General features: G+C 45.1%; 11 protein-coding genes across 18 annotated transcripts; 9 read left to right on the forward strand and 2 right to left on the reverse strand.

The window, feature by feature from the left end:
• Nucleotides 1-4,315: 4,315 nt before the first annotated feature.
• On the reverse strand, nt 4,316-16,726 carry si:rp71-17i16.5 (phosphatidylinositol 4,5-bisphosphate 3-kinase catalytic subunit gamma isoform). 2 transcript variants are annotated; one of them, XM_034538156.1, is made up of 13 exons: nt 16,682-16,726; nt 16,300-16,523; nt 14,254-15,470; nt 13,057-13,702; nt 11,896-11,961; nt 11,025-11,250; nt 10,197-10,291; nt 9,782-9,925; nt 9,572-9,662; nt 8,783-8,913; nt 8,371-8,482; nt 7,987-8,144; nt 4,316-5,760 (listed from the first exon to the last, which is right to left on the reverse strand). In XM_034538156.1, the coding sequence occupies exons 2-13, from the start codon at nt 16,516-16,518 to the stop codon at nt 5,503-5,505; spliced, it is 3,363 nt and encodes a 1,120-aa protein (XP_034394047.1). In that variant the 5' UTR covers nt 16,519-16,523; nt 16,682-16,726; the 3' UTR covers nt 4,316-5,502. The 2 variants fall into 2 exon arrangements, with proteins under 2 accessions (XP_034394047.1, XP_034394048.1); XM_034538157.1 differs by lacking the exons at nt 4,316-5,760; nt 7,987-8,144; nt 8,371-8,482 and adding an exon at nt 8,493-8,592.
• A 10,984-nt stretch (nt 16,727-27,710) lies between these two features.
• Nucleotides 27,711-31,335, forward strand: si:rp71-17i16.4 (troponin C, skeletal muscle). The gene is made up of 6 exons (XM_034537441.1): nt 27,711-27,758; nt 28,121-28,175; nt 28,424-28,567; nt 28,903-29,017; nt 29,985-30,121; nt 31,276-31,335. Exons 1-6 carry the CDS (start codon nt 27,711-27,713, stop codon nt 31,305-31,307), a joined length of 531 nt encoding a protein of 176 aa, XP_034393332.1. The 3' UTR covers nt 31,308-31,335.
• A 940-nt stretch (nt 31,336-32,275) lies between these two features.
• On the forward strand, nt 32,276-35,343 carry tnnc2 (troponin C type 2 (fast)). The gene is made up of 6 exons (XM_034536783.1): nt 32,276-32,414; nt 33,169-33,220; nt 33,507-33,650; nt 34,085-34,199; nt 34,340-34,476; nt 34,919-35,343. The coding sequence occupies exons 1-6, from the start codon at nt 32,412-32,414 to the stop codon at nt 34,948-34,950; spliced, it is 483 nt and encodes a 160-aa protein (XP_034392674.1). The 5' UTR covers nt 32,276-32,411; the 3' UTR covers nt 34,951-35,343.
• A 618-nt stretch (nt 35,344-35,961) lies between these two features.
• taf13 (TATA-box binding protein associated factor 13) lies at nt 35,962-37,228 on the reverse strand. Of its 2 annotated transcripts, none has more exons than XM_034536785.1 (3): nt 37,111-37,228; nt 36,603-36,679; nt 35,962-36,483 (listed from the first exon to the last, which is right to left on the reverse strand). In XM_034536785.1, the coding sequence occupies exon 3, from the start codon at nt 36,480-36,482 to the stop codon at nt 36,105-36,107; it is 378 nt and encodes a 125-aa protein (XP_034392676.1). In that variant the 5' UTR covers nt 36,483; nt 36,603-36,679; nt 37,111-37,228; the 3' UTR covers nt 35,962-36,104. The 2 variants fall into 2 exon arrangements, with proteins under 2 accessions (XP_034392676.1, XP_034392675.1); XM_034536784.1 differs by having other exon boundaries at nt 35,962-36,486; nt 37,111-37,225.
• On the forward strand, nt 36,690-44,769 carry slc35c2 (solute carrier family 35 member C2). 2 transcript variants are annotated; one of them, XM_034536780.1, is made up of 10 exons: nt 36,690-36,797; nt 37,816-38,029; nt 38,262-38,412; nt 38,814-38,877; nt 39,023-39,095; nt 40,036-40,204; nt 40,548-40,631; nt 41,994-42,169; nt 42,533-42,662; nt 42,881-44,748. In XM_034536780.1, the coding sequence occupies exons 2-10, from the start codon at nt 37,919-37,921 to the stop codon at nt 43,021-43,023; spliced, it is 1,101 nt and encodes a 366-aa protein (XP_034392671.1). In that variant the 5' UTR covers nt 36,690-36,797; nt 37,816-37,918; the 3' UTR covers nt 43,024-44,748. The 2 variants fall into 2 exon arrangements, with proteins under 2 accessions (XP_034392671.1, XP_034392670.1); XM_034536779.1 differs by lacking the exon at nt 36,690-36,797 and adding an exon at nt 36,990-37,494 and having other exon boundaries at nt 42,881-44,769.
• Nucleotides 44,770-48,701: 3,932 nt separating this feature from the next.
• LOC117733267 (collagen alpha-1(XX) chain-like) lies at nt 48,702-60,638 on the forward strand. Its single transcript, XM_034536778.1, has 10 exons — nt 48,702-48,806; nt 50,920-51,024; nt 53,396-53,539; nt 55,981-56,175; nt 57,124-57,321; nt 58,331-58,498; nt 59,123-59,242; nt 59,343-59,507; nt 59,722-59,880; nt 60,572-60,638. The coding sequence occupies exons 1-10, from the start codon at nt 48,749-48,751 to the stop codon at nt 60,592-60,594; spliced, it is 1,335 nt and encodes a 444-aa protein (XP_034392669.1). The 5' UTR covers nt 48,702-48,748; the 3' UTR covers nt 60,595-60,638.
• On the forward strand, nt 60,627-74,508 carry LOC117733653 (collagen alpha-1(XIV) chain). Its single transcript, XM_034537442.1, has 27 exons — nt 60,627-60,797; nt 61,070-61,199; nt 62,280-62,425; nt 62,976-63,105; nt 63,311-63,450; nt 64,109-64,235; nt 64,430-64,569; nt 64,654-64,786; nt 65,704-65,849; nt 65,963-66,092; nt 66,291-66,407; nt 66,720-66,866; nt 67,015-67,071; nt 67,567-67,605; nt 67,717-67,855; nt 69,368-69,510; nt 70,367-70,476; nt 70,971-71,129; nt 71,225-71,302; nt 72,146-72,232; nt 72,326-72,379; nt 72,947-73,042; nt 73,143-73,196; nt 73,309-73,362; nt 73,448-73,501; nt 73,975-74,046; nt 74,311-74,508. The coding sequence occupies exons 1-27, from the start codon at nt 60,627-60,629 to the stop codon at nt 74,443-74,445; spliced, it is 2,988 nt and encodes a 995-aa protein (XP_034393333.1). The 3' UTR covers nt 74,446-74,508.
• Nucleotides 74,509-74,696: 188 nt separating this feature from the next.
• LOC117733269 (collagen alpha-1(IX) chain-like) lies at nt 74,697-77,138 on the forward strand. The gene is made up of 5 exons (XM_034536782.1): nt 74,697-74,777; nt 74,867-75,055; nt 75,215-75,292; nt 75,382-75,543; nt 76,333-77,138. Exons 1-5 carry the CDS (start codon nt 74,726-74,728, stop codon nt 76,359-76,361), a joined length of 510 nt encoding a protein of 169 aa, XP_034392673.1. The 5' UTR covers nt 74,697-74,725; the 3' UTR covers nt 76,362-77,138.
• Nucleotides 77,139-77,976: 838 nt separating this feature from the next.
• dpm1 (dolichyl-phosphate mannosyltransferase subunit 1, catalytic) lies at nt 77,977-82,022 on the forward strand. Its single transcript, XM_034537029.1, has 9 exons — nt 77,977-78,164; nt 78,465-78,564; nt 78,802-78,835; nt 78,930-79,006; nt 80,101-80,126; nt 80,284-80,379; nt 80,478-80,546; nt 80,651-80,765; nt 81,522-82,022. Exons 1-9 carry the CDS (start codon nt 78,034-78,036, stop codon nt 81,624-81,626), a joined length of 753 nt encoding a protein of 250 aa, XP_034392920.1. The 5' UTR covers nt 77,977-78,033; the 3' UTR covers nt 81,627-82,022.
• Nucleotides 82,023-82,749: 727 nt separating this feature from the next.
• adnpb (activity-dependent neuroprotector homeobox b) lies at nt 82,750-93,515 on the forward strand. 5 transcript variants are annotated; one of them, XM_034537231.1, is made up of 5 exons: nt 82,751-82,853; nt 83,257-83,463; nt 87,851-87,967; nt 89,175-89,267; nt 89,431-93,515. In XM_034537231.1, the coding sequence occupies exons 3-5, from the start codon at nt 87,860-87,862 to the stop codon at nt 92,422-92,424; spliced, it is 3,195 nt and encodes a 1,064-aa protein (XP_034393122.1). In that variant the 5' UTR covers nt 82,751-82,853; nt 83,257-83,463; nt 87,851-87,859; the 3' UTR covers nt 92,425-93,515. The 5 variants fall into 5 exon arrangements, with proteins under 5 accessions (XP_034393123.1, XP_034393122.1, XP_034393121.1 ...); XM_034537230.1 differs by having other exon boundaries at nt 82,769-82,853; nt 83,223-83,463; XM_034537229.1 differs by having other exon boundaries at nt 82,777-82,853; nt 83,195-83,463.
• A 9,894-nt stretch (nt 93,516-103,409) lies between these two features.
• pard6b (par-6 partitioning defective 6 homolog beta (C. elegans)) lies at nt 103,410-118,484 on the forward strand. The gene is made up of 3 exons (XM_034537206.1): nt 103,410-103,766; nt 105,252-105,474; nt 116,861-118,484. The coding sequence occupies exons 1-3, from the start codon at nt 103,704-103,706 to the stop codon at nt 117,790-117,792; spliced, it is 1,218 nt and encodes a 405-aa protein (XP_034393097.1). The 5' UTR covers nt 103,410-103,703; the 3' UTR covers nt 117,793-118,484.
• Nucleotides 118,485-121,215: the final 2,731 nt, after the last annotated feature.

Below are 121,215 nucleotides of genomic sequence, written 5' to 3' on the forward strand. Positions count from 1 at the left end.
GCCATGGGAACATGCCCCTTTCAAACACACAGATCGAAATAAATACCCCGACGAGTGAAAAGAAATGAATGGCAAGATGACATTCTTGAATTCAGGGGGGTAATAATAAAAAAACGTAAAGCTGTCCACATTTCGAGAAATGCTCCTCGCCTAATAAAGCCCTGCAGGAAAACATGCTTTTCAAGGTCACGCCTATAGATATGTATTGCTGCTGAGAGTGGGAGGACGGGAACGAGTGTTGCAGAAACAACAACTATGTCTCAATGATGCTGCCTGTTCTTCACAAGCAGCATAAAAAAAATATATAATATCATTCAAACCCTTTTCGATGGTGACCCTGAGCTCTGCACTCCATTAATCTGTGCTGCTAGTTAATCTGGGAGGAATGTGTGCAACAGTGTCAGAAATCTGCCTCCCAGCCATGAGCGACCGAGCTGTTGGTGTCAGTGACAGAGCAGCTCCACACAAACACATTCATCAGGTGTCCCACCTTCAACTCTTAACCTCGCTTGTAAGACAGACACAACTTGTTGGTAGATCTGTATTTTATTTTCTAGACTCTTTTCTTTGATTTGGTCAAAAATATTTTTGATTTAAAAAAAAAAGAAGATAATCGAGAGTCGGAGTAGAAATATTTCTCATTTCAAAAGTTCCTATTTCACTGCAAGTTGCATATTGGATCACGATTGGCTCCCAAAGTAGTTATGATGGAACAAAATGAATACACATCTTAAACTCTTAGAATGAACGTTAGGACAATGAAATAAAATAAAATATACATAACTTTATAATATATATATATATATATATATATATATATATATATAAACACACTATTTATTTATATATTATACACTCATATTTATGTATTTATTTGTTGTATTTGCTCACCACCAACACTAGTTAATCTAACCAATGGTCCACTAACGCCACATAAACATGTTAGCAAGCTAACAGCCTCCAACATAAATTAGCATAGCATAAAAAGAAACACCACAAAGTCCCCAAAAGTCACATTTCTAATTCCCGATAACAATATCTCAGTCGTACCACAGGGATAAAGGCATATGGTTGCATATTGCACGCGTTTCAGACAAACATTCTCCGCCCCTGTGGGAATATGATGGTAATATAAAGTATAAATAACTATATATGAAGTTGCCGTTATTGGTCGTCGCTGGTCCTGAGAGACATGCTAGGAAAGACGGGAGGACAAGGTGGAGCACTCACCTGCTCGGTAGTGTTCAGCGACTCCTCTCCGTCTCTGTCCCACACACAGACACACTTTCTCTCTCTCTCTCTCTCTCTCTCTCTCTTCCTCCTCTCTCTCTCTCTCTCTCTCTCTCTCGCACACGCACACACGCACGCACTCCCCGACACGCGCCTGTCCCGCAGCGGCTGTCCCGCCTGAATGAGCTCGGTCTCCGTCTCCGTCACAGGGTCGGCGCGAGGAGGTGGAGCCCGAACACCGGACTGTTCTACCGGGATCGGGAGCAGGTAGAGTCCGGTCCACGCTGCGGGACCCCACCCAGTCCCGTCAGGCCGAGCCCACTAACCGAGTTAAAGATTACCCACTGATTCACGAACGCTCTTTAAGTGTGTGAACTTAAACTTCACCGGCACTTGAATGTAAAGCAAGCAAAAGTCATGAACTTTCTTTTGACAGGATGGACCATTTGTCGGATAGAGAAACGTCACTTTTCTTCTGGCAGCAGGACGGAGGGTTGAAAAGTGAAAAGCGTCCAGGTGAAAGAAAAGCTACACATGTTTCATAATTCTGTCATATAGATGCTGCACAGTCGTTTTACAGCATTCCTATGTAACCTATAATACATTTCTTTAGAAGTTGTGCCATGGGCCTCGTGTTCTTCCACACTGGCATCCCCATACATTTTGGATTCTACCTTTGTTTATGGTCATTTATTTAAAAACGGTTGACATAGCATGTGAGCGTGCGAGGTCTCACAGGTCCCCTCAGGTAAACGCCGTTATCTCTGTCAGCACTGTTTGCTTCAAGCTGCCGGCTCAACCCCTAAATGTTAAGAGACATGTGGAGGCAAAAGTATCTTTATGTGAAATTTGACCTTTTAGACACATTTTAAAATCTTGTCCACAATGAGCCCATGTGATTGATTGGTATTTTAGTTTTTTTTTGTTTCTATTGACTTATCACTTCCTTCCCATATTGAAGTGGCATCACTGAATACATAACATGTGGTGCCGCTCCCTGTTTTCGCTTCACGGGGGGAAGATAGTGACAGAACTCATCGCTGACAGGATTTATCCCGCATGGGAATTATCGAGAGATGATGACGATCTCCATCGTCAAGCTCATTATGTGGTGCCAGCCAAGTGAACCAACACATATCACATATCCCCAACCAGCAGCAGCCCTAACACAAAGACAGTGTGTGTGTGTGTGTGTGTGTGCGTGTGTGTGTGTGTGTGTGTGTGTGTGTGTGTGTGTGTGTGTGTGTGTGTGTGTGTGTGTGTGTGTGTGGGATACACTGGGGGGGATCAATGTGTTCACTCTGGGACCTGGTTGAGCTAAACTGAAAACAGGCAAAGAGAGAGAGAGAGAGAGAGAGAGAGAGAGAGAGAGAGAGAGAGAGAGAGAGAGAGAGAGAGAGAGAGAGAGAGAGAGAGAGGAGGAGCTGTGAAGCACGCTGTCCAGAGCCGGCGCATGTTGTGCAAGGTGAATCCCAGGAATGGATGGAATCCATAATTATCAACAATTCCACGCCGCAGTTGTCTCCTGTAATACAAACACGAAAGTAAACAGTAAACAGGTTAGCAGGTCCGTCTTTCAATAAGGGGGTTGGCGGTTCAATCCCCGCCCTAGTCGATGTGTCCTTGAGCAAGACACCATGAATTGTTCCCTCTAGCTGTTCTACAGTGTATGGATGTAACATGATTGTAAGTCGCTCTGGATAAAAGTGTCAGCTAAATGTCATGACATGACATGACATGTCTCGGTGAATAGAGGCCGGTTGTACGGGGCTGTATAGGCAAGCACCAAGGACGGTGATCAAGAAAAACACCCCAAAAAAACAATAAGCAGTGGTTCAGCCAAAGAGAGAGAGAGAGAGCATTGGATAGATTGTGCTGAAAGACTATGACAGAACAGCAGAGATTACGTTTGAGGATGTTCTGGTTGGAAGGGGAGGCTGTAATGTGTTCACTCTTTGGACGGTGAAACACCTGGAGGAGGTGTTCCACCTAATTGCTGCGTACGCTCAGAAAGCGAAAACAGTTGAAAAACCAGGGTCACCCTCTTCTTTTCCTCCTACACGTGCTTTGTGTGTCATTTGCGTGAGTGTGCGCGCATGCAAGTTGTGCCATGGGCCTCGTGTTCTTTCACACCGGCATCGCCCGATGCATGTTGGATTGAACCTTGCTTGTGGTCATAATTATACCTTGCTTATGCTCATAAACTTATGCTCATAAGCAAGGTATAATCCAAAATGGGTGTGGACGCGTTCTCGTTTAAAGGTCCGATCAGTTGTAGATGTGAAAGTTAGCCGACACAGAGGAGAGGGAAGCGTCACTACTTGGATTACAGTGTTGAGGTTTAAAATGTTCCTGTTCACTGGCCTCGTTTAATTCAGTTCATCTGTGTCTGACAGGCGGCCAGCTGGCTGAAACCTGTAGCCTGGAGCTCATGTTTATGCATCACATTCACCAGAGGTGAGTAATTCATATCATCTTTTAATCCTGCACACTGTAAACACTGTGAATACCAACGGGGGATCAACAAGAAAGTAGCTCAGGTTATCAAAAGTGCCCCTTCAAGGTGAAGTGTGTAGGATGTAGTGCCATCTAGCGGTACTTCCAGCTAAATACCCCTTCCCTCACTCCTCCCTTTCCAAGACGGCCGTAAGGTGAGGCCATGCACACCATAATGACCCCTCTTTAGGAGCAACGGTAGACAAACACAACACACACAAGTGATAATTATCAGACTGCGTTGACTTACCAGCAAGCTGCCAATAATGAATGCGGTGAACTTTCATGTCCCTCGTGCATCATAATGACTCGTGCCATGTCTTTAGGTCTTAACTAATTAAAGTCAAAGGCTAACTTTAGTCAAGGTAAAGACAGGCAGGGGGGAAAGGGATCAGCAAGCAAAGCAACCATGTTGTCCCTGGGCCATGTTGGTGACGCGGTCCAACTACCCCGAAGCCCCCTGAAGCCCGACCCCTGCTCTCTTCTCATTTCCAATGCTAAGCATGCATGTACAGTATGTGTTTACCTTGCGTCACTTAAAGTTGTGGGACCACAGGTACGAGATGATGAAGGCGATGCACGTGTCAAGAGGGTTTTATTCAATGCAGTACAACAGGACATGAACACAAATTGAGTCAGACTCCTTCTAATCACCTTTCACATGCTTTGCAAAAAAAATTAATTAATTTGACAATTGTTTTTTTTTCTTCTGTTTTTGTCAGACATATAAGTGTTTATGCTGGAACAGTCCAAGACATCTTTCTTGTTTAATTTGACCAAATGTGTGAGTTGTTAAAAGTGAGTGAACAAGTAAGAATTTAAGCAGGAGACGTTACGTTTTCCTGACTTTCAGTCCCTATTGAATCTTACAGTGCTATACGCATGAACAATATAGTTGCCTGGGAACCAGATGAATCTCTACTAAAATCATTTCTCATTCATGTGTACATAGAGCTCACCTGAGCAACTCTGTCTAGACTAACACCTAATATAAACCTGTGATATTGGGCTATACAAAATAAACTGAATTGAATTGAATTGAATTAAAATCAGTTTAAAAAAATGTCTGTTCATTTATTTGAATGTCTTCCAGCATATTATGCTCCCTAAGAGAGATTTATTGCTTAGAAATGAGTGAAAGCCAGCCTTTCAAAGAGGTCACTATGCTCTTTAGTTTAGAAAAAAGGGGTTAAGCAATAAAAAGCAGATCTTTTTTAAATTCCACACGTTCTTCTTCCTTGTCAAAACCTGGTGCCTACATTACCCACAGTGCAACGGGACCTCCAGCAGAGATGAGGAGCGGACTATAAGGTCTCGTAACAACTGACGCTGACTGGCTTTATACAACTTTTTTCACTTATGCAGCCAACACCTTTTAACCTTTGATATGTAAAATCAATGGAGTTCCCCATTAATGTTACAGTACACTATATTTGCTCTATATATTTCAATAAAATAACAATGCAGCTCATTTTGGTTGGATGGAAGGCAAACTTCCCCGTACCTTTTAGAGTAGACAAACATACAGAATAGGCGTGGTTGAGGTGAGCCAGAGAGATTTTTACCTGACTTGCTGTTGACTAACCCTGTTTAGAAAGGTGGAAGAGCATCTTTTGTGCTAAAAGTCTATAAAAAACACTGCGTACATGAGTATAGAAATGATAAATCAAAAATAAACAAACTAAAACAACCACAAAAACACAAAACAATATTACATGTAGGCATGAATATATCCCCACCATGAGACAGCATAACAATTGTAATCACAACAACAATCTACTTGATGCCAGCCACCATGTGGACCCACCAGTTGGCCTGCACAGTCCAGCCCTGCTCCTCACACCTCAAGATTTGCTGGAGGAAATGCTCCTTGGCCTCTGCCTCACTCTGTTCCTCCTGTAGCGCCTCCCGCAGGTAGTGTATGTCCTCTGCAGCACTCAGCTCCGGGATGCCCGTCAGCAGCATGAGGGAGAAAAGGGTGACCAGCAGACGAGAATGCGAGCGCAGAGAGAGGTACGCCTGGGTGCAAGTGTCCTAATATGGGTAGGTGAGGAACCAGGAATGGAGGACAAGGAGAAAGCATGAGGAAATCAGGACAAAAGATAATAGCATATAGGAAACAACATCTGACAAATATCTATACATATGCAATGGAGTGGATTCACTTATGACACACATACTCATCCATCCCATAGAAGTTAGGATTTACATGATGATGTGATCCAAAAAATAACAAGGTTTGGTCACAATGACATGCTCATTTGTATCTAGTTCAATCAGTGCCCAGATGCAGTGCCCTTTCAGTAAAGAGCATGTGATCCAGTGTCATGTGGGGTGTCTTTCCAGTAAATAAAATGTGATCCAGTGCCATGTGGGGTGTCTTTCTAGTGAGAACATGTGATCCAGTGCCATGTGGGGTGTCTTTCTAGTGAGAACATGTGATCCAGTGCCATGTGGGGTGTCTTTCTATTGAGAACATGTGATCCAGTGCCATGTGGGGTGTCTTTCTATTGAGAACATGTGATCCAGTGCCATGTGGGGTGTCTTTCTAGTGAGAACATGTGATCCAGTGCCATGTGGGGTGTCTTTCTAGTGAGAACATGTGATCCAGTGCCATGTGGGGTGTCTTTCTATTGAGAACATGTGATCCAGTGCCATGTGGGGTGTCTTTCTATTGAGAACATGTGATCCAGTGCCATGTGGGGTGTCTTTCTAGTGAGAACATGTGATCCAGTGCCATGTGGGGTGTCTTTCTAGTGAGAACATGTGATCCAGTGCCATGTGGGGTGTCTTTCCAGTAAATAAAATGCGATCCAGTACCATGAGGGGTGTCTTTCTAGTGATAACATGTGATCCAGTGCCATGTGGGGTGTCTTTCTAGTGAGAACATGTGATCCAGTGCCATGTGGGGTGTCTTTCTAGTGAGAACATGTGATCCAGTGCCATGTGGGGTGTCTTTCTAGTGAGAACATGTGATCCAGTGCCATGTGGGGTGTCTTTCCAGTAAATAAAATGTGATCCAGTGCCATGTGGGGTGTCTTTCTAGTGAGAACATGTGATCCAGTGCCATGTGGGGTGTCTTTCTAGTGAGAACATGTGATCCAGTGCCATGTGGGGTGTCTTTCCAGTAAATAAAATGCGATCCAGTACCATGTGGGGTGTCTTTCTAGTGAGAACATGTGATCCAGCGCCATGTGGGCTGTCTTTCCAGTGAGAAAATGTGATGCAGCGCCCTCTAGTGTTTCCCTCCAGTAAATAAAACAAAAGGCCCCATTGCAAGCAGCTGGTGGCATGGCAGCCACTGCATACTTCACTGTGTATTCAATGACATTTCAACACAGTTAAAAAGTAACTTAACACCAGGCTGAAAATCAGTGTTTTGCTGCCCTCTCTGATTGAAAGATGTAAGCCTGTTTCATCTGCGACTACAGCCAGCATCCTTGGTTAGGTGAGGTGATGGAAACAAGCTGCTACCCCCTGCCTAATACAGGGTAAATGTGGACCATAGCAGGTAAACATGTCAGGTCATCTTCCACCATGGCAGATGTAGTCAGGGTTTAAAGTCACATTATATATTCCATATTTGTACTGCCTGGTAAATCACAAAAAAAGTGTTCTCGTGTTTCAGAAGTGAAAGACCAAAAGAGTAAGTTGTCAAAACGTTCAGTGACGGGTGAGCGGCAGGTCACTGAACATTCAGACCTCGAGTAGAAATATGTTCTGTGGCACCTGACAGTGATGTCACCTGTCCACCACTGCAGCAAGCACTGCACAAGTTACACTACTGAAGGTCAGCAAAAACATGATTTTAAGGAGTTTTTACTTACTTTAATGGAGACACATTTTGTACTTATTGCCAAAGTTTGCCTGTAAATTGCTGAAAGGATTACGCTGGTAATATTCTGTATGTGTCAATAAATCACATAGGACCAAACCAACAAAGATCTTCCGAACAAGTACGTGCATATTCCTATTCCTGAGCCTTTACAACGATGCAGCTTCTTCTCTATAAAGTTGTGAACCTAAGAACTAATGGGCTTGATGCTGCGAGCCACAGAGACGCATTGACAGACTCACTGACGTATTTTGCATGTCTGTTTTCTTTTCACAGGATTTGCTGACAATAGGAAAAATAACAACTGAAGCCTCATCATGAAATGAAAGCATCAGTATAATTACACACACACACACACACACACACACACACACACACACACACACACACACACACGACCACACACAACCCGGGAGCTTTCTCACCCTGAATCGCTGAAAATAGAGGCTGTTGCGCCCTTTGCTCCGGCCCATGACGTGCAGGAAGTCCGGTGTGAGGACGAATGGTACGCGCTCCCTGCTCACGCCAAGGAAGTACTTCCTGTTACCCAGGATGTGACCGAAGTCGATGTGAAACAGGTTCCCTGAGAGGCCCGGGACATAACAAAAAGCATTGAAATCAGTCTGTCAATCAACTCACGCAGGTTTCACAACTCATCTTCTCCATCGTTCAGTCACTCTCTCAGAGACATCTGGATCGTTTACACGTTTACAGGGTTTACTCGGCGGAGTTCGGTTAACAGCTCGCAGGAAGCGTCAGCTAAATGATATGTAACGTAATGAATGTGAACCCAAACATGCGGCGCATACCTTGGTCTGTGATCATGATGTTGTCATTGTGTCGATCTCCTATACCCAGCACATACGTGGCCACACAGTACCCAGCACAGGACTGCACGAACCTCTCCACGGTCTTGTAGTGCTGTCGTCACATGAGATCACAGCAGTGCATGAGCGTGCCGATACCGACGCTATATATTAAATACACTTGAAATAAAAGGACTGGAAGGCTACACTCTTAATTCAGGCAAGCTGTAAAAAAAAAAAAAGGTTTCATTGGAAGGTCAAAGTGAAAGCATGGACAACAAGTGACAACAAGTGACAAGAGGTGACAAGCGCTTGAAGGTGGGCAGCTGCACAGGCCGATGTCGTTTAGCCAGATTCCTCTTAAATAGTGAGGCTCTTCCACCCTGCCTTTTTGAATTCCATCCGGATCACTTACGATTTCCTGGAGTGGACATTTGGACTTGAGCCACTCGAACAGAGCATCGTTTTTGAAGGCGGCTGACGTTCCCCCCTGGCTCCAGTGGACGGTGGCGATGGTCACTGCGTTCCTCACGATCTCGATCATACCTGTCGAGGAGAAACTCGATTGAACTTTTTTCTTGTCGTTGTTTTGATCACGTCACTTTCCATAGGACGTCCCGGTTGTAGCCGGGGTGCTGGAAATGATATGTATTGTACATTGGGTTTTTGATAAGACGCCTGAAATAAGGTTTTTGTTCTACAACATAAAATACGTCAGGGGTTTTGAAGCTTTTCTTTAAAAAAAAAAAAAGGCAGTGTGTAAATGAGACTAAACGTGACCACTAGTCCGCCTTTAGTTGAGCACCGGTGACATGAAGTCATTCGATCGGGATGTGGTCCGATGTGCCGATGGCCTTCACGCTTCAAAAATCATAGAATATGTGAAGATTATCTTTGCTGAACAAAACGTGTCATTGACATTTGATTGCCACAAAGCTTATATTCGGCAATAATCCAAGTTAAATCAGCGGCATGCTTCCACGTGTTCCATGGCACACAGAACCGCATGCTGTATTTACGGCTCAGTCATTTCTCAGAGGCTGCCTGAAGAAAACAATGTAATATAGTCATAAAATCGGGAACGTGGAGACAATGCTCCAGGTTATTCTAAGTGGGGTTTAACTCGGTCTAATTACAGAGGAAACGTTCAGACAGCATAGTTCAACAGTGAACTGAAGAAATCACTAATAAATGGGAAAGTGACCTATGTTGTGTCCTGTGGAGATGCAGCCATACGGGACGAGGTTAAGGTCCAGAGATTTCTCCTGCCAGATGGATTCCATCACCACCAGCGTCTGAACAGGAAGAGTCAGGTTGAACCAAAAGGTGAGGATACATTCACTGACATCAAACACCAACAGTCTCTATTTTCCAGTGAGATGTATAATTAAGGACAAAATTAATTTTCTTAGACCTGGATGATCAGCATGTCCTGTCTGAGGTCGTCTCCCTCTTTGAAGATGATTCCCACGGGTGTAGCAGAGGTGGGCGACGGCATGGGAGAGAACTCCAGCCACAGCGGCTTCTTCCTGGAGGCCATCACTTTGCATTTGTCCAGCTGGACGAGAGGGGTACAAAGAGAAGGAATTTGTTTACAGGAATTGTCATGTTGTGGACTAAAGCCTTCAAACTGTTCAAAAGTGATTACTTTTAAGAGCTATGTTTAAAAGTGTCAGCCCTCTAACATCCATCTGAGCACATGGACCTGCACACAAACACTGCCTGACTGGGAATATTTTAGTCATAATTATTTATATTCAACACACTGTCATTCAACACCAACACACTCGCCAATTTGCACACACACGAGCAGCATTAGCGAGCCTTACCAGGATCCAGCCAGCCTTGATCCGGGGGTCAAAGGGCAGCAGGAATTCATTCGGTAGATTACTGTTTCTAAGAAGCTCTTGAAGCTTGAGGGGAGCTGAAGAAACACAGAGACACACTTACACAAATTGGTTGCAGCAGGTACGGCAGTGTGTGTGTGTGTGTGTGTGTGTGTGTGTGTGTGTGTGTGTGTGTGTGTGTGTGTACTGATAGTTCCGTTAGCTGAGAAAACATAAACCACAATCCTATGTAATAAAACAAGACTCAACAGGTGGGTTAATCAAAGGGCAACATCAAAGAGGCTTAAATACTTGGTCCTGCACAATAGCATAATAATACAAATAATAATAATAATCGGTGTTAGTAAGAAACATGGTCTTACTTTCATGGGTTGTATCTACCTAAAGAGTGAATTGGGCCCAGTTTTAACATTTGAAACACAACTATCTCATTTCTTTTTCAGGAAAAGGATTTGGTGGCGAACACTGGTCTGGTGGTTGATAGTATTCGTGGGACCCATTCACCTCCCCTCCTGCCAACCAATAACTTTGCAGCTATATTTAACACTATTTCCACAGGATCCTAATTGACTTTCCCGTGCCATTGTTTTTTCGTCCTGGGCTACAAAAACAAATCGGGCAATTTCAGTCCACGTACACGAAAGCAATAGATTGAGTTTTGTGAATATTTCATGACCTACCATGATACTGGGCTGTAACAATAGAACATAATCCAAGAAGGAGCCCTTTGCCCTTTGGATCTGACTTTAATGCAGCATTTCGTAAACATACATCTATGGTGTGGAATGTCTATTGTTCGATGTGTCTCACCTGTCGGAGGAAGGTCGGTCTTGTCGGGGTAGAGTTTTTTAATCATTACAGCAACCCCGTGCAGGGCCTCCACGGCCTGGACCTGCCGGGTGAAGTTGTCGAGCATGGCCTGACCGCAGCCCAGCAGGTAGGCCTCCAGAATCACAGCCATGCGCTGGCGGAAGTACAGACACCCTGCCACCTCACTGCGGACATACCAGAAGAAGAAGTGGCCGATTCGCTTGCTCTGCGGTGGGGGAGGAGACAGTGGAGGTGAGGGGAGTGAAGGATACAGACACCGATGGAGCTGCAGTGCGACAGGGAAGGGGAAAGACTCGCTGGCCATCAACTCGCCACCTCTCCCTGCTCTGCACACGCCTGTTGAACAATCTACTCATCAACTCCTCAGCACTGGCTTTCCTCCCAGTCCTCGTCACATTATTGTCTCAGCTCGGCAATTGATGCTTCGGGCCTCAGACGTTTTTTTTGGTTTTCCTCGTGTTGCCATGGACGCAACATTAACTGCTCTTGTGTCCCCTATGTCTCAGGACCATCTGCTCGTCTGCCTGCTCCTTCTCCACCTTTTGATTCCATAAGCCTCTCGCACACCTCCAGTTAAATGTAAGTCAACTGTGTAAGTTAGCTGATTTTACAACAATGGATTTTTATAATGAGCTATTTTTTGGGGAGAACATTTTCTTCTCCTTATTTATTTTTTATTTTTTTTAAATGACTGATAAATAAATGTTTTCCCCAATGTGTACATGGTGCTCAATCTGTAATCTACCCAGCTGTTTCTGAAACTGAAAAAAGGATGCACCGCTAACATTCTTCTCTATTAATCCAAATATAATATGTGTTGTTCCAAATATTAGGATGCTGCACGACTCACCCGCAGAGCCCTTTGGATGAGGTAGCGAGCTAGGAAACTGTCATGGTAAGGTTCCACTTTGAGGGTCTGGATAGAGAGAAAGTAATGTCAGGCATCTACAGTCAAATGGAAAAAAACATAATCGGATATGGATTTTTTTTTTTTTTAATGATGATACACAAGAAATGTATTAACTTCCTTCTTTTATTTGTATTCCAGTCTTAAATGAGAGTATCAAACAGGTGACACATCAACACCTGCACAGTAGAATGCAAAACAACAACGTCCTTCGCCCCATTCTCTGAATGTGGATCAGTGTGCACAAGTATTCATAAAGTGTAGAGTACGCATATGGCATCTTAATATTTTGCTTTTCCCAGAGACACAGTACTCCTATCATGGAATGAGCCTCAGTCCTTTGGCACGTTATACGTATTGTATTGTATTGTATTTTATATATTGTTGTTATATTTGTGTTTATTGCTTTATGGACTCATGAGTCTGGAATAAAAGAAAAAAAATAATATATATATATATATATATATATATGTAGCCGTGAAGTGCATATTTGAGGCGCCATATACAGGCTTCTCCTTCAAATACAGGTCAACTGGAAACACTAAAAGGTCAGCAGGTGTAAGAGCTAACTTTGCAATAATTAGCAAGCTAAACTCTGTTGTCTATTTAGCCGTCGATGGTCGCTATAGCTGGAAATGAGAAGTCTGCTTTTGCCTACCTCTGTCCGAAATTAATTTAAGTTTAAATTGTAAACTGCATGTGTGCAGAAACTCAACTGTAACGAAGGGAGACCGCGGCTTAGAAAACAATCAATTATCCAAATCCAGTTGAAACGCAGTGGATCTGGAGCCTTTTGGGGCCCCTGAGGGTCTGGAGCCATTTGTTTAGTTCAGGAATAAGAGGTTTGGATATGGATCTATTGATTTGCATTAAATTGCTTCTGATAGATCAGATCAGATCAGATCAGAAACCGTTTATTGCCAGGAATGTTTACAGAAACAAGGAATTTTTTTGGGGCGGAAAAAAAAATAGAAATAAAAAATAAATAATAGAAAAGAATGTTCAAATCCTTTGTTATTGTCATAGTTCCTCCACACACACACACTTGACTCTGTTCTTCAGATCAACAACACACACTCTTGTAGTATCTCTACAAACACATACCTGCACCAGCTGCAGCAAATACATCAATATATCGTCATTGGACAGGCTCTCCAATCTCTGGACTGCTAGTCTCCTGACCGTGGCGTCAGCAAAGTCCATGCTCAGCAGCTCGAGGGCCACCGTCACATCCAGCTCTGCAGGATCCCAGTTTCCCAGTAGCCAGTGGACATCCTCGACCACTCTACGGTTCATCCAATCAACGTTGCGCAGGTATTGGGGAAGATTTGAGGCGTAGCGGACGCTCTCCTCCCGGAACCTTTTGAGGCAAGGCGTGCTGGCGTTGGGTACTAGAGATGGGGATCTGAGGGTGACAAGGTCTGCCAATGAGTGCCGTCGATGTTTCCCATGCAGAGAGGAAGAATCCTTGCTGGGTAAGTTGGCAGAGGGTGAGGTCGAGGGGGATGCATTAGATTTGGTCGAAGTGAGGCTGGAGGAAGGACTGTCGGAGCTTTCGGAGGTGCTGGAGCTATTTGGCAGGACCACAGGGAAGCTGTAGCGGTCGAGAAGGAAGCTGATAGCCATGGAGTCTGCTATGTCTGGGTTAGTGGCAGAGGACAGCTTGTCTGCCTGGTAGGCGATGGCCTCTTTCTCCACGTCAGGGTAGGGCCACATGTGCATGGTGTAGGGGCCCTGGCTGAGCACGGACCTGCAGGGGCAAACAAGTGGACGATTTGAAAAGATCTGATGTTAATTTGAAAACAGACAAACCCGTCTATAAAGTTACAATCAGAAATGCATTCAGCCACCCAGAATAGGATTTAGTTTGCTGCAGCAGAATGTGAGACGAGCGGTGGACAGACACAGAGGAGCACACTCAATCACAGACTCACGGACCCGCACGCGAGCGCTTGCATGACTCCGCTGACGGACAGGATTATTTCTGCGTTCATTGCCATCAGAGGCCATTATAGGGACGTTCCTAAAATATTGATTTTAATAAATATTAATGTAAATAAAAACTATTCCGAACGCCCGCCGTTTCTAATAAATGTCTGCCTGTATGTCTTGTTAAACATATACAATCATATATTACATTTTAGAAGCGTCATTTCCATCAAATCTGTTGTAAAGGAAATACAGTAGGAGATTTGACTACGTCGCTTTTTAATCTTCAATGCAGATACCTTTTTATGTTAGCGTGTTATCCCTTTCTGACATTTCAACACTGGAAGTTGTAATTGATATTAAAAACCTGACCTGTGGTCGATGAGGAGAAGATTGACAAAGTAGAGCACCTTCCTCTTCCCTTTCTGCAGGTCCGGTGCTTTATTGACTGAAGCCGATGACGACTTTGAGTCTTTGGTTACTGAAGGTTTTGGGTCTTTGGTTCCTGGGGTGGTGTCACCACCACTAGCATTAATAGTGAAAGCCAGCTTGGCTCCACGGGGCAGATCTCTGAGGAGAACATCAAATTCCAGCCACTCATTCCACAGCACTTCATCTGCAAAGGCCTTGGGATGGGAGGACACCGAAGAGAGAACCTTGTTGCCGTAGAGTATGGAGGCTTTTACATAAACACACTGAGGGCATTTGTTTGGAAGGTTCGGGATGTCGAAGCCAAACAATTTCACTCGGAGCCTCCTGTTGCAGTCCCACAAGGATATCATGAAGATGTCGTCCAAATCTTTCCCTTCGAGGCGGAGATCGTCGTGGGAGCTGAACTGGCCACTGGAACCGTCAACGAGAGGCCAGTCCACGAACTTGACAGTCTCGTCTGCGAGCTGCGACACGGGGACCACAGACAGGTGGAGCTCTTGGTTGGTTTTCAAGCACTGTCGAACCCAGAGGAAATTGCTCAGTGGGTGGTCACCAGATAAAAACTCCTCCCTCCCGCAGACTTTCAACACCAAACGGTCCGAAGAGTCGTAATCGAGCGCCTCGTCTGCCGCCACCCTTCTAAAGAATGTGAGAAGAACACTTGGTGTTGCACTAAAGTCCACCTGTATGCTGAAGCTGATCTTGCTCATGTAATGGAATGTGACGGGGAGCTTTCGGTTCAGCTGGTTCTGAAGGTCATTTGGAACGGGGGCACACGTTATCCAAGGCTCTGTGGCGTACAGCTCGTCGTCCCGATCCCTTAGCTCTTGTCTTCTCGGAGAGGCCAGTTTCCTGCGGGTGAACGTGAGCTCGCCGAGTCTGTCCGACGCTTCTCTCTCCAGGTCGTGTCCGATCAGGTACTCCAGGCGCCGCTGTTGTTTCTTCTTGTCCTCCGAATCGACTGCCATCGGCGGTTTCACCACGATGTGCGCCGACAGGCGGCCGGTGTCGTCACATGACCACGGGATGTCCAGCGTCCGGATGACCTGACAGTCATCGTAGGCCTCGTACCAGTCATCCCCCCTGGCATATAGCAGAGTGTATTTCTCCGGGTCCAATACTGCAAGTGGGTCTAGGTGGTAATTTTGTTCTTGTGCCTGAAGGCATAGAGAGAAAGACTTTGGGGACATTGTTGATGGTTGCAGTTTGATTTATATATTTTTAACCAAAGGTGTGGAGCCACACCAGCAGCTCTGTGAGGTTATGTCACGAGCTGCAGACAGCATACAGTGGTGGTGTAAGCTGAACGCTATTGTCAGCAGGCTAACATGCTTATGATAACAATGCTGACGTGTCGATGTGTATCACTGTTAAGTGTTCATAATGTTCTCCACTTAGTTTAGCATGTTACAGGAAAGTCTTTAGTTTTGCAGTCTTTGACCTGATAACGGACAAAATAAAAATCACCAGTTATATCAACACATCTCTAACCCTCAAATGTGGACCTCATGGTGACACTAGAGGAAAAGTCAGTACTCTTTACTTAGAGATACATGGATCTGGTGGCCCAGCAATGCTCGGACATACAGAACATGATGCATTTGCTGTCGCTTAAACTGGCCAACAGTTAGTTAACCAACTCAACACACACATTAATGCAGCCAGCCCATCTGGAGTCAAACTGACTGCAGAACCAGTACATTTACTTTTGATACTATAAGTACGTACTTACATACTTAAGTAATGTTTTGTATGCAGTACTTTTACCTGCAGTGGGGTATTTCCACAGTGCGGTATTAGTACTTAAAGTAAATAAAGGATCTAAATACTTCCTCCACTGCTTGTTGAGAAATGTTAAGACCATTCCTGACCCGGTCTGCTCTACATTCCTAACCCTCTGTCACCACCACTAGCACAACCTTAACTAAAGGTCAATATGTGTGCATACGTTGAAAAAGTGCATAAAACACACAAAGAGTGCCTTACCTGCAGGCAGATGCGTAGCCGCAGCTGGTAGACGCTGCACTGGGCAGGGAGGATGACGGACACCATATCGACATTGTACTCCTCATCGCCAGACGCTTTCCCATGCTTGAACTCACAGATGAATTGCAGGTTGTTCTCAGAGCTGCCCTGAGATGGCAACCCAGATAGAGAGTCCGCCGCGTGTGGAGCAAGCGGATTCAGGAGCAGCGAGAGATCCATCGATACTGAGGAGAGAAAATCACAAAAAATGAAGTACCTTTTCTTTTTAGGAACTCTGAATTTGACTGATTATGGGATCCATCACTGCAGTGTGGTTCACGGGTTGTTAATAAGGCATTGCAGATGCAGCGCGCTAACAAAGAAAGCTCCAAAGATTTCTTACAACACAGGTGCTGCTTTCCTCAGGTGGAGTCTGTGTGAGTGTTACCTGTTTGACAGTGTGAGACTGTGTGTTCCCTTTTTCTTTCTGCCGATTGGTCGGGACTTCCTCATTCTTTTATAGCACAGTTCTCAAACAACAAACAACAGACCAACAAAGCACCTACTGACATTGTATATGATTTCCTTGTTCCCTTTTTGCACTTGAATAACCACTTGTCATTACCCTTTCTGACATTTTAGAAGTTAACAGGCCTGGGAACTTTCTTTTTTGACAGTGTTCCTTCCACTTTTTACAGAAATGAAACAATACACAAAGAAAAGTGTTTCTCTTTGTTTGCAAGTCAACATGTGTCATGTACTCAGAGATACAAGAGATTGAAGTCAATAGGTCAAAAGGGAGCAGTGCTGATGTCTTGCAGGAATGCACCAAACCTGTTTGGATGGTTTGACTTGCTGTTCTGAGAAGGAACTGCAAGTGGAGAATGGATGCAGCTTCAATTCAAACTGAAAGTGGGAATTAGTGCTATTACTGAGTCTTTTGACACGTTTCAAGTGGTGCTTATGACATCCAGTCACTTTACTGTCACCTCCACAGCTGTTAGGGCTCTGAACCAAACAGCAAGCACTTAGACTACACTATTAACAATAATTAGTGCCAGCACTTTCCTTATGACAGGGATTGAACAATAATTAGCAGATAACAAAGAGGCATGTTAAGCAATAATCTATAACAAAGGGCCGAAACACCAGATTAAAAGAGACAAAAAACAAAAATTCCAACATACACTTAAAGTTAATGAAATCTAAATAGGGTAAATTGGTGGACTGATGTTTGCATTTGAAATAAAAAATATAATGCCAATGGTTCTAAGGCACAAGTGTCTTATCCACTGCAGTAGACACATCGTTTATCAAGGTCGGCCCTCGTTCCAGCATCACCCCATTACCCTCTTTAGATGCTTTTATGGCACAGGCATCTCTGTCTCCTGAAAATGACTATTTTACACTATTAATATATTTAGCTCTTCAGTTGTTTGGTCGTAATGGAGGATGGCATACAGAGCATGGGAGTCCCATCAGTGGTTGGGCTGAGAAAGGAAAAACATTGTCTCGTGGGTCAAAAAAAGATGAATAAGATTGACCTCGAGACCAGGGGAACAAGAAGTGCAATAACGCTGACTCGTTTCTGGGTTCAGGGACTCAGTCCTGCAGCATTCTATGCTACAAGTGCTTAAGCCATGAAGTTGAATCATGCTTTAGTTCCACGAGTGGATTGGAGATAAAACAAGTAAACACGGGCGAGAATCATTCGGGATCATTTGCAACAGGCCATACATTATATTTTTTGTACTAGTGTGATCAAAGGGAAGTGTAGCGTGGCTGGAGGCTTTGTGTCATATAAATTCTCATCTAAAAGTATAACCTAGAAGAGGAAGTACTGCAGTTCTCCTTTGAATTCTTCAGCTGTGTTATCACACACAAGACACTCGTGTGTTTCCGTACCCCCGAGTTCTCGTGGCGTTGTATATCGAGAACGCCGAGCATGAACTGGTTGTGTTTGAACCATTGAGGTGCTGCACCGTGGGATGTACAGTAAATATATTAAACATTTATTTTGACTACATTTTTTGATTCAATCAATGGACATTGAAATGTGTACATGACATTCCTCAACACAGCATGAAAGCAGGGCTTACAGTTTGCCCCGCTAGCGCTGCACTTTATTTCTCGACTACTCTAAGAAATAGAGAACTATTACAGTAATTTGGAATGTTCATTTTGTGTTAGAATCAACAAATATTGTCGAGTACATTGACAGTTACACTGTGAAAATCTCACTTCAACACGCTTCACTAATCTGCGTCACTAACCTATATTAAACTAAATGATCTAACTTGAAACTGTGTCGCTCAGTACAAACAATCAGGGTATAAGTCAAGTGCATAAATTCAGTACATAAATAACTTTAGTGGAAGCTCTTCTGTTAACACAGAAATAAAAGACGACAAACAATACCACACAGTTAACTCTGAACTTAACATGAAACATTTGGTCCATTAATAAAAAGAAATGATGCAGTATATCACAATATAATCACTACGTTTTATCTCAAATGCACATGTGGCGGCTACAGACACTCATCCCATACAGCACTACATAACGAGAATAAACATTATTTTCGGTACAATGGACACACAATAAATGTTCTTGAACATGAATAATAACAGCATGTATCCCTGTAGGATGGTCCTAAGATGACACACATTATTAGCTTTGCAGTCTTCTCATGAACGCTCAGCACATGTAAATAAAATCTGTAAACATGGGACCAATTGAATCACCATCGGCACATTCAGCGACATACAATACTATTATTATAATACATTTCCTGACTTCTATACACTCATATGAACATCTTTCGATCGTCTTGTATAGAAATAACATTTAAAACATATTTACCCACACAGAAAACAATCAACACACGTCTCGCTGGGCTTTCTCTGAAGTACAGTGCCCTGTTTTGGTTTTAGTGGTGACAACATCTTTCCCACTAGGTTCCACTCACTTGGATCATTAATGATGATGTGACCCAAATAGCTCATGGTTTAGCACATTTAGCTCTTGGCCAGCCGTAAAAAGCAAAGCTATTACGATAACACCCTTTTTAGAGTGGAACTAAATGTCATAATACAGGCCATAACGTGAACAGTTACTTTAAACCATCAGCGTACATCAGATGGTAATAAGACTTACCCTCTTTTAACTTTTGAGAAATATGATATATATATATATATATATATATATATATATATATATATATATATATATCTGCTGGAACCCCATTTTTTTTCTTCATTTAAGAATACAAATTACTCTCTCTGTCATCAATTCCCCCCAAATGTGTATTGATATCTGACGGGGCATTTATTTGAGTTCTTGTGAGAGTTTCTTCCCAACATGCTCTGCTGCGCTCACGAGCCCCGCCCCGCCCCTCCACTTAGCGCCACGCCTTCGTTTTCTTCTCTGCCGCATCAGACAAACAGGTATTTTTATTGTCATATTATATATATCCTTAATATGTGTCTTGCTTCGACATGCAACTATGGGGAGAGCGGGGATCGAACCCGGTACCTTCCGGTTACCGGACGACCACTTATCTACAGCGCAGCTGAAAACATTAAGTCTGGTCTGACGTTTCCTACAAAAATAAACAAACACAAAACTCACGAAATCCGTGATTTCAAAGCCTTGTCCAGCTGTTTACTGACGTGTGTCATGTTTAATGAAGAGAGAGACGGCACCAAGGAGGACGCTCCTGTGAAGATCCTTTAATTTATCCAGAGCAGAGTTTTGATAAGTTTTAAGTTAGAATATTTTTTGATTGCATTTGGTTATACAATATGGCCTTGTTTGAGTTAGTTTGTTAACAAAAATAAATATATAAGTTCAAAATATCCAACTGTGTTTTTTAAATGTATTATTATTTTTAATTTCATAAATAATGTTGGCGATGGGTGCCCTGGTTTGAGCACCTATCCCCCAAAATGTCTGTGCACGTGCCTGGGTGCAGGTACACTCAGTCTCACGCCTTCTAGCATGCATGGTTTGTAAATACCAAAAGTTTTAAAAAAAAGTAAAAGTAAAAATCTTATTAAAACTGGAGGGACCCCTCGCTCTTGTAGTTTGACAAACAAATTACAATGATTCATGTCAAAAGCTTTAGATGCCTCCAGGAAACACTAAACTAAAATGTTAGTGTTATGTCTCCTTTACTTATTCACAATTCCCTTTTCACATATGCAGAAGTCCGTGCCAAGTTCATTTGTATCTTGTATCTTATTTGTATTTATTCCTCTTTACATTTCCACATTTTCTTTTACAGGTGCATTCTTTATAGTGGCACTTCTATGCATGCAGAACCTGTGGAGAGCAACGACACGTCTGTTTGGCCCGTGAGCACGAGGGGCTGCGTGGTGGATTACAACAGTCTGATGGTGGTGGCGCACAACGTGACCAACGGATCTGCCGCTCTCAGAGGCCGAGTCCGGTCCAGCCTGCTTGCATCAATGTAAACATCGCCGTGGTGCCCTCTACCTCCCAAAGCGCATCCGAGGCGACCTTGAGCAGCAGCGGTATGATCTGATTGGCATGTGTATCGTCCTCTTCCTAAGCGGAGTCTGTGTGCGCCATACGGGTCATCCTCCACCAGATCTGACTTCCCCTGACAGCTCCCCTTCACACACAGTATTCTAAACGTGGAAACAATTCTCCGTAACCACCTATATATTGTGTGCGTAATCTAAGTTGCCATCCAAGAGTTTAATGGAGAGCACCGCAGATGTGGAACCACAACGTGCTTCTACGCACCTGTAGAATATATGATTTCTGAAGAATAGCATTCTCCATGTGGTGAATTACTTCATGAGATACAGCGAGGAGAAACAAAGAGCCTATACATTTATCAACATTTTCATCTTTAAAAAAAAAAAAAAGATAGAAATGCAAGTGATTCTTTTTCTTATATTCACTCAAGAAAAATAAATCAAATAGTTGGATCTGGAAGTCTAGTCACCTTTGTTTCATCATCAGTAATCAGAAATGTAGTGGAATAAAAAGAATGTCCAGTTATATCTTTCAAACAATATAGGCCGTGTAAAATTAAAACATGTTTCACCTTTTTCACATTTGAGTTGGCCACTTCTTAAAACTAATTTTTACACACTGACTTTTATGTGATGCCATACAGAGACCAACGTGGCCAAACTGCAGAGGGAGATCAGCCTAGACGTCCAAGCGTTGTGCATCTCAGATTGTACTGGCTACAACTACCAGGCATTTTGCATTCATATTTGTAAACATGTGTTTTGCAATTTGAATAATGAATACTGCTGGACGTATAACACTTTTAAAAGAGGCCCAGAGCCACCCTCTTCAACAGTTAACATGGTTTAAAATGACATGGTTGTTGGCATATAGAGGAGCTGGAAAGAACAGAAGAAGGGCAGCGAGAGGCACGAGAGGAGCGAAGGAGGGATCAGGATGGAGGGAGAGATGGCCGGAGGGGGAGGAGTCATGGCATACCCCTAGCCTTTTATAGGGTGTGTTTGTCTACATGCTTCAGCTGCTCCCCCAGGGAATGTCCAGGAATAGAAGGAGGTACAGGGGAGAAGAAGGTGGAAAGAGGAGGAGGAGAAGAAGGGAAGAGAAAAAAAGAAAAATAATGAAAGGAGGATCAGGGATTTCCTCCTGGTCCTTCATTCCCGCCTCACGCTTCAGAACGTTTTTCTCTCATCTAACTGGTGAAACGGACGGAGCATCAGCTGGTGCTGTCAGTCAATAGTGACATAAGGTGGTCGGCATGGAAGCCGAACTCACACTGTGGGCCGAAGGGGGAAGGCAGGGTTGATGACAGAGAGAGGGGTGAGAGGAGGTTAAGATGGAAAGAGGAGATGGTGAGGATTAAAACGTAAAGAATAGTGGATTGGAAAAAAAAGAAAGGAGTGTTAGAGGGGCAGGAATAAAAAGGTGTAGAGTGTGATGGATATAATGGGAAACGGGAGAAAAGAGAAGGGAAGGGGGAAGGAAGTGAAGAGGAGAGCATGTGTGTTATTATAATCTAAACGCTGACAGCAGGTCACCCCACTGCTGCTTTAATTTGTATTATCTTCATGACTGATTCAGGTGTGGGGTTTTTATGTAATAGGAGAAGGTCAAACTGAACCAGATTAGTGATACCTACTATAGTAGGTATCACTAATCTATTTGAAGGCAGACTTATCAAAAAAGAAACCCAAATTTATATTTCAATATCAAATCTGAGTACGGTGTTAGATATTTCGGTGCTATTTGGTGTACGGACTGATTTCAAGGCCATATCCTTTCCTGTACATTTGATTAATTCAAAGATTATTATTACAGGGCTCAACAATATGGTTGCCTTTGGCAAATCGGCAACCAATTCTTGGCCTTCGGTTGCCATCATCAATGGCAACCACAATTCAACATATAGAAAAAAGGGACAGCTCCCCAATAGAGTAGTAATGCAGTTTTAAGAAATCTGAGACTTTTGAGTAGTTGACTGCTTTGTTCTCAGGGTTACGACTTAAAGCAAGTTAGATTTAAGACTTAAAAACTTTTTTAAACCCAAAAAACATGAAGCGACATCAATTACTTTTGGGTATTGGACAATGTTAACCAATTGTTTATGGTCATAGAAAACATGAGCTTTTTTGTGTCATGGCGGAGACGAGGGTAGAACAGAAATACCAGATGTTTTGGTATTCTTTTGTTAAAATACACTGTGACTCGCATGCATTGACAGTGGATCCTTTGAGACTAGCAGCAAGAAAAAAAGTGTTGTTGGTTCCGCTCGCCTGATCTACGTGACGTTAATGCTAGAGGCATTTTTTATCATTTAATTATTTTCAGAATTTTTCAGAATGCAGTCTTACTTGACTTCCACCCTTCATCCTCTTATTACAAATATCTTCAGCAGCTTGTCAGATTGCACATATGGACTTCAGGGGATAGCGGTATTACAATACGTTCTGCATTTATCTGAACAGAAGAAGAATAACAGACAAAAGAAAAACTGTACAACAGCAATTAAGAAAGGCTTGAAGAATGTTAACCACCAGTAAAGCTATTAACGTTAGTGAGCAGAAGTAGATAGGTATTGATTGGTACAGCAGATGATCTCTTATCTTATTTAAAGACTTTGTTTTCCAATATAAATTGTGATATGATTGTGCTTGTTGCATATCATTTATAATTTTGTAGGTCAGGAGCTCTGAAGAGCCAACTGGAGATGAACAAGCTAGCTAGCTACCTAGCCAGCGGTCAAGTCCGGCTGCTTTCCCCATGAAAAAGTACTCTGCTAGCGGCATGGGGTCGGACAATAAGGTCTCTTTGTTTAATGTTAACTTTCTCAAATAACACTCGAGGTCACAGATACTGAGTGACTGTACATATTCAGAGAAACGCGTATTTCCTTTGGCCATTTTACAAAACAAACAAACCAAACATGCTAGCCAGCGTTAGCTGACATGTTCTGCTTCCACCGAAAACAAATATATAGTAGTTCACACTGTTGATTTTGCTATTTTATTTTGTGACGGTTCTGTTAATTTAGCAAGCGCAGCGGTAACAACCATTTTTTCTCAATATTTTGTGTTCACCTTCTGTCCACGTTGCTGGATTCTGTTTAAACAGAGTTTTAAACCAGGCTTTGGTGACTTAAACCTATGTTGACGTGTCAATTAGCATGCTGTTTGAGCTGAATGTGCAGCCGAAATTGCCCGTGGCTAAACTATGACAGTGTGAATATGTGTTATTCTGTACAGAATGTGTCTTGATTCTGATTTGTATTTTATTTTCCATTTATTTTGTGCTGAATTGGTAATGCAAATGGTTTGTGTTACTGGAAATATTAACGAGAAGGTCGAACTCACTCACTCACTGACATAGGCCTGATATATTGTACCCAAGTAGGTTTGAATATGAATTAATTCTACAAAATTAAATCATGTCGGAAAATGATATATAAACAGCATATTTGTAAATTGAACAACCAACATCTCCACTGATATTGAACATTGTGATTTGGTGGTTCTTTTGCCTTATTTTGTTCCCAAATGACCATAAACAGATTAATGCAACTTTAATTTAATTATCTCAAGACAACTAATAAGAAATGTGTATTATTCATATTTATCATTACATAATTACATACAGAACCAAAGTGCTGACATCCATTTCGGGCTAACTCAATGTAATATATTTGATTCATCCACATCCATGACGTCCACCAACCTTCTCTTTATTTAAAGTATTTTTTAATTTCTTAGCTGCAATTAAAAACCTCTAAATAAAAGTCTCCACCTCCCAGACCGGGGGTCCCAAGTGTACCGCACCTTTATGTGCATGCAGGCTTTTTCATCATTATGGGTGACTATTATTTCAGAGCTTAGCAGACCTACCGAGCGCATCTTTCAGCACTATGGACAGAGCCTCAAATAAATGAGGTTTGGTCTCCTAAAATCCACCAAAATATAGTTTATTTGAAAATAACACTAGTGAACACAAAACACAAGGATGTCATTGCATATTTATTGGTTGTCATATACCTTTTGAAACTAAACACAAGGTTACCAGTGTGCACAAGTGCAGGCTTTGAAACATTCTCTGTTAGCTATTGCATATCGCTAACTGGCCGTCTTAATAGGATCTTTTATATCGGCCTTTCCACTCTTGCAGTGTGAGCAGAACGCAGCATTTTGGTTGCCGGGTACTTTACAAAGCAAGGGGTAGGCCTCCTGGAGCTTCTGCCAAAAGACAGACTCTTCAGCATGACGGCTATACCACAGCTGCTCTTGTTTCCAAGCCAATGAGACCGGGCATAAATAGATTTCCAGTGAAAGAATTGAGAAACTGCAGAGCCTTACTGCTTAAAATTCCAGTGTGGACGAAGAACAGCAGAGACTCCGGGATCGACACGTCTGTCAGCTGACCTGGTGGTCTGAAGTGGAAAAGGAATCCTTGCAAATGTGCATTTGATATCAGAGGGCATCTAACCTACAAATAAAACTCCTCATTCTTTGTTCTATTTATAGTGTTTGTTTTGTGACCCACGCAAGGGAGGTCTGTCAGTTCCCCACTTTGGTTCTAACTAAAGAATCTCACCCAATGGATTGCCATGAACTTTGGCTCAGACATTCACGTTCCCCTCAAGAAGAATAGTAAGAACCTAAGTGATCCATCAGCTCCCCATCTAGTGCCGTCATCGAGTCAACATTGCAGTTTTTGTACCTGCAAGACTTGTGACATTTTACGCCAGATGCCATTCGTGACGTGCCGCCAAACCAAAATTCCACTTTGACTCATTTCAATTGAAATGCTCAACTGAAATAACAGAACAAATGTACTTCATTTAACACAATTCAACCAAACTGAGTGGTTGTGTTGCCTAAGCATAACCAAGTAGTCTTTTTGCGGTTCTGTTGTGGTTACAACGTTAACCCCTGTGTAACACTGCACCAAAATGGTCTATAAAATACTTTAAAATATAATCTATAACAATAAATTACATATTTGCCTGCCAGTCAAAACAACAATCACTACTGACATTGAGCTAAAAGTTAGTTGCAAGCATCTGGCTAGCTAGCCAATGCTAACTGCACAATGGGCAGACACACACACAGACACACAGACGCACACAGACGCACACACAACGCATGTCGAATGTTGTTAATCGGAACTGACAAACATGTGCTTATCATGGAAAACCAAAATATTCAGTCTTGATGTGATGTGTTATCTATTCATTATTATTTTGTGGACTTTGCCGTAGTATCGTCAATGGTTTTTCAAAAACCCCACCCACCCACCGACCCCGGCCATAATGCTGTTTTGGGGGCTGTCGCATGAAAACCTTTGGGAACACCTGGTCCAGATGTACACGAGAGTCTTTTGTTTGTTTACTTGTTGACGGGGAGACAAACCAATAGGTAAAAGAGGGGTACGGGGTGTGAGATTACAAGTACATGTGCGCGCCTCTTAAATTATAGATGTCATAAGTGCAAGGGCAAGTCCGCAGCAGTGAGGACGGGCAGATAGATGTGTTAACGGACACTGCGAAAGGGACAGAGAATCTGTGCATGCTGGGAGGTGTTGATCTGTGCGTGTCCGTCTCCAGTGAGATGCTCAGTTGATCCTCTGCCAAAATAGCCTCCAGCTGCCTGATGCCTGCACTGTGTTATCTTTTCTTTTTTTCCCTCTGAATAAATGTCACTAAGCTTGTCCGTTATCTAAATATGGGGGATTGGGGAGAGTGCCACACAAGGGGATGTCCGTCGGGAGATGGAGAAGAGGGCACAAACTAAAGTCGGATTTGATTGGCTGTCTCCTGTCTGCGGAGTGTAGCGGGACCAGGGGGTACTTATGGAGGGGAGTAAAGCCGCCTGAACTGTGTTGCAGGGAGACTTTACCCGACGTCTGACGTTTTCTTTTACTGGTGTCTGTTGTTCAGCACAGCCGGCCGCCATGGTAAGAAAACTGAGGAGCAGGGAAACGAGATGCAAAGTTAGTTTTGATGAATCTCTGAGGATTTGCTTTTGTTGTCAACTGGTGAGGATAAAAGCCAGATGGCAGAAGATGGATATTATTATCTGAAGCGAAAGAGAGAAAAAAAAGCTACACGGTCATCCAGCAAGTCCTCATCTGCAGCACAGCTGGGTGATCAGATGGATTTCTGTGTTTTATCTCTTGGGATTGCCTCTTTTATGAGGCTTGCTACAGACGGACATATTCTGCTGACTCGTAGCGTGCTGTTGAGGACTTCTGTTTATGTCCAACTTTTGCCTCCTCTTTGTCATTTGTTTACGGACAGATGTGATTTTGTTTGATCTTTAGATCTGAGTTACTAAAGATAGGAAGCACGCAGCTGAGTAAAGTGAGAAGACCTGCGGCCTTCTCCGAGTGTCCTAATTTAGGACATTCACCTTGAGAAAATCCCTCTCTAATCCTCTCCCAAATAGCTTTATAGTGAACTAATGAGTGGGTTTGTGTGACCTTTGATATTTTGCGGTTATTGATGAGGTTCTGTCAAGCGGAGTGGGGAAATAATTTACTGTCCTCCTGGACGACCACGGGCAACATTTAACGACAGTTTAATATGATTATTGTAATTCAATTGGCATTAACTAAAGCCGCCTCTTGGGTGAAAGTCTTATGATTTTAGCCCCTCCCCCATTCACCCTGACCTCCTCCCAATGAGGACGTTGTTTACTCTACGTCACCTGTCCTGGTTCCTCAGCATCCTCACATCGGTTCAGGAAAAACTCCCCCCAAAAAAACTTCAACGGGGCGAAAAAGGAAGAAACCTTCGGGAGAGCAACAGAAGAGGATCCCTCTATCAGGATGGACAGCAGTACAATAGATGTCATGTGTACAGACGTCTAAAAGCAAGACGCTAGCACCGTCCTGAAAGAGTCCTATTGGATGTACGACCTACAGTGCATTGTGAAGTTGTGATGTCATCAGGTGGCATGTTCGGATATGAGAACAAACTGGAAAATATGGTAATAGTTGGAGAACAACTCCCAGTGGGAATGTTGTTGGATCCGACGGCGACAGCAGAGAATAAAACCAGTTTGAGTGTCAAACCTCAACAGTCTGCAAAGTCTCCCACGTCCTTCCGATCAAACAAAAGCCCTAGATGTGGGGAGGGGGTGGCGTTCCCCTTTGAGAACCGTGATTCAACAAGTGCAGACAGTTGGCAGAGGATCAAACATGTCTTACCTGACACAAGGCTATTTCCAGTCATTGGCTGTCACTTTGTCAATGATAGCACCTGAATAATACTGATGAGGAATAATACCTTCTCCCTCTCTAACCACCTCTCCTTTCAATCTTCCACCTCTTTCCATTCGCCTCCCTTAAGCCCACTGACGCCCAAAGCGATGCCCGCTCCTTCCTGACTGAGGAGATGATTGCAGGTGAGTCCTTCAGTAATTATTCATTACTTCAATAAGTTAGCAGATCACACGCTACTGAAGCCGGTTCCAAGAGGAGTGGCAGATCAATGAATGAGCAGCTATGAACATTGTTTTATGAAAGTCTTTCCTCATACTTCCATCGTTTGATTGTTCTATTTGGCCCGACCTTGAAAACACGAGATCCAGACATTTTTGTTTTGCCAGTTTAGAATTTTCCCAATTTTGATGTATTTCCTTCTCTCATCCAGAGTTCAAGGCTGCATTCGACATGTTCGACACTGACGGTGGCGGTGACATCAGCACCAAGGAGTTGGGGCAGGTGATGAGGATGCTGGGTCAGAACCCGTCGAGGGAGGAGCTGGATGCCATCATTGAGGAGGTGGATGAGGACGGTGAGCTCATTGTAGAAAAGGCATTTGGTTGTCCCTGGTTCTTTTTTTCAGTCCAGAAGAGGCATAATTACGTATTTCCACTCGCGTTAGCATCAATTCTATACAACAAGGCCGCCATGAGAACAAGCTGAGTTGTATATGACCCTTGAATCTTCAAGAGATATTCCAAAATGAGGTATTGTACTTAATGTCGGATGACCTGTGAGAGAGAACATATCCTATAGAGGATGCAATAACCAAATGACCGCGAGAGAGGAGATGGGACTCGTGTCTCACCCCCCCCCCCCCCCCCCCCACCACCACCCCCCCCCCCCCCCACCCCCTTCTCTCCTCAGGCAGCGGTACCATCGACTTCGAGGAGTTCTTGGTCATGATGGTGCAACAGCTCAAGGAGGACCAGGCTGGAAAGAGTGAAGAAGAGCTTTCAGAATGCTTCCGTATTTTTGACAAGTAAGACTCGCAATACCGACCCAAACTACCACGTGTTACCGCAGTCAGAGTTTACACTTATTTACTCTTGTGCTGTAAATAGACTTTTTAAGAAATAGGCAACATTCTTATGGCCCTTAGAACCTTTTTTGAACACAAACTTTATCCGTAGATACTATTGACAAAGCATCGGATAACTTCACATCTGAATGAGCTACGTTTTGAAAATATTTTGACCATTACCTTTTAGTACTGTATACATTCTCACCATTGTTGGATAATTGTTACAATTATCCTTAAATCTGCGATAACTGTATTTTCTTTCCTTCATTTTGAACCATGACAAATCATCGCCCTATAAGTTATTCTGGCAAACTTGTCGCCAAACCGCTTTTTATTCACAAATCCGGCAGTTACGGAGCAACAATATCGGTCGAAAAAGTCCAATGTACAATGTTTGGTCTCAGTCCCTGAGCCGGTAGAGTATGGTGGGTTTATTTAAGAGCTTTTTCACAGAGAACAGCTGACCTGCTGTAGCCAAAGACAACACTATGAGAACTGAGAGTGAACCACAACAGTAGAACTGAGGGCCGGACAGCCGGACGAGGGGAACTGAAGTTCTATGTTTTTGGTTACGTCATTATTTACTATAAGGCCTCTTATCAGAGGAATGTTTAGAGTCTGATAGGACAACCTTCAAATCTCACCTTTCCCACCCTAAACCAATTCTCTGATTGTGTTCACTTCCCCTTTTATTAATCTAAAAAAAAAATACCAGCTTCCTCACAAAATATGGACCACAGTTTAAACCGTAACACGTGGACAGGTGTGTGTGTGTGTGTGTGTGTGTGTGTGTGTGTGTGTGTGTGTGTGTGTGTGTGTGTGTGTGTGTATATGTGTGTGTGTGTTGACGTGGTGATCCAGGAGAGCTGGGAGGCGAGAGATTGGTTTCCGTAAGTCTTCATTTGATATTGCTTCTCATCCTCAGGAACGGAGATGGTTTCGTCGACCGGGAGGAGTTTGGAGAGATCCTCCATCTCACCGGAGAGCCGGTGGTAGAGGAGGACATCGACGAGATGTTCGGCGAAGGAGACACAAACAAAGACGGAAAGATTGATTTTGATGGTAAGATCGGGCCAGAAGAGTTTCTTCTCTCCGCTGGACGACGCAGTGTCTTCCATAATGTGGGCAGATATGATCAGAGGGAGAGACCGGACTTCCACATCCGCTAACAACGTTTTGAGAATCAGAATCAGAATCAGAATCAGAAGTGTTTATTTGACTCGGTGAAAGGTGCATAACCATAAACAGGCATAGAATAACAATCTAAAAGTATAATAAAATAATAAAATCAATAAACTAAAGAGCAATAATAGATAAATATGGTAAACAAGAAACAGATAACAGTACTTTAAAACAAGTATATATGTTAAAATAAAAGTGGCAAGTGTATTTTAATAAGAGAAGAAAAGAAGTGCAAGGATGTTTGAAATTGTAAATCTTTTCTTATTATTAAAAATGTCAGTTATGTTTTACTGTTATACTGTTACAGTGCCCTGTGATACTTATTCACACTCGTTTTCAGAGTAACACGAGAAGGTGCAGCTGTCAAATGTTTCCATCTGTTTACAATCTTTATGTTGTTCTAAGATAACAGATTTAAGAGTGGTTTCAAGCTCTCTTTCTGTTTAAAGATCATAACCTTGAAAAAGGTCACAAAAATAAGTAACATACAACATCAACTTAGAAGTAAAATAAAAAAAAGACAGAAGATAAATGATGGATATACAAATGTATGTCTGCGTTGATGTCAATCTCATCTTCACATTTCACCTCCACTCTTGGTAATACACATATTTCCCAGAATGCAAGGCGTATTCCTTCATATTATAAAATTCCCTGGTAATAACAGAGTTTTTGGTTGCCTCATTTACTATAAAGGCCTCTTATCAGAGGAATGTTTAGAGTCTGATAGCACAACCATCAAATCTCACCTTTGCCACCTATTTAGAGTGTGTGTGTGTGTGTGTGAGTGTGTGAGTGTGTGTGTGTGTGTGTGTGTGTGTGTGTGAGTATGTGTATGTGTGTGTGTGTGTGTGTGTGTGTGTGTGATATGAGAAGTGACAGGAACATAGAATTTTAGAGGTTTTGTTTCACACACACACGCACGCACACACACACTTTGCAGCCCACAATTCATCTGTTCAGTGGTTGAGTTCATGTGATGGATCTGTGTGTTGGTGGTTGGTTGACCGTTGACCTTCTTCTTGTCTCCCCAGAGTTTCTGAAGATGATGGAGAACGTCCAGTAGCGAGGACCAGCTCTACATTCCTTGGTCACCCGTCCTCAGAGAGAAGATCAAGCTCATCCTGTCTGATGAGGGATCTGCTGAGAGCAAACTTGAAATACTATAAATCCTTGTGCAATTCTGATAATATGATGTTGTTTCTGAGACGTCCTACCCCCCGCCCCCTCCCACATATGCCCCCTTCTCATATGAAACCCAGGGGCTGGGTGAGGAATCCTATAAATATCCGTTCAACCCTTTTAAGACGAAGACTCGCCTCCGTTGAGCCAGCTGTCCACTTTGGCAGCTGCTGCTTCTCCAGAAATGCTACACCACTTAGCTTAACCCCCTCCTCCTCCTCCTTCTCCTCCTCCTCCTCCTCGTCTTCTAAACTAAATACCTGCACCACCCTGTTCTGTGTGCTTTCCAAATAAATCCACTTCCTCCTTGTACATCTCTGCAAATTATTTTGCCGTGCATGTCTTCATGCTTTTGTTAATCAGGCTCCACAGCATTTCTCACCCGGTTTTGGGTTTCACGCCCAGATTGACTCATCATCATCACAAAACCAATAGCCCATTTTAAAATCTTAGACTCCTCCACCACTGTCTTGTATTTACAAGGCCTAAGATCTTTAGTTGCATTGTTATTTATTTTTTAAATGTTATTTTAGGAGCAACAGAGGCCATATAGGGAGCAACCTAATGAATGAATTGGCTTTTTGTAAATGTATTCTGCTTTTCAAGTGTGGACCCTTTCACAGAATGAAATATCCTCTTTGCTTTCTCCCTAAAAGCTGCATCTCCATTATTGAAACACACACACACACACACACACAAACCCTCAGAATTGACATCATTTACTTTCTCAACCCAACTCAAAGAAACAAGGTGCTTCTCCCCTCCAAGGTGTGATTGGCTTGCCGTGGCCCCAGAACCCTAAAAGTTCAGGATACTAAATCTGGAGGCCTGTGAGAGGAAGGGGGCGGGACCTGACCGTCCCGTTTAAAGTGTGTCTGAATCTTCACTTGGCGTCTAGTCTCTCTGTTGGGGTGCACACGGATTGACCACTTCTTTTGGGCATTTTTTTCCTTGGATATCTGGGGAGGGAAAAAGCTAATCCACAAACATGGTAAGAGCAAGAAATCGTGCAAAAAAAAAAGTTCGTTGTCACGCAAATAATGACGAGCATGAGGATTTATGGATTGGGTAATAACGACATAAAAGTCTAACTCTTTTTTTTTATCGGCTGAGTTGTTGAGAAGCATGTTTTCTTTGATGAGGTCTCGATGTGAATCTGTCAACTTCCCTTCAAATTGCTTTTCTTTTTTTTTCCTTCACGGAATACTACATTTTTAGAGTTTATATATTTACACTTAGTTTTAGTTTATTGAAATAGAATTCATAATAAAGGCACCAAAAAAAAAAAAAAGAAGAAGATTAGAGTCAGCCGTCTATTTCAATTATTCCTGCTGGCGATAGGAAGTCGAGACGGGGAGCTGGGTGTCAGCTGGGAAGGTGCGGATTGTGCTGAGGCGACAGATTCCCGAGGATTAGGTGTCTGCGGGCCATATACAGCGATCTTAATGTGTTGAGCCTGAAAATAGCCGGACTCATTTTCACTGAGCTCGAGACGCGCACCACGACGCGTGAAAGCATGTCGTCATCACCAACACAGTAAATGATCATTCTGTATCATATTACTGTCATCTGTAACTTCATGTACCTTGAAGCTTTGGTGATGTTGTAAACGCTGACAATGCTGTTAGTAATATTCCTTAAAAAAAAATATTTTTTAAAAATGTAAATATGTATGTTGGCTCAGTAATGTGTGGTTTAATCATCATTAGGCCTGTGGAGTAAGTGAGTGGTATGTTTTCTTCCAGACTGACGCGCAACAAGAGGCCCGCTCCTACCTGAGCGAGGAAATGCTGGCTGGTGAGTACAGGCAACAGTAACGCGTTACTTTGGCATTCTCGATGCCGGGCCTTGGAACCAGTAATGTAATGGAGTACCAATCAAATGGCATGGTGACGGTTGTTTTCAGTGGCCTCGCCTCTAATTCCACCAGCTCGTGTAGAAAGGGCATATTGTTCTAGATCATCAGCCCCTGTGTTGTTTATTCAAAGCAAAGCGGTCATCACGTCATCACCGTGGTGACACAATGCGTTGTTTCAAATATTTTGAGTGAGGAGCCCCGGTCTTACATCTCTTCCTCCTCCAGAGTTCAAGGCCGCCTTCGACATGTTCGACACCGACGGTGGCGGCGACATCAGCACCAAGGAGTTGGGCCAGGTGATGAGGATGCTGGGCCAGAACCCCACGAGAGAGGAGTTGGATGAGATCATCGAGGAGGTCGATGAGGATGGTGAGCGACGGATGACGCGGCGTGACGGCGACACAGCGGCCCACGTTGTGCGCAATCAGAGCTTTTTTAAATTTGTATTCCACATCTGTGATTCGGCGTTGCTTCAGCGCGCATGCGTAAAGAGAGAACATTGACCCCCCCACCAGCAGACAATTCGTCTTGATTTTGTTTACAATTATACAAATAATTATATTATAACGATCGGGAATAACTTATCTCCATGTGTTTCCTTTCATTGTTCGTGCGTAAAACTGTGCGCAAAAGACGATGGCGCACATGCGCAACGAGAGAATATTGACCCCATCAGCAGACCCTTTGTCCGGTTTTGCGTTTCAATTATCATTATAATCATCAATGATCGGGAATAACGTATCCCCATGTGTTCCCTATTATCCGTATAGTTAATCGGTTACATGGCACCTTTGTACTCTCAGGTAGCGGCACCATCGACTTCGAGGAGTTCTTGGTCATGATGGTGAGGCTGCTCAAGGAGGACCAGGCCGGCAAGAGCGAGGAAGAGTTGGCGGAGTGCTTCCGTATCTTCGACAAGTACGTCACGCCGTCCACATAGAGCGTGGTTTCACGCAGTAATGCTGTACTCATCTTCTTTCTGATATCGCTATTTGTGTTTATAGTGTTGTTATTTGCTCACGTTTCCGACATGTGTACATCCGTACGTTTGTGTACAGGAACGGCGACGGCTACATCGACAGAGAGGAGTTTGCCCAAATCATCCGCAGCACCGGAGAGCCCGTCTCAGAGGACGAGATCGATGAGCTGATGAAGGACGGAGACAAGAACTCAGACGGCATGCTGGACTTTGACGGTGCGTGCATGGTGGTGATGATGATGATGGTGGACGTGTTATGGTGTCATGTTTCCAGTTAGGTGTTGTGCCTTGAAGGACTTAGAAAGTGTCTGTGGCACTCTAAAGAATGTCGAGCAATTTAAGATTTCATTTGAAAGGTTCATCTATCGTTCTTAGTCTGATTAATAGAAAATGTTATTACTTTTTGTTGTTTGGCTGTTGAGGTTTTGTTTCCTTCTGATTTATTGAATGATAAAACAAGATATATAAAACCCCCACTGTAAAAGCATTCAACTCTACTATGTCAACAGAATTGAACAATCATTTTGAAACCTGGCGTTACACGATGTTCAGATTTCTGTTGTAGAAGTTACTGAAAATATTTGGAACGATAATTTTCAGTTTGTAACTGGAACCTCCCGTCTCAATGACACCGTCCCATCTCTCTTCCCTTCCCCAGAATTCCTCAAGATGATGGAGAATGTGCAGTAAAACCAGAAAGACTTGTGGACATTCCTCCTCTTCCTCCTCCCTGTGAACCCCCATTCTGAATCCCCCTCCCAAACCCACTCCCTCCTGTCCACTGCCTCTCCTCTCCACCCTTATAGACATCCTGAACAGACAGCTAGGGCACCCGGCAGGGGTCACTGGGAGGGCGTGGGTGCTTCAGTCACTCGCTCTCTTGTGAATGCAGACAGCCCGTGGATACTGAGCTGACACCGTACCCCGACATCAGCGAGCCCCCCATGCCCCGGTAAAGATCTGATCTAGAAGTAGATCTCGATGGAACGGCAGCCTGTTACCTGCTGCTTAGACCAATTCAGTCAACCACTTCACTGTACAAAGACGTAACTCGCTTGAACAGAATAAATGAATTAACTCATGCTCACTTGTAGTTGGTCTGTCATATTTATGGTCCGTGTAAAAAAACGTTTTGAGGAATATCAATAAAATCTGTTTGTTTCTTATTTGTGTCCATCTTGTTTGAAGAAAATTGCTTTTTTCCCCGCAAGCGACACAGCGGTCTGGAAGTTTCCAGACTGTCATCATGCAGTTTAATATTCAAGCATGCATAATTCTCAGCATGAACAATTCTCAAATGTCATGTTATTTTCAGTAGCGACTGATCGACAGATTATTATGTTTGTATCTATAAAATGTCAGAAAACAGTAAAGATTTTCCATCACCCTTGATCCATAGTAAAAGAGGACATGTTTAACCGTTGTTTTGCCCAACTAGCACTCGGTATTAAATTTGCAATCGAGAAAGAAGCCAACAATTTGCATTAAAAGCTTGAAACAGAAGGTAGCTGTGTTTTGCTCTTATAGCAAAAACAGCTACGTTCTGTTTCAAGATCTTATATACATCTACCATGTTGAGGTAAGACACGACTGTGGCTGCACACTGTCTGGGGCTCATGCAATGTTCTGATCCTGCTACTCTGAGACTGTAACCATCACGGTCCAGATCTGGTACTAGAAAAGAATATGACAGACTGGGCGTGTTAAACCAATATGAGACTTTTATTGACAGTCCCAGACACCATCACTAACGGCAAATCAACCCCCTCAATAACAGATGTTTGCAATTTAACTATTTAGTTTAACAATTAAAAAAAAAAAGAAGAAAAAAAAGAGGGGTGGTGTTATGAGCCATAATTCGCTTCGTCGAAAGCTTTGCGGGCTCTCTTCAGCTCTTCGTTCATGGTCAGCAGGTCTTTGACTCTGGCGAACTTCCTGGGGTCCTTGCGGATGAGGAAAACGATGTCCTCCACCTGCACACGGCCCTGGCGCCCGATGGACATGGCTTTGTGGGTCATCTCCGTGATGAACTCGATCACCAGGTCCTCCAGGATGTCGACGGACTCCGTGTACGGGTTCTGGTCGTCCCCGAAACCGTACATCATGCACCGGAGCTCCTTGGAGAAGAGCCTCTTCCTCTTCCCGTGGCCGCCGACGTCCACTCCGCCGGACCCGTCGTCCAACTCCTCGTCGTATCCGGCCTCGTCCTCCTCCTCCGCCATTCTGCTGAAAAGAAGAAAAAGAACCACGCGGACGGGTTGGTTTCACTTATACACCTGGCCGCGGAGCAGCAGGTCACATGCGGCTAGACGGACTACTTTATCAAGAGACAAACGTGTTACCTGGCCGCTCAGCGCAGGGACACAACAAGCTGAGGTCTTTGTTGACTTCCGCCTCGGTTTCCTCGACTGCGGAAGTACTTTGGAGATAGCTGTAGGAAATACCGCCCCTTGTGGTAACTTCCCTTCAACTCTTATCCCCGAGTAATTTCTGCACAACGTTACACAAAGTACGTTACTCAGCCAACACGACTGACGGTAGGTGCATCTCATCGCGAAGCTTTCGCTTTTTGTAGTTGCTGATTGCACGCGCGAGAATGTGTGGAGACACAGAAAGGCCAAACTCAGTTAAAAAAGATGAGTTTAACGTGCGCGCGCCTCTATCGCTCACCGTCTAGCTAACGTTAACATGCATTGCACATTCACTAAACAGTCCGCGCGCATGCGCGTGTGTGTGTGTGTGTCCACTTGATGAAACCACATCTTCATCGATGTGTGGCGCTTCGTGCGTCTTGTTTTCGTGCAAAGCTCCACGGCGCGTGGGTAACGGAAAACAGAAAAGCCCACACACATTGCTCCAATGCTGCTTCTGCGCGCGCTAAGGTGGCAGCCGAATTCAAGAATGCTTCACGCGGACTCCAGCGAGGTCTAAAGTTACAACGCACGCGCCTTGTAGACGGAGAACAAACGTTTGGTCTCCGGAGTTCAGCGTGTGGGTGGAGACTGGACGAAGACCACACGTGACGTCACGGGTACAATAAAAACGCACTGTCACCAGTTGCAGAGCGCGAGCGGACTTTAGCGTCAAGAGATCTTCGTGCTCGTGTCTTCATTTTAGAGTGAAGCGGCGTGGAAAGTAACAAGTCACACCGTTTTACACAACAAGCGAGCTAATGGTGGTAAACGTGACTGACTGAGTAAACAACGGGACCTGTCAAACTTATACAACCATATGGTGAGTGACGCCGACGGTGAGCTCATCGCCTAACGTTAGGTTAGGTCACTGCTGTCTCATTAATAATGCCCGTCCCTGGTTGATACTAGTTGGTCGGTTAGTTGGCTAACGGGGTTAGTACTAGCTAGGTCAGGTCTTGCTGACGTGGGCTAACGGTAGCAGATGGTGCTCGTCTAACCGGAGCTAATGTTACAATTAAGATCACATTGCAGCTGGCTTGTTTATAACTATTCTTTTCTAATTACTATACACAAATTAAACCAACCCCTAACCGTGTCCCCCTCTCTTCTGCTCCGCACACCGTCCCTCCTCCTCCTGAAGGAATCCCCTATGGGTGTCGGGACGGGGTGCAGATCCAGTTCGGAGAGGACCTCTCTATGGTAGCTGCCTTCTCTGGACCGCCGCTCCTGGCTTACAGCCCTTTATGGCGTGCCCTGTCCAGTCCTTCTGCCGGGGGCTTCGCACTGTTGGATTAGTCCTCCTTTACTATGTCTTCTCTATAGGCATCACCTTCTATAACAAATGGCTGATGACGGTAAGCGAAGGGGTTCTTAAAGCACTTCTTAAAGCAAGACGGTTCCTCTGCTCAGGGCATGCATGGTTTTCCTTGGGATGATTAATGCAAACATGTTATAGTGGTTGTGTCGTGGGGGAGGTACCCAGTGTCTTAGGGTTCAGGACCTTGAGAGAGAAACCATAAGACACTGGACCATCTAGCTCCGCTCGGCCATCCTAGGTGACCCTGTCCGTCCGTTTCTCTCGTTTAGGGCTTCCACTATCCCCTCTTCATGACGTTAGTTCACCTCACCATGAACTTCTGCCTGTCGGCCCTGACACGGCGGGCCATGCAGTGCTGGACGGGGAAACCCCGCATCATTCTGAGCTGGAAGGACTACCTCCGTAAAGTGGCTCCCACAGGTGAGATGGTACCGGAGAGCTTTACCCGACTGAAGGGAACGTAAAGTCTTTAGAGAACAAAGAATGAGAAGGAGAACCGATCGGTCAGCTCTTATCACCTTCAGTCACTGACGAGGCTTCCCGTGAAGAGTACTTTGAACATTATAGCACACCCGAGGAGATAGTTGAAGAGTCTAGACACTTTGGACTGGACTACCATTTTCTCTTTTGTGTTTTTGTGTTTAATCAGCAAACAACCCATGTAGCTTTCCACATTAAAGCCTAAAATGAGTGTTTCAGTTAAATGTGACATTTTTAATTATTACAAAGCATATCTCAACTTTATTCTCAACATAGTGATACAAGGACATAATTTATTACATGGTCTTTTGTCTGCTACAAGTCCTAAATTCTGTCCCCAGCATTGGCAACAGCACTGGATATTGGGCTTTCCAACTGGAGCTTCCTCTTCATCACCATTAGCTTGTAAGTTGTTTTTTACATTTTTTTATTTCAAATAGAGGATACCACTTCAATATGAACTCACAAACTTAAGGTTATCAGTATTGTATTTACCCAGTTATTGGATTGTCCCATTCTTATGTGTGGCTCTTATTTTCTGTCATTCCAGGTACACCATGACCAAGTCTTCAGCAGTGCTCTTTATCCTATTTTTCTCCGTGGTTTTTAAACTAGAGGAGCCGGTGAGTGACCCAAAACTTCTACTACAATGTGTGGAAAAGTAAACCTATCGTTGTGGTGACGTGAAATAATTTCGTACTGACGTGAGAAACAAAAAGGGCCACAGGAAAGAGTTTTAAATACATCCTTTTGCTTTCTCTGATTTATAATTATTACAGTGCCACAGATACATATATTTTCTGCACAATTTCCTGCTGTGTGGACCTGCTAATGATTCTACGAGGGACCCTGTGATTCTCTTTGGTCTGTATAAAGACTGATGTAGCTTCTGGCTGTCTTTTTTTAAAGTTGATCAAGATTAAGTATAGATATCTATGTCATTCTTATTCTAACATATAGTTGCATAACTAAAATAAGTGCCAGTTGTTTGTTCAGTGAGAAGAGAAATGTTTTATTTTAGACTTTTTATGAGAATGCGCCAGAATGCATAAGACACAAATAATGGTTCCTTCTGCTGTCTGTAATTTGGGCAAAATTTAAAGTTAACTAAAAATGATCATGAGCAGGACTTGAAAGCCTGTTTGGGATGTCTCGCTAATTCGTTAATAGATATTATATCAATGCTGGATTATACTGTAATATCAAGCAGCAAAGCCACGGACAGCTGATTCAAGATAAACAGATCCCATTATTTGTGGAAAATTCAGTTACGGTCATAAACAGAAGAGAGCTGAGGAATGCCAACGTGGCAGCCAAAGGAAATCTAATACATATAATGACATGTGTACATGATAGTCACAAATATGGTCACACTTAATATCTAGTAAAGCCAGGTGCTACAGGACATGTATATCTTTAACGTTGCTATTTCTATCCATCAGTATCCTTTTTCCCTTTTTTTCCTTCTAATTTCTTCTGGTAATTTCTATTCTGTTTTTTTAAATCTGTATTTCACCATCTCTCTCTCTCTTTCTCTCTCTCTCTCTTGTCCCTTTCCACCAGAACCCATACCTGATCCTGGTGGTCCTGCTGATCTCCAGTGGTCTGTTTATGTTTACATTCGAGGCGACCCAGTTCAACCTCGAGGGCTTCATCATGGTGCTGCTGGCGTCCTTCATAGGCGGGATCCGCTGGACCCTCACTCAGGTCCTCATGCAGAAAGCAGAGCTGGGTCAGTGTTCAGTGGCAATTCAGAATATAATTGAAAAATGGTGACGTACGGTACGACGTCACGTTAGCTGCTCAATACTTGACGTGTTTCCATCCCTTTTGTGATGCGCTTGGCGGCCCTCTCACCTTAAATGAGTCGATTGCTTCCTGGGAAATCCTTGAAAGATGCTCCACAGAATACAAATGCAAAGTGATGAATACTTAGTTTAGTCTCGCCCTGATGGAAACACACAGCGAAGAGAAGGCGTCGATGTTTAGCCGTGACTGTTTTAAAGGTCTAAAAGTTTATAACCACACATTCCTCCTCTTCCATCTTCTCTTTCCCGTGCTGTGCTCCCCACCAGGCCTTCAGAACCCAATAGACACTTTGTACCACCTACAACCTCTCATGCTCATCGGCCTCTTTCCCCTCTTCCTGTACAATGAAGGTGAGTTTAGTCTTAATCTGTGGTTGTGTGACATCTGTCACTCTGTTGTCTCTTACCTCTTGTCACTGCGGTAAACTGAAACTCATCAAGATCCCTCCCCTATCTCCCTGTACAGACTAATGGTCATTTTATCTGTAGGATGTGTCCCACTACACCTACATTATATGCAAATATTCAAGTGCCTTCCTGTGTGAAGTATTGCCAGCAATTGCCATCAGCTCCCAAGTGTTTATCAGAGCTTACTAGGACATGCTGGACCAGTCAGGCTTTTGCCTCTGTGGCTCGTGCTTTTACATTTCTCAGTCGAGAATACTATTTTGAATGGCCTCTGTTGGAGAATGTCTTTTTATAATTAGGAAAACATTTCTCAACATCGCCGATCATTTTATTGGGTGATTTGATATTTAATATTTGTCAGTTAAAAAAAAAAAATCATAACAATTGCACGTCTTCTCGGAGCTCTTTGTTACACCGACGGACATAAATACCACATCATTAATACATCGGAAGCATTGCTGTATAAACGTATTACCGCCCAATTAACCGTCAGTCTGTATAACCTCCATGTTTACTTACTTCGTTTGGAGGAAGTCAGAGTGAACACGTCCCATTTTGTCTGCTCTGGACCAAACAAAGCACCCTTCAAGTACTCCACTCCTATCTGCATGTTTATGCTCGCTCGTAAGAGCCGAACGGAGACGCGGCTAACGTTATTAACACCGGTGCTTTTCCTGATGTGACATGTCCAAATGCCCCCTGTGAACAAGGACAATGCGTCACGTGTCGGTTTAGTCTAATGTATGTTGGCATTTTTGTCCAGAGGTGGGACACAACTACCTACGACTCTGCTCTAAATGTCTAGATATTCGTAAATTTCTTACTCTTGCTAGCTAATGTAACAAGTAGCTGCAGATCAGTTCTCAGCTCCACGTCTTTGCGCTCCACTAATCGTAACGTGCATAGTGTGATTTCGCGGCAGTTACTGCAGTGACCCTGACTGTGTTAACGCAAGTATGTTCATAGTGTTAAGATGACTGAACCATAAAGATATGCAGGGTCATCTTAGTCACACGGCCACCAACTTAATATAACTAGGACTCTCATCAGCTTGACATTACATGCTGCAGATCTAACATTGACAAGATGCTTCTCTCAGCCGCTTGTCTTGTTCCAATGTATCGGTCTATAAACGGCCCCGAGTTGCAATGTAGACCATGATCGTCTCAAGCAGGGCTGCGTCTGTCTTACTGTACATAAATAAGCCCTTTAATTAAGTTGATCCTGGAATATAAATGGACATACTGTACGTGACATGTAACCTACACAGGGAAACATCATTGTAGATTTCTGTCTTGTTTCCAGGGCTGAGCCTCAGTACCACAGAAAAGTTATTCCGGGGGACGGAGCTCTCTCCCGTCCTGTATTCAGTCTTTACAATGAGCATCGGGGGCATGCTGGCCTTCGGTTTGGGCTTCTCGGAGTTCCTGCTCGTCTCCCGGACCTCAAGCCTCACACTATCCATATCGGGGATCTTTAAGGTACTTTGAAATTGTGCGTGGTAAAAAACTTTCTTTTTGATTCAGTCTGTCAAACGAAGCCAACAACGCTAGAGAACATGCCACGCCTTAGTTTGATATGTGGTATGTTTTTTATGCTTATGGGAGGCTATACACACATTCAAGCCCCGAGTTTCAGGGTCAGCTTCAATCTGATTGGACAAGCTGTGACATTTTTGCAGCTCTGCTTCTGCTCAGGACCATTCCTCATCTTCCCAACCACCTTTTGTTTTTGGCTGCATGAAGAGCTCTTTGTCTTCATAAGGCCTCATGTGGCTTTGACTTGTTCAGACTTATCTCATAAACCCTTTCTTTCATGCCATGTATTGTCTTGTTTTCTTATAGGAGGTGTGCACTCTGTTTCTGGCAGCACATCTGATGGGAGACACAATGAGCATGTTTAATGGGCTGGGATTCGCCATCTGTCTGTGTGGCATTTCACTGCACGTAGGACTCAAGACATATTATTCCAAAAGTAGGTGTTCTTTTTTTATTGTATTTGGTCATAATACTGTTCAATTCTGAGTGTAATCTACGTCATGAAATAAAAGAATGTCAACGCCCTCTGATCAGACCAAAACCTGGTGAATCAGTGTTAATGACAGATTATCGGGCAATGGCAAAGTGTGTGACAACAACGCATTTAGCTGGTTAGTTACATTTTTCTCATTCTCATTTCTCGTTTTCCGCCAGATAAGGGACCGTCTTTAAGGAAGCTCAACAGCAAGAGCGCAGAGCTCGAGTTTCCATTACTGCGGCAGAACGGAGACGACAGACGCGATTCGGCTGCTGAAGACGAAGACGAAGACGAGGAACAGGAAATCACTCTGCACTGACGACACGGGCCACCGAAGTAGGGGCCGTCTTCATGCTGCTCACTCCTTTACAACTGTTCCATCAGATGGTTTTGAACTGTGGCGTCAAAGCTTTGGAGCGTCCAAAACAACAACAACAGTTGGGACACACTGCCACCAGAAGAGGGAACACTCTCTCAGCTGTTCTTCTTTTCTTCCACCGGTCATGTCTGTGGGCCCGGCCTGGGCCTCATAATGTAGCTGTACATCATCTCTGGAGCGCGTTGTGCTCTCCCTTGAGGGAGCTTCGAAAATGTAGCTAATATATCCGAGTGTCAGCAAAGTATGATGTATGAGAGGGAGAGAGTGTTAAAGGAACACTTTGACACCTTGAATTGGGTTATTTTTCTTTGCTAGGTGCTTGTCACATAGTGGGACTATCTCACTTTGTTATATGTCCCAATACACGCAGGTGGGGTTGTAGCATTCTGTTAAGCGGCACAGGCCCCCTACAGAATAAGCCGTTAGGAAACTGACGGACAAATGTAGAAATTGTTTATGGAGGTGTCCGGTTTAGGATACATTTCCGAGAATTTAAAAGGTCCTGGTATCCCTTTGGATTACATAATTTATTTCCCATAAAAATGTAGCCTGCCACCCTGTAAAAATTGGATTAATAGATAGATGTGTAATATAGTTCCTCAGATTCCAATTCTTTTGTGAATGGCTTTGCTGCTACAATTTATCCCAGAAACATCAATGAGGTTTGTAGGGCCTCAAGTAGCAAATATTGTCATTATCAAAAATGTCTGCAGGTAATTTTCTTGATTAATACATTTTTTTAAAGTTAAGACACAGAACAAGTGCCTATCACAATGTTCTTACCCCTGAGTTCAGGTCCTCAGGTTGCATGCGTCTAAAAACCCAAAGATAATCAGGTACTGTCACATTAGAAAGAGAAAGCAGCAAACACTCACATTTTTTAGAAGCAAATACATTTGAGGACGGTTTTGTCCTTTTTGATTGAAAACTAAAAAGACAAATTTATTATCAAATGATTTACTGATTAATTTTAACGTCCAACTAATTAATTTCTTAATAAATTAATGGAAATGCCTTTTGAATGTGATTTTATGGTGTATGTATTGGTTATTGGGACACATAATATAATTTTGAATCCAGGTTACTTCAAAAGCTAGCTGGCGGTTGTTAGCACTCACAGCTGTCAAGCTAGCAGCTTGTGGAAGACTCTGGTGACTTGCAATGAGTTCACATTGCTGAAAGGTAGCAAATGAAATGATTGGATGGGGTTATTACAGTCCTACGACAGCCAAAGATAAGATACAGGATTCATTGTATTTTTTTTGTCAGAGCATTTGATTCATTGATTGTTGTCAGGATGTAAAGAGAATTTCAACAATTGTAACAAAAATGTTTTTGAAGAAAATTACCCACCCTAGCTTAAATTCAAGTCATGAGCTGCATGGAGGAGACTGTTCACAGGATCTAATTTCAATGGGCTCCAGTCGTTCTATTTATTATTTGAAAAGATGTGATTATCATTACTATGAATACCTTGATGTGCCTTGTTTACCTCGCAGCGGTCAGGAAGGCTACGCTAAAGAGCTATTTTCAAAATCCATCATAATTGAATCTGTGATTATGTAGCTGGAGTACTTGAGGTTGAAGCCATTTGTCAAACTTGTTGACAGTTTTTTTTTCTGTACAAATGCAGCTTTGTTGCAATGCATTGAGAAATAAAGTGAAATTTCTGAATAAATGTGGGATAATAATACATGTCTTCAACTCAGAGGTGGTATTATGCTGTGGTTAGAGAGCCATGCTTCTGATCACTTCTGAATGGCCAACCCTGCACGTGGGTGACCTCTTCTTGTACTTTAGTCTGGGGGTTTGGTCGCGTTCCAACACTGCTGTTAGGACATTGTTTGAGTCCTTAAGTGCCTGAATTAGTGTCAGAGATACTAGAGTCCCCTGCAAGCTATTGCGCTCTTTAAACCACTGATGGGAGAGTGCAACGTGGTCGCGTGACCATCCCACGCCACACGTACCGTATCAGAAGTTGTTTGCGAAGAGATCACATCCGGTAAACGGTACGGGACTGGTGCATCAGAATCGGTACGCTTCGCCACCTCCGGCCTCGCCTGCTCCGCTGTGAGGGCTCTTATAGCCCTCTCCGGAGGGCCACGCCCGTGCCGGAGCAGCGGGAGGGCCTGGCTTCTCGGATTTCAACCCGGAGGAGTCGAGCTCAGATACGAGCTGATGTGGTGAGGGAGCTCTCCTCACAGTCGAGCGGAGCTGCTTGACATCCCACCTCTGGTGTGCCGTGTGGAGTCTCTCTCTGAAGGAATAACGTGGACTCACCTTACCGCCAGGTAAGACCTCACCTGGCTGCCCGCAGAAGGCGAGACAAGAAGCTGTGGTAAAATATATCTATATATATATATATATAGATATATATATATATATATAACAGATATATACATATATATATAACAGATATATACATGTATATATTTGGGTCTGAGTCCCGCGGTTCTCAGACTAAACTAGCGCGATATCGTGAAAGTTTAGTTGCCGTCTATTGTTTGAAACAGTTGTAAAGAATAGCCTACCGGAGGAAGGGGACTCCGTTCACATGCTACGCCGTCGCTAAATATATACACGTATTTAAACAAATAAAAAAATAAAATAAAGTGTATCCAAAGTTAAAATGTCTTCGCATTTTGCGCATTGCACACAAGCGACACGCCAATGTAACGTTCCGCGGTGGTTAAATAACAACGACGCACCATTGCTTCATCACGTAGCAGGAGGTAACATGCGTCCTCTGTGTGTGTGTGTGTGTGTGTGTGTACTCTGGTCATATTTAGGTCAGCTCGAGCCTCTTTATGTCACGCTGTTATCAGCTGTAATTAATACCCACTAGGTCCCCGTCCACCAGCCGTATTGAGCTCAAAGGAAACTAGACACTAGAACATCTTTCTCAAGTCCAATGAATGTTGTGTGTGTGTGTGTGTGTGTGTGGCTATTCGTTCACTGGCAGGCCACCTGGGTACTGGCGAGGTTCAATGGAGTTCATCTTGCAGTGGTGTCATTGGTTCCTGGTGAGGTCACTCAAAGGGCACTCAGGTAGCCTGAAGGCATAGAGGAAGGATGGCTTGGTTTGGATGGGTTAACGGAACAACATCAGAGTTTAATAATGAATACAACGCCTTTTGCAATGGATATGGTAATTCTTACTAAGACACATCTACTAATGTTAGAAATAAAGGTGCAATATAATGCCCCCCACCCCCCCCTCCTCCAATTCACAGAGGAAAAAAAGACATTGCATATCAATGCCCATCTTTTCCTCTCAGTCTGACAGACAGGCAGGGAGATAGATATGCACGACATGCGGCTCATGCACAGTACAAAGACTTGGCAACATTCAGGCAGGCAGGTACATGTGAAACATGACAACAACTGTGGTTACGTCACATACTACACATGACGGCTGGATATCAGGCAGTCTGGAAGCCTTCAGGCAGGCTGGAAGTTCCTCTCTAACTCACCTCAGTCAGGGCCTGTCTAGTCACAAGGTCTAACATGAGTGTCTTCTATAAAAGCAAATAAATAAAGCAAAAATGTGGAATGACATAGATTTAAGATAACAAAACACAACATCCAGCATTTGATTGATAGGTTAATGTGTTATAAACATTACTCCATATTGTGACATGAACGAGTTTTGTTGAGCTTTCAGAAAATGTGTCACTGCATGTGTGTGTTCCTCCTCAGCCGTCGTTGTTTCTCCCTTTCACACTTTTCTGAACCTCTTACTGAACCAAACCCTGGATCATTTTTTATTGTTATAATCACTTGTCTGGACATCACAAGTCTGAACTGTAGCTGAGCTAGCAGACAGCTAATTGAGGCTTAGTATAGTGTAAGATTCGTGTTCAAAGCTCCGGGTCCCGTGGCCGCAGGAAATTCAGGATTCGAGTTAAAGTTTAACAATATTTAATGGCAAAGATAATACTCATGTAGCGTTCACGATCGTGGGGCCAGAAAGGAGGAACTCTCCACAGACGGAGTGCAGCTCCCAGGGAGCCACAGACCGGGGCTGTCTCGAGTCTCCAGACCAGTAGAACCATGTCTCCAGACCAGTAGAACCATGTCCCCAGAACAAATGCTCGGTCGTTAGTATGGTCATGCAAATGAATTCACACTTAAAGGTTAGTTCCATTGGTCAGTTCAAAGGATGCCGCAGTTCTACTCGCTACGCCAATTAGTAAACAGGCGAGGTCAAAGCTCACTCTTCCGGTCAAGGACAGGAAGTTCCCCTTCACAATAAAACCCTATTATCCTGCCTTCCGAATAAAAGCAACACATTAGGTTTCAATCGGCATCCATTTTAACTATTGTCTAAACAATAAAACATTCATTCATTCTCATGCATCATAGTTAATCATTACATTTGTCATTAAAACAGAATAATAAAACAGTGATCCTCTCTTATGTTTCACAATACATTCCTCCAGAATATTCCTCATAATATCCCAAATTAATTATCATATCTTTCTTTATGTATTAATTTAAAACATAAACTTCTCTTATCTACATGTGCAAATATATATAAAATCCACTACAACCTAACAATAGCTTGCATTTTGTTGACCGTCGTTCTTATTCACAAAGAACAAATACCAGAGATGGTTGCCCTAAAGGCCATCAGCCTACACAACTTGGAGAAAGTTAAAAAATGTGACAGTCCATTAAGCTTTATCTTATTGGAGTCAAGCCTTTTGAAATAGGAAATGGTCGTGGCCGTGGTCATTCCCTAATCATCAGGTCTGTATACAGATGTATAGTAGCAGAGCGGAAACAATGGTTCTAAACAACAGTTCATATAATCTGAACTCAAATAATCAGTTTTGATGATAGAATAAGCATCAAACGAAAAATGTGGCATCTGCAGTCAGTGGATACATTACTGGAGGCGTTTATGGCACATTTAGTGTGGATGTTTGAGTGGTCAGGGTGAGGTGTGTTAGTTTTATGGCCTCTCAAAGGGCTGCGTGTTCAGCCTTGTGTGTGTCATTAGCTATGTGAAGTTTAAGGTCTTTAATGGGGACCAGCCCTGGAAGCACCTCTGGTCTGAGTCAGCCATAAAAGAGTTCCCATGGGAAAACATTGGTTCAAGGTAAAAATAATAAAATAAACAAAGTAACTGGCATGAAACCATTTTAAAAACCAGTAAACCATTTCAGAAATGCACAATGTCAGAATCTTTTTATTATTTTCATGATTAATTAATCTGCCAATTGTTTTCTCGATCAAAAAGATATTTAATAATCCTGCAAGTTGACAAGGTCAAAGTCCCTCATGTGTCCAACCAGCCATCCAAAACACAAAGATATTCAGTTGGCTGTCGTTGAAAAGAAGAAGCAGGAGCAGCACATTCAACATTTGAGAAGCTGGAATAAATTAATCTTTTGTAATATTTTGCTCTAAAAATTAATTAAATGATTACTCAATTATAGTATATTGTTGCCATTGTTGTTAATTTTCCATCTGTTGAAAGGATTTTCTTTTTACGTAGTATTTGAGCTACTATTGACGACTATATAATAAACGAAAACATGTATCGAAATGAATAAGTATGTGAAATATTCGTTGTTTTCCATGTTTCTAGGCTCCACTCATGTCTCCTCACCTCCTTGCTTCATCATCATCATCATCATCATCATCATCTATCTGGCTAATGCTGTGTTTCCTGCTCAGTGTCTTCCTGCTGCTGTCCTCAGGGGTCCATGGCCAAGGTAGACTGCCTTTCATGACCAGTTGTGTAACCGTTTGATGCCCCCATTACAGGACTGTGTGTGTCCTACACAGCTAGACAGGGTGGTGGCGTCTAAACATCTGTTATTGTAGTTTATGCTAGATATCATTTAGCGGCTAGCTAAAGCATTTGGCAGATCGTTATCATTAATAAAGCTGTCAAGCTCACATAAAGCGCCTACTTAAGGCTTTGTTGGTCATCTACGGTGTAGACTTACTATGTACCACTCTTATTATTACAGAAAGAAGAAATAAAGTAACCTTAAACTTTTTTTTTGTAAGTAAAGGAGACGGACTGCTAGAGATGCTAGCTCGTTAACGTGAGCTCATGTTAGCTGTGGCACAATCAATATCAATTATTTTACCATAACCAGTAACTTTAGCAAACACGTCAAACAACCTCGCAAACTAACTGTGAGACGTTATGAACATGTATGGTAATGTAGCATTACACTTAGCTTTACTTCAGTACCGTACTTTATTCTATTTGGAAGGAGGCAAAATGCTGGCAATGCTAGCTAAATGACTATATCCATTATCGTTAGCATAGCTACTCAATACTTTTATGATTTTACGGATTGTAATACAAGTATCTACATTTGCTATGGTGTGTTTTCCCCTCAATAGTTTTAACATGTTTACTATTTAGTTTATTGTGTTGTATACAGTTCATCATCCTAGTGCTACTTGTAGTTTTTGCCATAAAGCAGATTTCAGCACGGCAACTAATGCGCTTCAGCAGCTGCGAGGACAAGACGTCATGTCTGTGACTGGCACTTCCTTTTGAGCGCCATTAGTCACGGACCTTCAGAAAGACGTTTCTTTGGCCTCTACTTCGGGGCCAACCATTCCCTCTTTGTCACAGTATAGTGCGGACACTGTTTTGGTCTGCCGAGATTGACGAGGTTTGGTGAGTCAGACTCTACTGTAAAGAGTTCATTTAGATATTAACAAAGTACTGAAACAATCCCTGATACACAAGCTTTGCTATTTGGCAACTGAAACGTATTTCATTATCGTATTATAATGTAATCAATCACACATATTTAGTTAATATTCTGAATAGCTAATGTTCTCATTTCCATCCCTTTGACTGGATTTTTGGAATTAGCAGTTTCTATATTAACTTACTGGTTTCTTTATACTACGTCGTAAAAGAAACACTTCAAAGGGCGCATTATTTTAGTGCTGAACTAAAGATGGCGATGGCAACAACCAGCTGGGAGGACAAAAGCGCCCCTCTATTCGTCTGCATATCTGCCCGCCTGTGTGGCATGGTTGTTATTGTTGTTAGCGGGGCTGTAAGACCTTGACCTCAGTCTCTCTAAATCCCCGTCAGATCCTGATCTGATCTGTTGCCAAGCCTCCAAGAGGATGAGGACCCTCCAGAGGCCCCTGGCCCCAATACACAGTCACACAGTCACACACACACACACACACACACACACACACACACACACAGCTATATACAAACACACATACATGCAAGTCAGAAAAGAATCTGAGGGTCATGCGTCCACAGAAGAGACGGAGACACAGTTCTGTGATTCATGCTGTTCTTCATTGCATCCGTTTCCCCCCGACCCCCCATCTTCCTCTCCATCTATTACCCTGCCACATACTACATACTAAACCCTGACACACTGTAACTATGTGCTGTTCCTCTGACATGACCTTTGACCCTTCAGTCTCCAACCAGCGTCCTGTTCCTGTTTCTTTACCAGACGGGAGGACAGGGCATGCTTTGATGAATGAAGGGGCAGCTGGAGAGAGGGATGGATGGATGGAGACATGAAAGACACTGCTTGTTGGGAAGCCCCTGATGGAAATTATGTAAATCAAAGTCGAAACAAGAGACGGATTTGATTTTGGGAGAAGGAAGTGAGAGGGGCTCAGCCGTCTTGGAGAGGAGTGAAGAAAGCTTCACAGCTTGTTTCTTTGATCTCTGAGAGGCCGACAACTGTCATGCTGTCCTCTTTCTCTTGACCCACATCCCCGACTAGACAACACACAGACACACACACAGAAACACGCACATTATGAAACCTGAATTTCTCTTTTTGTTCCCTTCCTTTTGTCCCGGTGAACTTCAAGGTCGTCTTAAGCTGACGGTCCTGTCTGAGGACAGACTGCAGATGAAATGGAAGGAGGCCAACGGACCCGTTCAGGGCTACAAGGTCCGAGTGAGACCCATCTCAGGTGAGACGTTCCTCTCCGTGTTGAAGTTAATCATATTTGACCCAGGCCACTTAATTCCAATTAAGGGAAATGTTCATGCATGCAGTCATGTTTTAGACTACAGCGCGCCTCCATCTTTGGGACAACCCTTTCCTGTTTCAGCACGACAGCGACACTGTGTACCAAGCGACTGGCCCTCACAGAGCCCTGACCTCATCTCCATCCAACACCTTTTGGATGAACTACAAAGTCAAATGTTAGCCGGGCCGTATCACCCAAACCAGTGCACAACTCCAATAAAGCTTGATTTATTTCCCGGCAGATGGCTCACAAGCTTGGGGCATGCGGAGGGACATTAATGCTCAATGCGCTGTTCGTTGCATCATTCTCCAAAACAAAATGAACAACATGGTGACGTCCGTAATCCCATTCTGAGCATAAACGTTTTATGATTGCCTCTCGTTTTGAAACGGCATTTAACCGTGGTGAGGAAGAGCCTTTCCTCTCCCTGTAATCCCGGCTGCCGTGAGTGTGTCAGCCCTCTGGCTTCACAAGTGACGGTTTGGGTAAGAACGCAGCTCCGTCTCTCCGCACCTCCTCCTCCACATCCGAGATTCTTCCTGCCCTTCAATTTCGTCCTTAACATTGTTTTCCTCCTGTTGTCACCCTATCTGCCATTCCACACTGGGCAGCTAGGCCCAGGCACGCCTAAAGGAGAGAGAGAAAGAGGGGGGTTTGGAAGAAGAATTTAGTCCGACACAAGATGGTGTAGATGAGATTAAAGAGGGAAGGCAGTACAATCCTGGAAAATGCATTCAGTGGCAGGTTTATTGTCTCTCACAGTGTAAAATGTGACCTCCAGCATTTCTGCAGCATTATGCTTTTTTTAAAAGAAAATATTCTATTGCAAGTAAATGACTTTTACTTTTACAATAGTGTGCAGACACCGTTTGAATACAAGTAGTTTTTAATTATATGTAATTAGACGTTTAGAAATTCAGGGAACATAATTACAAACATGAAAATGGAAAAATAACCTAATAAAAAAAAAGTTTCACTTTACATATATAACATTACTGACTAAAAATACAAAACTTTTCTTGTAAGATTAAAGAGTGTTTCCATTTTTAATATTCTGCACATATTATAGGATGGATACTGTGGGCCTACATTTGTTGGTGTGATTATAATTGATTACAAGTGCACGCGTGTGAATATTGGTTTGCAAATGTGCTTTTATGGCCATTATGCAAACGCACCCATTTGTCTGCCGCAGGAGATTACTGACGTCAACGGGCTGAATAAAATAAAAACTAACTCCTCCGTCATTGTGCATGGGACGTTGTGGCCACGTCGGCTTTATTATAATTAACATGGGCACCAGCCAGCCTCTCTCCACTGCTTTAATTGTCTCAGGTGAAGTCTTTAAATGTGCTGACGGTACACAGCGGTCGGGTTAGTCACACAGTCAGATGAATCAGCATTTGGGAGGGAGGTGTCTGATCTTGTAAGATGTTGCAGCGGTGATAGCCTTCAGCTCAACAATGGAGAGATGAACGAAGCTTTCAAGAGAGGAGAAAACTACCTCCTTGAAATCGCTGGCAAACCAGTAGAAAGAATTTTATTTTCCTATGTCGCAGGGACGCACCGATGCATCGGATATTGGTGATAACGGGGCCGATCTGTTCAAGCCAATTCTATGTTTATAAACTGTACACATTTAATTATGGAATTGTAATGCATTCAAAAAGGCTTACACTTTAATTGTAATTCCTATTTTTTTTTTTTATCCCTATTAGCTTACATCCCGGGTCACTTGGTGCACCTATTTAATGTGCAAAGAAAAAAGGAAACCAACCAAATCTATGTATTCCTGTCGTCCTATATTCCTGTAAAACAAGATATGAAGCTAGCACCAACCAATTATAACCAATTATATCATGACCATACACCAACCAACCAAGCAAAAAGGGAGGCGTGAGGGGAGCCGCCTTCCTCTGCAGCTCCAGATAGCGCCACATTCGAAGCCCGCCCACTTTTTAGTGGTCCAATCGAATGCAACGGAAATCTTGTAACTGTACAACGCTCAATTATTCTATTTCACCGAGGAGTAAAGACGCTCTTAGCGTCAGTTTCACAGAGTTTTTTTTGGTGTCTCTTTTAAATTCATGATATTCTGTGTTCTGCATGTGATGGTTTCATTCGCGTGCGGTGCTGTCTTGTCTGTTCTGCATTTTGAGTTCTGTAGCAAAAAAGTTAAATGAGCTCAACTCCAAATTGAAATACTGGCAAATTACTCTGAACACTTTTTGCGACATAAAAAAAGACCATAGGTTTCCCTTTAGACTTAACCCCATGTCCTTTCTCCACCCAAAATGCTCGTCTTTTCCAGAGGTGCCACAGCCCGAGCTGATGCTGACCACCACGCGGGGCCGGGCGACGGTCGCAGGACTGGACTCCGGTCAGGAATACGCCCTCCAAGTCCTCGTGCTCAACGGGACGACAGAGAAACTTCTCGCAAAGCGGCGATTCACCAGTAAGAAACACAGCAAGAAGGAGGAAGGAGAGAGGTTGGATGAGAGGAGAGAAGGTCGAGGCCGGAGGGAGGTGACCTTCAAGAGCTTATTGAGGTCAAGGCCATGTTATCATCAAGATGAAGCATCGTAGGTGAACGGGAACAGAATCCAATCTTACTGTAGGCATATCGTCAATGTACTTTCACGTTAAAGTTCAACAGCCTATTACGAATTCGTGGCTTATTTTTCCAATACAACACAATAGTGATAGAAAAAGAGAGATTACGCGGTACAAGAGGCTGGTTTGTGCAGTAAGCAAGCGGAGACCATAGACGGACAGATTATTATTGGAAACATAAATGAGCATGAAGAAGTGAGCGGGCTTAAACATGACCACATATCTATACGGGCACATCTCACATGATATAGTGTACAATTTGAATTTGAATCCGCAAGCCATGCATTTATTTTCCGATGAACGCACAAAAAACAAGCTGCAGTTCTTTGTGGGATTGAACAAGGGTCATGATGTGATTCACAACGTGGACCAGAGGTGAAAAGGGAAAAGCTGTTGACTCAGTTGGTAACTGAGAGATAACTTTGGCAGGACAGCAAAGTCCCTATTGTAGCAAGTGGTGCATTTTTGACATTCTTCCTTGTTCTTGGAGTGTGCAGTGGTTCCCCCAAGTCCCCCACCCCATCGAACATAGTGTACACACACACACACACACACACACTCCCACACACAGCGAGCGGGTATAAATACTACTCTGGCTGGATTACAGGCTGAAAGTGGGCTTTGTTTGAAGTCGCCGTGTATACTTACTTGAGTTCAGCGTGTTCGTGGGTTGTAAATCTGCCCAGCAACACTTGTTCCCCCGGGTCACGCAGAGACATGATCACTCAGTCAGTCATGGCCTTCTACCCACACCGTTTGACTGTTTGTAGGACGAGCCGCTCAGAGAGGAGAGGTTACCGGTCGTTTCTGAGAAGGCGGGAGGATCAGAACTATTGTCCCTCAGGTTGTCTGTCTTCTTACGGGCAGTGAGTGTCTGTGCCCCCCCCCCCCCCCCTCCCTGATTTGTGAGCCCCTCTCACATTTGGCATTCGATTGTCAGACTCGGGTTGTACGCTCCCGCGTGGAGGTAAGCCGGTGGTTGCTCGCTTAGCGGCTGCAGAGTGATAGTAGGTTACTGTGTCGAGTCGAGCGTGTCCAGGCAGGACTGAAAAGCCTGTTAATTTGGAAGTTTGCAACACCGGCTGTCTCTCTGGAATGATGGCAGTCTGGGAATTCCTTCCTCATGCGTCGCATTTCCCATTTGCTTCAACGCCCTGCGGGCCCAGTACTTATTTCCTCCCTCTGAGATGTCACCCTTAATTTGCTGTGCTTAACCTTGTCCAGGCAACAAGATCTGGCGAAGCAGTTGAGCCAAAGGGCCAGAATAACATACTAAACCATGCTCAGTGTTACCTCACTGATCTCAAACGTAGCCGGGGGGCCACAGGAGTGACACTCATCGTCGATTAATCAATTAGTGGATTTAATCGACATATCTGCAAAGCTGAGTTCCTCCACCGAAGCACCACTTTAAATCTTGTGTTAGTTTACTGTACTCATAAGTTCTTTTTTTAAGTAATTTAAGAAGGCATAACACAAATTCACAAAAGAAATCTTAGTTGACAAAAAAACAAAACAACCAACTACTCAATTAATCAACGTAAAAGTGGGCAGCACCAGATTAGTCGATGATGTATTAGTTGATTAACAGAACAATTAACATCATGCTGTATTGAAGAAGACTTGAAACTAGAGATTGAGACCATAAACTCATGTTTACAATGTTTAATCAGAGTATAAATCAAGAGAGAATTAGAGTCATTTTCTGTAGACAACCAGACTTCTTTTTGCAGCTGGAGGAGTCGCCCCCTGCTGGCGGCAGAACCGGGGGGGGGGGGGTCGCCGTCTTGTTGCAGCCCGACTGGCAGCTATCTGATCAGTGTTCCTTTCCACCGTGATGATGTTACTTTGTGATTAATGCATACACACTGAATATTAGCAGTGGAAGAAGTGCACATATCATTTAATTAAGTAAAGGTGCATAACTATTAGCATCAAAATATATACATTAAAACTATTGGGTAGATTGTCATGAAATATGTCTCAGATGTTCAATTAGTCCACGTTAAGGTATTTCCTTACTTTTTCATCTATGGCACAATCATCAGGTTAACATTTGTATTTGTCAAACACTTTATGAATAAAAATCAGCCTGTTAGCATGTCGCTAGCATGGCTGTTTTCTTTACCCTGGTATTTGAACCTACAAACCTATAGACTTAAGGTCGTAACAGATGCAGAGGGATCATGTTCTCTCTGTATAGTGTATAGCTCTCAGGTTATTGACTTTAACATGAATTGATATTGATAACTCACGTGTGATTCCTCCCCCCCTTCCTTCCAGTGGAGGGTCTGCGGGAGGAGGAAACGATCCGCAGCGGTAGTAAGAGGAAGAAGACGCTGCCGGGCGGGTCAGGGTCAGGAGACCCGGATGATGTGACGGAGGCTGTGTCGGGCCTGCCGACGGTTCTGTATCCGGACCCCACCACTACCACCACTACCACCGCCTCCACCACCACTGCTGCTGCCGCTACTACAGGTAATATAACATGCGGGTCCACCAAGTGCCTCTGGAGATGATGCTGGGAGGCACTTGGGAGCCTTGCCTGCAAAGCCATTCTGATTGAAGAAGCGCCTCGTTGTTGATATTGTACTTTATTTGTATCGTTAACATGAGGCAGAAAGCACCTGTGTGCGGGTCACTCATTATGGGGTGGGCCTTGAACATTAGTCGTAAAATATGTAAAATCATAATGATAATGAGGATGAAGATAACATTTGTTTTTACATTTAACAAAAAAATGATGATGGAACTTTTGCGAATGACAAGGCAGTACGAAATGTAAACCATACTTGGCTGTACGATTTGAATCAACTTATTTTTTTCTTTTTACAAAATAAAACAAAACACCGACAATGAGGAAGATCTGAGGGAGATAATGAGAATCAATATGAAACCACATTTTAATCCTAGTCCTCTCAACCAAAAATAACTGAAACTATTTGAAATCAAACACTATTACTCAGCTCGTTTACAAGATATTAAGTCAATATTCAGTGTTTATTACTACCGAAGCTCCGGAGCCCAACGAGATGTTTCTCTCCGGGTTTTCCTGTTTGACAAATAGGACAGGCTCTTCTGCTGTTCTGCTCTGATCTTCCACATCCTCTGTCATTATAACGTAAATGTTGACAAACGTGTACAGTAAGTACAGTATACTGTATTTACACATGCAGACGCCAAAGGGCTTTGAGACAAATACACACACAATAATGACAGTCCATCAACAGTGGGTGTAACACAGGAAACAAAAGCAGGAAGAAGGTGGAAGGTGGGCCTGGGGCATTGGGAGCCGTGGTTCACGTTTCATCTATCGGGCAAAGGAAAAGATGTCATTGCGTACGATGTATTACATTTAGCTTCTGCTCCTCGACACAGTCTCTGCTTATCTAACCCCCCCCCTCCCCCCTGTGCTTGTTCCCCCAGAGCCCCCAGCAATAGAAACCCCCTCTCAGCCCCCTGACGAGGCCCAAGAGAAAACCACCAAAGAGAAGAGGAAGAGGAAGAAGGACAAAGAGCGTGATCGTTCTAAAGTGGAGAATAAGGAGGAGCAGGGCACGACGCAGGGCAAAGCAGCCGAGGACAAACCCCGGAAGACACCCTTCCCTACCCAACCGGTGACAGGTGACCTCTGCTCCCCAATGCCAGGACACCTGACACAAAACTGACATTTGTTGTTTTAATCAACCGAAACACGGTGTGTTTGGCTCTTCTTATGAGTTCAGGAGCGAGGGGCTTGGAATGGGATGGGTGTTTTCACAAGGCAGCGACATGTAAAGGAAAGGATAATGACAGGCTGTTCCCATTCGGCTGCAGGGCACATGTGTCCTCTGTGTCTCTCTCTCTCTCTGTCTCTGTTTCTCCCTCTCACATTCGCATGCATGCAAACTCACCCATTTTCCACGGATGTGCCGTGTCGACACACGTGCACGTGGTGTTTACGCCTACATTTTAACACCTACACCTACCTTTTGCCTGCCCATAAGCATAAAGCCATCTGTTTTCCTGATTTAGAACTATGCATTTACCCTCGTACTAACAGACGGATGACAAATAAAAGGAAGAAACGCACCCTACATACCCAACTGCTTGGGTATGTAAAGTATAAGCCGTGGGCACGTCTGCGTGGTGAATTAACGTAGTAACGCTGCAGGGAAAAATTGTGCTCCTCGTCTGCCATGTTCATGAAAATAATAAGAGACGACTTCCGCCGCGTCCACTTACACCTGGCCTTGCTTCTTCTTCTTCTTCTTCTTCTTCTTCTTCTTCTTCTTCTTCTTCTTCTTCTTCTTCTTCTTCTTCTTCTTCTTCTTGTTCTTTTTCTGTTGAGTGCTATGGCGGTTGGCATCCACAAGTGTTGCTTTACAGCCATCTGCTAGACTGTCCCTGGTCCCATCTATTCATTGCCATGGCGTGAGCACAAGGTCCCAATAAGGAAATGTTCCTGAATGGAGTGCATCGTGCCTGAAAGGGTATCCCAGTAATTTACTGGGAATTATGTGTGAGTGAGGCTGTGAGTGATGCGCCTGTCCTCCACGAGCCTCAACAACAGCTGTCGTGGCTCTTCGGCTAAAGTCTCTGGAACCTCTGATCAGCTCAAGACTATTTGCTTTGTGCGTCCTTTTTTGTCAAGGTGTGTCTCCAAGGAAACCATTCGAGTGTGACAGCGGTGCAGCGGCGGACATCATGTTGTTGGTGGACGGCTCCTGGAGCATCGGGCGCACCAACTTCAGACGGGTCCGAGACTTCTTGGAGGGCCTGATGACGCCCTTCCACATCGGGCCAGACCACATTCAGATCGGTGAGCATCAGAGTGTGTGTAGTCACGGAGGTCTGTGTTTCAGACGTGCAGACCGTCTACGGGTTAGGAGACAGTCAGTGACGACGGGGATGATGTGTAGGTATTTTCTTTTTTATTGCAACAGCGATTATTATGACTTTTTTATATTGCTTAGCTACAGGTGAGTTTATTGACAAATTATTTTATTTCTGCTGATCGGTCCTCCTGTGGGGACGTATTGGTGACCACAGTCACATGGCTGCTCACATGCACTCAGACACACACCTTCATTTACAGCTTTAACGGCAATACATTTCAACATTTACGCCACATAAAAATAACAAAAACAACATTCACTTGTTTCACTACACTTCTGTTTGTGGTTATATACATTGTAATAGAGCAGAAAGAAACAATCTGCATTGTTTGCTTGTAAATAAATGCTCATTTTACTGCAATAAGAAGCTGATTTAATAGAATCATGTCACAGCCTGCCAACGCATTTACAGATACTGTCTGCAGACACACTCCACACTCCAACTCTTCATTAGCAACAAAATAATTAAGACAAAAACCTTTTCTAATGGCTTGTGCCATAAAAAACACTCAATAGAAACCCTGTTAAATGCTGTGTGTGTGTCCCAGGTCTGACCCAGTACAGCGGGGACCCTCGCACGGAGTGGCAGCTCAACAACTTCACTACCAAAGACCAGCTGTTGGAGGCAGTGAGGAATTTCAGATACAAGGGAGGAAACACATTTACAGGTAAACACACATCACCTGGGATACTTTTTGGATGCTGTGAACTCGACGCATGGTGATAGGTACACAGTAGAGCTCATGTCACCATGCATCCGTCTCCCAGGCCAGGCGCTGCTCCACGTCATGGAGGAGAACATGCAAACCAAGGCGGGCGCGAGGTCGGACACACCCTTTTTCCTCGTCTTGTTGACCGATGGGAAATCTCAGGACGACGCCATCGCCGCGGCAAACCGGCTGAAGAGCGCCGGCGTGGAGATCATCGCTGTAGGTGAGACTGAGAAGATGAGAGGGAGCGGCTTTGAGACGAAACACCTCGAGCAGTTTGTCATTTATTTCCTGCATTTCTGTGCACCGTGCCGGACTGCAGTGCAATCGCAGTCTCTGTTTAGCAACACAGTTTCTGTTATCTCCGTGTTGTTTTAATCGCTCTACGTGTTCCCTGCAATGTGCGTGGAACTATTTTACAACTCTGTGTTATTCAGGTGTAAAGAATGCCGATGAGGCCGAGTTGAGACAAGTGGCGTCGGAGCCGGTGGATCTGAACGTCTACAACGTCAACGACTTCCCCCTGCTCAGCAAGCTGGTGGCACGACTGGTTCACATCCTGTGTGGGAAGATAAAGGAGCGTGGCATCTCAAAACGTAACCTCTCCATCTGGCTAGACACCTGCCTCTCTGTCTTCTCTTCAGACGCACACACTTAGGCTCTGTCTGGAACCGCTCACTCCTCACTACAGAGGGAATTCGACATGTAGTGCTGTCCGAATGTATGGTGAGATTTAATATACCCACAAGGTAGTCTACAACCGAGAGTCACTAACTGAGCAAAATATACCATCATGGATTGTGCTGAAAGAAAAATGGCAGATGCACAAGTGTGGAGAGAGAGAGAAGCACTATTGACACAATTCCATAAGTTGTGGTTGAAAAAATGATATATTTAATGTGAGCAGAACACAAACAGCCACAGAGTACTTTGTATTTATTAGTTGGGAAAATACTTACCTTTCACAATAAAAGCCCCTAAACATGCAGTATACCCTGCATTACTGCTTACCAGCAGGAACTCAATCTAACTTGGGGCATTTCGCTATAAGGCAACTGAATACAATAGCTTAAAATATGTGTTCATCACATGAAAGCACGGCAGTTGTTATTATGGATTTGTCCTCGAGCCGACGACAGAGCAGTTTAACGGCGCTAAGAAAAATAGTAGTGTCAGGAAGTGTTTTTTTTTCTTCTTCATTTTGCTGATGAGCTCTATATCGTCCTCTACATAGAACTCGTAGTGTGTAGGGAATGACTAAAATGATTTCATTTTTTTTCACGGCAGGTATTAGGTTTTTCAAATCCTAAATATCTTGTTCCTCGTTGCTGCGTCTCCAGGAATGGAGCCTGGGCCCACAGCTGACCCTGCCCTCTCCTACCCCAGTCCCACCGACCTCCGCTTCTCTGAACTGGGCTCCAGAGAAGTCCAGCTTCACTGGATCAATCCCGCGAAGCCGATCCGACAACACAGAGTTGTCTACCACAGCGCCGAGGGTCAGAGCCCACAGGAGGTCAGAACTCGTGAATTATTACCGGGTTTTGAGGCACAAGCGCATTTATGTGAGACCGTGCAGACATTTTATACTTACATATTTTAATAGCGACACAAGACTGTTAGAGAGAAGGGAAAAAAAGGAGCAAAACGAAAAGCGCCTTTAATGAAAGGAGGTGTGGTCCTGTCTGGGAAGGAAATCACATAAAAAGCAATAAATGTGTTTACATGTGTTGAATGTCAAAATGCAAGTGTTTTGTTGTGTGAATGCAAGGGATGCTTTGTCACTAGGTGGTATTGGCCGGCTCAGAGTCCACTGTGCTGCTGGAAGGCCTCTCCTCTCAGACGCTGTACCACGTGTCCATCTTCCCCGTGTACGAAGACAACGTCGGCCTGGCGCTCAGAGGAACTGTCACGACATGTAAGACTGACGTCGCTGCTGAATATCACATTTCAAGGGATTCATTGGTCTGTTCATCGCTCACACATGTCACATGTGGGTCGGTGTCAAAGGTCAAGGTCACTGTGACCTCATGTCCATCCGTCCTGTTCGTCCCTCGCGGATGTCTCAGGAACTCCTGGAGGGTATTTCTTTTAATTTGGCACAAATTTGACACGTCCAATAGGATAAAATGATGAAGTGATGACATTTTGGACGGACGTGGATGTCAAATGCAAGTTGAGTAGTGTCAGTTTTGCATTTTCTTTTGGCATAGTTGTTACTATATTTATTAAAAACATCTGCTTAGGGGAATGTGTTTTAGACTATAGGTAATCAGGGGAGGTGAGCAAAGGGAAAGTGGGCTCATGAATCGAGAGCTCGGCCTGCTGTATTCAGTCCTCATGAGCCCTGTTTTAATCAAGCCATGACTCACTGTGGTACAACAAAATATATATATTAAAGGGGAAACATGACGCTCATCTCTGAATATACCTGTATTCAGACAGAGGCTGAATACACCTTTATTCCATAAGAGAAAATTCTCAGATGGGGAGGCCGTATTTAATGAGCCCGCATGTGACATAGGAAGCGGAGCCAAATATGAATCCAGACCACCGACACAAATCTAACTTGCCTGGTCTTTTATTTGTAATTTTTTTTTTACTATTTGTGGTTGGTAGGCAAACCAAATGCTGAAAAAGTGACTTTTTTAATGAGATTTCCACTTTCACCTTTTTGTCCTTCTAAACTTCTCCAACAACATTTTCCTCAAGAGAAACGATTGAATTCAGTTTTTAAAACATTTTCAAAACTGCACCTGAGAACGATGCAAATAGGACACAATAAGTCCCGGAAGGTTGAATATTTGCAGAAAAATGGCCCGGAAATGGAGTGCAATGACCGCAGACTACCAGCATTTTGAATACACAAGGTGTCTAAAGAGTCATCAGCAAATCAGACATGTACTGTCACAAGTCTTTAAAAGCTTGTTTTTAGAACCATGCTTGTGTTCCACAAACCACCTCTCACATCTCTCTCCTCTCCTCATCCCTCACTCAGTGCCCCTGACCATGCCTGCCGACCTGGAGGTGACTCCTTATTCTTACAGCACCCTGAGGGTGAGCTGGGGCTCAGCACCCGGTGCCACACAGTACATGATCCTGTACTCGGCACTCAACCACGGGGAGCCTGATGACGCCAAGGAGGTGAGATGTGTGTGTGTGTGTGTGTGTGTGTGTGTGTGTGTGTGTGTGTGTGGGTGGGTGGGTGTGCGAGGGGAGAGGAATTAAAGGGACATAGGTCATTTGTGCATTACACAAATAACCAACAATAACCAGGACAATCAGCAGACAGAAAAGGGCATCGGGAACAAGCAGGTGGGGGAAAATAAAAAGAATGATCCATAACGATGTGTTTTCCGGACAACGTGTCAACTGTAACGGTAACTTCCACTCTGCACCATATCAGAGAGAGCCGAGTGTAACCTGTCTTTTTCAAATTTAGTTTCCATCACTCCTGTTTTAAAAAATATGATCTTATCTACGCTACGTAGTGATATATGTATTTCGCTTCAATTCCCCTGTCCTCACATCACGTCTGAGAGGCAAACAAAGAGCATCATCTGAAACGTGCTGTTTATTCTTCCCTCCTTGATGCTGTTTTTATTAAGCGCTGCTCCGCCGTTCCTCGACGTGATGCACATGTACCGTCAGAACTGGTACCAGACGTTTGCGTTTTGTTCCCACGTTGCTGCAGGAGAAGTTCAGTGGCGACCAGACAGCGGTGGAGCTGGCAGGGTTACTGCCGGCAACAGACTACTCCGTGACTCTTTATGCTCTGTATGATGAGGATCCCAGCGACCCCGTCACTGCTGTTGCCACCACATGTGAGGCATTCCCCAAAACGCTCTCAGCCCTTGTGTAGAACTTTTTCTCCTCTGTTCCCTTCGCTCTTCATCTCTTTTCCTACAGATCTTCCATTATCTCTATTATACAACGCCTCTCTCGCGCAGTAAAACAATGAATCGCTTCATTACGTTGACTGATCATTTGTCTTTCACTGCCTTTATCTCCTTCTTCTTCGCCTCCCAGTACATCTCCCAGCGCCAGCGAGCGTTCATTTCCCGATGGTCACCCACAGCATGCTGAGGGTGAGCTGGGTGCCCGGAGCCGTGGACGTGCCCGGTCACAGAATCATCTACAGCACCAACCACGGCAGTGACGTCAAGCAGGTAAACAAGCCGGTGTCAAATGGCGAGCCTTCGGTCTCCAAAACCGTCTAAGGAACACATCTGTGTTTTATAAGATAGACATATTCGCTAAATTATTGTCAGCAACTCTTATGTGGCGCTGAATAACAGAGATGATTCCGTACTACTAGAGATGAATTTGCATGCAGATGTGCTTCTAAACATTCATGGCTGAACGTGTCACATTCCTCAAGGAGTAGGAGCTCTCCAATCCCTGTGATCATCCAATTGAGATAAGTCAAAGCTGCTGACCTGAAGAGCCACCAACAGTTAACCAATACTTGTGCCAAGTCAATCTTTCAAAAAAGCTTTGTTTGCACTCTTAATATGATTTCCGACATTTAAAAAATGCAATCTGGGCTGTCGTCTGACGATGTATTTTTTTATCAGCTAAGGATTAAACTGTTAACTGAGTGTAAGATGACCACTTTCAAACAATCTGGCCGTCTCTCCGTTCCATCGGTTGCTAATCTGTAAACGATGAGCAGCGAACAAAAGAGGAAACCTCGACCTAAATATCCACCGACTACACTGGAACCCCAGTCGCCTCCAGCGGTTAATCCGGCGTCCGACCGACAGCCGATGGGTTCGGAGACCCCTGACCACACGGTCAGTCGTTTCATATGAAATCTCTTCCCAGGTGGAGGTAGCGGGACTGAACTCAGTGGTGGTGCAGAACCTCTCTTCCCTCTCCAGATATCTGGTTTCAGTCCAGTCTCACTACCCACTAGGCCTGTCTGCAGCACTCACCAGTAACGTCACCACACGTAAGACACACACACACGCGCGCACACACACACACACACACACACACACACACACACACACACACACACGCAGTCTTTAGCGCTGTAAGGTATCATCTGATAGTATCTTGTGTAAGAAACATTGAATTAAACATTTCCAATCAGGCTAAACGTCTCTTTTTTCCCTCTCCGGACACGTTCTCCTTCTCTCCTAGTGAAGGTGCCTTCCCCATCAGACTTCAGGGTGACTAATTTCTCAGGCAGTGACATCACCGTGCGCTGGGAGGCGGCCGCCGATGACGTCGTCTCTTACCTCATCAAGTGGATCTCCCTCAGTGGGGGAGACCTGAGACAGGTGGGGACGGATGAAAGGACGGGTGGAGTGCATATTGTGTTATAATGATTAACGTCTTCTTCTCCCTCTGTGTGTTTGTTTTAGCTGAGGGCGGGTGGGGAGAGCGAAGGGGCGATCCTGGAGGGGGTGGAGAACGATAAGGAATACCAGATCTCTTTGTCTGCACTTTATGGAGACGGAGCTCAGAGTGAAGCGGTGGCCACGCGCTATAGCACCCGTGAGTCGCACACACCAACATCAGATACCATCGGCGGCCCTGGAGAGGCATTTCTGTCACTAAATATGAGCGTAGAGAAAAAAAAGAATCCTCCCGTGGACAACATTATTCTTTTACACATATTACAATATCAGGACTGCTGTTGAGCTGCAGTTTCGATCAGGCATCTTATTTTGATCATTAGTTTCACATGTAAAAGTCTTGAAATAGATACAAACTTAAGCTGTGAAATACATATATACGTATATATGTATAACATTTCCCTTTGTAATGTGGTGAAGTAGGAGTAAAAAGTAGCAACGGGGAAATACTCAAGTAAAGTACAATCAATTGTACTTAATTGTTTGATTGAAGTAAACGTACTTCACATACGTACGTTACATTCTAGTGCTCTAACCAAAGATACGGCTATGGACTTCATCAAAACATGACATCAGACCATTGTTGCAGGGCAGGAAGTGGAAACGACGGCTAAAAGCTATCTGTTTGGATTTCAAATGATACGCACCTGCACATATCTTCCCATTTAGTATTTTTATTGCAAACCCAGCTGTTTTAACAGTATCTGTCCAATCAGTACTCTTTTACTTGTAAATACTCATTTAAAAAGCACTCGCACTGATTTAGTCATGACATGGTATCAAAGGTAATAAGATACATTACTTTATTATTTTTGCTGATTGAAAATGGATGGATGGATGGATGACCACAACCTTCAAACTGCATCAGATTCTTGATGTTTTGAGCCCTGGATGCCGATTGTGCCGCTGTAGTGCGTTCACCTTTTAGCGGATAGAAGCCGCTTCTTTCACAGTATCTCACTCTCTGATCATACACTCTGTCACTCCACTCATGTGACTGTTGGATTGTTGGGGGCTCACGAGTCTCCTTGCTTTTTGTATTTTGTCCCTGTGCAGTGTCTGGCGGAGGCCCATCCAGCATATCGGTCACCGAGGAGACGGCCGTCAGCTTGGTGGTCGGCTGGGTCCCTCCGAACGCTCACGTGCTCCAGTACCGTGTGTCCTACACGGCGCTGACTGCAGCTGAAAGCCAGGACAGCACCGTGAGTGGGCTGTTGCCGCCACCTTCTCTGCCTATCATGCTGCCGGACAGTGGCACACGCAGACGTTTAACTTGAAAGCTTGACCCTGGATGGTGGGTTTCTTTTGTCAACAGGTGCTGGTCCCGGGTGGTGAGAAGCGGGTGGCGCTGGAGTCGTTGCAGCCAGATACTCGGTACAGCATCCTGGTCACCGCCGAGTACCGCAACAGAGAGGGAGGCAGCGGTTCCACTCAGGGAAAAACCAGTGAGTCACACACACTGAAAGAAGACACACCGGACTACTTCTTGCTCCAATCTTCTTTCTTTTTTACTCATAAGTCAAAGTTTCAGACCATTCTAAAATCCTCAAATGCAAAATGAGGTTGACCACCTTTCTGTTTATCGGCCCACCATTTCACATCTCTCTCTCTCTCTCACTCTCTCTCTCTCTCTCTCTCTCCAGCAAGTCTGCGGGTGAGCAGTGTGAGCGTGGTCCGGTCAGACCACTCCAGTATCTGTGTGTCTTGGAGGCCCGTGTCGGCTGTCGATGGATATCGTATTGTCGTTCAGTCCGTCAAAGGTGACGTAGCTGAGTGCGGTTACGTATTTGAGTATTTGGTGTTTACGCTCAAACACATGGATCATTCAAAAACCTGATTTCATCATATCTGTGGCACACAAGTAGAAACATAAAAATAATAATAACATGGACATAGTAAATAAGAGATTCTCTCTATTCCATTGATTATTCTGTACTTACTCTCTACATCCCTCTGCACTGCTTTTTGCTCTTCTGGTTGTCTCAGTACCTGGACTTTGTGCGATGACAATACAGTTCTAAGTAATCTAAATCTGTGTGTTTATGTCTTGTCTATGTGTGCGTTGTGTGTAGACAAGCAAGCAAAGGAAGAGACTGTGGATGAGTCCAGCAGCAGTCACTGCTTCACTGATCTGGAACCAGAGACTCTGTATCGCATCAGCGTGCACTCCCTTCTCGGCGCAGCAGAGGGCGCCGCCGTTTCCATTCTCCATCCAACAGGTCTGGCCTGCTTATTATGAATTCCCTCATTAAATGCATACAAATCATTTCTAGGTGGCTTCTCTACTCAATGTAATGAATTGACTCAGTAAATGCAGACTGAACCTTGATACCATTCTCAACGCCATGATTGGATTTCCTTTTACAGCCACAGCTCCTTCCAGAATTCCCATCCAGCCCTGGATGTACCCCATCCACAACGAAGGTGAGTCATGATCACGTCGCAGCTATATTCCTCCGTAGAAAAGGGCACATTCATTAGTTTTCATCTCTTGGGGTTCAGAAATTCCCAGCAGGGTCCGAGGACTACATTTGTTTTTATATATTTTTTATCCTCTAGACCGGGGGTGGCCAAACCGTTTGGATTGTGGGTCATACACAGAAAAATATAAAGAGTCGCGGGCCAAACAATACTAAATGTGTAGTTTTGAACAAGTTACACATTAAGGACATCTGTGTATTTAGACCAGAAGACCCCATGCATGAAAATAGAATGTTCTATCCAAATAACTGTGGAACACTAATAAACAGTTGGACATTTGACATTGCAGTCATTTATTGGTGTTCCCACATCCAACAAAAAGTATTTCTGTTTCTGCTGCCGTTAAATTAAATGTTCTAATACAGTGCACGGCCTAGGCCTCCACTTGAAACATTATGATTGGTAACGACTCACCGCTGCTGCCCTGTTGTGTTCCAGTCTGCCCTGAAGTCACCATCAGACACAGCATTGTTAAAGGTGAGAACATTTACGCTCATTTTGAATAGTTGATACATCAGATTTAAAATGAGAATCACGTGTTGTCCTAAAAGTTACACCCGGTGCTCTTTCTTCCCGTCATCGCCTCAGGATTTGACATGATGGAAGCCTTCGGTCTGACGGAGAGAGCTCACTCGTCTGTGGAGGGCGTGGCAGCCGAGCCCTTTGTGTTCAACGCCCTGCCCACCTTCACTCTGTACAGAGACGTCCAGCTGACACAGAGCACCAAGTGAGATCATCTCTCCCTCTGATTTTAACTCACTTTATTTATTGCTGTGCATTTACACACCAAGATCCATGAATGACACTTTTACCTTCAGTCTCACTTTAGCATCTATATGACCTACATTGGCTATATCGGCTCTTTGCTTTTTTTGATAGTGATGGTCTCTAGAGAGGGGGAGAGAGAGAGAGGGAGCGGGGGAGAGAGAGGGAGAGAGGGAGTGGGGGAGAGAGAGAGGGAGCAGGGCAGAGAGAGAGAGGGGGGAAAGAGAGGGAGTGGGGGAGAGGGAGAGAGAGAGAGGGGGAGAGGGGAGAGAGAAAGAGAGGGAGAGGGGGGAGAGGGATAGGGGGGGAGAGGGAGAGAGAGAGGCTATATCTGCTCTTTGCTTTATTTGATAGTGATGGTCTCTAGAGAGGGGGAGAGAGAGGGGGAGCGGGGGAGAGAGGGAGAGAGAGAGGGAGCGGGGGAGAGAGAGAGGGAATGGGGAGAGAGGGAGCGGGGCAGAGAGAGGGGGGGGGGAGAGGGAGGGAGAGAGATGGAGGGGGGAGAGGGAGAGATAGAGGGAGAAGGAAGAGAGGGGGAGAGAGAGAGAGAGGGCGGAGGAGAGGAGAAAGAGAGGGGGATAGAGATAGAGAACGAACTACATGCAGCAAAGGGCCGTGGGTCAGATACCCAGTGGGTCAGATACCCAGTGGGTCAGATACCCCGTGGGTCAGAAACCCTGTGGGTCAGATACCCCGTGGGTCAGATACCCCGTGGGTCAGATACCCAGTGGGTCAGAAACCCCGTGGGTCAGATACCCCGTGGGTCAGATACCCAGTGGGTCAGATACCCCGTGGGTCAGATACCCAGTGGGTCAGATACCCAGTGGGTCAGATACCCCGGCCGCTGCCGTAACTAACAGTTATTCTCATGAGGGCCACCGGCTCGGATTCCATTGATTTCATGCAGATGCAGAGGGAGGAATTGCATCTCCCAAATGGAACAGCCTCGCTGACTTCAGGATCATTTTGAGTTATTGATTCATTCCGGAAACGATCAAGAAAGCATTTATGAGGATAACACCGGCTGACGCCCGATAACTGCTACTCCAATACTGATTGTAGATAACATTTGTCTGATACTTTTCAGGCGGGATGCCGTACAGGTAATCGATGGCTGTGACGCTGTACTGGGCAAATGTTTGATGCCCAGTAGTTGGAATGCAGAATAAACAAAGGAAAAGGAAAGGAAGGCCTTTAGCAGGTTGCTTTTGGTTTGTGTCTGGCTGGCAGATCTTACGGATTCTGAGGAGCACATTTCTGTTTTCCATTTTTGATGACCCGCCATCACTCGGACAGCAGTAGAGACTTCACGTCGCTCCTGTAATGCTCGATCTTTGTGTCTCGAGGCTGTGGAACTTGCGACTTCCAGATTCTGTCTTTGGTTAATCCCGGCTTTGACGTCTTCCTGTTGGTCATGCTTCCAAAAGCGTTGATTGTGTATTTACACACACACACAACCTTCTGCCCCTCCCAGGTTCATCCACCCTGCAGGTTTCTCTCCAGAACACACCATCAGCATCGCCTTCCGCGTGTTGCAGGACACTCCCCGGGAGCCCTTCGCCCTCTGGCAGCTCACCGACAACGACTTCCAGCCCAAGATGGGAGTGGTGCTCGACCGTGAGTTACATCTGCGCTTCCCTCCGCCTCCCAAACCGCAAGCAACTCCATCGTCCCTGTCGTCCCATAACCGGTCACAAGACCTTCATTTGTCATCAGGGCCTCGAGAAACTGGACCCAGTCACTTCTTAACGTCTTCTCAGAGACCTGTGTTATGTTTTGAATATTGTTTATGGTTTACATAAAGCTGGAGCAATTGAACAATTAATTGATCACTAATCAACATACAAACAATCTTCATTGTATTTTGATTGTAATGTTTTTTTTGTTTTTTTTTACAAGCAACATTAGCGAACGTTCTCAGCTTCTCCATTTTATGGATCATCATCTTTTTGGAATGTAATAATAAGTCTTTGTGACGCTTCCCTCTGTGCAGTGATACGGTTGGTGGGTGTAGTTCGGTAGAAAGAAAGTAGTTCCTACATGAAACACAAACACAATGTAGATTTATCAATATTTTTTTGTATTTGTTTTGGACTTTGTCCATCTGCAATACATATTAAAAGATTTGTATTGCAGACGGACAAAGTCCAAAAGACAGATGCTTTACAGTTTTTCTTATCGTCAACAAATCTTATGGAAAGCCCAGCGCCATCTTTCTTACTGCCTGTGCCACTCAGCGTCAATATCCAATCTGGTTCCTTCTAAAGATTTAAAAACAAATTTATAAATAAGGTAAAATAATTTTCCTGAAACAACTGTAGTTTTTGAACAAGCGTTGAAACAGGAGGAAGTACTGCATCTGTCGGGGACTATTTAACACGCAGCAGAACATCTTGCTGCAGGCCTTCTTCAGGGTCCCTGTGCTTTATGTGTTAAGAGGTCGATGTTCCTTTTTTTGTGGTGCTCTCCACAGCCACCACCAAGCATCTGGTGTACTTCAGTCTGGACTACAGGGGAGAAGTGCAGGAACTGACCTTCGACCAGCTGGAGGTCCACCGGCTGTTCTACGGCAGTTTCCACAAGGTGAGCTGAGGAACACCGATGACGGTAAGACGCTCAGCCTGAAAAGGAGGAAACGCAGATACTTCCACCAGCATCTTCGTGTGCTCTCCAATAAAACAGAAGTGTCAAGAAAGACATGTAATAATAGGAAAGAGCATGTTGGAAAAGGTTTGAGATAAGCGTACAATATAATCTCAGCAGCTATTCCAAGACGGTAATAAAGACTGACGCGTTCATCAGCGGTGATTATGACGCACGCGTCGAGGAGGCAGTTACGGAGCTTCAAAAACACGAGCGCCTGATTGCTGCAATTAAAGTTGGAGCGTTCTCTTGAGTCGAATCCTGAACACACAGACGCACACGTATTTTTAGATTCAGTACGGCTTCCGGAAGATATTGTTCCTGATCCCGAAACCCCAATCAAAGTGACAAAGGGTGGCGATAGGAGGCTCACGGTGCTCCCCTGCCCAGTAAATGCAACCACTCGGTTCTGATATAATGACTGTAATTGGCAGGTTCACCTGTCGGTCAGCCAGGTGAGTGTGTCCCTGTCCGTGGACTGCCAGCGTGTGGGCGAGAGGCCGGCCCGCCCTCTCGGTAACCTACCGACCGACGGCTTTGAGATGCTGGGCAAACTGGTGAAGACCAGAGGACCCAATAGTGGATCCGCACCGGTACGTTTTTATGCTGTTTGTTTAGACATATATATATTTACATTATTACATTGTCCTGTGCTCATCCTGTACCCTGTGTTCTTCGTCGGTTCCAGTTCCAGCTGCAGTCCTTTGAGATCGTCTGCAACACCACGTGGGCTTTAGAGGACACCTGCTGCGACTTGCCCGGAGTGGTCAGTCTGTTCCCATTCATACATGTGTTCAGCTCCATCTTGGGACTGATGCTGTGTTTCAACACATTTCTATTTATTTAATGCTTATTTGTGTCGGGACATGTACGTAGCATGACCCGATGCCACACCACACTCATTTACAAACCACACAGAGGGAACGCGTAAACACAGAGGGAACCATGGGAAATACAAACTCTAATACAATAGAAACGCCATAAAACCACAAACACCAGCTCAGTCGAGACCCTTTTGAAAAAAGGTTTCAGTTTGAGTTTTGAATGATCTCAGTCAGGAGCCAGTTGGAGTCCTGAAGGGTTTGTCCAAATGTACTATCCCCTTCGGATGCTCCATGATGATGATGCTCCACAAGGTCGCCGGGCAGCTTGCTTCTGCTCACCGTTTCAGGGCGTTTCTCAAATTTGAGGTGTGAATCTAAAATTAAGATATGTGTCTGTTCAATGAGTTGCCCATTAACCTTTAAATGGAAGCCATTTGGTTTCTATTGAGGACCGAGCTCTGAACTTAACGTTGAGTGTAACTCGTGAGTTCTGCACCCGCGCAGCTGTGGACTGTAAATGGTGTGACAGCCGCGTGGAAGAGGACAGGAAGTACGACGAGCCGAGTGCTGACTTCGAAGGTTTCCACTGCTTAGCTCTCGGCAGCCCTCTGTGGAATAAAAAAAAAAAGGCTTTAAACTGATTATATATTTGAAAACTGTTACTCATACCTGAAATATTAGCCTTGCACCCTCACTTCCTTCTCACCCAATCCTATTGCTTTCATCACTTTTCTTTCCAAGTGGTAACTCAACAGTGATACATTCTGGCTCAATGTCTTCGTCAGAGAGATGAGGAGAGCTGTCCCGTCCCGGCGTACTCCTGCACCTGCTCCTCCGACATCCCCGGAGCCTCCGGTTCCCCTGGGCCAAATGTACGTCACCATGAGATCTCATTTTGATGTGTGATCTGGCTGTTTAATAACGTGTTGACTTTCATTCTGTTGTTTCCCCCCCTCCCTCCCCAGGGAAGGCCAGGTCCTCGTGGTGAGAAAGGCGAGAAGGGCGAGCAAGGCCCAAAGGTGAGATGGGAATATTTCTTGAGGCTCTAAGATTTAGAAACGAGAGCGTTGCACGGTGATGGTGAGGGCTGCAGCAAACACAGGTGTAGTTCAGATTGTATTGGTGTAGTTTGGTTTAGTTTAAATTTGATTGGCTTAGTTTAGTTTGAAATAAAATGGAAAAATAAATACATTCACAATAACATCCACAAGATTCAAAATACAGGCGTGTCTCTCGGGGAACAATTCTTTTGTGGCCCTCATTTAGCAAATATGCACTTTTCCTTGAACGCTATTTACATTCTTTTTACATTTCTTGGCACCAAAACGAATGTTTGCACCAACGCGGCACAGCTCTACTTGGGCTCAGACTTTCCACAAAACTCCCTTTCATGTCAGTTTTGCCTCTCTCCATTTGCGACACGTTCTTCTTCCACTTACTGCGGATCGATCCGTGCGTCACAATACCATCACTAGTGTGAGCTGGTGATTTAACAGCCAAACCATTTGGTTGTTTTCATGTTTTGGTGAGAGACGCGCCTTAGAGCTCCAACTTGATCACTTCAAGTTAGTTTCTCTGTGTTTCAGGGGGAGGTGGGTCCTCCAGGAAAGCCTGGATTGGAGGGAGGTCTTGGAGCCCTGGGCAGCACAGGGCCCCGAGGCATGGCCGTGCAAGGTAAAGCGGTGAGTGACCTTCTTAGCTTCAAATACGTGCCTGGTGTTATTTACCATGGTCTTCTGGACTCATAAATCTAGTATATTGCGTTCTTATTTTCCTCTTTAGGGTCCACCTGGTGCAAGAGGAGGAAAGGGAGATCCTGGGCGACCAGGGGTCCAGGTGAGTCTAAACCAAGTCCCCAAAATACAGAAATATTGAACTTCTTCTTTCCCCGTGCTGTTGTGTTTCAGCCCATTCATCTGGTAAACTCGCTGATGTCTTTTCTCTGCAGGGTTTACCGGGACCTCCAGGTCCAGCAGGAGAGGTGGGGCCGCCAGGCCCTCAGGTGAGCTGCTCGATCCCAGAATGTCAGCGGTGACCCTCCGTCCCGTTTTCATTTGTCCTCATCTCTCTGCCATGTGCGTACACAGGGCATTAGGGGGCTCGAAGGAAACATCGGTGGACCAGGTCTTACTGGACCCCGGGTAAGATTGGATTTCATTTTAGAGCCACAGTGTCTAGAGTTTCGACTTTGGTGTCACCGATGGGTCAGAATTTGACCGTGACCAACATTGTGGTCCATGACACGGAATTTGAAAAAGTTATATCTTAATGTGGACATGTGGACACATTCAATTTATTGAGAATGAATGAGCGTTTTGGGCTTTCCTCTAGCACCACCCTCAGGCCAAAACCTGGCATTCTTTTGTCTGAGCTGCATTGGCCTGTATATCACAGGATGTAACCTCAGAGTGGTCATCTAAAACCTAAAGTGGACTGTGAGCACAGTTAATATAAATATATATATATATATATATATATATATATATATATATATATATATATATATATATACACATCCCATTAATATCACAATTGGCTCGGGAGCTCAGGAAACAGCACCTATGACTGTATGTCATGTGTCTCTTCTACACATCCATCTATTTGTATTTTACAGGGTTTCCAGGGAATGCCCGGACACCCGGGGCCTATAGGGGACAGGGGCTTCTCGGGAACTGTGGGACCTACGGTAAGACGAGAGGGACAAATCACGTTGTATGGTGAAGAGCTGATGTTCCCCTGGCTTTCTCTGCGTAGTAGTGCACAATTTTATTTGTCTTCACATTCCATACAATAATCGTAGTTACATTCCACTGTGTATAACAAGACAATGACATTTACAATGCAATCTAGCTTTTTGCATGCCTCTTTATCCGTCATATTGTGACATAAACATGATTCTGGTAAGTGCCTACAAATGGATTGGTATTTCTACCTGGGGAAATGGCCTCAGTGCGCCCCAGGTGAATGCCACTTCGCTGGTCCCCTGGAGCCCAGCGGTGCTTCTGAAGCTGATCTCTTAATGGAAAAGGGTCATCATCCGATATCAGATGTTGTCCTCTTTCACACACACATCGGCATCCCGTGAGTCGCTCTCAATGTGTGAGAGGAGTGGGGAAGGGGAGGAGGTGAGAGATCGGGGAGGAGCACTGGCGATTATCTTCACACTCGTGTATCTGTCGCTTCACAGGGTCTGCCAGGGGGTAAAGGGGAGCGAGGAGAGAAGGTGGGTTATGGCTGTAAAATCTTTATTGTAAAATACGTCTTCTCACCGGAGCGGGACGCTTTTTGTCTGCATGCATATAAATTACAGTTCTTAATATCATTTGCTGAAATCTGCTGATGTGTAACAGGGGGAACCTCAGTCGATGGCCATGATCTACCAACTGGTCACACAGGCCTGTGAGCAGCTGGTGCATAGTGAGTTTTAATGTCTGCGTATTTCACTCGCTCATTATGACTCAAAGAAATGCAAACAAATGTCATCCCGGGTTTTGTGTGTTTTTCAGAGGAGGTGTTGAAGCTCGACATGTTCATTAATAAGATGAGTCGTAAGCCTGCTCCTATTGAGGAGCCGGTGGGGCCCCCCGGGGAACCTGGTATACCAGGGCCCAAGGGCCCACCGGGCACCAGGGGCACCCCGGGGCGTGTCGGCCCAAGGGGGACCCCCGGCAGGTCTGCATATCCAGGAGAACAGGGTAAGACTCCCGTCTTGAGGTTTGTTGAAATGAAATGAAAATAATCCCTCTTTGTGTCAAGCAACTGTAAATAGAAGTCTGTTTCATACACGTTTTAGGCTCCAGTGTAATATTATCATAAGCTTTGACTGTGCTGATGTGGCTCTTCTTTCTCTGCAGGAAGAAGAGGTATGCAAGGGGGCAAAGGGGACGCAGGGGCCAATGTCCAGGGGCCCACAGGGGTCAAGGGATTTGCAGGTACCTCTCTAGGAGTCATACCACTGCAATACAATGCATCCACTGTTGCATATCACCGACACTCAACCTGTGCTGATGTGTGTCTGCAGGTCTTCCAGGGGAGTCCAAGCTGGGGAGTCTGGGTTCCAAAGGAGACGATGGTAAGCCAGGACCCCCAGGTATCGCCGGACCTCCTGGACAGCCCGGCGAGGGCGGACCATCGGGGGAGTGTGACAGCAGTGGAGGCTGCCAACGGGTTCCCCAGCAACCAGGTTAGCTACCAGGAAAGGTTGGAACTGGAAATCTAGAAAAAGTCATTTGGTTGTGAACAGCGTTACAGTCCTGTAAAGGTTGGTAAATCACTTCACATCTGCGGTCCATTTTCTAGAACAAAGCATTACTTTTAGATTTACTATTTCTTTTTTTCCTACCAAACAGCGTACAATATATTTGTTGAGGCCACGACAAGCTGTAAATGCAACACTGACATTGACCCTTTACAGTATTGTGATGGTGAAAGTGTGAACGAACAGTTGCCTAGTTACAAACCCAGCAGACACAGAGCAACATGAGCATTCACCGGAGTCGTGCTTGTGTCCACCCGATGGATTTAAGTCTAATATTGAATTTGCTTTCAGCTCTTGTTCTCCTGGGGAAACACCTGGCTCTTTAGTAGCTAGCTGGTCCGCTACGTTCACCCGCTAGTCGCTAACTGTGTCTGTCTGCTATTTGGTGCTGAGAAGGTAGTGGACAGTGGGGTTTTTTGGGGCTTTTTAGGTGATAGCAGCTGCTGCCTGCTGCGACCCCAAACATGAGAGTGAATAAAAACTGGAGAGAAGAAATGTGTGTTGGTCCAAAACAATGAGGTGCTTAGAAAGCTCTGTATTGCTGAAGGTAACTGCAAACTCAGGTGACGAATCTCTGCGGGTTCGTCACTCCACTTTGACTGTAACCACGAATGTTACGTGCCGTTCCTTTATTGCCGCAACAATTTGCCAAAACTCCAAGAGTACAGTGTGAAAGCGCGTTTGACCCTTTTTGTGTGCGCTCTCTTCCCACAGAGGACCCTTATTATGCCTACCAGCCCTGAGCGGATATTAACGAGCAGGCAGCAACGCTAAGGTGACGGACGTCGGTTAGGAATGACTATGGTTCCTTTGGAGCTGAATGCCAGACCAGGAATGGAGCTTTAAAAAATAAAATAAAAAGCACCGCTGAAGAGGTTTGCTGCGGTGAACTTGCCACTGGCTGATGCAGAAGCCCCACAAGCTTCATCACGAAAAAGGAAACAACAGATGGAGGATCCTCTCCCGGATCACTCATGTTACCATTTTCTTTGACTTTTAATAGAAACGAGAAACAAGAATACGTGGGACGCTCTCTAATATAGAATAGTGATGAATGAATGAACAGATACCATCATGAAAGAAAATATTTTGTCATTAGGATCAGTCATGTGTTGTCTTATCCACCATATTCGCACTGAAACCTTTTATTACTATGATCATGTATTCATGCACTGTATCGATGCCAAGTAGGTTAGCCATCTGTGTTACATTTATACATATTTCATTTGCCATTCTAACCTTAACTGCCTCAATGATAATGAAAATGCATAATCCATGGTGTAAAAGCTTAATTTTGTTCCATGGTATAAATGATACTGTGAGAATCTCCTTTGTCTTGTGTATGATACTTTGTATATTGTTTATTATATTCACTGTATGCAGTTATTCATTTATGATATTTTATACTGTAACTTTTTGTATTGAAAATTCCTGTTTACATTTTCCGGTTTCAATGGGGTTCAGGTGATAAATACTACGTGTGTGTGCGTGTGTGTGTGTGTGTGTGTGTGTGTGTGTGTGTGTGTGTGTGTCTGTCTGTGTGGTTGTGTGTGTTTGATATTTTTTTATCCTGTTAATAAAATGTCATTAATATGTGTCTCATGAAGAAGTGTTTTTTTCTTTAAAAACGTGTCTCTACTGAGCGACAGGATACTGTGAAATTATATTATATTATATTATATACAGCCAGCTTGTCTAGCTAACTATTCCTGAATGTTTTTCAAGGGTTGCTGTTCTAAGACCAAGCCTGACCTCTCTGGAGGGCGAGAGAAAATAAAACAGCTTGCAGGAATGAATAATAATAATGTTCTCGTCCTTTTGTCGGAACGGCTGCGAAGAGAGAATTGTTTCCAGTGGTGTCTATTTTGAAGAGCACAGTGAAAGTTCCTGTTCAATCCCCAGCGGCTTCGTTAAATTAGCCTCAATGGTACACACAGTTTCCGGTTTGGTATGACATCTTTGTTTGTTTTTCAAAATAAGGACAACCATGTTTAGTCACTGCCCTAAAATCAGTGAAGAATAGCTACTTGTACAACGTAACAGTTAGGCTAGCTAATTGTAATGAGCCTGTGAGGGCATCACTGAATAATGTTTTCTATCATCATGGTAGCGAGGTCAGAATCTGAGTGTAATTTACATTGCAACGTGAAGTACTTGAGATTAACAAACTCGCTAATTTACAGTATGTACATGTTTATGCTCTCTGTGCTGTTTTCCTGCGCTGCTCACTACTGCTGATGTAAACATGCGGTGCATATCTGTTGGGTATTAAACAAATGTAACATGTTTGCCATCCATTGTATTTGCCAAACTAGTTACGCCGATACTCACTTTATTTTGAAAAGCATAAGCAGGTTGTTGTAGCACGCTTAAACTTTACGCAGTGTGGTTACCTGGCCGTAGATTCACGTCGCTATGGCAAGCCGAAAAACTTCGCACCCAAACCGGGACAGTGAGGACAAATACTCGATCCTATTACCGACCTACAACGAAAGGGAAAACCTGCCCTTGATAGTGTGGCTTTTGGTGAAATATTTCGGTGAAAGGTAAGTCCCGGAGAGCCATATAGCTCTAGCTAGCTAGCTGTTGTGGTTAGTTAGCTAGCTAATGCCTGTCAGTGATGAGCTGTCACTAAACCAGAGGGAGGCAAACGTCAGAGTAGAAACTTTATTTCACGTGAACGAGTTTGCTCTAGCTCACTTTTTGTAGTTTTGTTGTTTACTGTGTGTGTGTGTGTGTGCGTGTGCGTGCGTGCGCGCGCGTGTGCGTGCGTGTGTGTGTGTGTGTTAAAGGTTCAACAATTGAACGAACCAAATTATGCAACTCAGTTGATCGTGTATTTACAGTGGCTACAACTACGAGATAATTGTCATTGACGACGGAAGCCCAGATGGGACACTTGAGGTGGCAAAGCAGTTGCAGAAAATCTATGGAGAGGATAAAATAGTAAGTGAACCGCCCCGCCCCGCCCTCAGTGATGGCGCTGGACTTTACGTTGACAAATGATGCATTTCTTAAATGTTGTAAAGTATTAGAATTGATCAACATCCTGTAACACCTTCATAGAGACAACTAACCTGTGATTGACATTGTTTACTATGTAGCATTAGACGTTGGTTCCAGTCAAATAATGGTGCATGGGATCTTTATGCAGACTCTTAATCTCTCTTCTCTGTGGTTCAGCTTCTACGACCAAGAGCAACGAAATTAGGCCTTGGTAAGTTCAAAACTGTGTGGAAAACAAATAAAAGGTGTATTCATTCTAGTAACCCTTTCCAACTACTAATGAGCTCCTCCGCTTCCTTCCAAAGGCACTGCGTACATCCACGGCATGAAGCATGCCACTGGAAACTTCATCATTATCATGGATGCGGATCTTTCCCATCATGTGAGTGGTGTGTGTAAGTGTGTGAGTGAGAGAGCGAGCAGTTATATAATTGTAATTTTTTTTTAACAATGAATTCATTGTTTGGTCTATAAAAATAGTTGCCGACCAGTTTAAACATCCATCCATCCATTATCACCCGCTTATCCGGGGTCGGGTCGCGGTGGCAGCAGGTTCAGCAGGCCGACCCAGGCCTCCCTTTCACCCGCAGCACTTTCCAGCTCATTCTGGGGGATCCCGAGGCGTTCCAAGGCCAGCCGGGAGATATAATCCCTCCAGCGTGTCCTCGGTCTTCCCCGGGGCCTCCTACCAGTTGGACGTGCCCGGAAAACCTCTAATGGGAGGCGTCCAGGAGGCATCCTAACTAGATGCCCGAACCACCTCAGCTGACTCCTTTCGACACGAAGGAGCAGCGACTCGACTCCAAGCTCCCCCCTGATGTCCGAGCTCCTTACCCTATCTCTAAGGCTGAGCCCGGCCACCCTACGGAGGAAGCTCATTTCGGCCGCTTGTATCCGAGATCTCGTTCTTTCGGTCACGACCCAGAGTTCGTGACCATAGGTGAGGGTTGGAACGTAGACCGACCAGTAAATGGAGAGCTTTGCCTTCCGGCTCAGCTCCCTCTTCACCAAGACGAACCGGTACAGCGCCTGTTTTACTGCTGCAGCCGCACCGATCCGCCTGTCGATCTCCCGCTCCACCTTACCCTCACTTGTGAACAAGACCCCGAGATACTTGAACTCCTTCGCTTGGGGTAGGCAGTTTGCCCCCACCTGGAGGGAGCAATCCGCCGGTTTCCGGCAGAGCACCATGGCCTCAGATTTGGAGGTGCTAACTCTCATCCCTGCCGCTTCGCACTCGGCTGCAAACAACAAATCCATAAATCGGCGTATCATTTTAGATTTTAGCCCCAGCTGATTGTATGACTGATCAACTGAATTGCAACAGGGGGCGTATTTAGATCTCTTTTCTCTTTATCAACACTCTCCTCTCTATCGTGCCTAACATTTCAAATACTCTTTAATGTCATTTCAATATTATGTGAAATATAACCAATTTTAATTTCTGACTATTATTTGATCGTCTCTTTTTTTCAGCCCAAATTCATCCCAGAATTTATTGAGTAAGTGTTACTTCATTTCCATTCCCTATGATGTTATTTAAAAAGATATATATATTGTACGCAATATGGATTTCTGAACACATAAACTACAGTGCCACACATGACTAGTTGGAAGATACATTTTTCTTTTGAAAACCGTTGTGTTTATGTTTGTCAGCAAGCAGAAGGAAGGTAATTACGACCTGGTTTCTGGTACTCGTTACCAAGGGAACGGAGGCGTGTACGGATGGGACCTGCGCAGGAAACTCATCAGGTAGCTTCACGCCATCAACAGCGCTCTGCACTTCACTTTCCACTCGCCTGAACAATGTATGATCCTCCTCTCCGTCTTCTGTCTCCTCTCGTTCACAGTCGGGGAGCCAACTTTTTGAGTCAGGTGCTGTTGAGACCCGGCGCTTCGGACCTCACAGGCAGCTTCAGGTAAGTGGCGTGAAATGAGCGCCACTGACTTTTCTTTTTTTTTTTAAACGGGGGGTGCTGTTTTCTCACACACCTGCTGTGTTTCTTCCCCTCGCTGACGTCAGGTTGTATAAGAAGTCGGTGCTGGAGAGTCTGGTTGAGCGGTGCGTGTCCAAAGGATACGTCTTTCAGATGGAGATGATCGTCCGCGCCAGACAGCTCAACTACACAGTTGGAGAAGTGAGGCCTTAATTCATTAATTCATGTATTTATGGAAGGGACACGTTTTATGTGGTGAAGATATTTCTTTAGATTCTCCATTTTCTTTCTCCACCTACGGATGTGAAAAAGTATTAGAAATCAGTTTTTTTAAATATACACTTTCAGATTTGTGAAACAAAAAAAAGGATAATTTCACTGCGACATTGGTCTAGGTCTTTTTAAAAAATAAATAAAAAACACTCCACTTAGACAGGTGGTGTTAACAATCTTCATTTATGTTAATACTTTGCAGCAAAATCAAATAGTTTACAGGATATTCAACATCCATTTCTTTATAATGCATATAATACTTTAAATGTTTATTTACAGGGCAATAAAGTAGTCCATGCCTGAGTATCAACAGAGCGTTAGTTTCCCAACATAAGTTGCCATGGTAACTAAGCTTGAACTGTGTTGAATTAGCTTCATGGAGCAGAATCAACAGGAAAAGAGTCTAAAATGTTCATTACTGTTCCAAAACTTAAAGAACTGGTCTAATGACGGTGGGTTTTAAACTGTGACAAGCTTTCTCTATGATTTTTAATACTTTTTCACAACAATAACCGGTTTAAACACAGCAAAGCTGAACAAGAAATATCATTACGTTTTAGCTAAGCTTAACAACCTCATGCTCTAAATCGTAAGCCAGCGTTGTGACCCTGCATCTGTGATTTTCAATGCAAATGGAAAAAAAAGACAAAACAAACCATTCTCTTTCCTTCTCCCAAATCACAGGTACCCATTTCCTTCGTGGATCGAGTTTACGGAGAGTCCAAACTCGGAGGGAACGAGATTGTGTCATTTGCGAAAGGACTGATCACACTCTTCGCCACGACATGATCAGTATTGGGTTCGGACGTCCTACAGTCATCGAGTGCTCCTTTCAGTTTTAAAGTCGCTGTCTTTAATACAGTACTATCATAATTTCAATAGACAGGGACAGGGCGCCACTTGCCCCGTGGTCAGACTGACATATCAGCAAACGACAAGGGAGACTTCCCCCGTTAGCGTAAATAGAAAGTAATTTGCTGTCAGTAGTCGTCTCTGAATACTGAAGGAACACACTGCTTTACATTCCCATCAGCCCCTGAACAAAGCACATGATGTCTCGTCATTCTCAGTCCAGACAGCTCACTGAACACTACATACACACGGTTGTCAGATGGGTGTCAAGTACAAGTTCTACTGCTACACCTGTGATTGTTTGTTTACAATTAAACAGTAATTTTTTTCTGATTCTGATCTCTTTTTTTGTTCTCTTTACAATGAGTCAAAACCTCAAATGGGCAACCGCGGTCAACAGGGACCAGCTTGTACATGCCTTTCAAATACACTAATGGACATGTCATCCGGGGGGGGGGCCACATCAGGATGAATATTAATTAATTAATTTTTTTTTAATAAATACCTGAAAGACAATCAACATCCCGCTTTACTCCTTTCACCGATGAAAGTGCAGAGTGCAAGACGGGATTATCAAACCCTGATAGCTCCTGGCTTATTGTGTTTTGTACTGGTTTGTGTCTATTCATGTTAAAGTTCATCGTGGAAGATGCAGCTCGAGGGGCCTCGACTGAGGCCTAGAATTGGGTCTTGATGGTGAGTTGAACAAGGGTGTAATGGGGCAAGTGGTATGAGTTTAACCATTTAAATGCAGTGCCACAGCACTGTTCTTGGACCTGCCCTTCAACAGGCAACGTGCAGGAAAGTAGTCCCGGTCAGTTAGGCAGCATTGGGCATTTACTATCAGTAGTGTAGTACAGCGCCACCTATCGTTGGCCCAACCGTTGATGCCACTCCATCTGAGTGCTAAAGTGCTGTGTGCATCCGAGCCTCCGCAGGGGAGTGAGGGGGAGGGAGGGAGGAGGAGGAGGCCGGGGAGGGGAGGGGAGGGGAGGGGAGGGGGACGCCAGATGTAGCCAAATCGCGCATGCGCTCAAGCCGGAGAAACCCACTCCAGAAGGACGCCCGCTGTCGGCCAGTTCCCGCCACTACTGTGTTGGGTTGTTTACCTCACGGACTCGGAGCACAGGAACCAGAGGCCCGCTGCAGCTTCTGAGGACCGAGGTAGGTTTCTTTGCGCTCTTTTTTTAAGTGATGTTCGCTTAATTGGCCAAAGTGATTGATGGACCAATCAAGAGTTTTAGTGAGCCAACAGTTCGCGAGGATCTCACAATGAGATTATTTATGCTAATCAAGTAGATGTCACTTCCGCCCCTTTTATTTGCGCCATTTTGGATAGGGCAGTTTCTAGGCTGGATGTGTATTGTCTGTCAGAGAAAAGAATGTGCATAACGCTGTCGGCAGCCAGGCTATCACAGGCAGACCCAAGGCTATCTTTTTGAAAGAGGGGGTCCGCCAGTAGCCGTTCCCAACAATAGGACATGTGTACGCCCTCACCACTCAAGGGAATGGAGGTTTTCATTTTCTAATGAGGTTCGGAGGCTTTCTGTTCCCGTTTGCCGACCAGAGGGAAGAGGATAGCCCTTTTCGGCGAGGGAGAGTGCGGCTTGGAGGGTCGACCGACGGCCGGGTGGGCTTGTTCTCCCCCACGGAGATAGTTGTCACCTGAAAGGATATCACCGAGCTCTCTGGGAAGACGGTGTCCACACGTCGTCTCTCAGCCGCTCCGTGGTGACACATTTCACTCAGACGGGAGCACTGGATGTGAAAGCAGGTAAACTTGTCTGTCACAGCGTTGGCCGTAACATTCAGCGCGAGCGAGCGCGAGACGGAGAGTTCCGCCGTTAGCCGTGGCTACCTGCAGTGATGCGATAGGTGGCCGTGAAGTAACGTTACAGCGAAGGTAACTTGGCTGTCAATATAGCTAACGAGACGCTTGTATAAGTCCGGAGGGGGGGGGTTAACGGAACCTCGAGTTGAAGCACTTCTCCGGTAACGATGTGTTTGCTTGTGGCCGCCCTGGGTTAACGCGCGAGCGAGTACCCTTTTGTGGGGAGTCGAGGACAGACATGGCAGCATTAGTTTCCAACAGCCCGTGTTGTTGATGCGAGTTGGGCTAGCTTAGCATGCTAACCCAGCGCGGTGTGTCCCCATTCTTTGTCAGCGGGCTCCCTGCCTAAACCGATCGATCTGGATACTGTCAGATATTGATGGAAGCGTAGATCCACTGACACCATCCTCGCCGCACGATGTGGTGGTTCGTGTCCACGGCCGGAGCTCTTCAGATCTTGAAAGTTTAATTTTTATTTATTTTTTCTCAATGCGAGAAATGCTACGAATATTGAAAGTGTACCCACACTGTTACTGTACGGCAGATTGTTGCCCTGGGCGAGACGTGATGTGATCCACAACCTCACACCGATCGGGGCTTAGAATGCATACGATCTGTTTGTTAATGTTTGCCTTCAACCTGAGGAGGAACAAGATCAGAGGTGATCAAAGTTCAGCCAGGTGACACCAGGGCTGTGATGCACTCGTGCCTCTTGTTTGATCCGGGTGGGGGTGCTTTCACTTGGTCAGTGTCAAATGATGACCACGATCACTACCATCATCAACCAACTCACACGTTGATGCTCAGGCACCCCGCACGTGTATTGCTAAAAGGCTCTGGTCGGCCTCCTGTCCCAAATGACCCCGGTGCATTTTCAGCATCCCAAACTTTTTCCTGTTGTTGGTGTGAATACAAGAAAGTCACCAGGAGCTTCTCCCCACATTGAACCAATTGTAAACGGCTGTAGTCAAGCAGAACATAGGTCATTATGTCCCAGTGGAGAGGACTGAGTGAGGAGATGTGTGGTTGAAGGTTTGTAGGCCTTTTCTTTTTTTTTCACAACACAGGCGAAGGGGAAACCTGTTTTCTGCCAGCAGCCCTCAGCAGAGCAGGGCAGCCTCCTATCGCCTCTTCCTTCTCTCCCTCCCTTCCCTCCTACTCAGCCTCTCCTTGGCTTTTTTTCCTTTCCTTCTCTCTACCTCTTCTTCCTCCCTCCCTTCCCCTGCCTAGCCATAGCTCCTTCTTCCTCTCACCCTCTTCCATTTTCTCCCCCCCTCCCCATCCCCATCCCTATCCTACTCCCCTCCTTCCCTCACCCTCCCTTCCTTCTCCTCTGAGCCTGTCTGTCTGACCTCCCTGCCTCCCCATCCAGCCCCCCCATCCAGCCCCCCCTATCCTCCACTTCCGTCGCTCACTCTCTGTCCTCTCTCCTTTCCTCTCATCTCACCCCTTGCTTGCTTGCTCCCTCCCCTCTCTCCCTCCCTCCCCTCTCTCTCCCTCCCCTCTCTCTCCCTCCCCTTCCTCCTAGCTCCCTCACCCCACCTCATCCTCTCTCGCACTCCCCTCCCCTCCCCCTTCACTGATCTCTCTCGCTCCTTCTGTCCCTCCCCTTCCTCCCTTCCAACATCCCTCCCTCCCTTCCTCCCATCCCTCCCTACCCTTCCCTCCCCCTCCACTGCAGACATATTGTAGAGGCTGCTGCTGACTCAATAGGAGGCGCCATTCTGTGATGGTATTGCGAGGCAGGGATAGAAAAAAGGGGGCAGGCAGAGAGTGTAGGGAGACTTACATAATGGAGCTCCTCTCTAGCGCCATCTGCAAGTAATGGGAGAAAGCAAGAAAAGGGAGACAGGGAGGGGAAGTGGTCATGGGCATGTGTCTTTCACTCACTCACACACTTCTGAATGACAGACAGATAGACAAGACAGACAGCAGGTCGGCAAGACAGGGCGAGACGAACAGGCAGTGATGTCTCCGGATCTCTGGGCTCCTCACTAGGCCAACAGTTGGTGGAACCGCACATGCTGAGTTTGGTGTTTTCTAGAAGGGAAATGAGCTGAGTTGTTTGGGACCGTGCTGTTTGTTGTCCCTGACCTGCTTTTTATGTCATCGTGCCACAGTGACCTTTGACCTCCACTACATGAAGCTCTGATTTGAATAGAGACAGGAAGAGACAGCCACTTTGGACAGGGAGTTAAACAGCCCGTATTGTTTCCTCTGGCAAAGGGTGCCTTCACTCATGCCGACCTTAATGGAAGGGATATTAGCGCTCAATGAATGGGTGGATGGCGGTTTAGCTGTATTCCGTATGCGACCAAGTGGGTCCGTCTGTCAATGAGCAACCTTTCCTTCTACGCCACACAGCTGTGAGTGAGGTTTGGCCAGGTCAAACTCTGGATAGGCTGTCACAAAACAACGTATTAGCTTAAGTATGGACAATGCAACAACTAAACTGTAGTTATCGCAAATACACCATTGAGCGCTGACAAACAAAAGTTGTTTAATGTTTAGATTCAGTATTTCTCATCGAAACAGTTTGTGTATTCTTGGGGTTCAACAAATGTCTTGAGTGCATTTTCTTTCTTAAATAGTTGAAAAGCCTTTTTTTTTTCTTTCTTTCAGGATTTAAATACTGCATTGTTTTTAACCATGTTTACATGGTAAACAGTCTTTATCTACCCTGCACATTGCTCTGTTTGGTAGAAATGTGTTGCGGCCAGATGGATACCTCTGGTTCTGTCATTTCAAGCCAATGCGGAAGTGTCTTCACACTTGCATTCTCTCTACTGACCAGCAGGATTTGGCTCCTCTGGTTGTATCGAAGTCTATGAGGAAATGACTCTACTTCTCTCTTGATTTATTCCCTCAGTAAACATTGTGAACATGAGTTTATGTTATCAATCTCTAGTTTCAATTCTTCTTCAATACAGCATGATGTTCATTTAGTAAATGATGGTCCATTTAGAGTCAAACAGACCATAAAGCAGAGTGTGCTTCAGGGTGGGGCTACCTTGTGATTGACAAGTCGCTGCTGACGACCATAATACAAGATGGCGAAGGCCAAATCGCCGAACTCAAGACTTCAAAACATCAGTCCACAAACCAATGGCCGACGTCACGATGACACAGTCTGCTTCTCATATCCAGTCTATGGTTGTGGCACCCACATGCTCAAGTAGTATTGACAAATAATGTTGCTGTAGGCTTTAGTTGAATGCAGATTAACGTTCCGTGTGGAAAGCAAACTGCGGATCGAATGCAATCTCTGAACCCTCCGGCTGTGATGATGATTATTCAGCTCTCTCTTGGTTTCAAAATTAGTTTGTAGTGAAACAACCGCCTCCCAACTCCAACCCCAGTCTCGCACCTGAAGTTGCTAATCGAACTGACCAATAGCCGATTGGTTCCAAGGTCACCCGCATGCATGTGCGTCCTTGTGCACATGCATGAATCGGCGCCGCTGTGGATTAAATGGTTGCCACTGTGATAACTTTACAGAATTGTAAAGTCACAGTATTACAAACCAAACTGGACCTCCTGTAACGTTCTTCATAGTCTCCTTGGTACCGTACACACCACGACCCCACCCCTCTGTGCTAAAACGGCTCTGAATACCTGTTAGAGGACGCACATCTGAATTTGTCATGGATATGGCAACAGATGTGACCAGAACTCAACGGTAAAAAAAGTGGTTCTCACGCTGGCAACCAGGCATCAGCTTTCTGTCGGCGAAACTGAAAAATATGCTTTGAATTTTTCATATTTTTAGTATATAATATACAAAGTAGTTATACACCAACCTAATAATGGAAAAGTAACATAAAAGAATAAATTACAATAACAAAACAACATTTAATGTAATTTGTGTTTTATCTGATACTTATGTTATCGGTTAACGTGTCCACCTTCAACCTCTGGTTTATAAAAGAGCTGGAGTGCAGTGTATCTGTGCTTTTCACAGATCCCTAACAAATGAATCCAGAAAGTTGCTAATTAAATTTAAGTTTTCTGGAGCGTTGTGCTGATTCCCACCACAGATCCATTGGCCCTTCAACATTAAAGTCTTGGATTGCGGGTCGAAACAGACCACTGTGTCTAAATGCCAAAAGGCCTTTATTTAATACACAGTTGAAGCCATCATTGGTGTGTACTTCATGTCTGAAAGGTGGTGTTATCAAGGCTTTCCTTACAGGCCTCACACTCGGCTAGTTCAAGGTCCTTTTCAGCAAAACTGTTCATTCCCTGACTTGCAGTTCAGCTGCCAGACATCTATCTAATTGTACCCTACACCTGTTGATAACATGCTGTTGTATGTGCCTTTGCTATTCAGGTGGGCAGAATGTTCCAGCTCCCCGTCAATAACCTGGGCAGTCTGCGGAAAGCAAGAAAAAATGTCAAGAGGGTCCTGGGAGACATCGGCTTGGAGTTCTGTAGAGACCACCTCGAGGTGAGCGTGCCCAGACTTTGGTGTTTTTGATGATAACCATGATGACTGCCTATTCTACGGTTCTGTTGTGGTCATTGCTTTGCCTTAAGAAGAATACAATGTTTGGATTTCTATGACTTTTCTCAAGATCGACTTTGATGGTCTTCAAATTCATATTACCCACCATCACTTTCATCTCCAGCTGAGGTTTGAAAATGGTTCTGGTTTGGATATTTGTAGCGTTGGTGTACCTTTTTGGGAAATTTGTTTTGGTTTAATAATAAAGCCAGTTTTGGATTGTGATTGCTCTTCCATTTGGATCAGTGCTGGATGCATACATTGTGTGCCTGACGGTGCTGTGTAAATGCAGAGAATGTATGGTGATTGAAATGTATGACCTGGACTTGTGTAATAGAACGATGAGGCCTACCGATTAATCTTACTACACTCATTGACAGCCTGTCCTCATTCGATCTCACTTAGTGTAGGAGACATACACTCTTCAGGCTTACAATCAGAAACCAAAGACTTTACATAATTCAGGATCCAGGCAAAGGCACTGACTTCAGGTGGGCTTTCTGTCACAGTTCCTAATGTTTGGCTAGGATTGTCGTTCATGAGAACTGAGCCAGATTCTGTAGCTGGGCAGTAAGATTATCGAAACCATAAGTGAAAATATTGACTTATTTTATAAAGTTAAACGTGTGTCCCGGAGAACTAAAAGCTGGGAACAATAGTTGTTTTGAAATGCATACGTTTTCCTTTCGAATGTACCATTAAAAAAAAATTTATTCCATTTTTTTTATTGTGTTAGATTAGTAAATATTTTAGCAGCTCATGAATATTATTATGTAAACATGGAAAATAACACAATGATTAATGCTAAAAAATCTAAAGATACTTTCCCTATACTATTCACATCCGTCAATATTTCTCTCCATAGTTCCCCTTTTTACATGCATATACACCTATACATGTATTAACTCATACATGCACATACCCAGGTGTGTACTTACACAGACCAACACGCATACACATACACACCTGTACATACATCCCCATAGCCTGCTACAGTTTCAGGCTGTCTTTTTTTAAATGATCTAAAGATAACACATGGAAAATACCCCAAAATATTGTAATATATTTCCATACATATTCATTCAGGAGCTTGTTGTGATTGTGTCTCTGTTTCATCATTAGTACTAATCTTAATTTGCTTTTTGTTTAGGACTACAATGACTTCATTCCTCCAGAGGTGTACATAAAGCACACTAACTGGGAAGATGTGTGCATGTGGGAACCATCACATACCAAAGTCCAGGTGTGTGCATTCTCACATAAATGTCCTCTGTTCTTTGTATCGCTGATATCTGAATCTAGTGTTTTTGAAAATAGAAAATGTATAAAAGTAGTCATTTGTAATTCTCTCCGACAAAGAACTTGTAAAGTCTTAAGCTTTTTTTCCTTCTCGCCTGTGTCTCCAGGACTACAGATCGAAGCCCTTCTGCTGCACTGGCTGCCTCTTTTCCTCCAAGTACTTCTCTGCCTACAAGAGCCATTTCCGCAACGTCCACAGCGAGGACTTTGAGAACAACATTCTGCTTAACTGCCCCTACTGCACTTACAATGGCAACAAAAAGACTCTGGAAACGCACATCAAACTGTTCCACATGCCCAACAGCACCGTGCGGCAGGGCCCCGGCGGGATGGTGGCGGGAGCCGGCGGTCTCATGATTAAGGATGGGGTGCTGAAAAGGACCGGGGACAGTGTGGAACAGGCGGTGTACTACTGCAAGAAGTGCACCTACAGGGACCCTTTGTACAATGTGGTGCGAAAGCACATCTACCGGGAACACTTCCAGCAAGTGGCCCAGTCCTATATTGTGAAACCGGGGGAGAAGACTCAGAATGGTGGCTCAGCAGGAGCCACAGAGAGCAATAACACAAACAATGTGAACAGTAACCAGATTCACTGCAAGAAGTGTCTGTTTGTCCCGAGGACCTACGAGGCACTGGTCCAACACGTCATAGAGGACCATGAGAGGATTGGCTACCAGGTGACCGCCATGATTGGGCACACCAGCGTCATCGTCCCCCGTCCCAAACCCATCATCATGATCCCCCCCAAAACCCAGGGGGACAAGACCATCATCGGGATGGGCCCCAAAGGCGCAGTAATGGCCACGACCAGGCCTGCCGGCTCACAGCAGATGGGTCGGGTTATCGTCTCCTCAAAGACGGGCTTCAACGCCCAAAGTTTTCTATCTGGGATGAAACACGACGGAATACGGTTGAAGGCTGGCACCACCCAGTCTTTCTCTATTGGCGGCCAGCAGGTGAGGGTTACTTTACCGGGCAACGCCCAAGTTTCTGTGCCCCACGCAGCAAAGCAGCTTATTTCGGCTGGCAACCTGCGGAGTCCAGTTGTGGTCAACGCCTCCTCTTCACTTAAATCCAACCCTCTGGGCTCACGCGTCCAAGCGGCTGCGACCACCGTCGCCTCCGTCACGGCTAAGAAGGGTGGCTCCTCGGTCCTCGGCACATCCTACACCCAGAAGTGGAAGATCTGCACTATCTGCAATGAGCTCTTCCCAGAAAACGTGTACAGCTCCCACTTTGAGAAGGAGCACAAAGCGGAGAAGGTGCCCGCGGTCGCCAACTACATCATGAAGATCCACAACTTCACCAGCAAGTGTCTGTACTGCAACCGCTATCTCCCCAGCGACACGCTGCTAAACCACATGCTGATTCACGGCCTGTCTTGCCCACACTGCCGTGCCACCTTCAACGACGTTGAGAAGATGGTGGCCCACATGCGGTTGTCGCACCCGGACGAGAGTGTTGGGCCGCGCACGGATTCCCCCTTGACCTTTGACCTCACCCTGCAGCAGGGCAATCCCAAAAATGTTCAGTTGATCGTCACGACGTACAACATGAGAGACGCGCCGGAGGAGTCAGTGGCGTTCCACGCTCAGAACAACAACATCTCCGCGTCAGCAGCCTTGACTGCCTCCCTAATATCAGGCAAGAGGCTACTGCCGCAGCAGCCGCCCAAAACACCCTCAGGGGCAGCTGACAGTGCACCAGCCAAGAGTGCACCACAGGCATCTGTACCCTACAAGAGGGACGTGGGCAAGACGCTGTGTCCTCTTTGCTTCTCTATCCTCAAGGGCCCAATCTCAGACTCACTGGCCCACCACCTAAGAGAGAGGCACCAGGTGATCCAGACAGTCCACCCTGTAGAAAAGAAACTGACCTACAAGTGTATTCACTGCTTGGGGGTTTACACAAGTAACATGACGGCCTCCACCATCACCCTACACTTGGTGCACTGTCGAGGTGTAGGGAAAACCCAAAACGGGCAGGACAGTCGGGTGGCCCACTCTTCCCGGGTCAACCAGCCCCAGAGCAGCGCCCTGAAACGGGCTAGCTTTGATAGCTCTGACACTAGTGCACCGAAACGAAGGAGGCCGCCCGGGGAAAGAGCCCATCCGCGGGACATCAACGGTCCATCGGCGTTTGTAGAAAATCCCGACGAGCCCGTAGTTTTGGCTCTTGACCCCAAAGGACATGAGAACGAGTCATACGAGTCCAGGAAGGCGTTTCTAACGCAGTATTTCAATCAGGCGCCGTATCCCACTCGGCGAGAGGTGGAGAAGCTCGCCGCCAGTCTCTGGCTGTGGAAATCGGACATCTCCAGCCACTTTGGCAACAAAAGGAGGAAATGCGTGCAGGAATGCGAAACCCAGAACGCCAGCGTGTTGCTCGGTTTCAGTATGCACAAGCTCAGTAAAGTGAGTCACGAGCTGGCGTTTGTCCCGGATGGTGCATACGAGGGCATGCACAACAAGAGACGAACTTCCAGGACGCACCTAGGGGTGTCGGAGCAGGCCCTCCGGAAACACAGGGAGCTCGTGGCTGCCAATGGTGGAGTGGCGCCGCCACAGAGGGGAAAGCCAAGAGGGACTTTGGTTGCTACCAAAGCACCGCCATCCGCCCCAAAACCCAACAGTGCCATCAGAGACCAAACCAAGACAATCAACAGCACCTTAACACAGAAAATACCTCTAGACCTTTCGGAGCCCATCGCCATTGACTCTGACAGTGATGGGGAAGAGCAGCAGAAGGATAACAAGGAGGGAGAGGTACATCTCCATGGCAACCAACTGCTCACTGAAGCTACGGAGAGAATGGAGCCGGGGACAGAGGCTAAGAGCATTTCAAATCTAGAAGATACGTCGGACGAAGATGACGAAGATGACGACGACGACGATGAAGATGATGATGATGATGACGACGAGGACGACGACAACATCAACGAAGAGGCACATGTAGAGAATGGCTTCGGCCCCGCAGAGGCTGCAGGAAGGCAGGCTGCTAAAGAAAGAGACGCTCATCCCATCATTATTCCTAAGTTTGTACCGTCGTCTGCAAGAAGCAGGAGAGACGGGGCCCAGCTGGGCAAGCAGCAGGTCTGACTGATAAAGACTCGCAGTCAGAGCGACACTTTAGTTTTGATCCACGCCAACAAATCTGCCTCGCCTGAGCCGAAGGACACGGCCCAGCACCTCCCTGGGTTTCTGCGACGAGGAGAGATCTCAAAACAAGCCATCCAGTGACTTTTAAAGGCAGGACTCAACGAGCAGCTAGGATCCATGTAAAGATTTGTGAACACATTTTTAATGTTTCCTTCCCCCGTGTGGGAGGGGGAGGTGCAAAGACAACAGACAAGTCACACCAAACAAATAGAATTCTTTTTTTTTTCTTTTTCTTTTTGTGCTGCCTTCGCTATACTTTATTACATTGAGATAAGGAGTTATTAATGTTGATTTAGCCACTGAACTTGTGAATGTGGCTTAAAATATTGAGTTGTCGTGAGGTAAAGCTTTTAAGCTGACCAGATAATCCACCATTTTTTTTCATGTAGTTCTATCCAAGATGGGTAGTGTAAATTTGTACAGTCTTTTAGACATGTTTGGACAGACGTTGCCGTACATGTACCCTTAAATATTTGCTATTACCTGTATGTAAGGTAGCCTCATATGTTCTACATCGGTATGCTTAACGATAGTTGTCGCTTTGGTGGCTGGTATTTTCTTGTACGTTTAAGTTTATTTTTTAACAAAAACCTAGTTTTTTTTGCAAAATAATATATCTATATATAAATGAAATAACAGAATTGATTTGTTTTTGCTTTAAACCTGATTAGATTTTATTTTTTTGTATTTCCTTTTTTAATTTAATTTTTGTATGATTTCTTTTCTGAAAGATTAGTGGCGCTGAGCTGCTGTTCTTCTCTTACAGTTTTAAAGGATAATTTTACCAACCCTTTGCAGCCTTATGCTCATTAGCATTTACTCTACTTGCTTTCTGTTTTCAGTTTGAACTTGATGGCGTTTCTTTGCCCCCACGAGACTGGACGGTAACAACCATACCATAACAACACAAAAGTGAAAGAAAAATGATCTTCAATTTGTGTTCTTTGAATTGTGTGTATTTGTTTTATGTTTTCATTATCCACTTAAGCATTTATGAACAATAAAGTGCTGTAATTGTGCTTCTCACAGAACTAAAGGCTACGCCAGTTTCTTTGTTCAGAGGGATTAGCAGATAAAATGTTTCCTGACGCTCGAGCACTAGTCTTTTATTTCCTTTAGATAATGAGGATTGTAAATCAGCTTTTGTCTAAACGCCCTGTTGCAAAGTGTTCGTACTAGAGTACACCAGTAAATTAAGGGCCTTTATTTAGGTTCAAAGGGGGCTATACAGGACTCGTCAGCGGAGGCTAAAGGTTGATGGTTCAAAAATGATCTCTGGTGCATTGCTGGCTGGCTTTAGGCCTCTGAACGTCGTGCCCACGCCCACATAAGGCCACAACCCGTGATGAGGGATCACAAGGAGACATTGCTTAATTTTTAGGGGTCAATGCCAAGAAGGTTTTTGACATCCTTAACACCAACCAAATGTTGCTCAATGCTGAAACAAATTGCTCAACTAGAAACTGCAAACCAGTGTTTTGTTTGTTGCATTCAAAAGTGTAAACCAGTGGGACATCAGGGATACAGCTACAGTGTAGCTCAATGCAGTTGGAGGGCAGCAGGTCAAGACTGGCAGCAAAGCCTTTTAGTTCACATTGACACTGATCAGCTTCACCAAAGCAATGCAAGACACGCAATGTTTTTAAAGTATGTGCATACACTGAGCAAACAGGGCGAATAGGCAAGTTTTAGTACAATATTAAAGAGGCATATTGTAAAATATTATTATTTCCTTCAAGCTGGACAATAGAGCTGAAATGGTCACATTGCCACGAGGGATACTTTGTAATTTAAGTTTACAGCCGTTTGTTGACCGTCTAAAAATAGTTCCAGTAATATGCAGCATTGCTTGGTAACCACGATTAAGTTGCCTACCAATTTAGCCTCACAAAATCAAAACGGTGTTCAGGTGTAACAGGAAAAATGAGTTCACCGGCATGAACTGTGCAGAGGGACGATTTCACAGATTAGGCCTCGTTATTATTTTGTTTGGACCGCATAAATTACAGGTGACGGAGAAGGTAATTGGAAGGTTTTGAGCTGTGCCGTCCTCGGGTTACAGCGCGGTGAAACCCCTGGTCGCTCTCCATACAACCACAACCAGTTGGTTGCCTGCGACGAGCTCCACATTTGAAGTAAACCTCGTTTGAACGTCCCTTGTTTCTGGGTGCGCAGCGAGGTGTTTCATGAAAACATGAAACGGAATAAATGATGTGTTTGTCAGAGGGCTACAATATGTGTTCTGGTTACACGGCTGTAGCAAAATGGAGCCTCTGTGCATGTTGCCAAAGGTACGACGTTGAAAAGCCTTGGGAGGAGATGGAACGCTACCTTATTAACCCTTTGCCGAGGTGAATGGCCCCTTCCCAGAGTAGGGATCAATCAGGCCGGTTGCGCGCTCCTCCCGAACCAGGTGAATGGAGCCAGGTCAGATGCCTACTTTCTCTCTTTATATATTTTAACCTCTGAGTGTTTAATTAAATTGCCACCCTGTGTCGCCCTGGGATGAGGAATCTAAAATGGAGGGAAATTACCCCAGTGCAAGAGGGAGAGAGGCAAGACTCCTTGGCTGGCTAGTCAGTGTTGCTATGCTGTTGTAAGGAGTGAGTAAGAGAGGGAGGGAGGGAGTGGTGGGGGAGGCTGAAGGAGCGAGAGAGAGAGGCCTGGCAGACTGTGGGGGAGGCGGAGGCCTCATCTGCAGTGCTGTGTGCAGAAGGAGCGCTTAACAGCCTTTCAAAGGGGGGAGGGCAGGGGGAGATGAGAGGGAGAGAAGGAGGGAGGCAAAAAGGGGTGGGGAAGGGAGCTGGGGCGGGGGGGCAGGGATGGGAGAGCGTGAGAGGGAGAGAAGGAGGGAGGCAAAAAGGAAGGGGTGGGGAAGGGGGCTGAGGGAGGGAAGGGGAGAGGGAGAGAAGGAGGGAGGCAAAAAGGAAGGGGTGGGGAAGGGAGCTGGGGGAGGGAAGGGGAGAGGGAGAGAAGGAGGGAGGGAGGCAAAAAGGAAGGGGTGGGGAAGGGAGCTGGGGGAGGGAAGGGGAGAGGGAGAGAAGGAGGGAGGGAGGCAAAAAGGAAGGGGTGGGGAAGGGAGCTGGGGGAGGGAACGGGAGAGGGAGAGAAGGAGGGAGGGAGGCAAAAAGGAAGGGGTGGGGAAGGGAGCTGGGGGAGGGAGGGGGAGGGAAGGGGAGAGGGAGAGAAGGAGGGAGGCAAAAAGGAAGGGGTGGGGAAGGGAGCTGGGGGAGGGAAGGGGAGAGGGAGAGAACGAGGGAGGCAAAAAGGAAGGGGTGGGGAAGGGAGCTGGGGGAGGGAAGGGGAGTCGGAGAGGGGTGGGAGAGCGTGAGAGAGAGAAGGAGGGAGGCAAAAAGGAAAGGGTGGGGAAGGGAGCTGGGGGAGGGAAGGGGAGAGGGAGAGAAGGAGGGAGGCAAAAAGGAAGGGGTGGGGAAGGGAGCTGGGGGAGGGAAGGGGAGTCGAATAGGGATGGGAGAGCGATGGAGGGTAAGCAAAGAGGAGAAGAAAGGGGGGTGGAGGTGACAGGGGCAGGCTGAGGAGGGGAGGAGTGGGGGAGGAGGTATAGGAGGAGGTGGCAGGGGCAGGCCGAGAAGTGGTGTGGGGGGAGGAGGAGAGATGGAGAGGAGCAGGAGGGAAGGTGGTCGTGGTGTAGAGACTGGCGCCCCCTGTAGCCAGAGGAGAGACACAGAGAGGCCCCTATGTGTGTGCGTGTGTGTGCGTGTGCGTGTGTGTCTGTGCGTGCATGTCAGACACAAAGGCTGCCGAGACAGAACAGCCCTACTTGCACTTAACAGAGGGGAGGCTGATTGGTTGAACTGAGCACAGGTCACCTGACCTGCAGCCCTCGTCCACCTGAGAGGGAAGAACTGGTTGGGAGAAGGAGAAGAGAGGGGGGCACACATAGAAAATGGGGCCGTGCGCACAAGTTGCAACGGAACAACAGCTGCGGTGGAGCCGCTGGTGGCGCCCCCTACCGTTAGATTATTCAGCTAAATAATAATGAAAACTAATTTGCCCACGTGAGTGCGAGTGGAAGTGGCCCTCCTGATGTCGTGGCTACTACATTTCCACATGTCCTCCTCACCCTCTGAATATTGCATGTCGCCTGAGGTCATCTAGATCATGGTGCCACACAAACTGGGACAATGACACTAGCTCAGAGACGGAGGAGGAGAGAGGACGGGGAGGAGGGGGGGGGGGGGGAAGGCTAAAGAAAGGCCTTGCAGACTGCGGGGGAGACTCGGCCTCTTCTGCAGTACTGGGTGATGTGCGTGTGTGTGTGTGTGTGTGTGTGTGTGTGTGTGTGTGTGTGTGTGAGTGTGTGGGGGGGGTTGCAGCAGAGGAGGCGGCTGGAAAAGGGTGAACTGGAGAGAGAAGGGGGGTGGGGGGAGAAGATGGGTTGCACACACCTCTCCCGCTGCTAGCGCCTCCTGCAGTTCAAACGGCCTCACTACGCGGCGCAAAAATGATTAATGGGAAAAGAAATATGATGAGATTGAATGATTCAGTAGGCAGAGAAGAGCAAGGTAATACAAGGACGGGGGGGGGGGGCAGAAAAGAGGGGCGAGACCCTGTAAAAAGATGGAAGTCATTCCCGCTGGCGGTAAGACCGAGGAGACGTGAGAGGGGGAGATGGCATACGGAGGAGTCATAAAGGAGGAGAGGAGATCACAAGCAGAGGATAATGGGGGGAGGTGAAAATAAATCCGGCTTCAGACTGCCATCTTGGTGGGCATATATAGTGGCATTATCCATCTTGACAGTACATGGACAAGGTCAGGGCCGAGGGTCAGCACAGAGGAGAACTGTCAGTGTCGAGCAAATACGTGCCGAGTGTATGAAAGACTTTAAATATTTTAGCCAGCTCTGGTCAGTGGGTTCCCCCCCCCCGCCACCCTTCCGCTCTACTTCTGGCCTTTGACCCCTGAAATTGAGGCGGTGGCTAATCGTGACTAACCTGGCCGGCCACATGGTTTGTTGGGCGAAGAAGCCGTCATTGAAAGCTTTTTGGAAAAGGTACTTTCAAAAGACTCGGCAGGTGATTGGATAAACTACCTGTCAATCAGAAGAGAGAAAAAAAAAAGGCCTTCCGTGTCTTTCTACGCCAGTAGCTCCTAACAGGACGTCGGTCCGTGCACTGGCTTCTCACGTGATCGCTTGACATCGCGATAATCTGGCTGATGTGCAAGGTTAAACTTGTGACGCTCCGCCACGAGTTATGGGCATAGGGTGGTCAAGGACATTTAGAGGCCCAAAAGTATCAGTCAAGGTCAAACAATTGAGTATATCCCTTATTTAAAAAAAACAACATATAGACATTTCAGTTAAATGTGTGTATTCTCTTACTTGACAAATTTCCGCTGGTTGATTTAGATTTTTTCCCTTCACATTGGGAACGCAGAGTGACTGATTTTAGTTTCACAAATAGACTTTGCCCGTGTGAAAGGTGAATCAAACTTTCCAGGATGTTGCATGAATAAAGCTGCAGCTGGTGACACCATCACCTCACTGGATGGGAAGGGACGGAATGAGGGTGTGCATGTGTGCGCTTGTGTGCGTGCCTGATTGGGAGGCTAATACATCCATGGAAAGGATTTTACTGGCACCACTCGTAGGCGTAAAGAGGACGTCTGCTACATCACATTGACCATGGTGGGTGGCGTGAGACGCTAGGGGAGGGAGGTCCGACACGTTCTCTATATAGAGCTGTGTACAAAGCAGGTTGGGGCGGGGGGGGGGGGGGGGGGGGAGTGAAGATGAAAATGTTTTTCTGCTGATTGTTTCTTGACTTGATGACACACATCTGTATGATCTGTTGGTGTTCTAAAAAGAAGTCAGAATAACCAGGTCCAGAGGTCAGAGGTCAAGTTTTGAGACAACACAACGGCTCTAGCGTTGTCTATTCTCGTTCGAGAACACTTTAGGCAGACAGATGTTTGCCAACGTCGCACCTGAACCGGTTCTGTCCAGCTGGAGGACAGTATCCTCGGTCACCACCTGGCCTTGCTGCCATGACAATATTTTTTTGGTGCAAAAAGTTATTTGTTTCTCCGCCCTTGGAGTTGTTTCGGCTCCTTCAGTTGGCTCAATGGGAGCTCTGCATCACAAGCGATTTTAAAAAGTCTGCAAAGTGCACACTAAATGCGCTCAAGATGTATTTATGATTAAAAAAAATAAAAGCCATGTTTTTCTGTGTTGGATCTCAGGCCAGATTACAATTAGATCCACATACATTTCTGGAAAGCACTGGCGGTTTGGGAGGGGGAGAATCTAAATCTAATTCGGGATATACAAAATAAATGTGTAAAGCTGTGAGTAAATGGTTCACACATGTTGGTGTACAAAATGATGTCAGTTTGCTCGTCTGTAAAATGTGTTTTGCTTTAAAGCCAGACTTCCGAGAAAAAGAGGAACAACACAATCGTCTGCCTACAAAACTCACCCTTGTTTACTCCATCACACTGATGGTCGTTGCTGCTGGACACCAGTATGGGAGTGTTATACTGGCCATACTAATCAGTAAAGTTCTGGTGTCTGATGTTAGCCAACAAAACAAATGTTTCCAAATCAAAAACCCTGGCTGGACAGAAACATGCGGCTACTGCTTGGAGCAAGGGACGCCGCTTTCAGGTCTGGTGACATAGCGGCCTACAAAAATGCCCGGAGGGACCTGAAGAAAGGCATCAGGGAGGCCAAGCGCAGATACAAACAACGCATTAAAAGACACTTTGAGAATAACGACCCCCGGAGCATTTGGAGAGGAATTAAAACCTTGACTGACTACAAGAGCAGCACCACACAGATCAGTCAGTGACTTCCCCGACACCCTGAACCACTTCTTTGCCCACTTTGATAGACAGCACGGCGGAGCAACAGCTGAGAAGACCCAGCCCGAGGAGGAGGAGCAGACACTCTTCCTCCAGCACCACCAGGTGAGGTCTGCTCTGGGGAGGATCGACATCACCAAGGCAGCGGGACCAGACAAAGTGTCGGGGCGCACACACTGAAGACCTGTGCCGACCGGCTGGCAGGGGTGTTCACTCACATCTTCAACCTCTCTCTGCAACAATCTGCAGTCCCCACCTGCCTTAAAGCCACCACCATTGTCCCTGTCCCGAAAAAGACCGCAGTCACCTGCCTCAACGACTACCGCCCAGTCGCCCTGACCCCAGTCATCACCAAGTGCTTCGAGAGGATGATCCTATCGCACATCAAGAACGTCCTCCCAGCAGATCTAGACAGCCACCAGTTTGCCTACTGAGCAAACAGGTCTACGGAGGACGCGGTCTCCATCACCCTTCAAACAGCCCTGTCTCACCTGGAGCACCCTAACACATACGTCAGGATGCTCTTCATTGACTTCAGCTCGGCCTTCAATACCATCATCCCCCATAAACTGGTGCATAAACTCAAAAACCTTGGACTTTCCACATCACTCTATTCATGGATTCTGGACTTTCTATCAAACAGACCACAGAATGTGAGGATAGGGAACCTGACATCGACAACCACCATCCTGAACACTGGTGCACCTCAGGGCTGTGTGCTCAGCCCAGTCTTTTTCACCCTTTTCACCCAGGACTGCTCGCCCATCTATTCCGCCAACAAAATAGTGACGTTTGCTGACGACACCACTGTGGTGGGACTCATCTCAAACAACGATGAGACGCACTACAGACAGGAGGTCCAACATCTGGCTGAGTGGTGCTCGGACAACAACCTGGTCCTGAATACCACCAAGACCAAGGAAGTCATCGTGGACTTCAGGAGATCCAGGAAGACCACACCCTCTCTACTCTACATAAGTGCGGAGGAGGTGGAGAGGGTGGACAGCATCAAATTCCTGGGACTCCACATTACTAAAGACCTCACTTGGTCCATGGTGAAGAAAGCCCAGCAGAGGCCCTTCTTCCTGAGGAAGCTGAAACAAGCTGGCCTGCTCCCTGAACTTCTGGTAAACTTTTACAGAAGTGTAATAGAAAGCATCATCTGCCAGTGCTTTACTGTGGTACTGGTTCGAACCGCACAGAGGATTGTGGGAGTTACCCTCCCTGACCTGGACACCGTGTATGCGGACCGCCTCCAGAAGAAAGCCAGCAACATCTACAAAGACATCACACACGCGGGGCACTCTCTGTTTGTTCCACTGCCATTAGGAAGAAGATTCAGGACTATTAAAACCCGGACTAACAGGCTTAGGAACAGCTTTTTCCCCAGAGCGGTTTCCTCCTGTTTTTTACAATGACAATAAACATTCTTACCTTACCTAGATAAAGATGCTGTGTAGCTGATATTTAAACTACCATAATCAATATCAAATATCACCTATGGATCACATGACTACTCGTATGTAAAAGGTCTCTCTCGTTTGTACGGTAGTTCCGACGGGTCCATGGCGCACGCCTGCACACACACACAAACACACACACACACACACACACACACACACACACATATACACGTATACACACGCACAGTTGTATCAAGAGAATCTGTGGAAATTTAGGCAAAATTCTGCGTGTGCCATTATCTTGGATCTTGTTAACACGTGTTGTTTAATATTACTTTGTCATTGTTTCTATGTGCTGGTGTTGCAACGTGTCCTTCAGATAGCATGCGTTATTAGCATATGCCACTGCAGCCCAGCTGGGATTAAGATTTTCAAATTGTACCATATGACCTTAAAAAGCACTCTCTTTCTGTGTGAACGATATATACAAACAAAGTGTATGATTATTATGGATCATGGTAACCAAGCTTTCATGTGTTGTTTTGCTGTGATGTGCTTCCATATGTAAATATCTCCTCGGGCTGGTTCCTCCTTCCCTGTGTTCATAATATGTGTGCAAATCAAAACCAATATGCGCTGCATCCTCACAGTGTTATACGGATGCTGGTACCCCAAGCTTATGAAAAGCCCCCCCCCCTCCTTCCCTCAGTCTGTTTAGGTGTTGTTGTAGCAGTGTTTTTAATGCCGCCCGCTCAACCAGGTGCCTCTGGGAAAAAAAGACATTTTAATCACAACGAGACCTGCACCTTGTTGAATGAGGGAAAATAAAGGAAATTAAAACAAACTTTTTTCATAACTCAAAGTCGTACAGTCTTGCCAAAAACAAAAACAAAAGCTGTCTGCCCGTGTAGCAGAGGCTGACTGGCGGAGAGGTACTCAGCAGTGTGTGTGTACTGGTGGCTCCGTAGTCAGCTCAACACATTGGCCAAAATAATGAAAATGAGAACCCCCCCCCCCCCCCCCCCCCCCCCCTATGTGTCTCTGGGCGCAGAAGATGGAGACGCACTCAGCTGTGTTATCCCTCGTGGCCCCTACTGGCCGAGGGCCAGTTAAAAGTAGTGAGTGAGTCAGCAGACAGTCAATAGCGGTATAAAACAGGCAAGAAAAAGTGTTTTGAGAAAGCGAGAGGTCCTCAAGCATAACTGGGCACCCAAAAATATAATGCAAATAGGCAAGGCAAGGCAACGCAAGTTTATTTATAGAGCACAATTTGTACACAAGGCAATCCAAAGTGCTTTACAGCTACATAAAATTACAAAAAGGCAAATGCTGAAGCAGAATGAGGGATTAACCATGGACAGATACAGAGGCTCTCTCACAGCCGGACACATGCACGCATGCACACATGAGACCAGTCGCATGATCCTCCTGGCAGAGATAATAAAGTATGATAAAGTATAATAATAATAAAGGTATAAGTAAGGATATAAACTGGCTCAAGAGGTGTCTGACCAATCCTAATTCGATCTGGAACGTAATGCAATCGCTTGTTTTCAAGAACAATTGTGAGTTTAACCTTTTTGACAGGTAAATTACATGCTGTCCCTATTTTTCTCAACACGCTCTGTCAGCTTTGAGGATGTGCAAATGTGTCACATTTTTAAAGGGTCACTGTGGCTCAGGAGGTAGAGAGGGTCGTCCTGTTATCAACAGCTCCTCATGTCTGCATGCTGGAGTGTCCTTGAGCAACACATGGAACCCCAAGTTGCTCCAGATGGTCAGGCCGGCGCTTTGCATGTCGGCTCTGCCATCATGTGAGTGTGAATGAGTGAATTAAAGACAAATAGTGAGCTGGAAGTGTTCACCTAACCCATATGTGAGGCTGTGTTGAAGGCTCAGTACATCAGGTTTGAAATCGGAATTAGTGTAATGTTATTGGCCCCTAGATGACGTTTGGGAACAGCCACCAATATTAGATGAAATAATAGATTACGATAACCTCCCCAGCTCAACCATCTATTTATTCACTTACGTTTGAGTGGCTGACATATATCTGATTAATTTATAGTGTGAGATAAAAAAAATATCATTGGTATTTTGTAAGAGAGAAAACTTAACAGTTTTGTATGAATACTGACAGCAGGGCCTAGCTCCAACATCTCTTGGTGTATTACTGAACTGATGGTTTTATTGCTTTATAGCTTTATTGTATACATATTGTATACGTGTGTGCATGAACACTGCTGGGCAGGCAGACAGCAGCAGTTGGCCTATATGTCTTTTGGCCAGAAGATGTCACTATGCAATAGGAAACAAGGTGCATCCTATAACATTTACTACCACATAAATGTTAGATCTTTATTTGACATAATAACGATTATTTCACAACACGTTTCCCCCTATACCATGTGTAAACAATATATACACGACACCACACGTGGTAGAATAGATTATAATGACAAATCAATTTCGTTACTTTTTTTAAAATACACTTATTAATTATATTTTGTCGCGAGCCCAAACAACTTTCTGGGTGGGATCATATAATACGTTGTGTAGTGTTTTACTTAGTTTGGAGCAAGGTTCGGAGTCCCTGCCTGCAACTGGGAAATAAAAGACTCTTATTGTGAAGTCACACCGAGTCTCTTATTTTGAAGTCTCGTGGTGTCGCGAGCTCTCCAGGCACACACACACACACACAGAGAGGGGGATAGAGAGCCCGATAGACAGTACATAGTAGTGGGGTAGCTACATTGGCAGCGGCAAGTATGAGATAAGTTTCCTGGGTGAGCTAGGCTGGTTGGCAGCCGTCGTCGCACTCTCGGAGAAACAACTTAACCCGGTGGACGTCGAGAAGTCGCTGGGAGACAGCCCGTGTTACTGGAATAACTGGTGGATACAACACGGGGGCTTTTTGTTTTCGGGACACAGCAGAGCGGCGGCAGGAGCGCGGCGAGTGCTTTGGCGGCGGTCCCGCTGCTAGCGAAACATGAACAAAAGCCACCGAGTGCCGAGCAACCGTTCCCTGAGTGCCGTGGAGGTGAAGAGCAAGGTAACGCTAACAAGGAGAGTCACTTGTCAGTTCATATCCGTAGTCTTAACCCGCCTCCCCCGTGATGATAACTATGGCTAATTTAGCCTGCTAAGTGGCTTGATAGCAAATTCTGATGTCGCACAGATGACACGGGCACGAGCTCAAGCGCCACGAGCCGACGCGGCTGTCCGGACTCCGACGAGCTTCAAACTTTGACGCTCGCCGTGACGTTTAACGTTAGTTGACCCGAGTCACGTCCCGTTCCGAAGGTTTGAAGGTGGAGGTGTTTCTTTCCTCCTCGGCTGACGCCGCGGTGGAGCCCGTGTCACCTGTCACAGCCTCCTCCGCCGCGCCTCCCTGTTCACGGTTCAAAGTTTCAAGTGAAGTTTCGGGCCAGAATAACCCCGCGGGGCAGTAAACACGGCCATTGCGAGGCGTTTTGTGTTAAACTAGCCCGGCGTGACACGCTCATAGTTCCCCTGCTGTGTGGTTCTCCTGTGCGTGTAGGTGTTATTCGGCCTGCAGGCTCGTGGCTCCTTCCGCGACCGTCTGTCCCTGTGTGGCATGATTACACACGCGATGAGGAAAGAGGCCTCAATGCTGCTCCAAACTAGTTTTAACAGCTACATTAAGAGGAAACAAACCGTGACCCATTTGTTTGTCGCACTACCTTTTTGTAATAGTTCTCAATTACAATGTAGTTTTTCTTTATAAAAAAAAATACTCCTTTTAGACTTTGCTCAGCTTTGTTCAGGGTCATTTGAATTGTTTTGTCTACTCGTGTCCAAATGCGGGTACTTAGCCGAAAAACAGGCCCGGGCCCTGCTTTGCTTCCCAACCTATAGTTCATGTAATTCTGCTCGGTGCCAACGCATGAGATCCCTCAGAGTGATTGTGTGGTTTCCAGGTTGGCAGTAAATTGTAGATCATCTTTTGTCAGTGTCAGGGCAACAGTAACCACAACACTTGGTGCCTCCTGTCAAACAGTTGCTTAAGGACTATGCATCTGTGGCCATTGATCCGGCCAGACCACAGTGATCCTTCAACGTTGCTTACAAGCCAGCATTGTGGGAATGTGTGGCTGTTGTATAAACACACAGTCCTTCTTCTAACTGAATGCCAGACATTGTGTCAGACAGCTTGATTAGACAGGAGCACATTGCATCCACAAATGCAGAAACCTAGAGATACACACACACACGCACACATCTTAAAGTCTGCATTAATAATTCATCACTTGTGGCGTGTTAGCTTGTCCACATGGATGGCAGACTCTTGCACAGTGGTTTTGAGATGAGCTAGACTACCAGAGAACAGTGTGTTCTCCTCAAACACTGCCTCAAATTTCTGAGCCCTTCAGGATTTCTTAATTAAGCGTGCATGTATTTGGAAGCCAAGGCGTTTCACTACACATCAGCTATCTTGCAGTTTCTTTGGCCCTGTGTTACTCAGTTTCTAAAGCACCCTTTATATCCACGTCTATGCCTGTCTGCTTCGTCCCAGTTTGGTGCAGAGTTTCGTCGGTTCTCGCTGGATCGGTCAAAGCCGGGCCGCTTCGATGAGTTCTACGGCCTCCTGCAGCACGTGCATCGCATCCCCAACGTGGACCTGCTGGTGGGCTACGCTGACGTCCACGGCGACCTGCTGCCCATCAACAATGATGACAACTACCACAAAGCCATCTCCACTGCCAGCCCTCTGCTCAGACTGTTCCTGCAGAGGAAAGGTAAGCACAAAGGAGGCGTTTGAACGAAGAGTGATAGTTTACGCCTGTTCGTTCGGTCAGATCTGCTTTCTGAGGGGCACACAAACAAAAGTTTTCTGCTGTCTCTGAATTGTGTAGCTTAGAAATACGAGATGGGCCATTGAACCGGAAAAATCCGCTGTTAAGCTTTGTGTATTTTGTCAAAAAATTATGAAAGACCTTGGTATCGCTTTACCTTTTTAGTTTTTCTAGCTGATAGCTGCTTCTGTATTTTGTCCGCATTGAGCTGTCATCACCATTGTTCTCTAGCTGTGTCTTCTGGTGTCCCTTCCTGACCCACATAGCCAAAGGTCAGTGGCCTTGGTGAGAAGCAGTGTTTGTTTCCAAAGGCAATAGTCAAAGGCAATAGTCAAACTGCCCAAGGGGTACTTCCTTGTACATCCTGTTTCTTTGGCAGGTTACCTGGAATTTGTGGTTGCTGTAATATTTGCTCATGATAGTTGCTCGTCAATGTTTGCACGTGTTTAGAGATGAGTCTAAACCTGTTTCTATCAGACAATGTATATAAAAACAACAATTTGAAATGATTTTTGAAGTGTGCCTAATTAGTTGCAAAGTGTGACCTGTTGAATGCAGGGGGGACCCCCGGTGTGTGCGGGCCAGGGCAGGTTGGGCCGCGCGCTCTGTTGTGTTTAAGCTGTCTCGCTGTGCCATATGACCCTATAGAAGCTAAGCCACTTTGTCAGGAGGAGATTAGTGGGGTCACCGTGCAGCGCTGCATGGGACCGTGTTTCAATTACATGCCCCAGACGGAAGCCCCACGCTGGGCTAGCTGCTGCTCACACACACGCACACACACACGCACACGAACACACACACAGAAACACATGGTCATGCAGGCAAGCAGGCATCATACATCAGTCAGGCAGTCACATGCAGTAAGAACAGCAAAGACACACACACACACACACACACACACACACACACACTCTAATACAGCCTCCTGTAGACCCCTTCGTACTCAGACCCCGGGTTCCCTCCTGATTTTCCCACCCCCCTTCACCCTAACGCTGAGCACCAGTTGGTGCCAAGCTTTAAGGGCTCTGTAGTGTGTGGATGCAGCAATGTCACAGCTTGTAGATCATTTATTGCAATTCTGCAATTATTATCTCTTGCGATGTGTCTCACATCTTCGCAATCTGCTCTCTTGGCAACGTGATATTGAATTTACTGTAGATGACAGGCTATATTCAAAGTCTGTCACAACTTTGCCTCCATGGAATAGCGCAGTGTAATCTTATTATACAGATGTCTGGGATATGTGTTGTGGAGCTAATAAAAACAACACTGACTCTCCAGACTCTGATTGGTTTCCGACCAGACAATTTCCGTTGACATAATGTGTGTGTGTGTGTGTGTGGGGGGGGGGGGGGGGGGGGGGGGGGGGGGTGTCAATTCCCGGCACAGTTCAGTCCATGCGTGTCAATGTGAGCTTATTTAGGGCAGTGCATTTTATCTATCTGGAAGTCTAAATCCTACGTGTATCCCGGGCTAGGTGCTCTGTGAGTTCTGTTCATTCATTGATGTGCAGATGGTTGGATAGAGGGATGGATGGTAGGCTGCGAGTGTCTGTTGTTGTATTGTTCTAATGGGGTTCTTGAATAATGCCCACATTGTTGTTGTTTATGCATCAAAGCCACATCACTGACCATTAATGCCGTATTGGACGTGTGGACTACCAGACTCTGTCTGTGCTGGTCATTTTTAACTTTGCTTCAACACGCCAATATATCCCGACAGCACCGGGGGATCCCTTACACCCCTCCGCCCCATCTGTGAGCAATGCGTTGACGATTATTGAGCTGGCAGTGAGGCGTCCACTGTTTGTCTGGTTGTCATGGTAGCAGTGAAGAGGCCTTCTCATAGTCGGATTAAAATTGCATGAGGCTGATGGGGGCTACAAAGCATGCTGGGAGCAGTATTACTAGTATTTGAAAACACAGACTGTCTTAAAGGGACAGTTCTCCCTAATATATATATATATATATATATATATATATATATATATACATATACATATATATACATATGTTCTTCCTCTTTACCTGTAGGGCCATCTAGATTGTTTTGGTGTGGTTTAGGAGATATCGGTTTTCTATCTAATATAATGGGACTAAATGGCACTTGGCTTGTGGTGTTTAAATCCCCCAATACATACAAACTCCACAGTAATGTCTCTTTCAAGAAACCATGATTACTTAAGAAACTCAAAAAACGCCACAGGCCTTGTTGTGAGCCGTTTCATGGAGGAGCTACATGCGCCAACCGTGTCACTGCGCAGAAAGAAGCATGCATCATGGACTAGCATACCTAACACCACTGAGCTAGCTGACATTTCTCAGCTGAGGAGGACACCGTTAATGTTTACATCTCCCGCTGTCACGAGCACAAGCCTCTCGTCCACAAGTAGATGCACGCTTCCTTCTGCACGCTCATGTGGTTGGTCCAGCTTCACCGGCAGGTGTAGTTTGGTGGAGAGAAAGTAGTTCCTTCATAAAACTGAAAGGTCTGATTGACCGGGTCATGATTTCTGGTTGGAGATATTACTGTTGCGTTTTTCTTATGTATTCTTTCCCCCACTATATTGGAGAGAAGGCAGACATCTCTATGGCCGATATCTCCAATACTCAACCCAACTCACACGAAAACAATCTAGATTGATAACTAGCGCAACAATTAACCGCAATAAATATGTATTTAAAATGTTGGATTTAAGTGTCCTTTTTTTAAGGGTTTGCCCTAGACTGTCTTTGTAACCTAATCTGTCATTTGGATGTGTCTGATATCCTTATGTCGTTCTGTCTACACAAACCTTCCGAGTCAGAATCAATGAAATGTAAATAACACCCACTCCAGGCAGCACATTACATGAGAGTTTTCAAGAGCTACTTCCTGGTCCTCACTGTTTTTGCTAAGATCTGTGTAAATAGAGACTGTTGTGGTCATTAGTCAGCTGTTGAAGACAAAGTGGTCAACTGAGTAATGTTGATGATGTTTTCTTTTTAAAGCTACTACGGTGTACTTTCATTTTGTGTTTTTCTTCTTCGGCCCATGTGGACAGTTTCTGTTGAACCGGCACGATTTCATGCAAAATCTGATCTGCAGGCGATAACATGCATAAAGGAAAAACTTTATAGAATCTTCTCGTTGATGGTCTCGTTTACTTATGTAGCATACATGTAGTATTAAACTGAGACGAGTTAAAAGACAATTTAAAGTAATACAGTTTTATTTTTTGTTGTCCTTGCTGTCACATCAGCAGTGTTTGATTGGCTGTAAACATGGTTGTCAGAAGTGTCATCATGTTTGCTTGCATCAGTTATCCAGAACACACACACACACACACACACACACACACACACACACACACACACACACACACACACACACACACACACACACACACACATACATACAGTCACAAAGTTTCTAGGTTCTCACCCACATGGGTAGCAGCTTTCCAAGCAATTTCTCTTTGGGCGTGGGTTTGTTTTGTTGCTCATAGCTCACATGGTTTCAGTCCTGATTGGCCTGCAACCCGTCACCCGGTATGGTAGAGAGAGAAAAAAAAAAAGGTATTGAGAGGGACAGGAATGCTTGTATTTGCGTATCCCAGCAAGGACTGCCTTTGTAATTAGTAATCAGCCCATGACTCATCCAGCCAAAGAAAAGGAAATGTACAATGTGAAAGTGCAACACTGACTAAGTTTACCCACCCTGCAAAGCAAGCATTAGAGCAGGATAACGGCAGCAACTTCTTTAGTGCGATAAGCAATGTGCCGAGTCTGGTAAGCGCTGAAAGGGAGGTAGGTGTGTAGTGGAAGACATGGGGTGAGAATGTGAGAACAGTGGTGGAGGAAAAAGATTTGAATGAAAGACGCAACACAAGTGAGGATGTAAGGAGATATTTACTACTGCAATGAAAGGATTAAAGAAAGAAAGAGAGAGAGAGAGGAGTGCTGGCTGGTGTAATGGATGAAGCACAGGAGAGATGTTTAGGAGCATGATGTAAGAAAAATAATAGAAATCAACCACCGCCGCTTTGGATCTCAAGTTTTCCTCAGAGAATCCCTCGGATGCTGCGAGGGAACGATGGGTTCATAGAGATGGAGAAGGAATGTGTGGAGGAGGAACATATCTTAGGCCTAATAAGAGGGGTGGAAGGATGAAAGGAGAGACAATGTAAACCGTATTAAAGAGGGAGTAATGTATAAGGCATTGTAGAGGCAAGGCATGTAATTAGAGATGTGGGGAAAGCAGAGGGAGTAGTGTAAGTGTGATAGGAATGCAGGAGTGAGGGAGGGGGAGAGAGAGAGAGAGAGAGAGGAGGATAGTGGGAATAGCATTAGCGAGGGAGGAATGTAGAGTGAGGCCCAAGCTGGGGAGGGTCGGAGAGGGTCGGAGAGAGAGAGAGAGATGGAGAGAAATAAATAAATAGAGGGAGGGAGGGGGCATGTTGGATGGAATGTGGCCAGCCTCTGATCACGTCTGCTGGCTAGATTAGACAGGACAGGAGGCTGGACTGGACCCTCGGCTCCAGAGCCTGGCTCCGTCAAATGTGTGTGTGTGTGTTTTTGGTGGGGGGGGGGGGCTATATAGATGGATAGAGAAAGAGATGGTGAGTAGTCGAGAGAGCGAAGGAGTGAAAGGAAGAGAGAAAGCGGAGAGCATTTAAAAACAAGCGAGAGCAACCAGCCTGGGAAGCTAAAAAGCCGTACTCTCTACACTTGGATGGAGGGAGGGTGGCTTAGTTGGCGGGGGGAGGGTGGTGCTGACAATCTCTATAACAGAGTTGTTGAGGGAAGATGAATGGATAGAGGGAGGGAGGTAAGGAAACAGGGTGCGCTCTGTGAAAAAAACAGAGTGGATGAGAAAGGAGGGATAAACAGCACTTTGGACCGATGCGGAAGGAGAAACGGGAGGGTGAAGAGGAGGGTGAGGCAGTGGGCTGTTGACCACCGCAAATCATAAGATAGAATCTGGAAGAACATGATGGCAGGTTGGGTTGAGGGAGGGAAAGGTAGAAAGAAGTGAGCTGTAGAGACCCTTATTTTTTTACTGCAGACGTCATCAGAAATATGCAAGCTTAAAGAAAGCGTAAATTATTGTAGGGAATAAACACAGATAAGTACGTCTTTAAAATTGATGGAAGGCTTTTACGGTGACACCTTACATGTTCTTACATGTTCACTGGCGAGAGTCGATCGGTCGAACGGTAGAAGAGTCTATAAATGCAGCTTAGGAAAAGGAGTGTTTACTGATGGTGTCAGGTGAATGTGTGACATGCTTTAATGGAGAATGTTAAACTTTGTACACTCAGACTCAATGACGTGTCATAAATGCTAGCCCATATATTGCTTCCCAACAGTTGAGCCTTTGTTTCTTTGCCATTTTAGTTCATGTCCCTGGTTTTGAAAATGCTCTGCCAGACCAAGGATGCTAAAAAAAAATCTAACAATATAAATATATATATTTCTTTATATTTCAAATGAAAATCGTGGATGTAGACTGAAAGTAGTTTGAACAAATGAAAATCACCCAAAGACTGGACATAAATAATCAGTGGTATATTTTTTTCGGAGGGGCTTGCGGGCAGACATTTCTTACTGAATTTTTAATTTAAAAACATTATTTCTGTCCTCTGGGCTTGGTGCTCCAGCGATATTGAAATGCTTATCCTTGAAGGTCTCTCAGTACTCCAGTCCAGTATCTGGACCCTGGTGAGCTGTGCACCGCAGTCAGCAGGCTTCGACATGCAGCCCTTCAAACACGGTTGCCTATAACTACCGTCACTGTTTGTAGTTCATCTGCTCCTCATCCTCTCTACAGTCAGACTCTTTACGCTCTGACGAAGCTATATGGAATCAGGTCGGTATGGAGAGTGCTTCACACCCAAATGGTTTTATTTCTATTTATAAAAAAATGCTAAACTAAATAATATGACTGTATTTTGATAAACGCATCATCTGGGGTTAATTTAAACATTTCTTTCCAAATTATATAACTAGTGCCTAGCTAGTTAGCATGCAACTTCCACCATGCTTTCATGCCGACATGGATGTATGATGTATGAAATATCTTGAGCCTTGCTCAAGATATTTATTTTCTTCTCCTGTGGCCACTTGTGGTATTTTCAGCAATACATTCCCTGTACAGCCCAAAAAAGCCACCATAAAAAAAGAGATGTCTGAAAGTGTTGATGGGACCCCTCAAACTGCCAACAAGTGACTCTTTCTCTTATGATTTATGGATCTACGTAGGTTTTATATTTGAAGCCTTTACTTGAGCTGAAAAAAGATTTAAAACGTTGACACAATGTAAAGTCCATGAGCCGAGCAGGAGAAACGTTGTTGCGCATACTTAGTGCTTTTCATACGAATGTACATGGGTAAGCTCGGTATGGTTTTAAAGATGTAATAATGCCATTAAGTCTTCCATTGCTTTAGCTACGTTGCAGTCGACCAATTTGCCCCATTGGTCTGATCTAACTGCAGGTTGGCTGTGTTGTCTTCCAGAGCCAGATGCTGACGGCAGGACAGCGACAGAAGCACAGAGTCCCCCTGCTCGTCCCTTCCCTGTAAAGTCTCTGTTCAGACGCATGAGCAACAGACTTGTGAGACTAGACTTGGGTTCCTGGTCCCAGTCATCCAGCCACCGTCCTAGACTAACTCCCGTTTCCAGGCACATCTTTTGTTCCAACGCTGGCCTCTAGTTGTAGCAGAATATGCAAGACCATGAGGGACAGAGAGCGAGAGAGGTGGAGAGACGATAATAAATAAATAAAATAAAATGAATTAAAAAAAGGCCCTTGTGGGTGGACCAAAGACACTGAGGGACAGATTGAGTAAAAGACACTGGGGGAAAAAAATGGGAGGGTGAGGAGGCATTGCAGGAAAGAGAAAAGAGCTTATGTCGGCACAAAATAAATTGATGGAACGTCTTCAGAATGCAGACGAGATACACACACACACACACACACACAGACACAGAGGAAAAAGTGCTGTACTTGAGTGTAGACTGGCAAATAAAGTCTTTTCATTCTGCTTAAACCCCGGTCGTAGGCTGTGTTACTTTGTGCATACCGCTACATTAACGCTGGTTTCCCCCTACAGTGAAGATAAGTTTCTGGTTAGTTTTTTATTTTAGTTTTTTGATAAATGGCTCTTGCTAGGAGAGAATAATAAAGCAGGCCTGATGAGTGTAATAGAGAATTCATGAAAGAGATTATATGAGGAGGCCTAGAAGCAGGCGAATGTTTCCACGACAGGTCTTTTTGAATTATGGATTTAATAAGCAATTTCTCAAATTGTCAGCTCGATCGCGCACACGCACACACACACGCACACGCACACACACACCGTGGCTTTGTCTTCACTCCGACGCCTCTCTAGAACTCTCCGGCATCTCAAACACTTCACATCAGCACACTGCTTATTTTTTTCTTGCTGTCCTTATTGCGTCCTCTCCTCTCAGCTCGCTCCCTTCCTCCCTTTGAGCTCCCTCCCTCCTTCCGTAAACCCCCCCCACCGCGGTCTTATCAGCAACTATTAAGGCACTTTTTATCTGGGCTGTGCCAGGAAGGTATGCTCACCACACCAGGAATAGTAACCCTCGGGGAATTTCCTCCTTTTGAAAGTTCTTTTTTAAACACCCCCTCCTTCTCTTTTCCTTTCTTCTCCCCCTCTCTCTATTGTATTTGCTGTTTATCTGTCTCTCCTGCAGTTTTCAAGTCTTTTTTTTTTTTCCCACACCACCTCTGTTTTTTCTCATCGACACACGCCGCCCCTCTCCCTCCTCCCTCTCCCTCCTTGTATCGCTCCGTGTCAGGAACAGCGTGGCACCAGCTGTGTGGTGAACGTCCAGGACTGACTGTTTCCAGAACACCGCAAACCTCCAGCGGCTCGCGGCTTTCTTTGTTGTTTTTTTACACTGATCCTTGAGACATGGTGTCATGTTTGGATACTGAAGACGGGGTGTCACGGACAACAGTTGTTGTTCATTATAAACAAATATATTTCTTTTGGTGGAGCTCTTCTCAAGCATGCATTACATTACATTTAACTAACGCTTTTATCCAAAGCAACAATCATACACCGTAGACACGGGGAGCAATTCAGGGTGTCTTACACAAGGACACATCGACTAGGGCTAGCCGGGGATCGATCCACCGATCCTCTGATTGAAAGACTGACCTGCTAACCACAGACCCACAATCGCCCATGCCGCTGGACAATGTATTATACAAGTTATTTCAGAGATAAATATTGTAATGCTCCACATGTCACTAGTTACTGTAGTCCCAACAGAAGTGGCGCGTTATTCCCAGAATCCCAGAGGCCTGATTGTCGGGTCAGTGGTGCTGGTAGCAGTAGCAGTTGTAGAAGGGATAGTGGCAGTGCTTATGACATGTCATGTAGCGCCTTCACCTATACACACGTGTGTCAGGTTTCTGTGACTCAGCTCCTCGGCAGGGACACGTAGCAGAAAGTAATTGATCCTTATATTACAGGGAAAGTGCAGGCCTTTACTTCCTGCATCATCGTAACTGTAGTGTATTGTAGTGTAGGCATCGCTGGAGCAGGTGCATGCATGAGTGGTGCTGGGAGTTTAAAAAAAAAAAAATATATATATATTCTTTGGTCCAGATAAGTAGGTAGCGTTGCGTGCGAATGCCTGCTGTAGCACTTATTCTGAGCCACTAACATTGGCTCTTTAAAAAAAAAAAAAAAAAAGGTGATGCATCCAAGAGTTTATGAAGAATGGAGCAGCAAGAAAGATGACGTGTTCAACCGATGCACGGCAGTTGCGCGCGAGTGCGTGCCTCTCCTTTTAGGCAGAGTCGTCACGGCCCCGCCAGTGTCCGGATAGAGATGCATTAGTTGTCCCCCCCCCTCCTGTGTGTGTTGGCTGCACACTACAGAGTAGGAATGACTAAGCATCGCTGCGTGTGTCCTCGCGTGTGACGATGTGCGCCGGGGGTCGTCATTTTCTCCTCCATTGCCTCGCTTCCTTTGCTCCTCGCTGACTCCATTCAAAGTGTGGGAAATCAAAGCAGCGCTCTGCATAGTTTGAATGCCTAAGCGCTGCAGAGCCACGGCAAGCGCAGCGCGTGGGGGTTGGGGTTATGTGTTTTTATCCGAGGGTTGGAGACTTATGCCTTGAGTGTGATCCAGATACACCGCAGGTGTATGATATCATAGATATGGAGTAAAAAGAACAGCAGAAATTAAAGCAGCAGGGGCCGAGATGTGAAGCCTCCGTACGTCAGACCTGCAACACTTTTCATTCAGTGTTCTTTCACCACCGCCTCCCTTTTAGAGGGAAAACAGTCCCTCGTCTGGCGTTTAAATCAAACCGTTTTAAATCAATAACACAGTTCCCATGCCATATCCTAAAACAAGAAGAAAAACAACACTTGAGCTGTTGTGCAGCGGGTTAACCTTCTGACTTTTTCACAGTCTTTAACCGTTCAACAACAAGACTTTCTCGATTTGCAACATTCTCTGTGGCGGATATTCACACGTGTAACGGGATCCAAAAGCTATTCGTTTGTGTCATCCAGCGGTTCATTTTTAGTGTTGCTAGGACAAGTGGGCTATTGTTTTCCTAGCAACAAGTGGGCTATTGTTTTCCTATTGTATCTGTCAATACAATATGCTCATAATAATAATAATAATTTGTACTGTACCAAATGAGGAACAGTGTGTGTTTGTATTGCCTATAGGCATTTTGTAGCCAACTAGACCAGAGAGAGAGCTTTGCTTCTGTGCTCTAATGAGCTATAATGTAGCTGTGGCTTATTCTGAGTGTCGGGTCTCACAGTGCTGCTGTTCATTAGCGTTCAGATCAAGTGTGTGTGTGTGTGTGTGTGTGTGTGTGTGTGTGTGTGTGTGTGAGAGTGTGTGTGTGTGAGTGAGCACCTGCTTCTGTGGGCTCACATATGTTGTTTCCGTGAGTGCTCGGGGTTTCCACATGCTGTGGTCAGTCAGATGTGTGTCGTCCCACCCCCCCCCCCCCCCCATCACATGAGTCCACTGCGCTGCAAGAATGAACCTTGTCAGCTCAGGAGAGAGACGTGTGTGTTTACGTGCATGCAGAAATGAACCGTTTTTAAACGGGAACAGAGCTTTGGAGGAGGAAACTTTTGTGTTCTTCTGTAGCTATTGTTGGCCCCATAAGGTCAGGTCTGGTATAGAGGGAGCGAGTGTGTATACTCTAGACTCGTGCCTCATGGGAACCGAAACGCGAGACTGCCGCTCGTCCTCGGGACAGTTGAGCCTTTGTTTTGGTTTGGAAGATGGAGAAGGGAGTGGTGGTGATGGGGGTGCGTACCTGTCAGAGAGACTGGAATCTTTAACAGCCACCCGAATGGATGTTTTCCCTGATATCTCACACACACTCACACTCACACTCACACTCACACACATACACACTCACTCACTCACTCACTCGGAGGGGAGAGACAAACAGGAAGCGGAGAAGTGTAAGATTGTCAGAGCTTTATTCATAGAGCGCTTTCATCTAAAAATAGAGTTCAAGTCAAGTCCCCAACAAAGTGAGGACTTATTCAAAAGCAGAAGATTTAGATGTTAATACACCAGAAATAGACTAACATCTGAGTTTAGCAGGCTGGAAAAGAAAGATGTTAATGTTTAGCTGCTTGTATTCTGCTGGGTTAACTATTAGGGAACCAAGGTCAAAGTTCCCTCCATTACCTGGTCTAGTGCTAAAGTCTAAAGCAGCATGACATTTTACAAACTTCCACCGCAAAACACACATTTAAAAAAGTGGGCAGAGCTTCGAGGCATTTGGTGACTCACGCAGCTAAAATGTGACCGTCATATTCTTGGTTCAACCTTTTTGTTATCCATCGCCTGTGTGACGGAGGTGCCACAGTGTATTGAAAGGACCAGTTCAAAATTTGGCGGAACATGACGAGAAGATCAACACCACTCTCACATCCGTCCGTTCGATATGAAGCTACGGCGTGGTGGTTAGCGTAGCTTAGCATTAGGACTTAGAACAGGGAAAGGTAACAAATCTGCCCACAAGCAACTCTTAAGATCTCCAACTAACACGTAACCATGTGATGATGGTTATTTGTCAAAGCGTGTGTGTGTGTGTGTGTGAGACACCCCCTGCAGTGATGCCTCAGGCTGAGCACTGCTCCGCGGCAAAACATTATTCATTCTCCTGAAACGAAATGATGCAACAGAGTGTCAGCCTTGATGTGTTATTAGCCTGGTGTGATGTAAATGGATAATTAACCAGCTTTTGTTCCCCTTTTCTCTCCATGCCACATCTTTGTTTCCTCTTTCTTCTACTTCCTCTATCGTGTGTTCCGCAGAGGAAGCCGACTACACGTTTGGCACCAACTCGCTGACCAGGAAGAAGAACACCGTGCTGTCCGCGGTTCTCCTGCGGCCCGACGCCAACAGGAAGAAACCACCGGTGCTCATCAGCCTCCCGAGGGACTTCCGCCCTGTCTCCTCCATCATCGATGTGGACATCCTCCCTGAGACGCACCGGCGCGTTCGCCTTTACAAGCACGGCCAGGAGAAGCCGCTGGGCTTCTACATCCGCGACGGCTCCAGCGTGCGGGTCACTCCTCAGGGCCTGGAGAAGGTCCCGGGGATCTTCATCTCACGAATGGTGCCCGGCGGGCTGGCGGAGAGCACCGGCCTGCTGGCGGTCAACGATGAAGTGCTGGAGGTGAACGGCATCGAGGTGGCCGGGAAGTCTCTGGACCAGGTGACGGACATGATGATCGCCAACAGTCACAACCTCATCATCACTGTCAAGCCCGCCAACCAGCGGAACAATGTTGTTCGCACTGGAGGAGGAGGAGGAGGCGGCGGCGGCACGGCGTCTGGTAGCTCAGGCCGCTCATCGGACAGCGGCGCCAGCTACTACGGCTACTCGGCGCTCAGTGGGGTCGGCGCCGCGGCCTCCGCTCCATCGCACATCATCCAGAACTTCCCCGCCGGGGAGCTGGAGAGCGACGAGGACGACGAGGACTTGGTGATCGAGGTGGGCGGCGAGGCCGAGCCCATCAGGCGCACCCTGTCCAACTACAGCATGCCCTCACTGCCTCGCTACGAGCCGCACCTCAACCTCCGCGCCGCCTCTGCCCTCTCCATCAACGCCAACGGATTGCTGCCGGCCAGCGGCAGCAGCGGATCACTCAGCAACGCCATCGCCCCTTCGACCACGCCGCCCCCAGACAGGGCAACTAAGAGGCGGAGTCTGGAGGAGGAGGGCACTGTCATAACTCTGTAGGAAGGGACTAAAACACTGGAAACCAGAGACAAACGTCTCCTCACACGTGTAGGAGTCATGCTAGTCGGCTAATCCCACACGGGAACATCCTGCACCCTCGTTCAGAGACTGTACCTGAGAAGCACAACGTGTACCCATTACATCCTACGTCACTGACCCGGCGTGTTTGTACATCCTAACATTTCCACGTCAAACGCTCCACACTTTTCTCCTCTACATGCCAATAACCACGCATGTGTGCCATAGTGGTGACCACACACACACACACACACACACACACACACACACACAGAGAGTTCTGCAGGCATAGAAATGTCAGACAAAAAAGTGTAGAAGTGTAATTTGATGCACCCTCACCCTTCACTTCACTTCTAAACCACTAAGCACTTGTTTTGCACCTGTAAGCTGTTGTTACGCTGAGCTTCCACAAGAGGGCAGAGATGTCCATCCTCGTCATCAGTCTATGAATATATGAAGTTAATCTCCCCCTCTAGTAACCAACACACACTGAAGTAGGATGTTAGCTCAAAGCGTTTGTTGACAATCTGTGGCTGTTTTTTCTTTTTGCCTCCCCCGCCCCCCCAGGTGACCACAGCATGCAACCGGTAAACGGTTGCACTACTTATTTTTTTTTTCTGAGCAATCGTCCGACCGCTAAGATCTGCAATATTACTGTAGTTTTTAAACGAGGGGAAAAAAACAACAGACAACAAGTCTGGGCTCTTTGTGTCGGCTCAGATGCTTTTAAACTGTTATTAGCTGTTTTATTTTCCATCTTTTTACCCTCTCTGTTAATGACTAACTGTTTTTTAAACATTCTTGGGGGCAACTTGTCTTTTTGAAAATACCTTTACCACCACGCCTGTGTTTTATAACCTTTTCTCCTCTCTTTTCTTTTACACAATACACAAGTGACCGCATGACCAGTTTCCATCCGACCAATTGGAAGTCACTTGCGCCTAACTGGGAATGAACCTGCCTCATGTTTCCTTCACTTTGCACTCCCGCTACCTTTCCACGACAAGGGCTATTTCTCCCCGCTGCATGTATACAAATGACAACATGTGAATGTGATTCCTCCCCTCTCCATTCTCTCTGGACCACGACTCAGATATCCATTCATCTCTCTCGCCAGCCCCCCCACTCCCATCTGACTCCACTTGGATGTGTCGCGAGACATTCACATATGAAAAGTGTTCTTTGCAGTATTTCTGCACCACTTCCTCCTTGTGTCTTCGGTCTCACTGAATCCAATCGATGACACACTAGGAGAGAATGTAACGACTGTATTCATGATGCTCCTAAATATTGACTTTGGGCCTAAAGCTTGGCGGATCAATAGCTGGTACCAAGCAAACACAAACACAGAAATGGGATGGTGATGCATTCAGTGATGATGGTGAGAAACCGCCTGTATCTCAACATTATCCCCGGTTAGATTGAGTCATATTGCAACAAAAACAACAAAAAGAAACATGCAGGTGCACCGGGAACAAACTGATCCACGTACTGTTTGATAAAGGCGGGGCTCTCGTGCTCTCTTGGCGCTGGTCTGCATTCGGCTTTCCTTGAGAGGTTTGTGACGACCGACGAGATCCGCGTCTAAATTTGAAACAAGAATCAGAAATTAATTGTGTTTTTGAGAGGGAAAATATTACGCCAACAAATGTCCATAGTGCAGCTTTTAATTGTGAGATTTTTGCACTTAACTCAAATTAATATGCTGATAAAGACCCTCGAGCCGATCCATAACATTTATTGGAAGTTTTGCTTTGAGTATGACATATATATGTTGTTTTGGTCGTAAACAGGAAGTTAAAAGTGATACCCTTGACTATAGCATGGCTTTTATCTCACTGGCTGAAACGTGGTACACACACACACACACACACACACACACACACACGCACACGTACGTTTATTGGCTTCATCTGAACCCATGTGCACTTGTAATGAGACACGGTACATTCATACAGACCACCATCACACTAATATCCATCCTTTTTGTAGTTCTGTTTATTGCCTGAATATCCAATGATCTCATCAGACGGTGAATATCGATGACTGGAAACCAACGCAATGTGCACCTGCTGTTGTATTTCAAGCTATTAAAGGTACTGGCTTTTATGGTACACAGGTCGTGCTGACGGGACCCTCATCTTCTCCCCATTCCCGACATGAAACGGTTATGAATGGTACCCTGGAGTGGAAGACTTTTAGAAATCAGTTAATTTATTTTCTTAATTTCTAACTTTACCACACGGGCACTGGGATTGTAACCACGGCGGCATTGTTATTTATTCTCTAATCATGTGTCTGCATATTTTCTTCCTTTTGAACACATTTTATGACTTTATTTTTATAACTGATATGTTTTTTTTTTTCTGTGATCATTGTTTTGGTCATAAACTTCTCAGTAAACGTTATTGCCCAATAGGAGATGATTTAAGTAGGTGATTCTTGATTCTTGGGTGATTGTTCCAGCTAAAGCAACAGGAAGGTCTGCGCAAGACGTGACGCTACTATTGTAAATTTTTCCCATACTGTGAATTAGAAATATTATTTTGTGGGAGAGAAACCGTTGTATTGGCACAAAAAAGGCTACTTGTTTTGCTTTGAGTACGATTTTTTTTTTTAAGTGACCAAGCAATGATTTTTGCTTGCCAGATAAATCCAATGGTATAGATTTGTAAAGAAGATTGTCAGTATTTTCATATCGATGATATATATATATATATATATATATATATACATATATGATGTACATTTTTATCACGTTTAATGAAAATGTTTTAAAATTCAACTGGAGATGTATGAATAAATAGATGTGCACCTGTAATTGCTGATTGGAGGAGCTGGATAAAATAAACTAATGTGTAGCAATATTAATTGTTTGTTTGTTTGTCTGTCGATATATAGAAACAGCTGTGGATTTTAAAGATTATTGTAGTGGCTGTTTGTCCATAAAATCTAAATCAAAGGGCCACTGATGCACCATGGGTTTGTGGTATACACAGGCAAAAGGGTTCATTGTCCATACAGGATTCTGTGTTTCTTATGAGTTATTTAGCAAAACAAGCAAGAAACAAAAGAACAATGAAAATCCTGTCACTGCCTCTCTTGGTCTGGTAAAAAAAAAAAATATATATATATATATATATATATATATATATATATGCAGGTGCCCTCAGTGTTACCCAGTTCATAAACAGACCAACAAACCAAAATACTATACCAAACAATACAAAATGAAACTAAACGAATAACTATCAAAATAAAAAGCTATCTAAATATAGTTTTAACAATCTAAACTAATACGCTTATGATTAAAATAACTAAATACCAATCAAAGGTATGTTCCTGAACCTGTTCCTCAGTAGCGCTGTACATTCATAAACTGAGCAGTTGTTCCTGTATCTTCAT

The sequence above is a fragment of the Cyclopterus lumpus genome, chromosome 7 (assembly GCF_009769545.1).
Source record: "Cyclopterus lumpus isolate fCycLum1 chromosome 7, fCycLum1.pri, whole genome shotgun sequence".
NCBI lineage: Eukaryota > Metazoa > Chordata > Actinopteri > Perciformes > Cyclopteridae > Cyclopterus > Cyclopterus lumpus.

Excerpts from the sequence above, each read along its gene's own strand:
- si:rp71-17i16.5 (XM_034538156.1), bottom strand. The coding sequence starts at position 16,518 with ATGGATCTCTCGCTGCTCCTGAATCCGCTTGCTCCACACGCGGCGGAC. Across the intron at positions 9,926-10,196 it reads TCAAGGCTGGCTGGATCCTG|CTGGACAAATGCAAAGTGAT; the intron begins GTAAGGCTCGCT and ends CCTCTCGTCCAG. Across the intron at positions 8,483-8,782 it reads AATGTCCACTCCAGGAAATC|CACTACAAGACCGTGGAGAG; the intron begins GTAAGTGATCCG and ends ATGTGACGACAG.
- si:rp71-17i16.4 (XM_034537441.1), top strand. The coding sequence starts at position 27,711 with ATGTCATCAGGTGGCATGTTCGGATATGAGAACAAACTGGAAAATATG. Across the intron at positions 28,568-28,902 it reads TGAGGAGGTGGATGAGGACG|GCAGCGGTACCATCGACTTC; the intron begins GTGAGCTCATTG and ends TTCTCTCCTCAG. Across the intron at positions 29,018-29,984 it reads TGCTTCCGTATTTTTGACAA|GAACGGAGATGGTTTCGTCG; the intron begins GTAAGACTCGCA and ends TCTCATCCTCAG.
- tnnc2 (XM_034536783.1), top strand. Across the intron at positions 33,651-34,084 it reads CGAGGAGGTCGATGAGGATG|GTAGCGGCACCATCGACTTC; the intron begins GTGAGCGACGGA and ends TTGTACTCTCAG. Across the intron at positions 34,477-34,918 it reads CGGCATGCTGGACTTTGACG|AATTCCTCAAGATGATGGAG; the intron begins GTGCGTGCATGG and ends TCCCTTCCCCAG.
- taf13 (XM_034536785.1), bottom strand. The coding sequence starts at position 36,482 with ATGGCGGAGGAGGAGGACGAGGCCGGATACGACGAGGAGTTGGACGAC.
- slc35c2 (XM_034536780.1), top strand. The coding sequence starts at position 37,919 with ATGGCGTGCCCTGTCCAGTCCTTCTGCCGGGGGCTTCGCACTGTTGGA. Across the intron at positions 38,030-38,261 it reads ATAACAAATGGCTGATGACG|GGCTTCCACTATCCCCTCTT; the intron begins GTAAGCGAAGGG and ends TCTCTCGTTTAG. Across the intron at positions 42,663-42,880 it reads CAAGACATATTATTCCAAAA|ATAAGGGACCGTCTTTAAGG; the intron begins GTAGGTGTTCTT and ends GTTTTCCGCCAG.
- LOC117733267 (XM_034536778.1), top strand. The coding sequence starts at position 48,749 with ATGCTGTGTTTCCTGCTCAGTGTCTTCCTGCTGCTGTCCTCAGGGGTC. Across the intron at positions 57,322-58,330 it reads CCCTACCCAACCGGTGACAG|GTGTGTCTCCAAGGAAACCA; the intron begins GTGACCTCTGCT and ends TTTTTTGTCAAG. Across the intron at positions 59,508-59,721 it reads CGTGGAGATCATCGCTGTAG|GTGTAAAGAATGCCGATGAG; the intron begins GTGAGACTGAGA and ends TGTGTTATTCAG.
- LOC117733653 (XM_034537442.1), top strand. The coding sequence starts at position 60,627 with ATGGAGCCTGGGCCCACAGCTGACCCTGCCCTCTCCTACCCCAGTCCC. Across the intron at positions 64,236-64,429 it reads CACCAGTAACGTCACCACAC|TGAAGGTGCCTTCCCCATCA; the intron begins GTAAGACACACA and ends CTTCTCTCCTAG. Across the intron at positions 64,787-65,703 it reads GGCCACGCGCTATAGCACCC|TGTCTGGCGGAGGCCCATCC; the intron begins GTGAGTCGCACA and ends GTCCCTGTGCAG.
- LOC117733269 (XM_034536782.1), top strand. The coding sequence starts at position 74,726 with ATGGCCATGATCTACCAACTGGTCACACAGGCCTGTGAGCAGCTGGTG. Across the intron at positions 75,056-75,214 it reads TGCATATCCAGGAGAACAGG|GAAGAAGAGGTATGCAAGGG; the intron begins GTAAGACTCCCG and ends CTTTCTCTGCAG. Across the intron at positions 75,293-75,381 it reads AGGGGTCAAGGGATTTGCAG|GTCTTCCAGGGGAGTCCAAG; the intron begins GTACCTCTCTAG and ends GTGTGTCTGCAG.
- dpm1 (XM_034537029.1), top strand. The coding sequence starts at position 78,034 with ATGGCAAGCCGAAAAACTTCGCACCCAAACCGGGACAGTGAGGACAAA. Across the intron at positions 80,380-80,477 it reads CTGCGCAGGAAACTCATCAG|TCGGGGAGCCAACTTTTTGA; the intron begins GTAGCTTCACGC and ends TCTCGTTCACAG. Across the intron at positions 80,547-80,650 it reads GACCTCACAGGCAGCTTCAG|GTTGTATAAGAAGTCGGTGC; the intron begins GTAAGTGGCGTG and ends CGCTGACGTCAG.
- adnpb (XM_034537232.1), top strand. The coding sequence starts at position 87,860 with ATGTTCCAGCTCCCCGTCAATAACCTGGGCAGTCTGCGGAAAGCAAGA. Across the intron at positions 87,968-89,174 it reads TCTGTAGAGACCACCTCGAG|GACTACAATGACTTCATTCC; the intron begins GTGAGCGTGCCC and ends CTTTTTGTTTAG. Across the intron at positions 89,268-89,430 it reads CATCACATACCAAAGTCCAG|GACTACAGATCGAAGCCCTT; the intron begins GTGTGTGCATTC and ends CTGTGTCTCCAG.
- pard6b (XM_034537206.1), top strand. The coding sequence starts at position 103,704 with ATGAACAAAAGCCACCGAGTGCCGAGCAACCGTTCCCTGAGTGCCGTG. Across the intron at positions 103,767-105,251 it reads CCGTGGAGGTGAAGAGCAAG|TTTGGTGCAGAGTTTCGTCG; the intron begins GTAACGCTAACA and ends GCTTCGTCCCAG. Across the intron at positions 105,475-116,860 it reads ACTGTTCCTGCAGAGGAAAG|AGGAAGCCGACTACACGTTT; the intron begins GTAAGCACAAAG and ends TGTGTTCCGCAG.